The 135,894-nt window shown below is 32.3% G+C and overlaps 2 protein-coding genes and 1 pseudogene across 3 annotated transcripts; 2 read left to right on the forward strand and 1 right to left on the reverse strand.

The window, feature by feature from the left end:
* Positions 1 to 16,675: 16,675 nt before the first annotated feature.
* On the reverse strand, positions 16,676 to 56,369 carry LOC127724446 (centrosomal protein of 85 kDa-like). 2 transcript variants are annotated; one of them, XM_052231409.1, is made up of 13 exons: positions 56,232 to 56,369; positions 48,394 to 48,505; positions 43,903 to 43,944; positions 42,305 to 43,005; positions 26,650 to 26,774; positions 25,483 to 25,597; positions 24,776 to 24,870; positions 23,356 to 23,434; positions 22,376 to 22,528; positions 21,214 to 21,498; positions 20,233 to 20,403; positions 19,351 to 19,570; positions 16,676 to 17,527 (listed from the first exon to the last, which is right to left on the reverse strand). In XM_052231409.1, exons 2-13 carry the CDS (start codon positions 48,446 to 48,448, stop codon positions 17,352 to 17,354), a joined length of 2,217 nt encoding a protein of 738 aa, XP_052087369.1. In that variant the 5' UTR covers positions 48,449 to 48,505; positions 56,232 to 56,369; the 3' UTR covers positions 16,676 to 17,351. The 2 variants fall into 2 exon arrangements, with proteins under 2 accessions (XP_052087369.1, XP_052087368.1); XM_052231408.1 differs by lacking the exon at positions 56,232 to 56,369 and adding an exon at positions 49,445 to 49,687.
* Positions 56,370 to 57,146: 777 nt separating this feature from the next.
* Positions 57,147 to 64,783, forward strand: LOC127724448 (L-rhamnose-binding lectin ELEL-1-like). The gene is made up of 3 exons (XM_052231412.1): positions 57,147 to 57,314; positions 58,904 to 58,999; positions 64,443 to 64,783. Exons 1-3 carry the CDS (start codon positions 57,251 to 57,253, stop codon positions 64,727 to 64,729), a joined length of 447 nt encoding a protein of 148 aa, XP_052087372.1. The 5' UTR covers positions 57,147 to 57,250; the 3' UTR covers positions 64,730 to 64,783.
* Positions 64,784 to 65,805: 1,022 nt separating this feature from the next.
* LOC127724929 (heavy metal-binding protein HIP-like) lies at positions 65,806 to 106,542 on the forward strand (annotated as a pseudogene).
* The last annotated feature ends 29,352 nt before the right edge of the window (positions 106,543 to 135,894 follow it).

Consider the following 135,894-nt stretch of genomic DNA (forward strand, 5'->3'; position numbering starts at 1 on the left):
AATAACAATTTGAAAATATACAAACATTCCAGAGCAAAAATTTCAAACTTTCTATAGTTATATAATATACTATTTAAATGCATTAAAATTATAAACATGGCAGTGCTGGTTTAATACATAAAAATTACAGTGACTGAAAAAAAAATAAAAATGGAAATTTTTGCAATGACACTTGAAATGTTGAAACTTAACCAATAATGTCAATGCAATATTTCCAGTTTTACAATTTTTGCTGACTAGACATAAAAAAATACATTAAACATATACTTTGATTTTCAACAAAAATATTTTGCTTTGCAAAACTAATATCAAATACATTAAAAAATCAAAAATCAGCTGCTTTTTCAATTGCAAGTTACAAAATGAAAATAATGTGTATTAATTGTAGTAAGTTTAAATGGATTTTTACCAATTGGTTATAATGAATATGAAAAATGGAAGTACATTATATTCTTATGAATTTGATAAATACAGGGTAGATTGGACATCCTGTTTTAAAAGAAAAGAGGATAACTGGGCCTTCAACTCAGAGCACTAAAGCCTGTTGGAATCAACAGTTTAGAGGCTTTTAAATGTCAGTTCACTTTATTCTTAAAACTTTTGAACCTGATAAACAGAAACCGTTAAATAATCTATGAATTTTTCAGGATAGTTATGAATTTTGTCATTTCATAATATGTATCTAGATTTAAAGAAAATACTTCAATTTTTCTACTGACATATGCATGCAAATTATCTATGAAACTGTACGTGACAAACCTTTAAAGAATACTAAGGGAGTAGGTTCACAAAGAGCTAAAATTGGTCCTTATTTTTTATGCTTTTTTAATCAGGCCAAAATACTACAAATTTCACTGCAGAACATTTTAGATTGTTGAATGCAGCTAAGGGTTTCCTGGAGCTTTAATTTGTGCTCTGACTTTGGAGCCTATAATATACCATTATGAGGAGATTTGTTTTATTTAGCATTAAGGCTTTTAAAATAGATCCATTCAGGAACCAAATTGCGACCTTTGTGATATTTTATGATAAAGTTTAAATTCATAGCTGTGTTGGCCAAAAATAAATACTGTACTTTGAAAGATAACTTTAACAATGCATCTAATTGAACAATGGACCAAATAAGACTATCCTTACTAAATGAACTAAAAAAGATTAATATTGTATTGTTTTAAAAGTTGGCACATCCATGCAATCATCTTAAATAGTTATCCAAGTACAATACAGGAAATATCATACCATAAAAAGCTAAAACTTGAAAATAATATATTTTCATAGAATTGCTCACTTAAAACATAAAGTATTAAATTCAATAGAACTTGAAGGAATAATTAAACTTGAGTACAATGCTCACTATTGTTTTAAAACTTTTTCAAGTTGTTTACTTTCAAAATACTGGAATATTTCCAAAAGATTTCAGTGATGATCTTGTAAAATTTATGAATTCATTCCCTCAACAATATGAAGCTCAATGCTTATTGACATGGCCTCTTAAAAGACATTTTCTTTCAAATGAAACTAAGAATATTATTCTCATTTTTTTCTAATTCCAAATAATTCAAATTCACTAAAAGTGGTTTTTTTTCCCATTTTGGTGTATGCATAAAGAAATCCCAAACAATTATGCAGTTCTGAAAAAGTAAATTTCAAAATGCAAATATTCTGAAAACCATAGATTTTACCAGAAAATTATCTCAAATTATTTGACTTTTGCTATGCAAATCAAAATTAAATATTTTTTTTAACAAATGTGCATCAATTGCAATTGTAGTATGATGCCAATTGTTTTCAATTAATTTAAAATACAAATAATTTCAAATTGTTCTGTTAAATTTCTAGGCAAAAACTCCCTAAACAATTGAAGATATTTTATCTAGATATATATAGCTTTTATGATTTTTAATCAATTTCTCTCTCACCAAGTATTATCAGTTACCTCCCTTTTAAACCTATGAATCAAGCATATGCTTAAATTGTCTCCCCTTGGTCATTGAGTAAGGCAGATCATTAAAAATGTCTGGAAGAGAAAAATCACAAATATTTTAAGTGTCTGAATATTCCCTCTCTTATCTGCAAATTTCTTCCTCTTTCTTACTCTCTCAACCTGTTCATATTCTAAAACAACTATCATTCATGCCTTTCTTTCTCCTTACTTTGCAACTGACTGCTCTTTTCCCTGATTTCCTCATTCTCACTTTTCACAAACAAATATCACAAATAAATAAAAGTATATCACAGGTACAAAAATCTACAGGACGGAATATTTACACTACATAAAAAAGAATTCATAGAAGAATCTCAATTTCTTCCACAAAGGTAAAAAAGTATTTTAAGTATATTCAAGAGCCAATGTATTTATTTAAAGTTACATCTTGGTTTGAAATGATCACAACTTATGAATCTACCTGGTAGAACTAAATGTTTAAATGGAATGTGTGGAATACAAAAATAGAATGAAATTTACAAACAGGAAATGAACATTCCCTGAGATTCTATACACTGGGAAAGCCATTTGGTTAATGTGCCTGCTTATTATCTAGAACGCGGGAATACATCTAAAAATATGGACTATGGTTAACAGATAACCAGTAATCTCTAAATATAGATGTTTGACAAAGAATTAGATGTTTGACAGGGAATTAGATGTCCGTCTTTAACTTTAGCTGTTTGCTGTATTTTTAGACGTTTACCGTAATCCCTCTCATACTCTTAGATAATGATGTCCCTTTAAACTCGCGTGAACGATAACGTGTGTATTTATTAACGTTAGCTATAGTATTGAAATGTTCGAGTTAAATTAATGCACATGATTTATCTAGTTTGACGGGAATTACCTGTTCGTCCGACAAAACTGATGTGTATTGAGTTGTCAATAATAGAACCAGTGATGCGTGAGCGACGGTTATAAAAACATTGTTGTAAGGAGATGAATACATAAACAATGTTTACAGAATCTTTTAAAACTAACCATCTTATTTCCCCTCGTTTAAACGATGTTTTTTGAAAATATAGTTACCTGTAAATTAAGACAGAATCAGATAATATAGATCTATGAGTTAGATGGTTATAAATATTTTTTCATGGAAGCTTTTATCAGTGTTGCAGGTTTCGACTTAAGGGGAAAGATCGACATACAAATACGAAACGCTTTTAGGCATGGCTTTCCTGATGAATTAAATATCGAATTTTTTCATTGGTCAATAATAAAAATCTATTTAAATACAACCAATGGACAAGATGAATACACGTGGTAACTTTGTAATACACAACTACAAATTTATGAATGGAAGTGGTTTAATCAAATTAAAGATTCAAATTGACAAATGTGTTTAACTGAGTTTTATTTCTATTTTTTGTCAATTGTCAATAGCCTATATTCATTCTACAACAAAGGATGCCGTTATAATCGATAAGTATGTTTCAGCTGGGAACAGTATCATGTTCCTGGTTCGAGGTTATAAATATTAGGGACTAATAAAATGTTTTTGATTACAGGTACATGTATATTGTTTGGTATGAACACACTTAACAGGCACGTGATATTTATTATTGTTATAATATGATAACCCTAGTAGAATTTATAAAATGTCTTTCTGGTAAAATTACGATCTAATTTTAAATTATCTATTTTTTTTTTATTTTAAAGTCAGAGTCAAATAGATGTATGCTATTTTTTGTTGTATATAAGTAATTTAATCACATGCCTGTCAATTTGAAAAGTATAAGAATGTTACGAACATCAGAGTTTTACTGGGACAACCTTTTAATTGTTTTACTTGAGATAATTGTTTCGTAAGAAGTTTATGATTAGCATATTTTTAACACTAATTGAAAGGGGGGGGGGGGGGGGGGTCGGAAGGAAGAAATTCGAAAAAATAAGCAGGACCACCAGCATTAATTATCGAGTGGGTGGACAGGGTACAGGAACATGAGAATGAGGGATCGGGAAGTGGGTGTCAGATGGACGAAAGCAGTAGGGTGCGAAAAGAGTTGCTAGGTTTGTTCTTTTCTCTCTTCTTAATTTTCGGTTATTAAATCCAAATAATAAGTATATACATAGCATACGTAAATACATATGGTGCACAGAATGTATAGAGTTCAATTTGCTAACACCACATTTCATATAAAATATTTGTATAGGTATGTTCCTACCACACAAAGATCATTACATTCTTTCTGCAACAGTCATTTTGACTTAAAGACTTTAAGTTGCTGCATGTTTATACCTGCCACAAGGACCACACAACGTGGGAACAGGTTTCGGAAATTCCTATCAAAAATGAGATGTCCAAGGGATGACTATAAGTTGAGAGCCTGTTGTTTTGTACTTTGGTTTACTTTGTTGTATTGTACATATCATGACCGACTCTAAATAAAATTTACTTACTTACTTACCTGGTGTAGTTTATAGGTGTGTTTATCTTTTGTGGTTTTGAATATAAATAAGGCCGTTGGTTTTCCCGTTTGTATTGTTTTACACTGGTCATTTTGAGCTCTTTGTAGCTTGCCCTTCGGTGTGAGCCAAGGCTCCGTATTTAATGTCGTACTTCTCGAGGGGGAGGGGGCATTTTTCTTGGTAGGGTGACGGAAACATCTAGTGCCAAACCCTTTTCGTATATTTTGTTTATGAAAATATATACCTTGTCATATATCAATAAACAAAAAACAGACCTATGTCTTGGAAAGTTGTCTGACTGACACACATACCACATATTCTATACCCCAGTCAAACTTGGAAACGAATAATTAGATATAGGAAGATGTAATAATTAGATATAGGAAGATGTGGTATGAGTGCCATTTCAGGGGCGGATCCAGAACCTTGAAGTCTGGGGGGGGGGGGGGGGAGCACCATGAAACCAAAATTAAAGATTTGTTTAGATATGTGTGGGTGGTGGTGGTGTCATGTATTGGGGATGATGGTGGTCGTGGAAAGGGGGGGGGGGGGGGGGGTCAGGTCTTCATTTCTATATCTTTTCATTATTTTTGGATTAATTTCTTTCTACTCTTTTAGTTGCTGCCAATTGTCCTCTATTCTTTATAGTTCATCACACCTTTAATCTGTTTTCTATATTTTTTGGGCACATTTTTTTTCTAATCTGTAAACCCCATGCATACCCTCATTCACGGTAAACCATTCATACCCTCATTCATGGTAACCTATTCATACCCTCATACATGGTAATTAAAACAAGAAAAAAATGTGTATACACATATTACTGTACTATAATAGAAAAAGAATGGATATTGGGTATCCATTCACGATTCAAAATCAGTACATGCACAGCAAAAAAACACACAATAAGCAAAGGAACAGCGCTTTTATTGCTGTTCTTCATCTCAAATATGAGTATAGGTTTTCTAAAAGTACAATATCATTTTATTAATGATATCAAGGAATTGTATATTTAAAAGGAACGGAAACGCGGCTCGAGATCAATCGGGATACCCGCAGAGCACCCGCAGAGCTATAATCCATGTCTGTCTCAGTCGGAAGTATGATGAATAATATAAAGAATCATGACGGAGGTCCATTTCCTGTCATATAGATCTGTCTTTTAATTCACGGGGTCATCTTGCTTGAGAAGATATAAAGAAGAGAGAAACCCAAAATCAAGAATAAACTTTTATTCCATGAAAAAAGTAAGGCCTTAGGTATCATTTTAATGCCTCATCAAACATACGTTTGTAATATTGTATTATGAAAATTCTCATTAAAATAGACCTCGGTCTTGAAACTTGAGCGAGTTTCGTCCGGATTACAAAACAAAAAATACTGTGTTTTGATTTTTTTCTAAAAGCTCGACAACTACGAAGTGCAAAACAAAACAGTTGATATCATTATGAAGCTGAAACCTTATTCTATCATTTTGCCCTTTTTTTAAGTTTCTGGTAAAATTTTTGAATTTTCTACGATTTTTCGAAATTTCAGTTTTGAATTTCATTATTCTGTCAAAATATGTCTATCAATCTGGGGGTGTACTACGATTTCTTTTAAATATTGGAAAATAGAAACAACAAAGTGAGAAAATGAGATATCATTTTAAAGAAGGAATATTTTCCTACAGTTTGGTATAAATTACGAATGCTAAATGTAATTGGTACAATGTAAATGATTTTATTTCGAAACATGTTGAAAATTTGAAGTAGTGCGTCAATAAATACATCGACACTTCGTATTTTGGTATGGGTTTAATAACTACTTGAAATAGATGTGACATTGACATACAACTTAAAAGCTTAATCTTTTTTCTATCACATAGTGTTGGTTTTATGAAAATGGTGATAAAAACGAATTTGCTATGATTTTTCAAAATCCCATGTTTATAGTTCACATTGACGCCATTTTGTTCAGTCAAGTTCCACACCGACGAAGTCGGAAATTACAGGCAAGAAATATATACAAGACTTCCGATTGGGAATGATTGTGCCGTTTTATATACGATTTTAGTCATTTATTTTTTTTGTCAAATACTATTTTTTTATACTAAATCGTTGTTTGGTATTGCAGTTTGCCATTATTAAGCGTTGCCGCAAATTACCATACGCTTAACAGTAAAACAGTTCCTTCCTTTTTTCTCGCAGAGCAGTAGTCTAGAGGTCGCAAAAATATTCCTTTGGTGTTAAAATAAATAATATGCGAATGTGGGAAAGTTTTAACTGTTTCTTATTAAAATTTTTATTGCATCTTGGCATAATTTAGCATTTATTAACAGGTGAGCTCGGCGTGATTTCTTTTTGACACCTTAAATCAGGGACAGCCTATAGTTAGTATACACTGTTCCTGCTTAAATATATATAGTTATACGACAAAAATTAGCTTATCAATGATACATGATTGATTATACCTGCAAATTGGATATCCCATACCGGTATTTATTATAACACCTATTATCTGAGTTCTTTTATCTAGACAAAATACTACATCTGTTCACGTACTTCTTCCTTTATACTTTTGTATACCAGTCATATTCCAAAATTGAAAAGTTATTTTTTAACTTTTTGCATTACCTTAAATCTTTTTAAAAACTCGTATAATGTCAGATTTCATCTATTAATTGATCTTAATTGTTGCATACCTTCGTGAAATATCAAGAGGAGGTACAAGAAAAAAAATGTTTTTCAGAAGTAACTTTGTTTAAGGTTGTATTTTTTGTTTATTTCATTTAAGGAATTGTATATCTAAGTAGACAATTCCTTGTTTCATTTCATGATTAAATGACCAAGTTCGATAACTACTGCCAGATAAGTAATGAGCCAGTTAGATCGACGGGATGTAATTAACACACCACCCAAGTCAGAGTGGAGATGCATCATACAATTTTCTTTGAAGTCGGCCGCGTTTCCATTCCTTTTAAATATACCTTGATGATATATATATAAGGCACAGACCATTCATGTTTTGTGGAGGGGGACTTAAGGTTTTTTTTAAAGACAAATCATTGGTTTCCATAAAAAAAATAAAGGGAAAAAACACGACATTCAGTTTAAAAAAATGCTGTATGCATTGAAAAAAAAATCGTTTGTTGTTTAATAAAGTCCGAAAAAGACTGTTCTGAGAAAGACACATTCCCCAGAAACCGTATACAATGTGAGTGTTTGGTAATAAAGACGTATCTCATATCGATACTAACATTCCTGACACTAAACATCTATTTTTACATATTCTTTTCAGACCGATTTTAGTTGTTAAATTCTTTCCTGATCAGAAGATTTCTCTTGTTAATCGATCTTGATCCTGTAATATTGTATTAGAAATCAATAAATATATTCGTATTAATTCCAATAAGCATGTAGATGTACATGTAGTTTACATAAATGCTTTTGGATATAGACATTACACAAAGGTGTCAATATTTACACACTCATCGATAAGATGTCATAAATCACGCATGTTGAAGCTGGGGTTAATCAACGACCAGTTTAGGAAGTCAGATCAAGCTGTGTCTTGATTTTAGATCTAGATATCTAGATAAGCAGATACAGTAGCAATAAAACTATGTTAGAAAATTTTTTGGTGACCCCGACTGGGGGGGGGGGGGGGGGGGGGCACGTGTCCCCTATGCCCCCCGGTAAATCCGCCACTGCAATGAGAACTCTCCATCCAAGTAACAATTTATAAAAGTAAACCATTATAGGTCAAGGTAAGGCCTTCAACACGGAGCCTTGGCTCACACCGAACAGCATGCTATAAAGGGCCCCAAAAATTACTAGTGTAAAACCATTCAAACGGGAAAACCAACGGTCTATAAATCTATATAAAAAATACTATGTTCCAGAGTCAGCTCAGTAATGTGTGCGTTGACCAATACTCGGCCCCGTCCCCTTCAGAGTCTGTAGCCCCATATTTCTTAGTAACTTAAGATAATCTTTTTTTATGAAATGGTGTGTTTAACATAGGCGGGTCCAGGAGGCACCGCCCCCCCCCCCCCCCCCCCCCCATTTGTGGGAAAAATTTATTACATAAGGAATCACTGAGACACGACTGGAGCCCCCCTTCTAGGACAGTCCATGTCCCCCCTTTATGAGCATTTCTGGATTTGCCACTGTATAATTACATAATCCGTTCTTGCTATTACGTCCAATAAATATTCTCTTTATAAATGTCATGTGACCGAAACACAAAATGGACAATGTTGTATACAGACAAACCTTGGTAAACCGGACCCTGAAAACACCGGATTCCTGTCTATTCCGGTCCCAATATTTTCCTTTCATAACCTTTGCAAAAATACCCTCTATAAACCGGACCCTGTGTATTCCGAATTTCGATCTCATTAGGAAGTCCCATTACACATAATTGAATTATTAAATGCCTGTCAAAATCGGTTAAATTTATTTAACTGTACATCATGATCGAGTATTGATCGCCGTCAATCAACACAAATTTGTTTACACAAGAGGGTCCTTACGAGTATTAAACCGTGACCTTATTGTAGTGAACTGTTTTTATAAACAATATTAAGTGGTCATTAAAATAAGTTAGTTCAAACAAGAATGCAGAAACTTTATGTACGCCTTAAAGAGAAAATAAGATTTTGATAACATTCTTAATAGCCATCGCCGAAAAGGTCTCGCAAAGAACTTACATTAAAACAAAAGTACAATCTTATTACGGAATATGATAAAAACACATAAGACAACGCAAAAAGATCTTGCATTACAGTTTGGGATTGGCAAAACAACTGTTTCATACATTTAAAAGAGAAGTGGTGAATATAAAACAATTTACGAGGACAACACAACATCTGCAAGAGAACTAACTGTACAGTGTATGATAACCTATAAAATGAACTGAAAATCGCCATGGTTTATATATTTAATTAATTTTACCGGCATATAGCATTATAACAATGAAAAAAATAATTATCTATTTTTTTTAAATCTAATATATCAAACTATTATATCCTTTTAAACTTTAATGTCGAAACACTATTCCACCATTTATTATATTGCACTTTCATATATAATAGCTAAATGTCTTAAATGTTAACATTCCTGGTTGAGAATAGACCAGTATTCGCCAAAAAAATATTTATATTACTTATCTTCAATAACGAATTCCAAAATGTATTAAATAATTCTTTTTAACAGTAGATTTGACTTTTAAAGTAAATTTTAATAGCGAAATTATGCACGTCATTTATATATTTGCATGCCAGTAATCAATTTGATCTTGAACTTGACTTAGCTCACAATAGAGAGCTGAAATCAATTTTGTCAACTGCACGAGATTTTCATACGGCGGCAAATAGTAACTAACACAAGTGATAAAACTGACCGACTGTGGAAAGTCAATTCAGGGTTAAATTTGATGTGTAATGATTGACATTGTTGTGCGTTAGCGTTGAGGCTCTTGAGGGAAGTTAATTACGATTGATTAACGAGAATCTAAATTAGTGCTTTTTTTTTAAATCGCATTTAAGTTTGGGTGGGAACGGGTTTTTTTTTTCTTTTTGTTGTTTTTTTTTATGGAGAGGATCAAAGGGTTGGTGTTAACTATTTAAAGTGTATAGGACAATTGGATAAAAAATTTCAAATGGTCACAAATTGTTTAAACAATTAAAAGCGTCATCAGTTACTATTTTTAGACTACAATGGATGAGATGGGTTTTTTTTCGGGAAGGGACGTTAGATTACTTTCTGCTTGATATGTTCCATTTTCAGTTTGATGATCTTTGTTCTTTCCAGCATATATACTGGTACTTATAACGGGCACATCCGGGTAAGCTGGGACCTGAGGAACTCCTGTCGAGATATTTTTGAAGGGTGTTTTAAGAGCACATTATAAGACATTTCAAGCATTATACAGGTTCTTAGGGTACACTTTTTAAAGGAAGGGAATTCAATTGCTGTTCGTTTGGCTAACATTTATTTTAAACATTTGTTTTTTTTTTGTTTGTTTTATTTAATTCTGTTTCGCCCAGTAGTCTATTCTATAAACAAAATCCAGACCCTCACACTTGCATTTTGTCTTTTTTTATTATTGTTGGAATAAAACAACACATGTTGATAGTTGTCAACAACAATTAAACAACTTATTTAGTTGTATACCGATGGTATTTGATTTCTGAATGATTAATGGGTCTTACCGTTTTTATTTGTTTTGTTGAGTGGCAAATATTTCATGCATATTTATAGCGATAATGATATCAGGAGAAACACTTGGTTAAAACAGTTTAATTGCTGAAAACTGGAAAAGATCATGCATTCAAGTTAAGTATACATTTTGTTTCTATATTTCCTATAGACCATGCATTGAAGTTAAGTGTACATATGTTTCTCAGTTTATTGCCTACTATAGCTAGGATATTATTCTTCCATTGAAACGAGCATGACCTGTATGTACATCACCATTAGCTATCAATCTGTTGGCAGATTAGTTAGAGTAGACTTTTGTCAAGGTATTTTATAATTGTGTTTTCTTGGTAAATACAAAATGCATGCGTCTAGAGGATAGTTTTTAAAGATAATTTTAAAACTTTAGCATTATATCCACCAAAAACGTGTCTTAACACTGGTAAAGGCTATTTAAATTAAGAATAAAAATCAAGAAATGACCAGCTTAATCTATTAACATGATTCAATCTATGTTCTTTACATGGACTTTTTATGTCTTAAGCTGAAGTTCATGCAGTGGCATTCCATGCATATTCGATTGATCTGTCAATTTTTGGACTTTAACTTCTTAGGGCATGTTGCTGATATACCTGCATACATGTAGCTTAGGTATTAATATAATTTACAAGAGTAAACGTCGATATACTTTTGTGTACTTGAAGGCTTACGATCACTCCCTTCCAAAAATGAAAAATAAACATGTTTATTATCAAAAGACAATGCTATGGCATTTCTTTACCAAATTTCTTCAAAATGAGGTGAAAATAGGCCACTGTCTGGTTTACATTGTACAAGCTTTCTGATCGAATATTTTTTATGCTGAAAAAATGTTTAAAATTTAGAAGAAAAGGCCGTTTCTCACCAGTTACCGGTAACATTTTCTTCTGGTTTTGTTGACATCTGTTGTTTCTCGATAATTTCACGGTAGAGATAATAATTTTGCTTGGTAGAATTGCTGGAAATACGCATTGATAGTTTTATTTATTATCGTTACAGGAGAATAATTCACTTTAAGTGAGTAAACTCGCATTTTCGAGTATCGACATTACGTTGCACACTCGTTTTTGCGAGTGCGACACGATAAATATCGGAAACTTGCGTAACTCTTGCAGACCTGCTAAAAAAGCAGTTTCCGTGTCAATACAATTATGTTAGAAACATTTTTGGTGATCCCGACTGGGGTCACGTTGCTCCCAGTAAATCCGCTACTTTGTTTTCCCAGCTGTTTTCGTTATATAACAATATGCTCTCTCGTTATATGTAGACTAGCCTCAGGGACATTATATGTGAACCTTTCTAGAAAAAAGCCTGCACAGGTAATACCTCGGATGTACTCTAATAAACATGTCATTGCTGTCCCACAGGTGTCCTTGTGTAAAGAAATTTCAAGGTATTGGTGTATGCTCAAATGGTTAACTTAGATAATCAATGAGAGATAATTAAAGATCCGATTATTTTCAACCACTTACTTATTGAGTGTTTTTAAAATATTTTAATACTGAATTCAAACAAATAAAAAATATCATAATCTATAATTTAAAAAAATGAAGTTGTGAACGTAACGTAATTGCAATGAATTGATCGTTTATGCAAATTTTCTTTGACCATTATACGAGTTTATACGTTTATGTAGTTTACTGAATACCAACTCTGAATAAAACTTTGAATCTTTGAATCTTGAAACGAGGGTCTGGATTGGAAAAAGGGGGGGGGGGGGAGATCTTAATCCGGTATTTTTAGGTTTTGTTTTAAAGTCATTTATCTCTATTTTAATAAATTTTGCCCATTATTCTCTGTTCTCTGTGGTCTATTTTTGTAAAGTCTACTTTTTTTCGCCCTTTTATTCTGCACTTTTTCCATTCTTTATTCTGTAAACCCCATTCAGACCCTCATACACGTAATGAAAAATCTAGTACGTAAGTTCTGTTACTAACACTAGTTGACTTGAGTATAGAATATTTCCATCCGTTGTCCATCCTTTATTCTGTTATAGCAGAGACATATAATACAATTGTATCATATCGAAAATACAGGTGAACGGACTTATCCTGCGCTAAAATGGGCTCTAATGTATGCGCTAAAATGTCCTAATGTATTTTAAAAATTTCCTCCGCCCGTGTTTTCCCCGTCCGTAATATCTTTAACCCTTCCTTGCTGTGTTAGGCAGTTCGGCATCTAGGATTTTTACAAAATTCTAGATTTCCATTACCTTTGGATGATATTACATGTAGATATTAGTATTTACAGAAAAGGAAACTAGCCAAACTTAATAAATGCTGAATAGCAAGATGTCAAAATTAAAGTAAAACAAAACGAATTAAAACGCATTTAAGTGAAATAATAAATATATAAATTGCAACTGTTAGTAATTATTAATTGATGTAATTCGTGAAAATAATTCTAAACAGTGTCACAAATGTGAAGGCATTAATACTACTACAAAGACGATGTCATTTTATTGCTACAACAAACCACCGATTTAAAAATATACGAAAGAAATAAAGATTATCTTGAAACAAAATATCAGACATTAATGTATACCTTTATTTTTGTTTTCTGTTAACGGTTCTCGTACCAATTCACGTTGAATTTTAAAATAATTAAGTTGAAAACATTATTTACAAATAAAAAAAAGATGGAATACTCTCCTGTTCTTTTGGGCCTTCTGAATAGCATAAGTTATTTCCACGTCTGGAACATCTGCTCCTTCTAAAGTCAAATACATTCTTATTTCAAGAATGAAAAAAAAAAAATCAAAAATGAATCGCTGACTCATTTCCACATTTTGACATTTCGGGAGAGTTTTCGTAAGTAATTTTTATTTTTTCTTTGTTTCCTAACAGTCCCAGGATTTTGAAGGCGGAAAGTTGACCCTTTGCAATAAATAAATAAAAACCTTTAACCTACAACATTAATTATAAGAAAGAAATATATATACAAAATATTTGCCACTGGACTTGTAACAACAAACTTCCAATCAGTCCAAAATGAGTAGAAATGTCAGTTAGTAAAATTGAGAATGGAAACGGGAAATGTGTCAAAGAGACATCTACCCGACCAAAGAGCAGACAACAGCCGAAGGCCACCAATGGGTCTTCGATGCAGCGAGAAACTCCCGCACCTGGCGGCGTGCTTCAGCTGGCCCCTTCACAAAAATGTATACTAGTTTATTGATAGTGGACGTCATTCTTAACTCCGTAATATACACAAGAAATTGAAATTAAAAATCATACAACATGCAGAGGCTCCTGAATTGGGAAAGGCGGAAAAATGCAGCGGGGTTAAACATGTTTTTTGAGATCTCAACCCTCTCCCTATACCTCTAGCCAACGAAATTTGCTTCAGAACGAAATCCTACTTTTTAAATTTTAACTTTTAATAAAATCGCACGAAGACGATAATCAGACAGTCCTATCTTTCTGAAATTAATGCATTAAAGCTCATTTTTAAAAATACAAATGATGCTTGCAATTTGAATTGCTTGGTCTTTCTTTTTCTTCTGTTAGTATTATCCTTCCATTTAGGAACACCAAGAATTTCTTGTATCAATAAACGTATATACACTATTTACAGGTTCTCCATTTGTCCTCTCAGGGAAATATGCACATGTATACACGACCCAAGAGTCACGCATACATTTCCAAATTTGCTCAATAATATTCTTTTAAAATCTAAAACCGTTTTGCAACAATCAATGAAATAATAATAATTAAAGATTTAACCGCCGAAGCTTTGAAAGTGTTCAAACTTACACACACACACTTCTGTTAACCCTGTTTACCTGTCGACTTTTGTTTAGAATAACAGGTGTGCGTTGATCGATATTTACGACATGCAGTCATTCGTTTATAACCCTTTTATCTCCAACTTCTCCGGGTAATGATTGACAGGTATTGTAATCTATGTAACACATAAATCGGGGTACAATAAAGGTATCATGTTTTAAGTAATTAAAAACAATTCACTCTTTATTAGTAGACAAAATTAAAATTAAAACATGTTGAAACTACACAAGTAATTTAATTGACACAATATAAATAAAGACGCGTGTTTATTTTTTTTGTATAATTATCTTATTTGCACTCACAAACAGATAGCAAACTTCAGTAACGAAATTGATTTTTAAATCGTAATTTCCAAATATAAGATTGCCAGCGCGGACTTCGCGGATCAATAGGGACATAATCTAGGTGACAAGTTGTGATCAATTCATTTTTTCCATCAAGGATTTTCCTGAATTTTAATGAATGTCCATCACGGAATCGAGGAATACGCGTTTTTGCAGTATTGCAGTGTAGAAACCTGCCAAATTCTTAAAGTCAAGCCCTTCAAAATTATTCAATATGCTTCTTTGTTTCCGTGACCAATTATTGGCATCGATATGTAATCACTTCCATTCATAAATATTTGTAGTTGTGTATTACAACGTTACCACGTGTATTTATCTTATCCATTGGTCGTATTTAAATAGATTTTTGTCGAGCCTTCGACTTTAGTCGAAAAAGCGAGACATAGCGATCCTACATTCCGTCGGCGGCGTCGTCGTCGTCGTCGGCGGCGGCGTCCACAAATATTCACTCTGTGGTTAAAGTTTTTGAAATTTTAATAACTTTCTTAAACTATCCTGGATTTCTACCAAACTTGGACAGAAGCTTGTTTAAGATCATAAGATAGTATCCAGAAGTAAATTTTGTAAAAATAAAATTCCATTTTTTCTGTATTTTACTTATAAATGGACTTAGTTTTTCTGCCGGGAAATATTACATTCACTCTGTGGTTAAAGTTTTTAAAATTTTAATAACTTTCTTAAACTATCCTGGGTTTGTACCAAACTTGGACAGAAGCTTGTTTATGATCATAAGATAGTATCCAGAAGTAAATTTTGTAAAAAAATATTATTTTTTCCTTATTTTACTTTTAAATGGACTTAGATTTTCTGCCAGGAAACAACACATTCACTCTGTGGTTAAAGTTTTTAAAATTTTAATAACTTTCTTATACTATTATGATTTGTACCAAACTTGGACAGAAGCTTGTTTATGATCAAATGCTAGTATCTAGAAGGACATTTTGTTTTCTTCCAGTTAACATTACATTCAGTCTGCAGTTAAAGTTTTTAAACATTTATTAGATTCATAAACTATCCTGGATTTTTACCAAACTTGGACAGAAGCTTCTTACAATCAAAAGATAGTATCAAGAGGAATATTTTTATTGATTTACTTCCTCATTTTTGTTGAGCCTGCGATTAACAGAAAAAGTAGGCGAGACACTGGGTTCCGCGGAATCCTTACGAATTTTTATTATAGACCAATGAAATTCGATGTTTAATTCATCAGGAAAGCCATGCTCAAAAACGTTTCGTATATGAATGTCGATCTTTCCTCTTATATACTTAGTTTGAACAGAGACATATATACACAGGTTTGAAACCTGCAACACTGATAAAAGCTTCCAAGAAAAAATATTTATAACCATCTAACTCATAGATCTATATTATCTGTTTCTGTCTTAATTTACAAGTAACTATATTTTCAAAAAAACATCGTTTAAACGAAGGGAAATAAAATGGTTAGTTTTAATATATTCATCTCCTTACAACAATGTTTTTAAAACCGTCGCTCACGCATCACTGGTTCTATTATTGACAACTCAATACACATCAGTTTTGTCGGACGAACAGGTAATTCCCGTCAAACTAGATAAATCATGTGCATTAATTTAACTGGAACATTTTAATACTATATATAGCTAACGTTAATAATACCAGAGACATATATGTCTCTGATAATACACACGTTATCGTTCACGCGAGTTTAAAGGGACATCATTATCTAAGAGTATGAGAGGGATTACGGTAAACGTCTAAAAATACAGCAAACAGCTAAAGTTAAAGACGACATCTAATTCCCTGTCAAACATCTAATTCTTTGTCAAACATCTATATTTAGAGATTACTGGTTATCTGTTAACCATAGTCCATATTTTTAGATGTATTCCCGCGTTCTAGATAATAAGCAGGCGCATTAACCAAATGGCTTTCCCAGTGATAAATAGTCATCTCTTTGAGACAGCTGATATGAAATATTTAGCACCATTTTAATGTATTTACAGAGCCATCATTTTTTAATAATCTCTTTCTTTGTATGTACATTTATACATTTGTAACCGGCCCTCATAATATAATTATATACAATGCACAATAACTCAAAATAAAGCTGGCATGAACCATCACCTAATTATAATATAGCTGTTTCATATATGATATATACTTTAGACAAGATAGCAAAGGTATTGATTTCATGAAAGGTATGATTTGCACAAGTTCAACCCAATTCACCTAAAATTTTCATTTAATATCAGATGTTGAAATAGGTTGTCAATAAATTCAACATTTTTTTCACTTTTTAATTTCCTTGATCAACCAGGTACTTTGCTTAGAGCAATTTTTTTTAAAAGTAATTAAAGCCAGTGATTTATATTTTGATTCTCTTGATTTACCTGTATTATATGAAACTTACTGCAAAATTGAAAACTTTCCAATCAAACAATTTTTCAACCAGATTGTTGCATTTTAACGATTTTTTTTCTTCAATTTTCTTGAAAATATAACCGAAAATACAGCAATTCCGCCTTTTTTAAGCAATGAAATTTCTCTAAGAGCCAGCATTCCTTCCTCTTTTGGTGATGGTAGTGTATTTTTTTTATATTTAACTTGTTATCTCCCTTGTTCACTGTGTAGCACAATTTAAGTTGTCTCCCATGTCCTCGGCATATTTGTTACTGATCATGCCTCGTAATTTCTCCACCTCTGATCTGAGATCTCGTAATTTTGACAACCAATGTCTTAATGTCTGTTTTTCATCAGAGGATACAGGCGTATCCAACTCCTGTTCGTTTGTAGGGGCTGAAATATAAGTAAATGGAAATTAAAAGAAAATGAATTACAACCATGACAACAAATTAGTTGTAGGGAACTTTACAAAAAGTTTATTTTTAAAGTTATATATGGCAGTTTCATTTGGGCTATTGGTTTTCATGCTAAAAATGTTTTATAGTTTTGTCTCCAAAACTTTTGGTCTCAAGCATATCAAATGCATTCAGATTACTCCATTTGATTTTATTTACATTGCAAAATAAAAATTTATTACAAAATTATAAAGCAATTGACATAACAATTGTCATTCCAATAGAATAGCAGATCTGCAGCCCACCAACTTAAAGGTGTTTTTGGTAGAAAGATAATGATCAGCTATTTGAATATTGATTGTTCACCTCATATGAAAAGGTAGAAAAAATTGAGACACAACAAAAAGACTTCTAGGGGTTAACAGACTGCAAGATACTTAGAAGACAAAGTCATGCCCTTTTAAAAAGTCCATAGCCTTAACAAATTGTGAATAAAGTAAAATGAGATAATAAAAATCTGCCTTCAATATTAAATATCTTAATAGACACTGAAAAACTTGATACAAACACATTTATATAGTGTAGTTATACTAGCTTTGGGACTACTCAACTTTCCCCCCGATTGCCTGATCATTGTACAGGGAAAACTCACATAAATATATATCAGTACAATTATTTTCAAGTGACAAGAAATTCAATTATGTCAGTATCAAACCAAATTTGCCTAATAATAGTTGCAAGATTTCACAATTTAATTTTATGTTATTCTGCCAATGAGAAATTGCTACAGTATAACCAAAACAAATTCGTGTTTCCAACTTATCTTTAAGAAAAAGTCTACATGAAAAAATAAACTGTTATCACAGAGATATGTCTCGCCTTTTTGTAATTTTGATAATGCAAATGCTGAAATTAAAATAGCAATACTTTAACATGTAAGTTATGCAAATATTCAAAGTCGATGAACTTATGACTTATGACTGAAGGTACATGACTAAACAATCTCCATGGAATGAGATGTGCCAATGCTAATACAACTGCATACCAAATACCATTGACTTATTATAAGTCATTCCCTTTAAACAAACCTAAACACAAACATTAACTTGTAAACTATGTAAAAGTTTCAAAGTCAATGAACCATGATCAGGGGTGGGGCTATATAATCTCCATGGAAATAATACTTGCAAATGCCAATAAATTTGCATACCAAATATCATTGACTTAACATTAGTGGTTCATCTTAAACTGATCTAATCACAAACTAATACATGTAAACTAAGCGAAAGTTTCAAAGTAAATAGACCATGACTGAGGGGGCGAGGCCAAATATTCTCCATGGAAATGAGATGTGCCAATGCTTATACAACTGAACACCAATTAATATTGGCCTACCACGAATGGTTCCCCATGAACTGACCTAATCACAAACTAATACATGTAAACTTAGCAAAATTTTCAAAGTCTATAGACCATGACTAAGGGGGCGGAGCCAAATAATCTCCATGTAAATGAGATATGCCAATGCTTATACAACTGCATACCAAATATCATTGACCTACCACTAGTGGTTCCCCATAAATTGACCTAATCACAAACTAATACATGTAAACTATGAAAACTATGAAAAGTTTCAAAGTCAATAGACCTTGACTGAGGGGATGGGGCCAAATAATCTCCATGGTAATGAGATGTGCCAATGCTAATACAACTGCATACCAAATATCATTGACCTACCACTAGTGGTTCACCATGAACTAGACCTTATCACAAACTAATACATTGTTGACGCCGAGGCGAGACAAAAAAAAAAACACTTACGTCTAACACCTAACAACATGGACATATTTGGATCTTGTCCTTCAGCTCTCTGCATACAAATATTCACTAAAGATTGCAGCTCAGAAAAACATAATCCCATTTCCTGTGTGAATCGTCTCTGTAATTTCTGTGTCTCGTCTGTACTCAGATATTCTAAATGTTTCAACTGCTCTCTTATTATCAAGTTCTGTTCCATTAAATCTTGATTTTTACTTCCAAGCTGAAAAATGTAAACTATCTATTACCTGGCATTCTCTTTTAATAATAGTGGAATTAGCTCTGAAAAGTTTATACCATATAATAAACATTGCAAGGGAGATAACAATGACATAATTAGAAAGAATTGCTTAAAGTTGCTTGTTTACACCATACAAGGCTGTTTATTTTCATTGATATGATTTTGTGCACACTAAATAGCTATTGAAAAAAAACCTTCCAACTCCATGATACTAAAACCGGTTTAAACTACTGTAACTAAATTTCACTAAAGCATTTACTTATTTAATTAGATTAAATTATATAACACATAGTTTTTGTTTTATACCTGTATGAACTAAAAAGTCAGACTGCCTGTTGATCTAACTGAAAAGTTAAATGTGAAGAAAAAAGACTATTTTTGCTTTAAACAATTCCTCTGTATTCATATCAGAGCAAAATAACTTAATTTTGAGGGTACATTTTTCGGGAATAGCCCTTTTTAGCTTATTTTGTAGCGATTTATTTAAAGTTCTCCATTTTCTTGAATGTGTGTACATGAAAAAAAGATCCAAGATTGATACTACTTATAATTTATATTTGCTCTATTTTTTTACTCACTTGTGCCCCTAAATAAATCGAAATGGGGAAATTAGTTCCATTACAATAATAACATTTGAAATTTACCTCTTTCAAAGCTCTTTTCATTTTCATCATCTGTTCATCTTTCTGTCGACTTTCTTCCCTCAGTGCCATTACTGTTTCCTCCTCCTGTTGTACTCTCCCTTTAGATTGTTTCTGTTCATTCTGTAATTTGACCTCCATATGTCGTACTTTTCTATGGCTTGTTTCCAACAGCTATAGATAATGACAATTAACAAAGTTTTCTCATGAAAAAATTACCTATAAATAACTACTTTGGATTTATTATTTTTGTTGGATACCAATTTTCGTTGATTTCATGGATACAGGTTAACCACGAATTTAAATAATCAACAAATTATAAATTTTCTATAGGCCTGTATGCAGACTCATGCAAAACCACGAAATTAAATATCCACAAAAATGTAAGTCTTCCTTAATCCACGAAAATTAATACCAATGAAAATATATGAATCCACAGTAGGATTAGTTTTTACTCAAAAGGCATTTAATCTTTATTGTGGATTTATCAATATAAAAGACAGATTCTCAATAAAATTAAGTTTTCACTGATAAATTTCAGTTGATTTACCATCAAAGTTTTCAATTAAAATCATCTTTTTTTAAGAAACCTTGATTATTTAAAACATAAATTACTTAACAATTATTATTCCACATTTACTACTCTTTATCTTTTAAATTATTAATGACAATTGAATTTGATTTTGATTTTTGGTGTTTTAACGCCACTTTTAAGCACTGCTTTTGGGCTATATCGTGGCGGCCATTTTTTATTGGTGGAGGAAGCCAGAGTGCCCGGAGAAAACCACCGACTTTCGATAGGAAAACTGACAATCCTAGTCAATTAAGATTGGAGTCGAGTGCACCCGCACGAGCGGGGTTCGAACTCACAACCTCAGTGTTGACTGGCTTGTGATTACAGTAGTAACTACTTAGACCACTCGGCCATTGAATCCCCCTAATGACAATTGAAAAAGAAAAATATAGTTTCACAAATAGTCTTACCTTTTTAGCCTTTTCAAAATCTATGGCAAGTCTTTGATTATCCTCCTTGAGACGAACTATTTCTTCCTGGCACCTCTGGAGGACGGCACCTTCTCCATCAGATTTAATTCTATCTAGTTCAGATGCAATACCATTCATCTTTCCTGACAAATGATCCATTTGATTTTGTAGTTCTTCAATTTTTAAATCTCGCTGCGACAGTAATTTCTTATTGTTGAAAAGTTTATTTTGGAGCTGTTCCAGTTGTTGCTTTTGGAATTTTGTTTCTTCTCTCAAATTGTTTAAGTATCAAGGTTAAGGAAAGTATAGCAAAGATTGATATTATACAAAATTCGTACATGTATTTCTGTTGTGTAAAGAAATTTGATTCATCCATCATTTGATATATTTTCCTAGGATGTATGATTAAATATGCAGCTCAAGTGGCTTGTTTCCACTGAATTAATTCATAATTTTCTAAATAAATATTTAATAAACAATAGTGCAATAATACTACTTAATAATAAACTGTAAAGAAAATGTGACTGAACATTATTGAATTTGGAATTCCATTTCATTTTTTGATGAATCTAATAGACATAACCATAAAAGCTGGCCATGTTCGATCTGTTAAAATTGTTTAAGAACTTTGCAATTTTTATGTTAGATTCGTGTTAGAAAATCAAAGTTATCTCCCTTCTGTTATCAAGACTTCTATTTAAGTAATGGGACAGTTTTAACATAATCTTTAATCTGAAGAGAGAAGTCAAATTTCATATTCATGTACATAATATGTCAGATATCAATCAGACCCAAAGGATAATCCTACAAAAAAGTGTGTCTATTACTATAATGTCTCCCTTTGACATGGAAAAAACAGTCTACAGACTCAGTAAAATAATATTTGGGTTAATTCTATCCAATGTAAAGCCTTTTATGAACTTTCTTTAAGTTAGGCTTCTTAAGTGACTGCAAAATTTTGCTTCTACAATATGATTTTGTCCCTACATTCATATACTTGAATAGACAGAGGAGGATAGAAGAGCTGCTTTTCATTTCAGTCTCACTGGCACACTGATTCTACGATAAACATTTCAAAATATCTAAAGTTGAAAAAATTTTGAACGGTTAAGCAAAATAAACAATTTCTAGTATTTATATTCTGCATACATGAAAAGGATATTTCTTGTAAATTAGCAGCAGTTTCCTCCATGGTGGGAATATCCCTAAGATAATCCTGTAACTGGTCTAGCCTCCCTTTCATCTGCTGATGACTCTCTCGTAAATCAAGAAATTTACCTTTCCATTCCTCTCTTTCATTGGTTAGTTGAGAAATCTGAAGAAAAGTGAAATATCAAAATGACATGTTTAGAAAAACTGATATCTTAAAATAAAAATGCATTTCAGAAAACTAATATTATCTTTGTCATATTTTCCCAATCTTGGCCAGAACAACTGTATATCTAGCCTGTCAACACTGAGGTTGTGAGATTGAATCCAGCATGTGGCAGGTGCATTCAACTCCAATCATAATTGTCTAGGATCGCCAGTTCTCCTACGGAAGGTTGTGGTTCTCTCCGGGCATTCTGGCTTCATCCACCTATAAAAACTGACTGCCATGAAATACCACAATACTGCTGAAAGTGGTGTTAAATACCAACCAATCAATCAATTTTGGCCATATTAAACAAGATTGGACTTTCTTTGTTTGACAAGATTTAATTCATCATCCTATTATCAAAATTAAATAAATTTGAAATTATGACCTCAATGATAATTTCAGGTTAATGTTAACAGAATCTTTTTTTCCTGTCATATTTGATGTTATGTGTTTTCTAGAGAGTTCAGATTTCAATCTTTCTTTTAATTTCACCCATGTATCAACTTCTGGGAACCAGTGTGCTCTAATATGCAATTAAAGGTATGTTGATTTTTTCACCACAAGTCAGGATAAGGTATAGTTTTGACATGAAATGACTATCACTATATTTAAACTTAAGACAAATTAGCTATGAATGCTTAAAGTTGCAGAATTTAACATAGGAAGCAAGGGGGCTATGAATTAGTGGTGCTATTCCTAAAATCCATTCAATCAACGTAAATTGGTACCCCTTGAATACTAATGAATCTATAGTTCAATTAATAATATATATATATATATACCTGTTTTTCTATTGCATCATTTCCAGGAACTCTTGTTCTTATAGCAGATTTCAAATGTTCATTCTCATGCTCAGCAGCTCTGCATAAAAATAAAAATAACTCATTCTTTCTGTCTCCATGGTCTTATGTTTTAAAAAAATCCTTCAACATATAGTTCTAGGTGATTTATGGATTATTTTGTTCTTGTGAATATGTATGAAACTTTTGCAGAACTTTAAGTGAACAACAATCAATCAATTATTATTATCAATAACTTTTTTATAATATTTGTACCAGGTTTTCAAATTGCATGTCAAACTGCATGTTGTGTTATAACATATGGTATTGTAAAGAAATGTTCAGAATACTTTTCTTGAAAAAAGATCATCAAGGCATTACCACAAAGATGTTTAGGTACTTCAGCCTAATGAAAATATTCTGTGTACCTAAACACCTCAAGGCAATTAAAATAATGGGGAGAAACTATATATGGTCATCTACTTTTCAAATATTTATCTTAATTTGTAAAAATGTAATAAAACACTTGATTCCAAATTTACAATTAATGCCCATAATTTTTAAAACTGCTTAAATATCTATGAATGTTTTGTTTCTGTGTTGTTTGTCTTGTGGTTGTATTGTTGGGTTGCTGTCTCATTAACATTTCACATAATCTCTATTTATTCTTTCATATTCAATTGATCAATCTCTTTAAAATAAATTCCAGAAAAAGTTCTGTTTTTTTATTATTTCCAAATCACCAACAGCATTTACTATTGATTTTTCTTGTCAGACTTTGAATCAACATTTAAATATCAGGTCTAAAATAGGAAGCTCAATATTGATTCATCAATCTCCACTTAAAAGATGTCCTCAGATTTCCCTGTGTAATTACAGCAGTTTATTTTAGTGACTGCTTCTTGGTAATTTCAGCACAATTTAACATAATAATATAGTATCTGTAACTTCTAACTTAAAGTTCAGCTAAAAGTAAGGCCAACAAAAAGTAATTATAACATTATCATCCAATTTTTTTATTAAGTTGGGAAGGTAGCACACACTTTTACTGTCTTCTGTTTTTTCTTGAATGTATGGCACAGGCATAACTAGATAAAAATTTGCAACTGAATACAATTTCTTTATATTTAACATTGCAAAATTTAAAAACATCATAAATTTAGACAATAAATTGTTGCTGAAAATGGTAAGGGTTGTTCCAGAATTAAACACATGAGGGGGCATTAGTTGTGCTCTTTTTTTAAAGACCCAAACTACCCATGATATGAAATTATCATTTTACCTATCATTCTACAAAACTTCTAAGGAAAATGCAACCACCCACATTTAATTATTTTCAATGCCTTCCATCCCTCCCTACCATGATCAATTTTGAAACAGTCCATAGATAATAATCTAGAAATTCTTGTATTTAGGTAATTACCCAAGTTTTCTCTCTAAATCATCCAGTTCTGCATTTTTCTTTGCCTTCATTTGTGCCATTTCAGCTTTCAATGATGCATTCTCTATATCAAGGTCCTAAATAAAATACATCAACATATATTGTTAAAGATAAACAATTTGTAAAAACCCTTTCAGTTTGCATAAAAAATAGAAAGCGGATGTATCTGCATTACACTACACAATCTGATTCCCCCTACCCCCTCCCTTTTTTTAATATTACATCAGTTCATATCTGCAATCAAATTAAACAAATTTCAATCTCTGTAAGTGATTTATAGGTTTTCAATTATAAATTAATGCACCTACTTCCAAAATTCTTACTAAATATTGAATTTAAGTGCCCAGACTACAGGAACTCAGTTTCCAAGTATCCTTATGGCCACTGTGAATTCATCTTAAGTGAGTTCTTCTATCTGGTGTATTTTTCATGAATACATTTTCTACTTACAAGATGCACCTTTAATTTTTGTTATTGTCAAAAACATTTTTCCACGTTATAAGCAAACAAATGCTTACAAGCCTTTACACACATAATTTTCAATTTTAACATGAAAAGTTCATTGTTTTTGAAGTCTCAGATGACACAGAAAACATGTTGTGCAGTCTGTCATTTCCAAAATTGGGCTCAAATATATTCAAAAGCTTATCTTATTCTAATATATATCTTTTTAAAATTCATTGTTATACCGTTATTTTTCTAATGGCGTCTTCCTCCCCACTGACATCACTAATCAAAGCTCTTTTTAACCTGGCTTCATATTTATTATCATCTTCTTCTAGACTCATCATCCTCAGTTTCAGTCTACAATGGAAAGTTAATATGATACAGAATGTTAAGGATGTACTTAGGTCATGTTTATGAATTTTTGTCAGATGTTCTGACTTCTTGGGTTTTTTCCTACGATACAGGGTAAAATATTTTGCCCCATATCACCCACTTTTCTTTTCATATAAGACTTCAATAGCTCATAAAAAGGTCATTACCAAAATTTAAGCAGATTCTAGATTTTTTTCTTACGATTTGGAACCCAAATAATGCCAATGCTAAATACAAGGTAAAAGTCCAAGTCAGCCTTTTCCCACCATTTTTTAAAAATCAAATATTGCAAAAAGGAGTTCCATAAACTATCAATATTTTTATCTTACTAATCATGCTAATGCTCTTCTGACTTATAGTATCAATTTTAAATTCTAAATTTATTTTTAATTTCACCTAACTACATCCTTAAATAAAATAGACCAAAAGGGATAATTAAAACATGTAACAAAGGATAGACAACAAAATTGCCAAAGAAAAATGAACCAAAGATACATGTGTCATGGATGGATACCCCATATCCTATATTATACAATAATCAGTTGATTAAGTGGAATACAACCAACAATCTACGATCTACAAAATCATGAAAATTTACAGAGAAACACTGAGCAAAATAAAACCCATCTAAAACCTGTGGTGTACTAGCCAGAGTTCATTTTACTAGTCACAGCTGCTGGATTTCAGACATTATCCAAGAAATTTGATTTAAATTTTTTTTTTTAAAGCATTAATTCAGCATAAATTGGAAATGGATAGCGGGTTTTTGCACAGACTAACTTAAGGGGAGAAATATATTGGATAGATTTTCATGAGATATCATTCTACATTTCAAGAACCTGTCCTTTTAATGCTGATCTTCATCTTGAAAGCAAACTGACAGGTCTTTAACAATGTTCTAAAAGAACTTGCATTTTTCAATTATTTATAGAATAAGATCATGAAGATCACACCTTTGTACTCTTGATATTCAATAATGTTCTGAAAGTTCCATATATGAGAGTTACTGCATGAAACAACTACTATAACAGACTTACTTGTCAATCATCATGTCTTTTTCATTAATGATGGCATCTGCTGCTCTTCTAACAGACTCCCACTTGTCACTTCCTAACTGGTCATCTGATAAATGTTTAAATAATGTAGCAAGTCCTTGTGATTTCTGAGGGAAAAAAATATTCAATTCAGTTCATATTAGATCAACAAAATTAAAGACTCAGTACATACAGTTCAATCACCCTTATTCTGTCAAAAGTCACCCTTTCTGGTGTTGAGTGAATCAAAGTGAAACTGGGTGATTCCTGGTGATTTAAAATGTAAGATAATATTCCTGGTTAAAGATTTTGTTATTTTACACTGGGAAAGCCATTTGGTTAATGCGCCTGCTTATTATCTAGAACGCGGGAATACATCTAAAAATATGGACTATGGTTAACAGATAACCAGTAATCTCTAAATATAGATGTTTGACAAAGAATTAGATGTTTGACAGGGAATTAGATGTCGTCTTTAACTTTAGCTGTTTGCTGTATTTTTAGACGTTTACCGTAATCCCTCTCATACTCTTAGATAATGATGTCCCTTTAAACTCGCGTGAACGATAACGTGTGTATTATCAGAGACATATATGTCTCTGGTATTATTAACGTTAGCTATATATAGTATTAAAATGTTCCAGTTAAATTAATGCACATGATTTATCTAGTTTGACGGGAATTACCTGTTCGTCCGACAAAACTGATGTGTATTGAGTTGTCAATAATAGAACCAGTGATGCGTGAGCGACGGTTTTAAAAACATTGTTGTAAGGAGATGAATATATTAAAACTAACCATTTTATTTCCCTTCGTTTAAACGATGTTTTTTTGAAAATATAGTTACTTGTAAATTAAGACAGAAACAGATAATATAGATCTATGAGTTAGATGGTTATAAATATTTTTTCTTGGAAGCTTTTATCAGTGTTGCAGGTTTCAAACCTGTGTATATATGTCTCTGTTCAAACTAAGTATATAAGAGGAAAGATCGACATTCATATACGAAACGTTTTTGAGCATGGCTTTCCTGATGAATTAAACATCGAATTTCATTGGTCTATAATAAAAATTCGTAAGGATTCCGCGGAACCCAGTGTCTCGCCTACTTTTTCTGTTAATCGCAGGCTCAACAAAAATGAGGAAGTAAATCAATAAAAATATTCCTCTTGATACTATCTTTTGATTGTAAGAAGCTTCTGTCCAAGTTTGGTAAAAATCCAGGATAGTTTATGAATCTAATAAATGTTTAAAAACTTTAACTGCAGACTGAATGTAATGTTAACTGGAAGAAAACAAAATGTCCTTCTAGATACTAGCATTTGATCATAAACAAGCTTCTGTCCAAGTTTGGTACAAATCATAATAGTATAAGAAAGTTATTAAAATTTTAAAAACTTTAACCACAGAGTGAATGTGTTGTTTCCTGGCAGAAAATCTAAGTCCATTTAAAAGTAAAATAAGGAAAAAATAATATTTTTTTACAAAATTTACTTCTGGATACTATCTTATGATCATAAACAAGCTTCTGTCCAAGTTTGGTACAAACCCAGGATAGTTTAAGAAAGTTATTAAAATTTTAAAAACTTTAACCACAGAGTGAATGTAATATTTCCCGGCAGAAAAACTAAGTCCATTTATAAGTAAAATACAGAAAAAATGGAATTTTATTTTTACAAAATTTACTTCTGGATACTATCTTATGATCTTAAACAAGCTTCTGTCCAAGTTTGGTAGAAATCCAGGATAGTTTAAGAAAGTTATTAAAATTTCAAAAACTTTAACCACAGAGTGAATATTTGTGGACGCCGCCGCCGACGACGACGACGACGCCGCCGACGGAATGTAGGATCGCTATGTCTCGCTTTTTCGACTAAAGTCGAAGGCTCGACAAAAATCTATTTAAATACGACCAATGGATAAGATAAATACACGTGGTAACGTTGTAATACACAACTACAAATATTTATGAATGGAAGTGATTACATATCGATGCCAATAATTGGTCACGGAAACAAAGAAGCATATTGAATAATTTTGAAGGGCTTGACTTTAAGAATTTGGCAGGTTTCTACACTGCAATACTGCAAAAACGCGTATTCCTCGATTCCGTGATGGACATTCATTAAAATTCAGGAAAATCCTTGATGGAAAAAATGAATTGATCACAACTTGTCACCTAGATTATGTCCCTATTGATCCGCGAAGTCCGCGCTGGCAATCTTATATTTGGAAATTACGATTTAAAAATCAATTTCGTTACTGAAGTTTGCTATCTGTTTGTGAGTGCAAATAAGATAATTATACAAAAAAAATAAACACGCGTCTTTATTTATATTGTGTCAATTAAATTACTTGTGTAGTTTCAACATGTTTTAATTTTAATTTTGTCTACTAATAAAGAGTGAATTGTTTTTAATTACTTAAAACATGATACCTTTATTGTACCCCGATTTATGTGTTACATAGATTACAATACCTGTCAATCATTACCCGGAGAAGTTGGAGATAAAAGGGTTATAAACGAATGACTGCATGTCGTAAATATCGATCAACGCACACCTGTTATTCTAAACAAAAGTCGACAGGTAAACAGGGTTAACAGAAGTGTGTGTGTGTAAGTTTGAACACTTTCAAAGCTTCGGCGGTTAAATCTTTAATTATTATTATTTCATTGATTGTTGCAAAACGGTTTTAGATTTTAAAAGAATATTATTGAGCAAATTTGGAAATGTATGCGTGACTCTTGGGTCGTGTATACATGTGCATATTTCCCTGAGAGGACAAATGGAGAACCTGTAAATAGTGTATATACGTTTATTGATACAAGAAATTCTTGGTGTTCCTAAATGGAAGGATAATACTAACAGAAGAAAAAGAAAGACCAAGCAATTCAAATTGCAAGCATCATTTGTATTTTTAAAAATGAGCTTTAATGCATTAATTTCAGAAAGATAGGACTGTCTGATTATCGTCTTCGTGCGATTTTATTAAAAGTTAAAATTTAAAAAGTAGGATTTCGTTCTGAAGCAAATTTCGTTGGCTAGAGGTATAGGGAGAGGGTTGAGATCTCAAAAAACATGTTTAACCCCGCTGCATTTTTCCGCCTTTCCCAATTCAGGAGCCTCTGCATGTTGTATGATTTTTAATTTCAATTTCTTGTGTATATTACGGAGTTAAGAATGACGTCCACTATCAATAAACTAGTATACATTTTTGTGAAGGGGCCAGCTGAAGCACGCCGCCAGGTGCGGGAGTTTCTCGCTGCATCGAAGACCCATTGGTGGCCTTCGGCTGTTGTCTGCTCTTTGGTCGGGTAGATGTCTCTTTGACACATTTCCCGTTTCCATTCTCAATTTTACTAACTGACATTTCTACTCATTTTGGACTGATTGGAAGTTTGTTGTTACAAGTCCAGTGGCAAATATTTTGTATATATATTTCTTTCTTATAATTAATGTTGTAGGTTAAAGGTTTTTATTTATTTATTGCAAAGGGTCAACTTTCCGCCTTCAAAATCCTGGGACTGTTAGGAAACAAAGAAAAAATAAAAATTACTTACGAAAACTCTCCCGAAATGTCAAAATGTGGAAATGAGTCAGCGATTCATTTTTGATTTTTTTTTTTTCATTCTTGAAATAAGAATGTATTTGACTTTAGAAGGAGCAGATGTTCCAGACGTGGAAATAACTTATGCTATTCAGAAGGCCCAAAAGAACAGGAGAGTATTCCATCTTTTTTTTATTTGTAAATAATGTTTTCAACTTAATTATTTTAAAATTCAACGTGAATTGGTACGAGAACCGTTAACAGAAAACAAAAATAAAGGTATACATTAATGTCTGATATTTTGTTTCAAGATAATCTTTATTTCTTTCGTATATTTTTAAATCGGTGGTTTGTTGTAGCAATAAAATGACATCGTCTTTGTAGTAGTATTAATGCCTTCACATTTGTGACACTGTTTAGAATTATTTTCACGAATTACATCAATTAATAATTACTAACAGTTGCAATTTATATATTTATTATTTCACTTAAATGCGTTTTAATTCGTTTTGTTTTACTTTAATTTTGACATCTTGCTATTCAGCATTTATTAAGTTTGGCTAGTTTCCTTTTCTGTAAATACTAATATCTACATGTAATATCATCCAAAGGTAATGGAAATCTAGAATTTTGTAAAAATCCTAGATGCCGAACTGCCTAACACAGCAAGGAAGGGTTAAAGATATTACGGACGGGGAAAACACGGGCGGAGGAAATTTTTAAAATACATTAGGACATTTTAGCGCATACATTAGAGCCCATTTTAGCGCAGGATAAGTCCGTTCACCTGTATTTTCGATATGATACAATTGTATTATATGTCTCTGCTATAACAGAATAAAGGATGGACAACGGATGGAAATATTCTATACTCAAGTCAACTAGTGTTAGTAACAGAACTTACGTACTAGATTTTTCATTACGTGTATGAGGGTCTGAATGGGGTTTACAGAATAAAGAATGGAAAAAGTGCAGAATAAAAGGGCGAAAAAAAGTAGACTTTACAAAAATAGACCACAGAGAACAGAGAATAATGGGCAAAATTTATTAAAATAGAGATAAATGACTTTAAAACAAAACCTAAAAATACCGGATTAAGATCTCCCCCCCCCCCCCTTTTTCCAATCCAGACCCTCGTTTCAAGATTCAAAGATTCAAAGTTTTATTCAGAGTTGGTATTCAGTAAACTACATAAACGTATAAACTCGTATAATGGTCAAAGAAAATTTGCATAAACGATCAATTCATTGCAATTACGTTACGTTCACAACTTCATTTTTTTAAATTATAGATTATGATATTTTTTATTTGTTTGAATTCAGTATTAAAATATTTTAAAAACACTCAATAAGTAAGTGGTTGAAAATAATCGGATCTTTAATTATCTCTCATTGATTATCTAAGTTAACCATTTGAGCATACACCAATACCTTGAAATTTCTTTACACAAGGACACCTGTGGGACAGCAATGACATGTTTATTAGAGTACATCCGAGGTATTACCTGTGCAGGCTTTTTTCTAGAAAGGTTCACATATAATGTCCCTGAGGCTAGTCTACATATAACGAGAGAGCATATTGTTATATAACGAAAACAGCTGGGAAAACAAAGTAGCGGATTTACTGGGAGCAACGTGACCCCAGTCGGGATCACCAAAAATGTTTCTAACATAATTGTATTGACACGGAAACTGCTTTTTTAGCAGGTCTGCAAGAGTTACGCAAGTTTCCGATATTTATCGTGTCGCACTCGCAAAAACGAGTGTGCAACGTAATGTCGATACTCGAAAATGCGAGTTTACTCACTTAAAGTGAATTATTCTCCTGTAACGATAATAAATAAAACTATCAATGCGTATTTCCAGCAATTCTACCAAGCAAAATTATTATCTCTACCGTGAAATTATCGAGAAACAACAGATGTCAACAAAACCAGAAGAAAATGTTACCGGTAACTGGTGAGAAACGGCCTTTTCTTCTAAATTTTAAACATTTTTTCAGCATAAAAAATATTCGATCAGAAAGCTTGTACAATGTAAACCAGACAGTGGCCTATTTTCACCTCATTTTGAAGAAATTTGGTAAAGAAATGCCATAGCATTGTCTTTTGATAATAAACATGTTTATTTTTCATTTTTGGAAGGGAGTGATCGTAAGCCTTCAAGTACACAAAAGTATATCGACGTTTACTCTTGTAAATTATATTAATACCTAAGCTACATGTATGCAGGTATATCAGCAACATGCCCTAAGAAGTTAAAGTCCAAAAATTGACAGATCAATCGAATATGCATGGAATGCCACTGCATGAACTTCAGCTTAAGACATAAAAAGTCCATGTAAAGAACATAGATTGAATCATGTTAATAGATTAAGCTGGTCATTTCTTGATTTTTATTCTTAATTTAAATAGCCTTTACCAGTGTTAAGACACGTTTTTGGTGGATATAATGCTAAAGTTTTAAAATTATCTTTAAAAACTATCCTCTAGACGCATGCATTTTGTATTTACCAAGAAAACACAATTATAAAATACCTTGACAAAAGTCTACTCTAACTAATCTGCCAACAGATTGATAGCTAATGGTGATGTACATACAGGTCATGCTCGTTTCAATGGAAGAATAATATCCTAGCTATAGTAGGCAATAAACTGAGAAACATATGTACACTTAACTTCAATGCATGGTCTATAGGAAATATAGAAACAAAATGTATACTTAACTTGAATGCATGATCTTTTCCAGTTTTCAGCAATTAAACTGTTTTAACCAAGTGTTTCTCCTGATATCATTATCGCTATAAATATGCATGAAATATTTGCCACTCAACAAAACAAATAAAAACGGTAAGACCCATTAATCATTCAGAAATCAAATACCATCGGTATACAACTAAATAAGTTGTTTAATTGTTGTTGACAACTATCAACATGTGTTGTTTTATTCCAACAATAATAAAAAAAGACAAAATGCAAGTGTGAGGGTCTGGATTTTGTTTATAGAATAGACTACTGGGCGAAACAGAATTAAATAAAACAAACAAAAAAAAAACAAATGTTTAAAATAAATGTTAGCCAAACGAACAGCAATTGAATTCCCTTCCTTTAAAAAGTGTACCCTAAGAACCTGTATAATGCTTGAAATGTCTTATAATGTGCTCTTAAAACACCCTTCAAAAATATCTCGACAGGAGTTCCTCAGGTCCCAGCTTACCCGGATGTGCCCGTTATAAGTACCAGTATATATGCTGGAAAGAACAAAGATCATCAAACTGAAAATGGAACATATCAAGCAGAAAGTAATCTAACGTCCCTTCCCGAAAAAAAACCCATCTCATCCATTGTAGTCTAAAAATAGTAACTGATGACGCTTTTAATTGTTTAAACAATTTGTGACCATTTGAAATTTTTTATCCAATTGTCCTATACACTTTAAATAGTTAACACCAACCCTTTGATCCTCTCCATAAAAAAAAACAACAAAAAGAAAAAAAAAACCCGTTCCCACCCAAACTTAAATGCGATTTAAAAAAAAAGCACTAATTTAGATTCTCGTTAATCAATCGTAATTAACTTCCCTCAAGAGCCTCAACGCTAACGCACAACAATGTCAATCATTACACATCAAATTTAACCCTGAATTGACTTTCCACAGTCGGTCAGTTTTATCACTTGTGTTAGTTACTATTTGCCGCCGTATGAAAATCTCGTGCAGTTGACAAAATTGATTTCAGCTCTCTATTGTGAGCTAAGTCAAGTTCAAGATCAAATTGATTACTGGCATGCAAATATATAAATGACGTGCATAATTTCGCTATTAAAATTTACTTTAAAAGTCAAATCTACTGTTAAAAAGAATTATTTAATACATTTTGGAATTCGTTATTGAAGATAAGTAATATAAATATTTTTTTGGCGAATACTGGTCTATTCTCAACCAGGAATGTTAACATTTAAGACATTTAGCTATTATATATGAAAGTGCAATATAATAAATGGTGGAATAGTGTTTCGACATTAAAGTTTAAAAGGATATAATAGTTTGATATATTAGATTTAAAAAAAATAGATAATTATTTTTTTCATTGTTATAATGCTATATGCCGGTAAAATTAATTAAATATATAAACCATGGCGATTTTCAGTTCATTTTATAGGTTATCATACACTGTACAGTTAGTTCTCTTGCAGATGTTGTGTTGTCCTCGTAAATTGTTTTATATTCACCACTTCTCTTTTAAATGTATGAAACAGTTGTTTTGCCAATCCCAAACTGTAATGCAAGATCTTTTTGCGTTGTCTTATGTGTTTTTATCATATTCCGTAATAAGATTGTACTTTTGTTTTAATGTAAGTTCTTTGCGAGACCTTTTCGGCGATGGCTATTAAGAATGTTATCAAAATCTTATTTTCTCTTTAAGGCGTACATAAAGTTTCTGCATTCTTGTTTGAACTAACTTATTTTAATGACCACTTAATATTGTTTATAAAAACAGTTCACTACAATAAGGTCACGGTTTAATACTCGTAAGGACCCTCTTGTGTAAACAAATTTGTGTTGATTGACGGCGATCAATACTCGATCATGATGTACAGTTAAATAAATTTAACCGATTTTGACAGGCATTTAATAATTCAATTATGTGTAATGGGACTTCCTAATGAGATCGAAATTCGGAATACACAGGGTCCGGTTTATAGAGGGTATTTTTGCAAAGGTTATGAAAGGAAAATATTGGGACCGGAATAGACAGGAATCCGGTGTTTTCAGGGTCCGGTTTACCAAGGTTTGTCTGTATACAACATTGTCCATTTTGTGTTTCGGTCACATGACATTTATAAAGAGAATATTTATTGGACGTAATAGCAAGAACGGATTATGTAATTATACAGTGGCAAATCCAGAAATGCTCATAAAGGGGGGACATGGACTGTCCTAGAAGGGGGGCTCCAGTCGTGTCTCAGTGATTCCTTATGTAATAAATTTTTCCCACAAATGGGGGGGGGGGGGGGGGGGGGGGCGGTGCCTCCTGGACCCGCCTATGTTAAACACACCATTTCATAAAAAAAGATTATCTTAAGTTACTAAGAAATATGGGGCTACAGACTCTGAAGGGGACGGGGCCGAGTATTGGTCAACGCACACATTACTGAGCTGACTCTGGAACATAGTATTTTTTATATAGATTTATAGACCGTTGGTTTTCCCGTTTGAATGGTTTTACACTAGTAATTTTTGGGGCCCTTTATAGCATGCTGTTCGGTGTGAGCCAAGGCTCCGTGTTGAAGGCCTTACCTTGACCTATAATGGTTTACTTTTATAAATTGTTACTTGGATGGAGAGTTCTCATTGCAGTGGCGGATTTACCGGGGGGCATAGGGGACACGTGCCCCCCCCCCCCCCCCCCCCCCAGTCGGGGTCACCAAAAAATTTTCTAACATAGTTTTATTGCTACTGTATCTGCTTATCTAGATATCTAGATCTAAAATCAAGACACAGCTTGATCTGACTTCCTAAACTGGTCGTTGATTAACCCCAGCTTCAACATGCGTGATTTATGACATCTTATCGATGAGTGTGTAAATATTGACACCTTTGTGTAATGTCTATATCCAAAAGCATTTATGTAAACTACATGTACATCTACATGCTTATTGGAATTAATACGAATATATTTATTGATTTCTAATACAATATTACAGGATCAAGATCGATTAACAAGAGAAATCTTCTGATCAGGAAAGAATTTAACAACTAAAATCGGTCTGAAAAGAATATGTAAAAATAGATGTTTAGTGTCAGGAATGTTAGTATCGATATGAGATACGTCTTTATTACCAAACACTCACATTGTATACGGTTTCTGGGGAATGTGTCTTTCTCAGAACAGTCTTTTTCGGACTTTATTAAACAACAAACGATTTTTTTTTCAATGCATACAGCATTTTTTTAAACTGAATGTCGTGTTTTTTCCCTTTATTTTTTTTATGGAAACCAATGATTTGTCTTTAAAAAAAACCTTAAGTCCCCCTCCACAAAACATGAATGGTCTGTGCCTTATATATATATCATCAAGGTATATTTAAAAGGAATGGAAACGCGGCCGACTTCAAAGAAAATTGTATGATGCATCTCCACTCTGACTTGGGTGGTGTGTTAATTACATCCCGTCGATCTAACTGGCTCATTACTTATCTGGCAGTAGTTATCGAACTTGGTCATTTAATCATGAAATGAAACAAGGAATTGTCTACTTAGATATACAATTCCTTAAATGAAATAAACAAAAAATACAACCTTAAACAAAGTTACTTCTGAAAAACATTTTTTTTCTTGTACCTCCTCTTGATATTTCACGAAGGTATGCAACAATTAAGATCAATTAATAGATGAAATCTGACATTATACGAGTTTTTAAAAAGATTTAAGGTAATGCAAAAAGTTAAAAAATAACTTTTCAATTTTGGAATATGACTGGTATACAAAAGTATAAAGGAAGAAGTACGTGAACAGATGTAGTATTTTGTCTAGATAAAAGAACTCAGATAATAGGTGTTATAATAAATACCGGTATGGGATATCCAATTTGCAGGTATAATCAATCATGTATCATTGATAAGCTAATTTTTGTCGTATAACTATATATATTTAAGCAGGAACAGTGTATACTAACTATAGGCTGTCCCTGATTTAAGGTGTCAAAAAGAAATCACGCCGAGCTCACCTGTTAATAAATGCTAAATTATGCCAAGATGCAATAAAAATTTTAATAAGAAACAGTTAAAACTTTCCCACATTCGCATATTATTTATTTTAACACCAAAGGAATATTTTTGCGACCTCTAGACTACTGCTCTGCGAGAAAAAAGGAAGGAACTGTTTTACTGTTAAGCGTATGGTAATTTGCGGCAACGCTTAATAATGGCAAACTGCAATACCAAACAACGATTTAGTATAAAAAAATAGTATTTGACAAAAAAAATAAATGACTAAAATCGTATATAAAACGGCACAATCATTCCCAATCGGAAGTCTTGTATATATTTCTTGCCTGTAATTTCCGACTTCGTCGGTGTGGAACTTGACTGAACAAAATGGCGTCAATGTGAACTATAAACATGGGATTTTGAAAAATCATAGCAAATTCGTTTTTATCACCATTTTCATAAAACCAACACTATGTGATAGAAAAAAGATTAAGCTTTTAAGTTGTATGTCAATGTCACATCTATTTCAAGTAGTTATTAAACCCATACCAAAATACGAAGTGTCGATGTATTTATTGACGCACTACTTCAAATTTTCAACATGTTTCGAAATAAAATCATTTACATTGTACCAATTACATTTAGCATTCGTAATTTATACCAAACTGTAGGAAAATATTCCTTCTTTAAAATGATATCTCATTTTCTCACTTTGTTGTTTCTATTTTCCAATATTTAAAAGAAATCGTAGTACACCCCCAGATTGATAGACATATTTTGACAGAATAATGAAATTCAAAACTGAAATTTCGAAAAATCGTAGAAAATTCAAAAATTTTACCAGAAACTTAAAAAAAGGGCAAAATGATAGAATAAGGTTTCAGCTTCATAATGATATCAACTGTTTTGTTTTGCACTTCGTAGTTGTCGAGCTTTTAGAAAAAAATCAAAACACAGTATTTTTTGTTTTGTAATCCGGACGAAACTCGCTCAAGTTTCAAGACCGAGGTCTATTTTAATGAGAATTTTCATAATACAATATTACAAACGTATGTTTGATGAGGCATTAAAATGATACCTAAGGCCTTACTTTTTTCATGGAATAAAAGTTTATTCTTGATTTTGGGTTTCTCTCTTCTTTATATCTTCTCAAGCAAGATGACCCCGTGAATTAAAAGACAGATCTATATGACAGGAAATGGACCTCCGTCATGATTCTTTATATTATTCATCATACTTCCGACTGAGACAGACATGGATTATAGCTCTGCGGGTGCTCTGCGGGTATCCCGATTGATCTCGAGCCGCGTTTCCGTTCCTTTTAAATATACAATTCCTTGATATCATTAATAAAATGATATTGTACTTTTAGAAAACCTATACTCATATTTGAGATGAAGAACAGCAATAAAAGCGCTGTTCCTTTGCTTATTGTGTGTTTTTTTGCTGTGCATGTACTGATTTTGAATCGTGAATGGATACCCAATATCCATTCTTTTTCTATTATAGTACAGTAATATGTGTATACACATTTTTTTCTTGTTTTAATTACCATGTATGAGGGTATGAATAGGTTACCATGAATGAGGGTATGAATGGTTTACCGTGAATGAGGGTATGCATGGGGTTTACAGATTAGAAAAAAAATGTGCCCAAAAAATATAGAAAACAGATTAAAGGTGTGATGAACTATAAAGAATAGAGGACAATTGGCAGCAACTAAAAGAGTAGAAAGAAATTAATCCAAAAATAATGAAAAGATATAGAAATGAAGACCTGACCCCCCCCCCCTTTCCACGACCACCATCATCCCCAATACATGACACCACCACCACCCACACATATCTAAACAAATCTTTAATTTTGGTTTCATGGTGCTCCCCCCCCCCCCCCCCAGACTTCAAGGTTCTGGATCCGCCCCTGAAATGGCACTCATACCACATCTTCCTATATCTAATTATTACATCTTCCTATATCTAATTATTCGTTTCCAAGTTTGACTGGGGTATAGAATATGTGGTATGTGTGTCAGTCAGACAACTTTCCAAGACATAGGTCTGTTTTTTGTTTATTGATATATGACAAGGTATATATTTTCATAAACAAAATATACGAAAAGGGTTTGGCACTAGATGTTTCCGTCACCCTACCAAGAAAAATGCCCCCTCCCCCTCGAGAAGTACGACATTAAATACGGAGCCTTGGCTCACACCGAAGGGCAAGCTACAAAGAGCTCAAAATGACCAGTGTAAAACAATACAAACGGGAAAACCAACGGCCTTATTTATATTCAAAACCACAAAAGATAAACACACCTATAAACTACACCAGGTAAGTAAGTAAGTAAATTTTATTTAGAGTCGGTCATGATATGTACAATACAACAAAGTAAACCAAAGTACAAAACAACAGGCTCTCAACTTATAGTCATCCCTTGGACATCTCATTTTTGATAGGAATTTCCGAAACCTGTTCCCACGTTGTGTGGTCCTTGTGGCAGGTATAAACATGCAGCAACTTAAAGTCTTTAAGTCAAAATGACTGTTGCAGAAAGAATGTAATGATCTTTGTGTGGTAGGAACATACCTATACAAATATTTTATATGAAATGTGGTGTTAGCAAATTGAACTCTATACATTCTGTGCACCATATGTATTTACGTATGCTATGTATATACTTATTATTTGGATTTAATAACCGAAAATTAAGAAGAGAGAAAAGAACAAACCTAGCAACTCTTTTCGCACCCTACTGCTTTCGTCCATCTGACACCCACTTCCCGATCCCTCATTCTCATGTTCCTGTACCCTGTCCACCCACTCGATAATTAATGCTGGTGGTCCTGCTTATTTTTTCGAATTTCTTCCTTCCGACCCCCCCCCCCCCCCCCCTTTCAATTAGTGTTAAAAATATGCTAATCATAAACTTCTTACGAAACAATTATCTCAAGTAAAACAATTAAAAGGTTGTCCCAGTAAAACTCTGATGTTCGTAACATTCTTATACTTTTCAAATTGACAGGCATGTGATTAAATTACTTATATACAACAAAAAATAGCATACATCTATTTGACTCTGACTTTAAAATAAAAAAAAAATAGATAATTTAAAATTAGATCGTAATTTTACCAGAAAGACATTTTATAAATTCTACTAGGGTTATCATATTATAACAATAATAAATATCACGTGCCTGTTAAGTGTGTTCATACCAAACAATATACATGTACCTGTAATCAAAAACATTTTATTAGTCCCTAATATTTATAACCTCGAACCAGGAACATGATACTGTTCCCAGCTGAAACATACTTATCGATTATAACGGCATCCTTTGTTGTAGAATGAATATAGGCTATTGACAATTGACAAAAAATAGAAATAAAACTCAGTTAAACACATTTGTCAATTTGAATCTTTAATTTGATTAAACCACTTCCATTCATAAATTTGTAGTTGTGTATTACAAAGTTACCACGTGTATTCATCTTGTCCATTGGTTGTATTTAAATAGATTTTTATTATTGACCAATGAAAAAATTCGATATTTAATTCATCAGGAAAGCCATGCCTAAAAGCGTTTCGTATTTGTATGTCGATCTTTCCCCTTAAGTCGAAACCTGCAACACTGATAAAAGCTTCCATGAAAAAATATTTATAACCATCTAACTCATAGATCTATATTATCTGATTCTGTCTTAATTTACAGGTAACTATATTTTCAAAAAACATCGTTTAAACGAGGGGAAATAAGATGGTTAGTTTTAAAAGATTCTGTAAACATTGTTTATGTATTCATCTCCTTACAACAATGTTTTTATAACCGTCGCTCACGCATCACTGGTTCTATTATTGACAACTCAATACACATCAGTTTTGTCGGACGAACAGGTAATTCCCGTCAAACTAGATAAATCATGTGCATTAATTTAACTCGAACATTTCAATACTATAGCTAACGTTAATAAATACACACGTTATCGTTCACGCGAGTTTAAAGGGACATCATTATCTAAGAGTATGAGAGGGATTACGGTAAACGTCTAAAAATACAGCAAACAGCTAAAGTTAAAGACGGACATCTAATTCCCTGTCAAACATCTAATTCTTTGTCAAACATCTATATTTAGAGATTACTGGTTATCTGTTAACCATAGTCCATATTTTTAGATGTATTCCCGCGTTCTAGATAATAAGCAGGCACATTAACCAAATGGCTTTCCCAGTGTTAACTCTACTGAATATACAGATTTTTTTTAGAGTAAATAACCCACAATCTTTAGTATTCACTGTGAGAATTCACCACTCAACAGTAATTATACCTCCCTGCTCATAGAAGGAAAGGTATTCTGGTTAATCTATCTGTCTGTCCTTTTTTCCATCAATCCATCCCATGAAATTGTCATTGCATTTTTTTAGGGAACTACAAATCAGACTTATCATGATCAGAGTTTCCTAAAATTTGGTTCAAGGTTCATGTAAACATGCTTAGCCATGTATACAATTGAGAATGCATATATACATGATATATACCATAACATTTCCTATAGTGCACTGGCACTATAATAACCTTTTGTATCCTATCTAAACCTTCTGAGTTACTGCTCTACTGTCCCTTAATTAGAAACTAATGTTTCCTACAATCTCAGCAGTAGAGTCAAGATTAAGCTGCAATCATTTAGCAACCCCCCCCCCCCCCCCTCTTTTTTTTTTTTTTAAAGTTTTCATATGCTCCTTCCTTCATGTTTTCTGAATGATAGATACATGTATAGATGAACATAACACAAAATTGTCATAAATATACCCAATAAGTAACTACATTTTTTATATATATATATGTAAAAAATGTTTTTATTGCTGGTCTTCATACTGAGAGTTGTGCGGAATCATGATAAATATTACATTTGTATTTTAAAATAACTACAAAATTAGAAAAATAAAATCTGGAACATCATCAATTTTCTGTAACTTGATCTAAAACTAGGTTTGATCATGTAGATTTATATTAACCAATAATTTAATGTAAACAAAACAAATTAATTTTGTGAATCGTGTTGTTCATTTCCTTCTGCAAATTTAGTGAATTTTTACTGAATTGCCCATACTAATATCAGTCATTCCCAAGGTCGTTTGGCAAAGGCCAGTAAAAATTGGTTAAGTCCAGTTTAGTGATATGCATAACCATGATTACTGGACCAATTGACCAGTAAAATTTTTAATTTTGTCCAAATCATATATGTGTAAAATCCATAAAAAAGAGTCTGGTCCAGTTAAGAAGAATGGTTTACTAGAGTGAACAAAATATCCAGTTGATTTCTCAAAGCCTTGGGAACCACTGTAATATTGGTATATTACATATAAAAATAATTGTTACATTAAAGTATGATTTTCGTACTAACCTGAGCTTCGGTGTTCCTGAATGCCATATGATTTTGATGTTGTTTTTGCCACTGACCAAGGCCAGCTGGCCCTGTTTTACCGTGATCTACATTATTTCTGTCTGCCCACCCAGAGTTATGGTTACTGTTTGTTATTTGAGTCTCACTAGATGGCACTGCAATATTTCCTCGATTTAACTTTTCATCGTTATATTTTGATGTGTCTCTTAAAATTCCAGCTCTATTATGTCTCACAGGGGTTTTAAAATCACTTGGCGGTAATTCAGACTTAGCGGTCTGACGCATAGGCGGTGATATCCAGGAATCATTTACAGTATTGGGTGTGTCTAAATTAAGTTCACTATCGTTTCCCCCTGACCCATCCAAAAAATTACTTTTTCCTGAACGCCCAAATAACTCGTCATCAAATTTTTTCAAGTCATACGAAGATGGCGTATAACCACTTGGTCGTAATGGGTCTTCCAAATTTACAGGGTTAACTGTCTCTTCTAACGGTCCTGTCGTGAATTCATTAAAGTCTCGATTCATGTAAGAATCATATCCAGGACTTCCAGATAATCCATATTTTGATGGCTGATATGTCTGATACATCCTTCTATCTGTATACGAAATGTCATTTGACCTTGACCCTGAGGTCAAGTGGGGTGAAGAATGAAGTCCATATCTGTCCGAAGTTCTATCCAATCTGTTGTCAGACCATCCTAAAATTGGAATAAAAATATTTTAAATATTAAGTAACTTCAAAATCGTAACATATTGAATTACTAATCTTGATTGTGAAATGGAAATTTAAGAACAAATGAAGGAAACAATATATATAAGTACTAGACTGGAACATTACATGTAAGGCATATCATATGTTCAACATTTTTTTTTAAATGCTAGTTTATCAGGTAACCATGGTAACAGACCATAAGCAGAAATGTCAATTAAGCCAGACACTTAGCAAATCCCTACCCATAAATGCACCAATGTTAAATAGCAGAAAAGCAGCAAACTTTAAAATAATGAAATTATGTTCTCATACAAGCTGAATGTGTACTTGGAATTGCATATTCCATAATCATCATCAATAGTAAAGCAATGATATTTAAATGGAACTGGTGATTATTTCCTGAGTAATAGATGTTCAGTTTTTACATGTTAAATGGCCAAAGAATATTCAAGGTTTATCCTTATACAAAAGTCTAGTTTACACAGGGTTTGGTTATGACAAGTGTCACTGACCTATGGATGGAAATTAACTTGACCAGCACAGGTAGCCCATATCCCAAAAATATGCTCTTGGCTTAGACCAATTCTCCTAAAATGTGTTCTTGGTTATTATAAAAAAAATTTTTAACAAGAAGATCAGCTAACTATTAGATTTTATTAAAAAACATTCAATTGGCTATCTGTTCATTTTCGTGATCTCTGAAAAATAAAGGATGGGCTACATAATCATGATAATGTGATCACACAATTGAGCCCCACTAGTAACTTATGTAGTAAACGTTACACCATAATATAATTTTGAAAGTTCTCATTATTACCATTATCATTATTATTATTATCATTATTTATCATTATTATTAAAAAATACCCATAATTCCACATACCTGAACTGGATGTAATCTGACTCTGTAGCATCTTCTGATAGTCTGTAAATACCAAATAAGATAAATAATAACTAATGTCATCGTTCAATGTAATCCACGACTTACTACGATAATTCTTTGGACAACATTTCTCACAATAAAAGGATGACTTCTGACCGTTCCTTCTATTCACATTGTACAATGGTCTGGTAGGTGACCCACTTAATTCCATATCAATAGAAATTATTATTTATAAATATTTTATGATTTAATATTCAGAATTAGAGAATGAAATTGACAACAATCATAGTTTGGCCTTGTCTCCATTGTTCAAACACAAGCGACTTATCAACTTTCATGACTACACAGATGTTCAATTGTTAATTAATGAGATTGCGCAATTTCTTTGTTTAAAAAATGTTGTAGCTCAATTCCATTGCACCAATCAAATTCAGACTAAAAATAGTGATTTTTGCAAATAAATTTCACAAAAATATGTCTACAACAAGGTCATGAATTTCAATTTCAAAAATTAATGGTCACTAAATTTGGAGATTAAAAATTTCAAACTTAAAACTGTAGATTATCTTTTAACTTTAATACCGCTAATAGGGGAAATATAATTTCAAATTTTAATCGTCTGAAACCTTCATTGTTTAATGACTTTCAGACTAAGTAAACTAGGTATAAGGAATAGAGTTAGATTAATCTTTCACGGCCACCGAAAATGCAAAAGTTAAATCATTCTAGAATTATAGTATATATTGTATACTATATGTACAGATTAATTTTATGCTGATACAATGGTTTGTGTGTGTGAGTGTGAGCACACGATTGTCGTTCATCAATTATTGTAGAATCTCAAATATTACAAAATGGGCAACATATTTTTTGGCAAGATTTGATTTATTTTCAAATGGTGCAAAAGAAAGAACGCTAAAATTAACAAAGATTAACCCATTTTACTGATTTTACATTTTCTCATTAAAGTTTAATTTCATCATCATAGAAATTAAATACACTTAAATGTGCACATCTTTAAACAAGACTATATATATGTCCATGCTAAGGACACTTCCATTTTTGACATTTTATGTTCTGTGAACCATGAGATTAGGGTCAATACCATAATTTGGCATATAATTTAAAAAGCTTACACCATAATGAACCTGGGTAAAAAGTTTCCAGTTGATAACTTCAGGGTTAACTATATATAACCAAAATCTTTAACTTGATATAGGCAGAGTTCTCCAAATATTATGTTCCCTTGTGGTCCTTGAAGAAAATTTGGTGGTCCTCACTATTATAAAATCTAGTGCAAAATAACAAAATTGTATCAGTCCTTTGCAAAATTTTGGTGGTCTATTATAACTTTTGGACCACCACTTTTCGAGAACTCTGGATATAGGTTGGACAGTCAAATAGAGTAACAGGCAGACAGACTTACAGACAAGAAAACATAATGCCCTCCTACTTATAGTCGACGGGGTATAATCAAAACAGTTTATTTGTTAAGAAATTTTCAATTATCTTGCAATCGATGTATATCATGCCCTTAACTGCTCTGCATATTTGGCTTTTCCGCCAAAAACAAAGAATTATTTGAATCTGGAATAATTTTGAATTCTGGAAAATTGATGAGAAATATATGATGAAAACTAACCCAACTAAATAGGGTTAGCCATGCACGCATGGCTAAGGTGGGTTAGTTAGTTCATACTGAAATGATAGTGAAAGTAAAATTAACCTTAGCCCTGCACGCATGGCTAACCCTATTTAGTTTTCATCATACATTTCTAATCAATTTTCCAGAATTCAAAATTATTCCAGATTCAAATAATTTCTTGTTCAAAGTGGTCACTTGCCCTCGAAATGCCAAACATGTATTAAGGTTCTAAGTTTAGACTTGTTTATTTATAGGATTTTAAGGTGTAATAAATTTATGAGTATTAGAAACATAATTTAGTAAAATGATTATACAACTTTTAGTAGTACTTGGGCTTAAATTTATCTGTACATAAATAAAATATGTGTAAACAAAACCCTTATACCACTAAATCTATTGAATACAAAATAGTTTATAAATCATTTAAAGAATTTAAATATCTAAACTCCATAATAGAAGATTACTCTAAAATGCTAAATATCGGAAAATAAATTTAAAACTGTCAAAGTTATGGGAAAAAAATATTTTTAACACATATTATGCAATGTTTTGGAGAATATTTCTAATACTATTATTATTATATTTTAGTCCATATTAATCATATTAAGTTTCAAAAGTCTATTGATATTCCCCAAGGAAGGAAATTAGCTAGTCCACTGCCCATATAATTAAATTTGGACTGAGCTTAGAGCTAAAAAATTTTGTTTAATGATAATCAAATTTTTTCGCTTTTCTGTATAGTCATGACAGAATTTGCAATGAAAAAAGAACTTGCTGGAGGGCTAAATTACACATTTATATATACATCTGACCAACATCTATGGTAAAACTAAAATCCATCTATTGTATAAGTAAAAATTACTATCATTCAAGTTACAACATTTATCAGAATAACTGCATCTTAAGAACTTTTCTGAATTAACCTACATCAGAAAAACACTACAGTATACATGTATAAAAATATGGAGATATGGTATGGTTGCCAGGAATGAGACAAACTATCCACCAGAGACCAAATGATGTGGGTGTGAGAAGCTATATGTCAAGAAACATAAGGGGAATTCAAATTTACAAATGGGAGCCAAGACCATCTTAGGTCAGCCTAAGTTATTATAAAATCTTACAAATTAGCAAAAATTTATTTACCGAGTAAGCCAAGAAAAATTACAAATATGTCAACATGAGCTCAAAAGTTTGTCAAATGCAGAAACATGTATGTGTACATTGTCTACAAACATGATATCACCTAGTATTATAAAATAGGAACCTAGTTTCATTTTAATTCCAATTCAATTTATCTACGAAAAACAATCCACTTGTGAATTACGACTACAGTCATGACAGTTGACTATCTTCTCTTTACATTCTAAACAAATTTTACACCTAGCGACCTACCTAATTCATTTGTACCCTTTAATGGTATCCCTGCGTTAAAATATAATGCATCTCTGTACAGAATTACTTCTGCGTAAAAATATACCATGTAAGATTAATATTCCGAAATTGACATCATGGTAAGCTGTTTACACCTACCATAAAAGAGGAGCCGAAATAATTGCACCCTGTGTAAAATGACCTAAAAATAACCCATCCACGGTATAATGTTACCACAAAGGGCTTTTTGTTGTGTAAAATAACAAATAGGAAGGATATAGTATTGAACATGTTGAATCTACCCGTCATATTCTAAACATGACTTTTTAAAATTTAAGACCTTAGATTGAATATAATGTAAGTTTTAATTTTTCCAAGGATATTTTATAAGAAAAATGTCAAATGGATATATGTTATTACTTGTATTCACAAAAAAATTGTATATGCATTAATAAATCTTTTAAAACTTTGAAATAATCCAATTATTCTACCATAAAGATTACTTTTCTTCAAAAATTGACAGTTTATTCAAAAAAGAAACAAAGGTCAATTTAAAGCCCTAGATTTACACTTAAAATATAAGAATTTTATCATAATAATTGATCTAAAAATCAATAAAAATATAACTTTATTAATATGATAAGAATCAGTCATGTTTTTAAAGATATGTTCTCAAGAGTCAAATATGGGGTATTGTCATCTCCTTAAATAAATGATTCTAATTAAATTATTGAAATTCATAAGAACACCACAGGGGGGTACTCTTTTGATATTAAGACTTTTTGATCTTTTGTATTTCCTTATAATGGAAAGGAAGAAATAAATCCATTTAGAAATGCATTATTATTTTAAGAATTACAACTGCTGTGTAATTTTCCAGTACATGTATATATATAGACGTTGTTCAAATATGCTCAAAACATAAACATCAAGTTTCCAATATTGTGAAGTATATATTCTCAAGGTTTTTCCAAGATGAATACCATGTGTATTAAATTCACAAAATAAACACATTCAAACTTTTTATGAATTGCTAAAAAAATGAAGCAAAATCACCTCTTTTGTTAAATAATACTTTTTAATCTTTTAAATTTTCCTTTAAGCATGCTGAATGGCAAGTAAGAAATAAATCTATTTAGAAATGCATTATTATTTTAAGAATTTAAACTGATGTGTAATTTTCAAGTACATGTATAAATATGGGCTAGTTCAAATATGCTCAAAACATAAAAATCAATGTTCCAATATTGTGAAAGAAAAATATTCTCAAGCTTTTTCCTCAATGAATGCCATGCACATTAAATTTACAGATAAACCAATTGAAACTTTATATAAATTGTTAAACTATGAACTTGAAGCAAAAATTACATGGACTAGTAAAACTTAATGGGAAAAACCAAATAAATTTTGAATTAAATGCATTTCATATATCAAATTTCACTCATAGCCATAAAAAACATATGTCAACATACCTGGTACATTGCTTTGAATGGTAAAACTTGGAGAATGTGGTCCTTTCCAAGACATATCTGAATCGCTATCACTCCCTGGGTCTAGGTATCTATCCCTTGGTCTGTAGTCCCACTGGAAATCATTCAAATAATAATCCATTATGAATATTTGTTATGATTTTTAATTATTATGAAAAAATTAATATTAATAATTTTTAACCACAAAACTAGCTATTGAATAAAACCATGTACACACATCATACACAAAGTGCCATATTGTTATGTGTTATAGAATCAACACACGACTCTGTTGTAAAAAAGTCAATATCTGTCGTAGAGCATGTTTAACAGTTTATTCTGATGTTCCTTTGTTGGCAGCCACATAAAATCCCAAAGGAGAAACTAGATATTGTATCATTACATCAAGACCATATTTATAAATCCATGTTGTTACTTTTTAAGCACAGCACATGAATACTGTTTAAATTTGTGTCATGAAATATGAAATTCCTGTACTAATTAAATTAGCCTATTGAATAAAGCTAATTAGTATGTTAATAAACAATCACTTTCCAAATATAAAAATCCTAGGTAAAATGTTAACAGCTAATTTTTACATTCACTTTCCATAAATAAACTTCTTGTGTAAAAAGCTTATTTTGATGTTGAAAACATTCACTTTCCAAATGTAAACATCCAATGAATACATGTATTTCTAATTTTCCCACTTCAAAATCTGTGAAAAACTTTCCGACATTCATTTGTCCAATTCAAATAATTGCATTACAAAAGAATAAAACAAATCTGTATACATATCGAACATATTGTCTACAAATATCAATTTCAAAAGATAACAAAAGCCAGAGGTATTGCATTTCGTGTCAACAATAGATAGCTAGCACTTTCAAATAACTTTCGTACAAACACGTTGAAAGTGACCTATTCAAAATTATATGGAAATTGACTTGGAACAAAGGACTAAACAAATAATAACTAATGAAAGACTATTTTATTTATCTTTTATCTACATACTTTACTTGCATAAGATAATTATAAGTGTTAAATTATATACCTTGTCAATTTCATTAAGGGCCATTATCCCAGATGGTGTTCACTTAATCCCTCTCGTACTTAACGGCCACTACCACAGAGTGGTATGCATAAAGAAACAACAACTAAAAATTCTCACAAGGGTAATTCCTCACTACCTGTTACTAATCCATACCCAGGATTAAATGTAATGTCCGGCAAAGGGGAAACTTTAAATAGATAAGTAAGGATTTCTGTCCTGATTATTTTCTTGGGTCATGCGGCAACATGCATAAATTTGATAGAACAAACAAGATCCATTACACTAAATTCAGAAGAGTCTACATCGATGGACGCAATTAAATTGTTACATATTGTTTAAATAAGGATTAAATTTAACAATCTTTTATATGAACACGAGATCAATTAGAGGGAAAAATATTTACATTCGGCATAATGTTTAAATACATCAAACAGAGCAGGTCTGATGTTTAATTATTGATCAAGTCACAAAAATGTTATCGCCAATTGTATTCCTTTTAGATATCTCCAATGAATTGCGACCAATCAATTTAGATATTTTGATATAAAGTAACTTACATTGTATTATTATACTGCTTAATATCAATGTTTAAATATCTAAATTATTTAAATTTACAACTTCAAAGCTATTTATATATATATTGTTTAGAAATCTATTATGATATTATGCCAATCTATAACCATGATATATAGCAGATAGAAAAATTGAAATCAACATGATTTTTTATCACTCAGCGTTAATAAGAAAAAGGATCAAAGACTTAAATTGCCAAGTTGCTCAAAGTATTTTTTAAACAATGGAGAATGGTCTACAATGAACATTAAATAACCATATATATGGGAATATATATAGAATGGGTATGAAAAATTATCAAAATTAAAAGTTTGTAAAAATGGAAAATAACGCCTCAAACAATTCCTTAATAGCAAGTGCCTAATTTCAATATGTATGCAATTATTTTGTGAAGTTTCAAAGTTCAAGGATTTTGCAATTTGTGTAACCCAGCCAAAAAGTGTACTTACACATTATGTTTGTACACAAATAATGTTGATATGTTTGGCTAAAGTGGGTTTCCAAATGAAATAAAATGTACCTAATATCTAGTATCACAGCAATTTGTATCTATATAAATGCAGTCTCCAAATGAAATAAAATGAACCTAGTGTCAAAGCAATTTATAACTAACTTGGTCTCCCAATGAAATAAAATGTACCTAGGGTCAAAGCAATTTATAACTAACTCGGTCTCCCAATGAAATAAAATGTACCTTAGCTTGTGTCAAAGCTATTTATAACTAACTCGGTCTCCCAATGAAATAAAATGTACCTTGTGTGTTGTGTCACAGCAATTTTTAACTAACACCTGTTTAGGAAAAGCTCGTTTCTTTATATTATAAGCAAGGGAAGAGAAATAACTAAATGTAGTAAAGGCTGCCTTAGGCTTTTCAAACATTAAATTTGTTTAACATTTAAGAAACAGGACTGATTCAGTCTATAGTAAAATGATGAATGAGCTTTAACGTCTATTGGTTGTTGTCGCATCACATATATCCCATAAATCATTTTATTCTTTATATTTCAGACGTCCAAATCATAATCAATCTAAAAGTTACCACAGGCTACCTCTTCTTGTAATGCAATGATTAAAGAAATGCATGCTGGGAAAAAGATAGGGCACTTGTTTTTAGTTTCATATTTTTTCTGTCAATACTCAATATACTTTTTACTCTTTTTATCCCACAAATACCAATTATTCCAAGTTGATGCAAAGAGAAAATAAGAATACAAGAGTGCACACGCTGAAATGTCTCGCCTTCTTTACTAAACATTGATATTATGTTGATAGTCCTAAATGAAAGCTTTACTACAACTATTACATAAACTCAACATGATCCAAGAAAATGAAGTCAAGGTCATATAAACCAAACAAGAAATACATGTACACCTTACAATAATTCAATACACTAAATATAGTTGACCTATTGCTTATAGTTTCTAAGAAACAGACTTAACTAAGAAAACTAAACATTGACCAATGAATCGTGAAAATGAGGTCAAGGTCAGATGAACCATGCCAGGCAGACATGAACAGCTTACAATCCTTCCATACAACAAATATAGCTGACCTATTGCTTATAGCTTAAGAAAAACAGACCGAAACACATAAACTTAACACTGTGCAATGAACCGTGAAAATGAGGTCAAGGACAAATAAAACCTGCAAGACTGACATGTACATCATAGAATATTTCCATACACCAAATATAGTTGACTTATTGCATATAGTATAAGAAAAAAGACCAAAACTCAAAAACTTAACTTTGACCACTGAACCATGAAAATGAGGTCAAAGTCGGATGACACCTGCCAGTTGGACATGTACACCTTACAATCATTCCATACACCAAATATAGAAGACCTATTGCATAAAGTATAAGAAAAACGGACCAAAACTTAACTATAACCACTGAACCAAAAAAATGAGGTCAAGGTCAGATGACACCTGCCAGCTGGACATGTACACCTCACAATCCTTCCATACACCAAATATACTAGACCTATTGCTTATAGTATCTGAGATATGGACTTGACCACCAAAACTTAACCTTGTTCACTGATCCATGAAATGAGGTCGAGGTCAAGTGAATACTGTCTGACGGGCATGAGGACCTTGCAAGGTACGCACATACCAAATATAGTTATCCTATTACTCATAATAAGAGAGAAGGTGGGAGACAAAAAATAGATGGGAGAGAAAAAAAATATTCTAAAAGTGGGAGGTGGGAGATTTGGGGGGGGGGGGGGAAGGGTACCCCCCTGTCCACCCCCTCCTGGCTGCGTGTTTAACTAGTTTTTTTGAGATGTCAGTCCCTCAATAATTGTTACGCTCAGAAGAAAAGTCACTTTATCTGACTGCCTGAAATTAAATACACATGTTTATCAAGATCACTATAATGGATGCAATAAATATTGAAATAAACTGAAGTAATCAATTGAAAAAGTACCGTTTGACAATTTTTTAGTTGTATGTTAGAAATAAATAGGGTAAAATATTATGTATATATACTAAAACATTTAAGTCACTCTTAGTTCTGGTATCAATTCAAATACAAAAATTGAAATTGTCAATGTTATATTAATCTATGGACTAAGACAAAGTCATCCGAGTTATTTCCCTTTCTATGTCTTATATATTCCAAATTATGATAAGAGATTTATATTGGATTTACAGATAATTTGTTCCCTCCTAAAAATGCATAAAATAATAGATACTGTACATAAAGCAAGCTTTAGTGAACCAATCCTAGCAAATACCCCCCCCCCCCCTTTTCTCCCCCTTTGTGAAATTTCTGGTGGTTGCAAAATATAGATTGTTTTATACCTTAATTCTTTTTTTAATTTCAATATATCTGAAATAGTTGTTAAATTTCTTCTGTACAAGTTTACTACTAAGGTTAACAGAAATGTAAATAACTTTAAGGACATCAGAGTTATTTCCCTTGTCTTTGCATTAAACACATATAAAATGTTTCACCTGACTAACTTAGAAGTATCAAAGCAAAACTAAATTCACAGATATTTCTAGTACTCTGAAAATTTCAATTATAGTACTCTGGAAATTTTAAGTATCTTGTTATATCTAAATTTTTCTGACTTAATTTTATTTTTATAACACACCTTTTTTTCAAAATTGCAATGAATTTAACAACAAATTTCTTGTCATACCAACATGACCAACTTACTGACTCGAAGCCCATTTGTCCAATTGTATTTAGAGTATATAAATAACCATTTGAAGAAGTGTTCTCCCCATAAATGTCAAATATCAATAGTAACATTCAGTCTGATGCATGGAGGCAATTTTAATTACATAAATCATGTTGCTGACATTAAGCATTAGAGCATTTTACAAAATGGATATCAAAACCTCACGAGGGAAGCCTGATGGTAAAAAGCCTAAAAATGGCCACTGCCTGAAACTTTCTGGGCCTTTCAGACAATTTGATTATATTTCTTAAATGGTACAGCAATCATCAACTTCAGACTCAAGTAATATGACAGAATGTGGAACAGTTTGTACAAGACCCCCCAAAGATGTATGTCTGTCTTCTGCGGCTCTGCCTCTCTACCTATCCTAAAACATTTTATGGACATAAATTGCTAAGCACTGTTTAGGTGCAGACATTTCAGTTAAGCACTGTCATGACTGTTAAAGTCCATAACATTTAGTCTAAAATATTTTTAAAATAATTAACCTTCCTACCATGCCCTGCCGACCCATCCACAAGTTCTATAATAAATGTGCAAAAATTTCTGAATTTACACTATTTATTTTTTTTGGCTCTAGATTAAATAAACTTGCATAATTAAAACGGGCTGATTAAAACTAATCCGTAAATCTAGCTTAAACCTCTGTTTTTAATTTTATAAGACCTTAGGTAATGTCTATGGAACAGATTATCCAAAATCAATTATATAATTAAAAGTTATCTGTAATCTTATTAAAACATCTATTTTAATGTCATTGATAAACATAATTACATGTAAGTCCTTATCATATCAAAATCAATTCAATTCAATTCAAATTGACTTTCTTAATCAGATAATGACAATACACCATTTAGCCAGGTCATTCATGTCATTTAGATAAATAAATTGTAACTCAATTTTCTGACAATAAATTACTGATCCTGTTTAGAAAATATCAAACTCTAGTATTTTTACAATTTACAATCCTCATTCCAATTAAAAACTAATTCATTATTGAACTTAAACTACATATGACAGGTACAAATGTAGCTTCCAAGGACAATCTATATTATATATAATTTTATATGTACATGTATGTAAATATAAACAATGTTTTGACATCAATTTGTTCATTATAATAAAACAAACAATATCTTTATTAAAAATGGTGAAATATTTAATTCATCTCTGAAATTATAAAACTATTAGGTATTAAGGGTTAAAATTAGAAACAAACATATAAAATATTTAAAATGTGGCAGAACATACATGTATGTCATGCATGTACCTACTTGCAAGTTGAGAGAAACTGACAAAGACGATGACAAGACAATTAAGTTCACAAAGGAAAACTAAAGTACAAGTAAACTTGTATATATAATAAGTATTTTTTTTAAAAGTTGAAAGTTACATGTAAGGGAGTAGAAATATTTGTTGTGAGCACTTGTAGTTGTACCAGGGCAAGCAAAACTGTCAATGTTATTGTCCTGCAGAAAAGATACATGTATAGGGGGAGGGTTGAGATCTCACAAAACATGTTTAACCCCGCCACATTTTTGAGCCTGTCCCAAGTCAGGAGCCTCTGGCCTTTGTTAGTCTTGTATGTTTTTTTTTTTATTTTAGTTCATTTGTATGCTCCGGGTGCTGGTTTTTTTCGCTTTGTTGAAGCCATTGGTGGCCTTGGCCTGTCTTCTGCTCTTTGGTCGGGTTGTTGTCTTTTTGACACATTCCCCATTTCCATTCTCAATTTAATGTAATTGACCAGAATTTCCAAATGAATCTTGAATGAAGTATTTTACTGTAAACTTGTATTCATGATTCTTAAAACCATTTTGTTATACATAAAATGGTGTAAATAAAACTTGTGATATTGGGAAATGTTTGTATGAATAAAACATATGCAGGGTATTAATCAATGAGATAGAAACAATTAAAAGAAATCTAGAGAGCAATTTCACAATGTTTTTTTTTTTTTCAAAACTAAATTACATGTATCATTGATGTATACGGGACTTAAAATATATATTGACTATACTCTTCTTTGCTTGTATTAACATGACTAAATTTGGAAGTTACATGTTACGAAGAGATGAAAACATGATGTTAAAACTATAATACAATGCAGTCCGGTAAATCCGCCCACATACATGTAAGGCTTTGATCGTATGTATTTCTGCTTAATTATACACAAATTGAATCAAATTTATTATAAATAGATTCACTGACAAATCATCTTTGAGTAGTTTATCTCATTTCCTAAAAAATATCTGAAATAAATTTTAAAATCAACAAAACATGTGGGTCATCCGTGTTTTTATCAGAAATATGTATTGAGCGCCAGTTTATCACAAATTTATGAAAGGAAAAGGTGATCTATTTATTAATAGATCACTTATAAAGAGATTCCAGATAATCCAAAAAAAGAAAGTTCAAGTCAGAAATAAGTTTTGTAAGCAATAATATGATTATTGTTAGCTTTAATAGGAAATATTTTCGTAATAAATGATTTTTCTTTAAAATTTGACAAGCAGTGATGATAAGTACAGTTCCTATGAATAAATAGCAGACGAAATATTCACGGAAGTGACAATTACCGAAGAAATGAAGTGGGCTAGCTGGTTTACCGGACACTACTGTATATTACATTAAGTTCTACTAAGATTAACTGTAGAGAATAGTAGGTGTCAACTGTTCTATGAATATATTGAGTGCAGGGGAAAGTACTAAATTTGAAGGAAGTAATTTCCATTGTGTAATTGTAATAGGGAAAAACGAATATTTCAATATTTGTAGCAGCTAATGTTGGATGTAAGTAGATGTCTGTATGAAAAAAAAAATGTAAACAATAGTTTCTCCAATGAAGGGGTATGGCAAATATGACGAATTTGGTTTATATCACTTTGTCAATTATCTTTACTGTAAAATCACTTCTAATTTTATGGTTACTTATGTTCCTCAAGAGTTGAAGATTTGAATGACTTTGACTCTCCAACCTTTAAAACTATGCTACTGCTGAAACTGTTGAAAAATAAACTCACAATTCGCGGACTTCAGTTTGTTTTCTTCTTATTTCAAAGTGAAGAGTGTGATTTTAATACACATGACCAGAGTCACATCATTTTCTGATTCATCGCTAAGCAAGCCAAAACAAACTACGAGATGGCGGTGAAAGATGGGACTTCCGGTAAGGGAGCGTACCATAAAACAATCTTAGCTTTTAAAAAAGCTTGTCAATCTTAGCACAGATTTTTTATATTTTGATAATCACAGCGCCACAAGGAGCATTAACGTACCTAGTATGGAGCAGATTAATTACAATGAACAATTCATATATAAACATAATATAAAAAGTAGAGTGTTGTCATGGGAATTGATGGTCCACCATAAAGCAGTACCGACCAAAGAGTACAGTGAGCAAAACCGTTTTTAATTTCCTTAAGACGTGTTTCTGGATTAAGCCGCATTTGGTACATTTGAGATCCAAAGTGTTGAAAGACAACAATATGCATGAAATATTGAAGAGCTCCCAAACATGAATCCAAAAAGGGACCAAAAACAGACCATACAGGATCGTCTCGCGTCAACTCTGCTTAAGGGAGTTGCAACCTTATAGTTCTAGCATTATTACAGGTTTTTTATAAAGTGGAAATTTATAAACGAAATGTATCTTTGAAATAATGTCAAGACCATAGCTTGATTCGTACAGCAATGATAACCGATTACTATAATAAAACCAATTCTATGTGTTGAACTTCAAATATCATTGTTTTAACTTAATCCTGCAATAAGAGGTAAACAGTGATTGTTTGTATGTAAGCTTCATATTTTGCCAACTATTGACACACGTAATGGGATATTAGATTACAAATTAGGCACGCAATTGAAAATGATACCAGAAGCACATTGTATAACAAGTTCTCACGTATCGTTTCTCTATATTTGATTTAAATTTTTCCATGAAAATCAAACTAATATAAAAAAACTTCTATTAAAATAAAAGAAATCAAATTGTATCAATCGGGTTTAACATTTGGTGTTTCAACTGCTAATACCAGACATGTTCATTTGGTATCTTCTTTGCTCTTGTTTCCTGCTCATGCTACCTTGTGATGCTCATTGTGGTAAGTAACAGTTATCATTGTTGCTCTTTGATTTATCTTTTAAATACAAATGTAGTACTTCTAATATAAAAATAAGAAAATGTAATATAATTGCTAACGAGACGAGTCTCCGCAAGAGAACAAAAATGACATAAAATAAGCCACTATACGGGTCACCGTACGGCCTTCAACAATGAGCAAAACACATACCGCATAGTCAGGTATAAAAGGCCCGCCGAAATAAAAATGTAAAACAATTCAAACGAGAAAACTAACGGCCTAATTTATGCACAAAATAATGAACGAAAAACAAATATGATACACAGAAACAAACGACTACCACTGAATTACAGGCTCCTGACTTAGGACAGGCACATAACAACAATCAATTGAAAAGGCTTAACTCATCAGATGGATACAAACAGATATACATATAACAAAAACACAGAGTGGACGTGGCATGGTACTTTATACATCCCCACAACAAAAAGAAACTTGGATCTGAGAGTACTGGCAGTTACTGACAGCTAGTTCAAAGTCAATAACAACTAATAAAAAAATCATGCACCTTAGACTAAAATATCAATCAGTACACATCCAACATCCAATGGATTTAGTGTAAAGACGTCATTAACAGTCAGAGAAAAACACGACCTTGTATTTTTAAAGTGGTTTTACAAAAAAAAATTTAGATAAAAAATGAAATTAAGATTATGAATATTTGCAGTCATTCAATCGCTTGAGTATCTTCGATTTCAATTGATTGATATGCACTTAGATATATCTTTTAAAACCCTGTCCGACGTGGTATTTGCCAAATGTAAGGTTATTTGCATTTTTACAATATAGGTAGACAAAATTTTGATAGATTGTTTTTTCTAACATCTTGATTGAATTTTGACGTTTAATTTAACCATCTCTTTTGATAATCGGTATAATTCAACAGATACCTGTATCATGTTCATGGAGGATATTTGAGGCTCAGGAAATGTCACATTCTCCCTATTGACATTTTACGCAAAACCCCATTGAACCTGATATAACTGCTTAAAATATACAGTATTCATAGATTTTAAACTGTATTTGAATCCATCAAATTGTCATACTCAAAAGAGTTCATAAAATCTACATGTATTTGAATATCGAGGAGTACATGGAATGCATATCCGTTAACCAAAATGTTATACCCAACAGATTGCATATTAGGCAGTTTTCATAAAAAAATATAAATAGTTAATGAATTTAATAGATTTTTCTAGTTTCTTATAATGTTTAGATATATGTTTCATATAACAATTGTCAAAATCTATAGGTATCGCATATTGGAGCCATGTAGTTTTGTTAAATCTTCCGAATCTTACATTTAATATGTTTAACACATATTAAGCTTTAATAATGGGAATTATAGTTAATTTTCAGGAAAGAAATTTTCTGTTTGTTTTATGATTTGCATCTTTCATTATATCAGAGACATTTAATACATAATTGTATTATATGTCGCTGGTTGTATTTATAGCATTTACCGAAAAAAAAATTAAATTGTTGATTTTAGCAGAGACATATAATTGTATTATAGTTACTTAATGTTTTCCTTCGTCAATTTTTTGTAGGCAAAACAGTCAAGATACAAGAAGATATCCTCCATTCATTGCTTAACATGAAAAGACCATCCTGTAACAGACGAACATATTCAGGAAATCGTTCAGGTAAGTCCATAAAAGTATATCAATCGGTTAACCTCGGGTGACTCCGCTTCTCTCCGGAATCAGCATGTACAGTTTATGTCAGAATATGACTTTTACCAAATCAGTATATTTTACTATAGGTATGCACTCCGTCAGTCAGTTTGTGACATGCACCTGCATTGTCTGTTGTTACCAAAATCTTTCTATTTCTTGATAAATGATTAAACAAATTCTTTAAATTTTGTATGGATAATTATTATAATGTATGTGAAGTTAGCGGCATGTTCGTTATTCGTTATTCGATATTCAATATCCAATCGGCTGCCGGCAGTCGGTTCGATATTCAAATTGTCTTAGTTAAGAGTAATAAAACTAGAAAAATAGATATTGATATGGAAAACGAAAAAAAGAATATTTTTGAAACTTTTTGTCTACGTAATGCACGGAGGACTCAAAGTTCCAATTTGTTTTCAAAATTTATAGCAAAGTCTACCGGAGACTGCACAAATGACATTGAGAACCAGAATTAAACATTTCATCTCCGATATTTAAAGAGGGCTTAAAGCGTCACTTTTCAATCAAAAATTCAGGTAAAAGGGCCCAGGGTCCTGATCATTCAACCTTAATAAAATAATGCATAGAGCAAGCTAACATAAAACCAACAATGACATCAAGAGGAATTTGTCTTTTTTTTTGGTTTCGATATGTACGGAGGATTCAAAGTTCCAGTTTGATAATCAACATATGAATATATAAAATATATTGCAAAAATCCAACCAGAAACCGCATAAATGACCGTTTGACTCTCCTGGTCTTTCAATGTCAATAACATTTGGAAACTAGGTACAGATGCAGATACTATCAAACCTATATCCCATACACATTTCATCTTCGATATTTAAGGTTGGCTTTAAGTGTCACTTTTCAATAAAAAAAAATTGTCGAAAATTCAGGTAAAGGGCCCATGGCATTGCCTAGACATTCTTGATCATTCAATCTTCTTAAAATTAGGCATAGAGTTAGCTAACCTATAGATACTAATGACATCTAGAGAAATTTTAAGACGATTGGCAGATCAAGGAGGTCTATATAACACACCAGGCCCTTTAATTTCTGTTGATTTTCGTTGATTTTTTTATAGTAAAGTGACACTTTTAGTCCCTGTTCATATCGAAAAGCAAAATGTAAAAAATATCCTTGAGATAGTATTAATATCGATTTCTAGCCTTACTCATGGTAACAGGAATTGTATTGATATTAAAAGATCAAGAAGTTCTAACTGTTATTTGAGCGGTCTCCAGCGGTTCTTTTGCAATATATTTTGAATATTAAACTGGTACTTTGAGCCCTCCACACATATTGAATTGTATAGTTTTATTGTTGATATTCACCCCATATGTACCAAGTGTTAGATTAGTTTTATTGATATTAAAGAAATTTCTTAGTATTCCTAAACGGAAGATTTTATACACACAGAAGAAGTATACTTAACAACAAAATTATTTTCATTTACCTGTGTATAATATGACACAGGTTTCTTCAAAAGTGATGATTTTCTAAAAAATATTTGACATTTCACAGTGATATCATACTTACACTTTGTTTAAACCTGTGTATTTACTTTTGACTTTAATTATTTATCCCTTGTAATTTTTTATTAACTGTGTATTTGCATTCAGGTGTCACAGGTCAAATTTATTCGTTCATTGTGTGTTTATTTACGTTTTTTGATTGAGTTAAGCCTTCCAATTGATATTTTATAGTGTGTTTTTCTATGTTGTGATGTTATACTATTGTTTCAGAAAAGGGAGAAGGTTTGGTACCATTAAAACGTTTAATCCCGCTGCAAATGTTTGCACCTGTCCTAAGTCAGGAATCGGATTACAGTAGTTGTCGTCTGTTTAATATGTGGTTCATACGTGTTTCTCGTTTCTCGTTTTTATATAGATTAGACCGTTGGTTTTTCCGTTTGAATGGTTTTACACTAGTAATTTTTTGGGGCCCTTTATAGCTTGCTGTTCGGTGTGAGCCAATGCTCCGTGTTGAAGGCCGTACCTTGACCTATAATGGTTTACTTTTATAAATTGTAACTTGGATGAAGAGTTGTCTCATTGGCACTCATACAACATCTTCCTATATCTATCTACTAACAATTTCTACAAATTCCTCCTAGCAGTATCTGTATTTACATATTAACTTAATTACTCTCAGTCTGTGCTAAATATCATGTCGATTAAAAAATCAGGGAGGTGTATCTAACGCACCTGGCTTTATGTTGATTTCCGTTGATTTTTTGTATAGTTGATCATGAATGACACTTTAAGTCTACCGTACATATCGAAAATGAAAATTTTCACAAATATTTTTTTGATAGTATTAATATCAATGCCTAGCTTAACAGTAACCCACATTTTATAGACATTGAAAAATCAGGAATGTCTATCTGTCATTTAAGCGGTCCCCGGTAGCCTTTCGCAATATATTTTGAATATCAAACTGCAGTACTTTGAGCCCTCCGTAGATATTGAAGACAAAACGTTTCTACAAATTCCTCCTATGGTATATGTTTTTAGTAATTAGCTGACTCCGTGGTAAATTACATAGTGATTTAAAGATCAGGGCCCGTATGCATAAAGCTACTTAAGTTAAGATATCCAATCGTAATACTAATTTATCGTAGGACATGTAGAAAAACCCTTCCGTTCGGTACAAATCTTAACTTAAGTGGTTTTATGCATACGGGCCCAGTGAGGTCTATCTAACGCACTCGGTCCTTTTCCGTTGATTTCCGTAGATTTTTTTATATTAAAATACACTTTATGTCCCCCGTACATATCGAAAATGAAAATGTTCAGAAATATTATATTGATAGTATTAATATCTTTGCCTAGCCTAACTAAAACTCAAATTTTATAGACATTAAAAGACCAGGAAGGTCTATCTGTCATTCATGCGGTCCCTGGTAGTCTTTTGTAATATATTTTAAATATTAAACTGGTACTTTGAGCCCTCCGTATATATTGATGACAAAAAAATTCCACAAATTCCTCCAAATATAATCTGTTTTTACATGTTAAGTTAAGCTCACTCCATATTCTGTGCCATATATCCTGACGATTCAAAGATCATGAAGGTCTATCTAACGTACCGGCCTTTTTCTGTTGTTTTTTTTACAGTTAAATGACACTTTAAGTCCCCCGTACAAATCGAAAATGAAAATTTGAAAAAAAAACATCCTTTTGATAGTATCAATATCTGCCCAGCCTAAATGTCACCCAAATTTTATAGACATTAAAAGATCAGGAAGGGCTCACTGTCATTTCTGCGGTCCACTGTAGTCTTTTGAAATATTTGTTCTAATATAAACGTGATTTAAAAATGTCCTTTATGGTTTTCCATATATATAGTCATATATTTTTCACATGTTAAGAATTGGACGTATTTTCCTCTATAAGATTTAGGCGCGGTCATGTTCTAAGATAATTTTTTTTTTATTCAATTTTTGTCGTTTAAGATTGATTAACTATGAAATCAGAATCGCGTTCTATGTAAGGGGTTATATTTGAGGATACCGAGAAATTAAATCTGTAGGAGTCAGAACATGATTTAAATTGTACTTTTCTTCATATCTACTTTTTTATATGGTTTATCCTTTCAGAAATTTTTTAAATATGTTTTTATCAATTTTTCAAAATTCAAAATTTGAATATCGAAACGGCTGCTGGCGTTATCGTCGGCTTCTATTGGCCATAATGGTGTCTAACTGTTGTTGTATAAATCCGGTCGTTGGTTTTCTCTTTTGAATTGTTCACATTTTGTCATTCCGGAACGTACAATAACTTTAATTGTTTACATATTTATATTTGAGTTTTAATCGATGGTTGTCTCATTTGCAATCATATCTTTATTTTTTTTCTTGTGTTTAAGAAGGGTTTGAAGTTCATTCACTATCTTATGCATCCTTGGCTTTTAAATATTCGGCTTTGAGCGTTCCTGATTAAGATAAATCCAGAAAAGCGCTTCGGACGCATTAAACTTATAACGTGTTGTTTCCATTTTTTACAGCACTGGGTCGATACCTCTGCTGGTGGACTATTAGTCCCCGAGGGTATCATCAGCTCTGTAGTCAGTACTTCGGTACTGACATGATTTATAGCAAACATTTCTAAAATTGTCTGTTTATAAATTTTGAAGTTATAAACAAACCGAGGTTTCAACTCCCTCAGACAAAGTTGACCTTAGATGAATTTGGCTATTTTTTAGGTACTTTTGGTCATATAGGTCTTCAACTGTTTCGGTTCTTATACATTCTTTGCTTTTAAATATTCGGGTTTGAGCGTTCCTGATGAAGGTAAATCCAGAAAAGCGCTTCGGACGCATTAAACTTATAACGTGTTGTTTCCATTTTTTACAGCACTGGGTCAATACCTCTGCTGGTGGACTTTTAGTCCCAGAGGATATCATCAGCCCAGTAGTCAGTACTTCCGTACTGACATGATTTATAACAAACATTTCTAAAATTGTCTGTTTATAAATTTATAAATTTTGAAATTATAAAGAAACTGAGGTTTCAACTCCCTAAGGCAAAGTTGACCTTAGATGGATTTGGCTATTTTAAGGTACTTTTGATCATATAGCTCTTCAACTTATACATTCTTGGCTTTTAAATATTCGGCTTTTGAGCGTTCCTGAAGGTAACTCCAGAAAAGCGCTTCGGACGTATTAAATTCATAACGTGTTGTTTTTATTTTTTCAATGACACTGTCGTGTTATGTATGATAAAATCTTATAAAGTGTCATGCCATAGAATATTGGTAGATGTCTCTTGTCTAACTCTAAGACATAACCGCACAAACAATCAATCAATATAAAAAAAAACAACTAAAAAATAACCAAATGCGATAGATTGAATGAAAACACGAGAAATATTCAGGACAAATGATAGACTATGACACCACTGATAGAAAAAGCTTTTCATAGAATGTAAGATTAAACAAAACGGATGACTAACGCAAACGCAATACTAATCTAATCACAAATGTTAGGTGAACCCGATTAATTTAGGAAGAATAAGCATGATCTTCTTAAAAAACGTGTAATTTTGCTCTTGAGAAATGAAAAAATCAGACGATGACTCCCATTCGATTACAAATTAAAAACAGTGAAAAAGGAACAACTCCGTAATCATTTGAAACAGTCAACCAAATAATGTTGGTGTCCATAACCTTACGAGGAGAGCACTAAAGTTGTCTTAGATCAATACATAACAGCCCTTTACCAAGGAAATTTGATAAAAGCTACAACCATTTGAATGTGTCAACTGTGATAATGATTTGATTGTTTTGGCTTTTAATTCAAGTTTTAATGGACACGTACGCTAACATAGGCAGGCTTAACTTTAAAATTTTCACTTTGAGGCCATTTTTAAATTGCATAACACTTATGAATAATTATTTGTTTTCAGGTGTTACCAATGTTATAGTTTGCGAAGGTCACTCTATGTACGTCAGGTGTAAATATCCGACTAAAATAAAAGTTGTAAAGGCAATGTATGGTCGCTCAGAAGATAAACGTATATGTCCCCACAGCAGCATCAAAACTACATCATGTAAGGCGGCATCATCAGATGCAAAGATTAAAAAGCAGTGCAACGGGAAAAGAATTTGCAAAGTTGCAGCCAGTAATAGTCTTTATGGCGATCCATGTGGTGGAACATACAAATATACGGAACTGAAATACAGATGTTCTTAAAGCAAAGAAGTATGTTACGAAGAATAAGATTAAAATTGTATTTGCAATCTTAAAGCCTTAGGTCTTGTGTTTTTAAATAGCCTAAAATATAAAATGGACTATGATATGAGTGTCCAGTATTCCCCTTTCTTAACTAACTTCCTGATTTAATACTAGTAATACATGAATGTAAGTTTTAGGGGCTAGGTGAAGCCCGCCTCCGAGGCTGTTATCTGGGTTGTTGTTTCTTTGACACATTCCCCGTGTCTGTGCACTATTCTAAGTTGACCAGGTACCTAAACCCTCATATTGCGGTATTACCTATTCTTTTTATTTTCAATTTGTTTTCATCCTGATATGCATGAAATTTTCCATTGGACATTAAGCAAACAGTAAATAGTAATTCAATCACTTTGTCGTAAATAATGTACTTTTAAAACTATTGTTTCCAAGTGTTTGAAGATATATACTTGGTCCTGAACGTGAAATAATTTCTTGTGTATTTCTTATACAAACAAACATTTTTCAAATGGACAATTTTATTGTTAGTTTTCGTTTCCTGTATCGTTGGCTCCTTCTTGTACAGTGAATTCTTCCAATGGGTTCGATATAAAGGTGTTTGTCGCAAATAAAGAGATTTATTGTGGACATATTATTTCGCCAGCAAGAATTTTATACAAAGTAATGTTTTTATCAAGCAAGTTAAACAAATTTCTTTGTTGCATAATAGACATTATATTGACAAAGGTCATAATTATACTACTAGTTGTTGTTTAGCCATTACGTGATTTCGCGATTAACACCAATTCACCAATTTATGGTTTGGAACATTTCTGGATTATTTCTTTGAATTTTGTCATAAATCTGTTCTTTAGGCCGAAATCTTTTCTTTCTGTAGTGTTGAGGACGGTGTTAAAGAAATTTACTCTGAAGTGCACTACGATATGACAAAATGACAACCACTGACGTGGTTCAGTCACTTTGTTTTGTTTTGTTTTTTTTTGTTTAAGCTAAACCATCCTTCTTTTTAATATCGATCAGTAGATCTGCTTCTGAATCAGTTGACATCGTTTGTGTGTTTATAAAAAAAAGTAAAAATGAAGGTATGAGAAAACAGTAAACATAATCACTGATTCAAAAAATGAAAGGTTTCTATGTACTCTCACTTGAAATAAGGAGTTTAATTAGCTACTTCCGGTTTAGTATTTCACTCCCCGTGTCATATGCAATATTATTCTAAACTGATTCAAATAATGTATGGTTTCTTGGGACTTTTGTCTAAAATAAGGGAGATAATCATAATTATTGTCACTCAAAAGCTAACTTTACAATGATTCTAAAATATATATATATTTTGGTATTTTCAATTTATACAAAATAGATAATTAGCCACTTCCGGTTTATAAAGGGTCACATCCGATTATCACGTGCCTTAAGATAGAACCCTTTAAATTGATTCCAAAACTATATGGTAACTTTAAAATGTAGGTTACTGTACGCCGATTCTAAAAATATATGGTTTCTTAGTGCTTTTCGTTTAGCAATGGCTACTTCCGGTTTGCACAAGGTTACTTCTGGTTGATATTTTTAAAGGTCATATGTCAGTCAACCCTTTGCAAAATACGCAATGGTTTTATTATGTCCCAGTATGAAGTTATAATCAATTAATCTAAAATTTAGCCATTTGAGTGTCAATAACTCCTATAAGTTGTCTTCAGATTGCTTTGGACTGAATGTACCTTTTGTTTTGTCTCAACAACCCAAGCAGTTTGCACCAGTTAGTTTGTACGTGTCTTTTAAAGTTTGAGAGAAGATGCACACACACTAGAAAATGGAAAAAACAAGAATATGACCGTGATCGATGACCTTGACCTTATTTTCCAAGTAATGATCCAAGAATCGCATATCAAAAGTCTTAAAGAACAATTAAAAGTCTTTTCATTATTAAATATCTAAGAAGCTACTTCGGTTTACTAGGAGTAATTTTAGTGTTTAAATTGACGTCAAATCATAGGTTTCTTCATACTGATTAAAATAAACATATGGTTCCTATATACTATGGCTAAAAAAGGGAGATAACTTGTTACTTCCGGATTAGAAAATGTCACTTTTGATCTCATATGATAGCTTTATTTGCCCTGATTCCAAAAAAAATTAAATTGTTTTTAGATACTTTTGCATAAAACAAAGGAGATCATTTGCTACTTCAGGTTAAGAAATGCCACTTCTGGTCTTTTTTGATAGATTTATTCCAACTAATTCTATTTACTTTTGCCTGGAATAAGGGAGAAACTTGCTACTTCCGGTTAAGAAAATATGACTTCGAGACTCAGAAGATAGCTGTGTCTAAACATATATGGTTTTTATATATTTTTGCCGGAAATGAGAGAGATACTTTGCTACTTCCGGTTTTACAAAGGTTACTTCGGGTCTCAAATGACAGCTTCAGCATGTCTTTTTAAAATGTATGCGTTCTTGGTACTTTTCCAGGGAAAACAAGTACAAAAATGGCCACTTCAAGTTTACTCAAGGTCACTTCCGGTTGACATTTGCAAGGTCATATGTCACTGAAGATTTTGCCAAAGACCCTATGGCTTTATCTTGTACGAAGTTGAAGTAATAGGGATTTAACATTAAGATAAAGCATTTCAGAGGCAATAACTCATATAAGATGTCATTGGATTGATTCAGACCATATCTTTATCACAAGAAAGTAAACATTTTGTACTAGTTATTTTTTATCTATCTTTTGACATTTCAGAGAAGATGCAGAAACAATGAAGAACATGACCTTGACCTTTTACCTTGACCTCATTCTGTAAGTTGAGGCTCTGGAAACCTTAAATAAAAAGACCCTATCTTTATATGGCTTACGGTTTATGAGTTACAAAAACAAACAAGTTGAATTGTTAAAAGTAGATAATTCTTACAAGATGTCACTGGATGGCGTCGGTCCATATCAGTCGAAACTTCCTTAGGATATAAAGAACAATTAAGAAAAAGAATTATCTTTTACGGTTACGGAGGGAGAGGCACACACAAGCATAACAGCGTTTGTGGAAATAACTCTTACAAAAAAAAAGTGTTCAGTTAGACAGGACTGTTCGATATCATATGCCAAATATCTAAACGGTATCTTGCAAAACCACCTTTACATCGCAAGAAAAAGATTTGGCGGAAGAGGAAAAAGATATCAATCAAAAACCAATTGTTCAAAAGCCAATTTACATTACTGTTTCCTAGGAGTAGCATGCACAAGCATAAAACATAAAATAGAATTAATCAAAACATGACATTTTACCTTGAACTCAATTTCTTTTTGTTGGTCCAAGAACCTAAAAGAAGACCCTAGGTCTATATGACTTATTGTTTATGAGTTACTATTACATTTCAATTATGTCAAATTCATAGAGAGAAATTTCTCCCAAATAGAATCTTCAGATCTCTTCGATCTACATTATTCTTGACATCCTGAGGATATAACGGCCAATTTAGAAGTAGTTTTTGTCATAATCTGTTACGGTTGCGAAGGAGTAGTGCGCACACAACAAACAGTGTTTGGGGAGATAATTCTTACTAAGAAAAGTGTTCGTTGAACCAGCGTAAGTTTCAAAAGTTAGATATCATATATCAAACATATAAGCGACAACTTGCAAAACAACAAACAGCCTAAGAAAAAATTTGGCTAAAGAAAAAAAAATAATAAAAAAACAAAATGTCTTTCTCGAGAAAATGATCTACAAAAGACTAACCAGTGACGCCTGCCTTCCAAAGTTGTGATCTTATGTATTGAAATTAGCAAATTCAACTAAATCTAAAGAGGTTAAGAATATCTGAAAAAGGAAGGGTCAGAAAGTCACAGGAGAGACACACAATTGATAGGACAATAAATCAATAAACAAAGGTCTTTGCATTCGTTTTATTGGGATACCAAGGTTCCAACTCACTTAGGCAAAGTCGTCCTTAGATGTACTTGGCTAGTTGTTGTTTCCTTTTTGGTCATATAGCTTATCATATGTCAGTTTATTATGAATCTTTGGCTTCCAAAATTTTGGTTTGGACGTTTCTGATGAAACTACATAAAGAAAATCAGTTCAGACGGACAAAAATTAGTAAAATTTTATTTTTTATTCACACACTGTCGTCATTTTCATTCCCTAATTCGTCTACAAAGGGTGATTCATCTCCGTGGTTAATCAGATTGAGTAAACCACACCCATTGCTGTTTGAAAAGACTTGAAGATTGTACCGAATAAACACTTTACATGACAATGACACCAGAACACCACCGAGTCACAATTAAATAGAGTTTCCGCCCACGTTTCACAAAGCGTACTTCATTTAAGACAGAAAGTATAGCTTCGATTCCTTAGTTTTGTTGAGGACAGGGACAATTACAGTTCTCAAGACGGTGAAAAATTCGCCATTTTAAGATTTAGAAAACATTTGTTTTTATTGTGAAGTTCAGTTCGTACTATTAGCAGATGCATTAAAATATATCGAATTTTGCTTGAAATTCCGTTTCATGTCCCTTTTCAAGTACACAAACGCATTCTTGGGGTGTGGAACACCCGATTAATACGCTACGTTTCTTCTACAGATTTTCTTGTCCTGATTATTGGTATTAACTGCAGCTCTAAAATATGCTTTTTCCTTTTTCGTGCACTCTATATTGAATTGTTACAGGACAAAAAGTTCAAAATGTGGATTGAAATTTCTTCCATTGTCTGAAGGTGTACTGATTGTATTTCAGAGATGAATCGGTGTAAATCTGAATGCTATGGATCTGAGGTGGAGGCGCCTGTAATTCGGTGTTTTTTTGTTGTTGCTATTTATAATATTTGCTTTAATTTTATTATTTTGTACAGTTTATTCTTGTGTTGTGATGCTCAACCACTGTCCTAGGTAAGGGAAAGGTGGGCTCCCACCAACACGTTTGAATCCGCCACATTCTGTATCTGACTGTACCAAATCAGGAGCCTGTAATTCAATGTTTGTCGTTTTTTTTTGCCGTATGTCATATTTTTGTGATTCGTTTATTGTTTTGTACATATAGTTATGTGGTTGTTACAAACAGTGTGGAAGAAGGAATTGTTTATGTTGTAAATCTGCCAACACTAGCAGTTCTTTCATCTGCTCCTTTACAAAATAAAGCTATACCATCTACGTAAATTCCATCTGTAAAACGGAAAACACATTTATGTATTAACATTAACACCCGTGACATTCAGTACGTGGGAGAATCAATTGACAAATTTAATATTCGGCTAAATAACAATCGATCATGGTACAAAAACTGTCCCTTCACAAGATGTCTTCGCCAAAAGAAACATCCTTTTGCTAATTGTACTTTTCAAATTATAGACGTAAACATTGAACATTCTTTATGTGCCTGTCCCAAGTCAGGAGCCTGTAGTTCAGTGGTTGTCGTTGGTTCATGTCTGTCATATTTGTTTTTCGTAAACTGTTTTGTTATAAATTAGGCCGTTAGTTTTCTCAATTGAATTGTATCATATTTTTCATGTCGGGACCTTTTATAGCCGACCATACGGTATGGGGTTTCCCATTGTTGAAGGCCGTACGGTTGCCTATAATTGCTTACATCCACTTCATTTGAACTTTGGTGGATAGTTGTCTCATTGGCAATCATACTACATCTCCTTACTTTTATATTGAGCGAGATACCACGGCGAGAACGAGAAGAGAACACTTTTGGATCAACCAGCTCCTTACTTTATAACCTGGTAAACTAAATGAAAAAGAAGAGAAAAAATACAGGAAAGGTACAGAATGATTTATTATGTCATGTATATAGCATCGTCCTTAATAACTCTGTAATATTGGCCAATGGATTTTGCAAACTAACCTTACTTAACAAAATATTTCATAATTAAATAAATAACCTTGAACGTCATTGAAAGTTTGCATTTATTAATTAAACAGCAAAATCAAATGTACTATGAGCTGCATAGGTTTCTTATCTGCATCATATTTCACCTGGATAGATGAACGCTCGATGACGCTGGTTTTTCTAGCGAAATTTTGCGTTTATTTTTAATCGCATTGTTAATAATTTTAACATTTTAATATTAACATAATAAATTGTGTGTTAAAATTACATTGTTAGGCAATTTATAATTTCATTTGTGTATTTGTATTGATCTTTGTACTGATTAATCCACATACAAATAGATTTGTATGTTATGTGTTGCTAATTATAAGCACTTGTATATTATATATAGAGTATATTTTGTATACTTCTCTTACCACAATATTAAGTTGCATGATCCAAAGCATTTAAATGTATACTTTTTATATTACTCTTTTCAAATATAGAACATAAACGTTTTATTTCTATATAAAATATTCCATCCGTAAATTGGTAAAACTAACAACATTGACTTATCCTCCAGTCAAGCTCCACAATTTGAAATAACAAATACAGCACTTAGAACCTCAAGGAATTACTTTTTCTATGTGTGTTTTTAGTTTTCCATTTTTATGGTAAAGAGAGATATAATTGTTTTATTCTTAAAATATCACAAGAAATGTACATTACTAGTCCAGTGAAATATTCATTGGAGCATCTTCACTGAGTATTGGGTATACATTAAAGGCATATAACCATACACTTTGAAAAAATTGTTCAAGCATTGATGTCTTCTTTCCAAGTGATTTAGACTGCTGGATATTGATTTATGTATTTTGCAGCTGAGACAAGGCTTCATTTTACATTGCACCTAAAAAGTAAATGTCATTGTTTTAGTTTCTTAAATGATGTGAATAATTCTATGTAAACTAGATATAGCATTTTAACGATGCGTTATATGTGACATGTTAAAAAATCCAATTTAACACCGATTCTTAATGTTTGAGTAAACAGAAACCAATGTATTTCGAAAAAACGATCTATTTTAAAACTATGAATTTATTTGAATACTACAAAAGGCAGCAAACATAACAAGTCTATAATTCAAAAATGCTAACCGCTCCTTTCTTTCACATAACTCACCAGAGGCGCTCACATTAAAATAATTAAAAGGGTAAATCAATAAAGAAGTAGAAGATCATTGTAATCTAATATTTCGAAGAGATGTGCCAAAAATAGGGTAAAAAAAAATAAAAAAAATGATGTTTTGAAAGATTCTAAAATTGAAAAAGTGCACCGTTCTATATCCTTCATCATGCATGCTCGCTAAATTTTGTTAATTAGCATGCGTATATGTAATTTGAAATATTACCATTGTACTTTTGTTTAACCATTAGGATCATTGACAACACATTGAAAAGAAACAGTTCGTATGATTTACTAGTAGCTAAGATCCTAGAAATGCATTTGGCATCAGTCTTATCTTAAACATGTCAGACGAGATTCTTACACTTGTATAAATTGAAACTATTTAGAATTATTAAATCAAAGTTGACCATTTAATGTTGTAAAGATTCAGTTTGTAGAAAATCAGACATGAGTCTGGTTTGACATCGATCAAGTTTAATTGCTTTACTGCTCAGGAAGCAATATACAGTTCAGAAAAAATTATAAATTTAGCCTCATAAATTTTACCATCCCCTTTTCCTTGCTTTCTTACAAATTTTAAAAGCTTACTGTTTGTGTCATATATGTGCATATTTATGTGATCAGTATTTTTCATAGATGTTAATATCTAGTAGTTAAAATGGTAAAAGATAATTTCTTTTTGGTGTATCCATGGCAACAACATGCATGTATTTGCTATAAAATATTGCAAGAAGGGGGTAAAGATGTCACATATTTCCCCAAAATTTGGCCAAAAGTAGAATTTCAATCCTTAGAGTGATAACTTTTCTGAAACTGTTTATATATATATCTATCAAGAGATAAAATAAAAATTATATGTCTTTCTTCTCATTTTTATGAAAAATTGCGTCCAAAAGTTTGTGTGAAAAAAGTGTTTGTAAACATTACAAACATTTCTGGACCTATGGCCGGTCTGGCTATGAAAATACGGACAGTCAAACAGAAAATAGCCCATAAATCATCTAAAAAATATTCTATAAACCCACTTTGAAAGCTAGATAAGTCATCAACAGATTAAAAATGAATTTTATTGCACAATAACTTTCATATTTGAAAAATCCACCGGGGCCAAAATGCGAAATTACACTCCTAACTATGTATTGCTACCTCAGACTATATCAAAATAACTTGCAACGCAGTAAAAAATATTTGATGGTTTACAAAGTCTGGCTATGAATTCGCAATGGTGATAAGTGTGGTCTTTTGTATTGTTGCATACTTTTTTGTTATTTCTGTTATTTGTAAATGTATGTTTTGAAGTAAGCTTTTGTACATTTTGTATTTGTCCCCGAGGATATCATCGGCTCAGAACTGACATGATTTATTTAAACCTTTCTAAAATTATCTGTGTTTTTTTTTCACAGTGAGTGATAATTGTGTATTAACGATGATGTCAAAAATATATCGACCTTGGATCCGGTACGTGCATTGTAATCATAGTTTACTAAAACAATAGTAATATACAATAAGAAATATACAATGACAATAAATATCAGAGACAAATTAACTGAGCACTAGTTGATTGTTTTCCTAATTAAAATAATCCCTATGAAAATTTATACTGTATAAGATGTATTGTTTTTATTTAAAAAAAATGCTTTCAACAAATTAACATCGTGAACTTCCATTATGTTAAATAGGAAATTGAAAAACGAATTGCATCAATTCTTTTCAAACCGTTGTAGCAGGGCTTTTAATAAAGAACGACTAAAATCGACCTGTAACAAGTTGGAAATTCTCTCATCTGTTTTTATCGTGATTTGTATAATCTTAATATATTAACGATAACATCACTGTTCTACTATTGCAGTTTATTTATCCTAAATGTTTGCGTGGTTGTAATGTGCTAATTTCATCTTTTTCAAAAGTATATTAGATAGATGTTCTACGTTTACTTAATGCTTAACATTTAAGTGCCAATCTGTCTAGATTCAGGCAGTGGTGAAAACATGATTAATAAAAACCCGCTCAATTTTACACGAATTTAAGGTCAGAATATAAAAAGTGCACACATATCACATTCGATTCCTTTTCTTGTTCTGGTATTTCAAGATATAATTTGGTGGAAATGCACTAGCAATTAACAAATGAGTGGAGCTAGATCCGTAATTTGCTATCATTCTAACCAAAAGTTATCTAGAGAAGTCTCGAATTACCACACACGCAGACCTACCATTTCTAACTCAGAATGAGTGTAACTTTAAAATAGGACGGTTTTGTTGGTAGATTGTGTTTTTTCGGCCATGTTTTGAAATTCTTCTAAATTGCCTGGTTCTTACAAAAATGGCACGTAACAATAAAATACCAGTAATAATAGTGGGGTTTCATTGAACAGTTTTATAATATCGAAAGATAAAATGAGATGTCAGAGAGTATATTCTTTAGCTAGCTATAAAACCAGGTTCAATCCACCATTTTCTACATAAGAAAATGTCTGTACCAAGTCAGGAATATGACAGTTGTTGTCCATTCGTTTGATGTGTTTGTGCTTTTGATTTTACCATTTGATTAGGGATTTTCCTTTTGAATTTTCCTCGGAGTTCAGTATTTTTGTGATTTTACTTTCTACTTAAATTTAAAAAAACTAAATTTTAAAAACTTTAATTTTGTTTTTCCTTAAATTGATGACATCAAGAATGTTACCAACTATATTAACTATTGATAAAATTTTAGTTATAATCAATGAATATCATTCCTTCAGACATTTTATTATAAATTTAGATACACCCAAATAAATGTCAGTAAATGAGCTCGATGACATTAAAGCAGATTTATATACCATAGACACATATATAATGCCAGAAATAGTTTTCGCAAATTGTTAACTGCCGTATGTGTATTACATGTATATGTTTAGACACATGAAAGTTTTTTCAAATGACTAATGAGTATCAGTTTTCGTTACCCCGATTAATAGTTTTTAAAGCAACAAAACTGTTAACATTATATTACCATGTACCAGATAATGCTCCATAAAGAAACACAGTAAATGCTTTGGATGCTCTTCTTTTTAGACCTAAATTTAATTCATATTTTACCAGAAATTTGTTAAGATGTTCAAAACTAGCTTGTTTTTTTGTTTTTTTTATGTTGTTTTTTGCCTTTAATTAATTTTTTAATATATAATTCAGTAAAGTAAAGTACTAGAGAATAGAATCACTTTCGCAATTCATAAAATATAAAGCCTCGCATCATTTTACAACATATCTTACAGTGTACGTATGAGTCGTAACAATTAAACAAAGACTGTTGAGAAGAAAAATACTTCTTTAAAATACTCCTTCCTTTCAAATTGGTATATTTTCATTACCTGTTTTGCTTTGCTAAATTGTTACGACACACATCCATATACACACGAAAAAAACCAAACTCATACACACACACACACATTTCTCACCTGAATCGGAGGTTTTTGTGTTATATGTGAAACAAGAAAATTCATTGCAATATCTTCGCATTTAAGATTTTCATCCACAAATTCACGAATAGCTGATGGCATCACATAACTGTACTCATAGGCATAGAACTGCAATGCAAAATATTTATACGTAATATCTTCAGACATAATAAAAGATTTTTGGGGGTCCTAAGCAAGCCAGCTTGTTTACAGTCACATTCAAATACTGAAAAGGATAAAAAATGTCACAAAACTGTAGGTGACATTTTTTGTGTGTTATTTTGTTTTGTCTTCTTAATACATTTGAGAGATATAAGCGTCGGTAAACTTTGTTAACTTAATCTGGTACATCTTTTTGAATATTTTATTACTCTGGCAAATCATTGGAACAATTGGTTATAAAATTATTTTTTTTTTCGTTTTAAATATGAAAACATATTTAATTACTTATTATTTAGAATCCTTTTTCCGCCGGAGATATATGAATTTTGCATCATGCATTTGATATTATAAGATTATTGCATCTTCTTTGCACTTTTCATCATCTACATGTGTAGCTGCCCGGAACTCCCACATAAAGCACGATAGCGTTTTCTCGAATGCTTTATACAGGTCTAGGAACGATAAAAACTAAACATCATTGTTATATAACTATGATACAATGACATTTACTTGTAACCCCTTCTTGAATATTCTACTAACATAATTTTTCTTAAAGAGACGGATTATACCAAATTGAGATTCAAAACTCATTTGAAGTTGAAGAGTTGAAGAGAGATGGACAAAGACATGGCAACAACAACTAAAAGAAGAATGTGTCTGAGGACACGAAAAGCTTTGCAACGAAAATGTGACGGACGGAAAGACGGAAGGACGAACGGTCAAGGGTAACACTTAATGCCCCCGTCGACTACGGGGGGGGGGGGGGGGGGGGCATAAAAACGACTAAAAGCCAAACAATAGTCTACAAATCACAACACGAAAACTTAAAGAATGAGCAGTACGGTCCGTGTATTTGTGTCCATTTGTTTGTCGTTTTGAGAAATCAAAAACCAAAAACTACAAACAAAGGTTGTTTTGCTTTTCATTTTTTGATATCTTAAACCCAAATATAGAAATGTAGTTTTGTTTTTCGTATTTGAATTCTTTAAACCTAAAATGAAAAATGAAAGGATCACAATTTTTCGTTTTTTATATCTTAAAATCAAAAATGAAAAAATGTCGTATTTCGTAATTTGTTTTTGAGAAATATCAAATAAATTTATCCATAAATGAACAAAAACTTTCAACCTCATTTTTAATGTCCATTTGTAAGTCAAGATATGCGCCAGACTTATCGATTCAATATAGTCACTTTCATATAATTATAGACAAATGTTCAATAATTAGATGGTACAATGACCTATCCTATTCCAACAAAAAAAAAATTTTTTACAGCTCTTCTATAAAAGCATGCAAAGCAAACCTTTGATCAACTTGCTTGCAAACAATAGGTAGGCGGAGTTTCAGTCTGTTCTATATATACTGGGATTTGATTGGACAATAAAAATTCACATGCAAATGAGTTTATGTTTATTGTCCAATCAAATTCCATTATATAGTAAACAGACTGAAACAGATTACCTACCTTTTGTTTACAAACATCCAAACACACATAGCAAGGAAGTTGATCAAAGGTTTGCTTTGCATGCTTTTAAAGAAGAACTGTAAGGAATTTAAGAAATGTCCTTGTGTTTTCCAAATTATTCAGGTATACCAATAATAACAAGGACATTAATAAAAAACATAAGACGAGGTATGATTAACGAGCAACATCCATGCTGCATATAAGCTAGTAAAGGCCCCGAAATGACAAATGTAGAACAATTCAAACGAGAAAACTAACGGCCTGATTTATGTACAAAACAATAAACAATAAACGAAAAACAAATATGATCTACAACAACAAACGACAATCATTGCAAGCTCCTGACTTGGGACAGGCACATACATAATATGGCGGGGTTAACCATGATTGCTAAAACCTCCCCCTAACATAGGACAGTAGTGTAACAGTACAATATAAGAACATGAATGTTCATATGTGTATAACAATACTATGTAGTTGGATTTTAATTTATTGATAACGAAATCAATATTTCTACCGAAAAAAAGAGCATTCAAAGATCTATTACAGTGTTGAATTTGCAACCTTTATGAATAAGTGTATTAAAAGGATCGATAATTTTACCCGGTTCGTATCTTAATTCACGGGCTCGTTAAACAACTTCGCTTTACAATTAAGGATGTGGTTTCCCGTTTCTTATATGTTTTCTCCTTGTATCTATGAAAGAATTCAGTAAAGGTTTTAAGTAATTTGTTGTAACGAAATCCTTGACTTAATAAATTACCAGTAATACATAGATTACGTTAAATGAAATCCAAAACCTCACAACAGAAACGGGAATAGTGAACTCGTGTTTGTGATTTATAAACACCATAAGATAATGCCAAAGGAACATCACCGTCCAAAAAAAGAAAATTAACAAAATGCAACGAAAAATCGTAAGCTTTTTCGTAAATTGTTGTGTAGAGTTTACGTGTAAAACTGAAGGTAACTTTGGGTAAGTGTCGCCAGTGTATTTCGAAAATTCGAAATAAGATCATCAAGATAAAGTAACGGTTAGTGTAGTTAGTTATATTTATACATGTACATTTATAGAGTGCACTGAAACACGTGATTGTGTCACACTCCTTGACAATTTCATGTGATTAAATGATTGGTATTAGACCAAGTATACATAATAATTGCTTTTAAAAATAAACAAGAAATCATTAACTGTCTAATTTTTACGATGTTAAATTCGTTGATATCAATTGATACGTTTGCCATGATACCTATTATCACGTTCTCTTTTATCAACAATATTCATAATTTTATTTTATAATCTGGCTGCAGCGGTATTGCCAAGTTTACTTCAACGTTCGAGTCTATTCGTTAGATTGTACAGACTGTTTTTAAGTAATAAAGCACGCTAATACTGTTCTCTTGTATGAAGATGCCACGCAAAAACGTCGAGTCGTTACCTACCGCTAGAGGGAAATAACTGGAGAAATAAACCTTTATTTGCCTTAACAGGTTATTGAAGAAGCTTCATGATGGTAATTTGTTCAAGAGGAACACATACACGGTTTATAAGTAATATATTCGAATACTTGTTGGTACAAAATGTTACAAAACCCCATACTGAAAGTATCCGAAATAAATGGAGAATGTGTCCATGGGACACAGATGATGCCTCGCTTGCATATAACGTTATAAAGGGACATAACTCAAGAACGGCAAAAGTAACGCCACCTAAATTCAAATGTGATCTGAATTTTGTGGTAAAAAGCATTATGTATAAGATTCATAACTTTTGGTTCAGGCAAACTAAAGTTAGAGAACGGAAACCAATTTTGGAACGTTCGTATGGACATACGGACGTACGGACGGACAAGGGTAACACTAAATGCCTCCTATGGTGATGGCGGGGGCATACCAATAACCGTAGCGTGTCATTAATTTACACAGGTTACGTCAGAAAATGATATTTTGTTAATATCCCTTAACACAGTCTTTAAGTGACAATCACTTGTTCACCAATTTGACCCAAATTCTGATATTTCATTTATAATATATGAAAACGTATATTCAAATTACAAAACGTCCAAAAGAAACAATTAACAATGCATGAGCTCATTATAATCATCATTTCGTGCGTATTATAGACCAAACGCCAATTAATTTTCCATCGAGATGACCTCTGAAGACTGTCGATGGTCATATAATCCAATCCAGTTTTTATGGACTTCCCCTGTTTTAAATTTATACTTGTTTTCATTCGTATTTCGTAATATTTTTTAATTGATATTGGGAATAAATACAAGTATATTTTCTCAAAGCTTTGTAATTTATTGTTTTGAATTAATCAAAACTCAAAACCAAAGTGAAATGCATTTTTATGTCCACGAACTTAGAGACCTTTGCTAGTATCAACACCGAAAGGCTGATTATCGATATTAACGTCTGGAAATTAGAATAAATTACGTTAATCGAATCTGTTTCTTTCGTAATTGCCGTGTGTTCTGATTGAAAATATATAAAATTTCAAGATAACTAAACAAGAGTAAAACATTAAGCATTACCCTATTGAAGACTTTACTAACCTTGTGAAAAAATGCGGCTCCTGTTTGAACCATTGAAACTCTCCACAAATCAGAATAATTCCAACTATAATTCCATTTATTCCTTACGGCGTCCCAAACATGAACTCTACCTGGACATCCGACTATTCTTTCTCTCTCTGTTCTCCAGACCCTGTTGTTGTTTTAAATGAAATAATTCATGGTTGCTAGGAAAGATGATTCAGTCATTTTACATCAAAATTGAAATAATCTTAATTTCATGTCATTTCCTTGTTCTTTTTTGTCAATAAAAGCAATAAAATTTTATCTTCTTACTGTTGGACATGTCATGACCAAAAATTATGAATCCTTGGACTTACATTCAAACATTCTTAGTGAGAAACCTGTTTGCACATGATATTCACACTCAAAAAACTGATGAGCGTTTGCACTTTTACCTACATTGTCATATACACTTACCAAAATCTTAAAAAAAGAGAACCAAATGTGTTTCATACTTCTGCAGAATGTAACTTATGCAAGTTCCAAAGTCATCACGCTCATAAACTAGATGTAATCTAGTCAACTTCACTTCGTAGTATTCGATTTTTGTCTTAGAACTCAGGCTATGTGTTATCCTATTCTTTTTTTTTATGCTTACATATTTATTCTTTTTTAAATCTTACTTTGCAAATATTATCCGCTATCTTTGTTCCTCTAAAATTGCATGAACACAAACCTATGCTCATTCTTTTTCAATACTATAACAGAATTACTAAAACAATTAGGTTTTTATTGATACTGCTAACATCTGTTATTTATCCATGTTTTCTCTTTGCATATATGTTATGTATGTTTTGTATTGTACTTTCTCTTGTTAAGTTTTGAGTGTCCTGTCAATCAATGTCAGCCTTTGGTCCGTGCTTCGATGGTATGTACAAAGAGTACATCATTTAGTTATGTTTGAGTATATATTCACAGTTAATTTTGAATGTTTTGACTGATCAGTGTTATTAATCAGGCTTTCAAATGTTCGGCTTTGAGCGTTTCTGGTGAAGGTTTTATCCAGAAAAGCGCTTTGGATGCATGACATTTATAAAGTGTTGTTTTTATTTTTTCATATTTTTTTATTGTCTTATTTTTGAAAGAAAATTGGGAAATAAAAGCCTCAGAGTGACTAGGAAAATAAATTGATAAAATAAACGTCTTGTTTATTTCCTTATTTTCTTACCTAAACGCCAGTAGAATATCATCATGCCTCATAATGCAGTCATCGTCTAAACTTAGTATGGCATCTGTCTGGATAACATCATACGGTAAAAATCTGTTGTTCAGACTATTTCTAGGTGTTCGAATCAACTGTTAAAATGTTTTACAAGCATGTAAAGTCAGAAAATACAAGTTTGAATAATGATCGATTCTTTCATTCATTTTTACAAGAAGAATGTGTCACGAAACAGAATTGTGACATGTGTGATGTTGAATACACCAAAATAAATTGCATGCATGATATCTGCCGGATTGTCTAGTGAAAAGCTATAATAGGAAAAAAACTGCAAAAATATATTTATATTAGAGAAAAATATGAATAGGGATTCTATATGAAAAGGAGTTAATATTGTCACAGGAAAATAAATGAATAAATACATATAAAAGCAAAATAACTTTGCAAATCAGACCACGAAAAATGCCAAATGATGAGCAAATGATAAGCGTTTGACAGTAGAATGGTTAAACATGTAACATGGTTTGTATAACTACCGACTATATATCAAAATAATTTTAATTTGAACTCTGTCGCAAACGTATTGTTTCAGTTTACAAACGAATGATTAACATATTTCCCCTCCAGTAGATTTATCACTTATGTTTCTTTTCGTTTTGCAAATTATTTGACATAAAAAATAAAGAATAATTTATAGTTAAGGGAAATATATAACCACGTTTATGTATTGAAACATTTTCATATCAGTCACAAACCAGCCGTAATAAAAGAGATATACGACTGGGGTCACTGAAGGAATAGGAGTTTGTTATCAATGTCGGAAAACCTGAGTTTATGAATTTACCCCGCTTTTCGATGGGGTTCGTTTGCTAAGTGTTAAGTGTTCTGTGCAATATTTTGTGAACTTGTGAACTCGTTTGTCTTTTATTCGTTTCTTCCATGGTATTGTCTATTTTCTTAGATAGATAGTTTATTCTCATAAAACCATGCAAGTACAAAGGTTACAGAGAAGTTAAAAACATGCATACAAAATATTGGATGTGATAACATAAAAGAAAAATATTAAAAAATAAAATAAATAAAAATAGATAAAAATAAATAAAAATATGAAAAAATATTCACACACAAATAAAGTAAATGAACATGTTTAAATAAATAGATTTATTGTTTCAATATGTTGACATTATGGTAAAGAAGAAGGAGTAATTTTACTGTTGATACATCTTATGAAATTGCAAAGCTGTCTGAGTGTCTTTGGTTTTTTATTTGGAGTTAAATAGTGTGTTGCATTTTAAAACATCTTCGACCTGTGTTGGTGTCCTCTCTCCATTGTTAAATTCAACTGTTGTTATAAAGATATGCTCAATGATAATGTAGAAAAAATAGATACCCAAATATATCCTACCATAGCAAAATATATATATTTACTCGACCACCGCGGGCAAAAGTGTCCCATTGGAAAATTTATTTTGTCTAAGGGGTTGACACGAAACATAGTTCTACAAATCGATTAAGCCTTTATCGATGCACTGATGTTTTGTTGTTTTAGCTACACACTTTTGCTATGTGTGGAACACCTGAGAAAAAAAGAGTAAAAAATTATTCTACAAACCGAACTCCATAAAATATGAAAAACCCGTATTTCCGGAATGTTCGATTTTTAGGTGTCTGACCACCAATTACTCCCTCAAATTTAGAACGTATATAAAAGTAGTACTCTGACACAAAGTGGTGCTTTTGATGTCCTTGTTTACTTAAACTAACCATCAAATCTGCAGAAATGAAACTTTTGGTGAAAGAGAAATATATTTAGACCATTTTGAGCCAAAATTTACTTGTCTATGAGTTTGCATTAAAAATTCAGGATTAATAGGCTCCATAGTATACTAATTTAAGATTTCCAGAAAAGCAGGAGTTATTGTGGTAGTACCTGTGTTCCTAAGGTCAGATTTTTCTTATAAGTCTTTAAAGGTAGGTTGAAAATTGGCATGTAGAAAGGTGATACATGTACAATTCAGGATATACCTGGGCCCGTATGCATAAAGCTACTTAAGTTAAGATATCCAATAGTAATACTAATTTATCGTAGGACATGAAGAAAAATCCATCCGTTCGGAACAAATCTTAACTTAAGTAGCGTTATGCATACGGGCACTGGTTTCTATGAAGTTAAACTTAAGGTAAAATATTTAGAAAGCTGTGAAAATTGCAAAATTTGGTTGAACAGAGAGGGATTTTTAATTGGTGGTCTGACACCTTATATTATCCGGAAATTCAGCTCCGTAAAATTTTACAGAGTTCGTACCTAATGCGAGGCTTGAATGAAGTGATTTGAAATTCTGAGCAGTGAGTTTATTCTACATTGTTTTTGTTCGGCTCCTTATCTAATATACGTTGTATAATATTTGTATATTAAAAACAAAACCTGATACAATATCCAACAACGTTTAAGTTCTAAAGAGATTGCTGTTTAAATCGAAGGTTTTTTTGAACAATCAATGTTTTAAAGAATAAAGTTTTATCTAACAGATTTACTTAAACTATTTGCTATCATTCAATTTTTTTTTAAACAACGGATAGTAAAGTGTAAAAATGAAAACTATATATTGAAAAAAATAAAAATGACTCGTTTCTGATTTTTTTCTTTTATGTTACTGAAGGGACAAGTTGGTATTGTAGAACACGAGCGGTATGTAAAACCCGTTCTTTGTTCGATTAAATTTTGTTTTGTAAGATAATTTTATACCACGTACGTGAATCGGTACACCGATTTCTGGCCATGTTAGGTCTATAGACGAATTGATAGGGTTATTCCATACTATAATCACTTTGCTCAAGAATGGGAGACCTTTTAAACTTGCGACATTTTCCAATATAACATCCATTCTGTCATACAAAAGCATTACAACTGAAATAAGAGATAGATTGATAAACAAATGAAAAAACTCTATAGCTATCATTGAAGGAAGTCATAATTTGAAATAATGAGAAAAAACCTTTTTTAATCAAATGGTATGTACAATGGTCTGTAAACATTTCGGCTGCATTTGTTATTCAGGTTCAAATGCTTATCAACAGGATGTATGAGCAACGTAAGAAAATATCATCTTTAAGCTAGGTTATTACTTGTGACTAGACTTTCAGTGGACATATTTTGTTCACACAAATGTAGTCAATCACTAGTATTTACAAGAAAATTGAACTTCCAGCTCATTCATTACAGTGCACAATTTTAATGCTCTTCAACTTTGTACTTTACTTGACTTTTGTAATTTTTTTTATTTAAGCGTCACTGAAGAGTATGAGTTTACATACCGTATGGTTTGAGTGAACATATACACAAATGCCATAATTGATAAATTGCCCGCTTTTCAAAATATTCATATTTTCACTAATCTACTAAAAACAAAAACTTTCGAATTGTGTGAAAGATGTAATAGTTTTTGTTTCAACTGAATGTTAGATACTGCTTTCGGCAATGGGAACATCTTACTTGTAAATTGTTCATAAGATCGGTCTCCCGCGTAATATGTTGTATTGTTAGGTCCAGATTCTTTGTCTGAAAAATAGAATACCGATTTGATTATAAAAAGACTATGATTTCTGATTGATATACATTTGTGTATATCAAAGAGGTTAATATAACCATGTAAGGTTATGACTACTGGAGAAAAAAGATAGGGACATAAAATCAATTACGAAATTAGGTGCTTTGAAAACCAAAAAGTCAAAAACGTTGTGAAAAATATAGCCATATTTGTTTGAATGATTTTAACATTTTATGAATATCAAATTTAAAGAAATTTTATCTCAGAATTACAGTTTTAAAATATTCCTATGACGATCCCTTTCAAATTGTTGCACTTTTGCATGACTAAATACGGAAATATGTATAGTATATAAAAATGGTTACATCAGGAATCTGTAGTTTCATAATTTTCCAGCTCCCGAAATCTTCACAAAATGTTTGACCTCCATAAATAAGTATTCCTATCATTAACCCTTTGAAATTGTTACACATCTGAATCATTAAAAAAGGAAATATGTATAGTATATAAGAATGGATACACCAGGGATCAATACTTTACCGCTCCCAAAAGTCTTCAAAATGTTTGACTTCCATAAATAAGTATTGCTATGATCTAGAACGTTCTTCAAGAACTGACAAAGTTCGGGATTGTAAGTTTCTGAAGAACAAATTTACAATTTAAATTAATCATAACGACAATTTTCCCGAAATGCAAAATACACTTAAACAGATGCTTCCGATATGAGTACAAGTCTTAAAAACTGTTTAAACTTCCAACTGTCAACTTCCCCCTTTTTTAAATTACCTATGAGATCGGTATATTGTTAATATTCTTGTACCATTCCCCACCCCACTTTGTACTAATAAGCTTCAAAATATTTATGTTCTTGCCATGTTTGTTATTTATAACTACACTATTTGACTTCACATCAACTGATAAAGGAGGAAAACCGAGTCTGTGTTTAAGAACTTTCAATATGAGACTTAAGATATAGGTATTATCAGAAAATGCTTGATACAAAAGCCTTCCTGCATGTTGCATTGCAATTATTGTGTTAACTGAGTATTTCTTGAGAATAAGATGAGTATCCTGTATCTGAGGCATTGGTATAATAATAGCAGCATTTTTCCAGTCAAATATCTCTTTAAAAGGAAGTACTAAATCATCACCAAAAAATACTGGAATTGCACCAAATTTTAATGCTTCGGTAATTCGAAATTGCATGACATCTGAAGATTTATGACTTATATTGAAAGATGGAAGTATGAGAGAAAACGTAGAACGTTTCAGAACGTCCATTCTCTCACTCTCATTCGTACAAACGAGAAACTCGTCATGAATGGCACCTAAATTGAAACATTTGCAAGTAGTTTTTATGTATGTGTTGTTGCCTAATTTTGATTGAATATTGTTGAAATATTTAACAACATCGATTACATTGAAACGGCCATGCTTGTGCAGGTTTCCAGAGAAAAATCCTAAGAACGAAAATAAAAAAGATCGTTTGAAAGGCCTGCTCGTTTCCATTGTCTTCCATGTTTCTCCCGTATCTATTTCTGAAATTTCAGGAATAACTATGTCATATCCTGGTCGAAATTTTGTTTCGACAAAGTTTGATTGTGCTATTATTGTCCGTGCAGCAGTGAAATGTCGAAACGTATCGACATTTTCGTGTTTTGCTTCTGAATTTATCAATATGTGATTCGTGCCATCAATATCCCATGAAGACATATTCAGCATTTGTGAACTGATGTTTTTGTTGTGATTACAATCAACAAATTTCGACGTTTCGATGATAACTAAACAAGCTTCTGATGGATCAGATGTTATATAGATATTTCCTGTGTGGAATAGGTTCAAGGCAGTAAATGTGCTGCTATACGCACTATCAAAGCAATAAAAATATACACGCAGTCCTTCTGCTACAGAACATTTGGTAAAATTAAAACAACTTGTCATTGTACATTCAGTTAAATCACTTTTTAAATCCAGGACAGCCATCTATAATACAAGAAAAATACATCTTAATAACCCCATTTTCTTCCCTTTGGACAGAGAATCAAATGACAATAAAAATCAAATTCAGATCATCTGAATGAATTATAAGCAAATAGCAATAAAGCATATTAAAACAGACAAAAACACATAGTATAGTGTTTGGTAATTGGTAATATCTACGGCATTTGGTCTCTAATGTATAGTTGTCTCATTGGCAATAATACAACATGCTCTTGGTTTTATATAGAAATGGATCTCCATATTAGGCATAATAATTAGGAATAGTCTCTGCCAGTTTTAGTTATATTTTGGTGAAAATTCGAAAGCGAAATCATTGCGCCCATCAAATTTTGACAAGTTACAACAAAATGCGTATTTCAAACTGCGTCAAAAGATTGAGGAAACCACCAATCATTATTGCAGGACAGAAATAAGCGAAAGGAAAGGAAAAGCAGTCCCGTTTTGGATTAAAATTTGTTTTTAAGATTACCAAGACAAATTAAACAACCAGGATATGAAAAAAATATACTAGACATAATTTTGTACACCAGACGCACGTCAGCTCGTCTTCACAAGACTTGTTAGTGTGGCTAGAATCAAAATAATTGGTAGGCCAAGTCAATGAGGAAGATGAAAAGCATTGAAACAAAATGTTCGAAGACATTTCGCAAAATCTGGCTTAGCTCTCTACTCCTTGAGATAGAAAAACCTTAGTATTTCGAATTATCTTAAAATTTAATGAACAGCACACTTACAAAAAATGACAACCACTAGTGCTTCGAGGACATTAAAGGTGATTTTTTTAAATAAATTTCACAAAAAATGAATTTGAGTTGTATATTTAAAAAATTGTTTATTGTTAAGATAGAAATATCGTTTATATAAATATATATAAAAAAACTAAGTGAACAAACAAACAAACAAACAAACAAACGAAAACAAAACAAACACCACTTAAATCAGTACTTCTATCAAAAATATTCATTTTAAGTTGTAAATAATCATCATTTTCAGGAAAAAAAAAATATGCAAAAAAATAAACATACATGAATATATAAGATAAACAGCCTTGTGTATGAAGTGTAGTATCATATACAGACGCAAAAATGTTATTAATTGAAATGACGTCATCAATAAATCGCAAAAAATGTTGAACGTAAGATATTGTTCAGACATCACATTTTTTACTTCAAGATGATTCATTGTTATTTGTTTAACATCTATGGCAGACATTTCATGCATATTCAGGACGAGAATATATTTTGTACATTCGTAAAGGCTTTAGTTTAACTTAAATATGTTCCCATAATCGTCAGGGAATATATATGTTACCTTTAAACTTTTAATATACACTTAACAACCTGGTGGTCAGCTCAGGCATTTAAGAGTTGTTCAGATCAAAATGGCCGTTTTAGTACTATATGAAGTTACAAGTGAAAGGATCTAGCATTTAACTTTAACTTCTCTTTAAGCTACAGTTATATATATATGGTGTTACCTCGCTGAAAAATTCAAAGTTTGGTGTAAGTAGGGATTACATCTATCCCATCGAAATTGTATTAAAGGTTAACGCTAATACTGATCGATCTACCATATATTAATTTACATCAAGGTCCTGACAGTGGGAATCCGATTCGGTTTTTCCTTTAGGAGTTCCCTATTTCTATGTATTAGCATTGAGTATATAACTTCAAATTGATAGAATATTCTACTTATTGTCTTGCCTACCAAAAGAAAAGTAGTCAATACTTCGGCAGTTGTATTGGCGCCATTGTGATCATCTGACTTATTCCTTATTGTGTATTCAAGCAGCACTTTTATTTGAGTATATAACTACAAACTAATAGACTATTCTGCCAATTGCTTTACATACCAAGATAATAGTTAAGTTAACACTTCGCCAGGGGTATTGACGCCATCAGGCTGACTTAGTCCTTATTCTTTTATTTATAAGACTAAATTAATGATATTACAAACCTATATCCTACACACAAACAAAAATTGTGATTATATTTGTTATAACGTTTACTACCGTATCATCTGTTTAAGTAATTATAATTGGCATATCATGTCTATAGCAACTTTCCCAGGTCAGCACTTTCTTACCATAAAAATCATGTTTAAACATAAATGTAAGGTTCAATTGAAGTTATCACACACATGTTGTCATATTGTAGTCTGACCATCATACGATGGATTTATTTGTAAATAAATTAGTTATAGAAACCGGATTGAAATGTTTTAGTGTATTATATAGTAAATATATTGCAACGAGGAAACTGAAATATCAAAGTAAATGTGAATTTCTACAATGCCAACTTACGGGAAAGTTTAATCTTTTGAAGAATTCGAAGATTGGGTGCAATATGTAGAGAGAATGGAACATAATTTTAAGGTTAATGAAGTTGATGATGATGACCAGAAAAGGGACATTTCCTGAGTGTTGTTTGTATCTAAATTAGTGAGTTAAATTCACCTTATAATTTAGACGTTGGCGTGTTATGCCTAACGCATGAGAAAAAAAAATCCCACTTTAATGTGATAGGTACTTTTTTGCAGAAAAAAATAATTTTTGGCGGTATAAGGTTTTTGGTGTCGTATAACGCACCTTGGGGTGTCAGGATTGCCAAAAGAAGACATCCTTACGGTCGGTCTTTTATTTGAACAATCCTGACACCCCTCGGTGTATTATACGACAATAAAAACTTTATAATAAGCATTATCTATAACTTGAAAACCGGACAACTATTAAAGCCTCGGAATTTATTACCTTTAATAAAGTATACGTTATAACTCTTACTTTACCTTCTTCGTCTTGGGCTGAAGCATTCCTGGTCGTAATTTTATCAAAACAGTTCCAGGATATAATATAGATAATAACATATATAGAAACCATACGCCAAAAACTATTATTATCCATTTTCGATTAATGCTTTTCAGAAAACTTATGAAAGGTTTATTCTGAAATAGAGACATTTTCTTAAGATAAAAGGATCGCAGTCTATTCACTTTTGCTTACAGTTGAAGATAAACATAAAGTCCTTTAACACCTCGAAAGATTTGATTGATATATCTCCTTTTCAGCTAAACATTTTTTCAACTTTAACAAAGCATGTAGCAAATGGTTATTTAATGGCACATTATCTCTTTTGCTGTACAGGTCAGAAATAGATGCTTCATTCTTATAATTTGAGTTCTATACCTCTCTGTGATAAGTTTACAATAAATATATATTTGTTCATATTAGCCTATTATTTACATAGTCAGAAGTTTATCTCTTGAACTTAAGTTGACTCCTTTTTTTCATCAAGTGAAAAGTTGAAGTGAATAGAATTACATTTTTTATAACTATTCAAAACATTATAATTTATATTTAATTCTACTTCGTGTAAGATTGCTGAGATACTTTATTCAACGGTATCCACAACATTAGAGATTTCTGACTTGTTCAAGTTTATAAAAGCTTGAAAGCGCTTCTTTTTTTCAAATTAGCTTATTAAACTTGATTGACTGGTTGCTGGTAAATGTTCAGCGACAAAAATTTCGGTTGATGCCATATTAATGAAACTGTAGATACTCTACTTTTTCCTTATCTGACACATCAAGTCGGATTTTTAACATGCTAGCTGATTATCACAGTCTAATAATCGAAAAATGACATGGTGCCCTGCAAGGATACATTTTTTCCTGATATTCAACTATTTATGATAAGGCTTTGCATAACAGAATCGGAAAGTAGTAGAAAATAATGATACCATTTTTGGCTTTTTGTTCATCGCCTGAAAAGTTCATCATTAAAAAAGTAGTTTCATTAACAAATACTTGTTAGTTAGTTAGTTAGTTAGTTAGTTAGTTAGATGACCCTTTCATTTCTGTATTTCGTATTTTAAAAGACCAACGATGTAGAAATGCAATGCTGTCAATTAATTTAAGGGGAAATCCAGGAATAGACTGTCTGAACGAACTATCTGATAAATCATTGACAAATCCTTCAATTAGAAACCTTAAAACCGCAAGGAAGCTCAGACACTTCTAGAAAGGAATTTTTCTTACGCAACACAGCATATTCAACCAATCAGGGTGTCATTGTGTCGCCTGACAGCATAGCTAAACATACATTTTATGTTAACCCGCCACTCTTTGAAAAAAAGTGAAATAACAAAAATACCAAGTTTCAAGGAAAATTCAAAACGGAAAGTAATTTATCAAATGGCAAAATCAAAAGTTCAAACACATCAAAAGAATGGAAATTAACTGTCATATTCCTGACTTGGTACAGGCATTTCCTTTTGTAGAAATTGGAGGATTAAACCTGGTTTTATAGCTAGCTAAACCTCTCACTTGTATGACAGTCGCATAAAATTCCATTATATTTATAACAATGTGTGAGCAAAACAAACAGGCATAACAGGTTAAAAATGTCAAAAATTGGGGTACAGCAGTCAGCATTGTGTTATAATCTTAATCATTTTAAAATCAAACAACTATGTCAACAAAGAAAAACAAAATGGCATATAGACACTTTACAGACAAAGCACATAAGCAAAAATGAAAGACAATAATAGATAAAATGACTATCCCGTTTGCATAGTTTTACACTAGTAATTTTAAAGCCCTTTATAGCTTTCTGTTCGGTATGAGCCTAGGCTCCGTGTTGAAGGCCGTACCTTGACCTATAATGGTTTACTTTTATAAATTGTTACTTGGATGGAGAGTTGTCTCATTGGCACTCATACCACATCTTCCTATATCTATATAGCACAATAACACAATGGCGGGATGTATAAATACCGAGCCACGCAAAAAGGATATTACCAAATTGGACTAAACAGTTAAGGTTAAAATTATACAAGGACAAAAAAATAACACTATAACACATAATTAAGATGATTAACAACGCCAGTATCTTGAATCTATACTTCAAGACCATAATGTATTATTTGTGAAGTTGATACGGAATATTTATCAACAAGGTCTTGGTATCTTCCGATGAACCTTTTGTTGAGAAAGGACGAGACGTTCTTTGACATAACCCTGGTTCTTTCTTGGATAGCTGACTCTTGAACTATACTTCTTGAACAGTGTACTAGAATGCTTTAAATATAAGATCACGTATTGTATGATAAAAGGAAAAGACATTGATGATAACTTTTATGTCAGTCAGGTTAAATATCTGGGATGTTATAAAGCGTGAAAACCAAAACACATTGATTGAATAAAGCATGGAATTGAGTCGAGTACGTCTATAAAAGAACACTACATAGGACAGATGCAATTCTTTTTAAATAAAATGCATAGAGATGAAGACAGAAATCCTGTTCTAGAATTAACAAACTTTTGAGACTTTTCTTAACCAAATTTTGCAAAATAAAGGATTAATCAATTATACAAGTGATAAATAAAGAATAAAACATAAAAAAAACCCGTACAACATGCTGTTTAAACCCGAAATACCAATATCAGCCATATAGCAGAAGGCCGTGGGCTGATATTGGTCGAGGGGGATACAGCTAGCGATACGGATTTTAGTATGTAGTTATCACTTTATCATATATTTAAACAAAAGACTTTAGTTTTTCCAAGTTGAAGTCTCCCTCAAAATATTATATTGGTTGAATGTTGATATGACATTCAATGTGGATATGACATCACACAGGTGGCAGACCCAGGGCAGATTATTTGCACTCTGGGAACAGTACTACAATAACACTATCGCTGCATCCAAGCAACTATAAGAATGTGCCATTGTGTATGGTCCACCACCAAAATGACAATGTAAACAAGTATTTATTCTCATTTCAGTTTTCATGTTTACTTCTTCTAATCTATTAAGGTTCATCTAGTGCTGTTGATGTCTATAAGCCAACTTTATTTGAATGGAATTGTTAGTTGAAATGAATAGAATAAATGTGTTACATGCATTTTGTTATCTACTTAATGATCCATGAGTATCACCGTAGAAGAAGTTGTCGTTTATTGCTGTTTCTCATATTGTTTTGTTCGATTATTGTTTGTGTATTTTTTTCTTGGGTTGTGTCGTTGCACTGATGTCCCAGGTTAGGGGTAAGGTTGGCGCCTTCAAACATGTTAAACCCCGCAATATTCCTCATTTGCCTATCACAAGTCAGGAGCCTGAATTTCAGTGGTTGTCGTTGGTTCATGTCTATTATATTTGTTTTTCGTACATTGTTTTGTTATAAATTAGGCCGTTAGTTTTCGCAATTGAAGTGAATTGTTTCATATTTTTCATGTCGGGGACTTTTACAGCCGACTAAACGGTATGGGTTTTTCTTGTCGTTGAAGGCCATACGGTTGCCTATAATTGCTTACTTCATTTGATTTTTTGTGGATGATTGTCTCATTTTTAGTCATACCACATCTCCTTATTTTTATATCTATAAAAGATTTCATGTTACAAAACATTTGATGTCACTGACCCCAAGAAAATTACAGAATTTCTTAATCGAAAACATGTATTAAGTTAGGTCAGGAATCTGATTACAGTATTTGTCGTCTGTTTATGTAGTTCATACGTGTTTCTCGTTTCTCGTTTTTATATAGATTAGACCGTTGGTTTTTCCGTTTGAATGGTTTTACACTAGTAATTTTTTGGGGCCCTTTATAGCTTGCTGTTCGGTGTGAGTCAATGCTCCGTGTTGAAGGCCGTACCTTGACTGTGGTTTACTTTTATAAATTGTAACTTGGATTGAGAGTTGTCTCATTGGCACTCATACCACATCTTCCTATATCTATTAAATCTTCAATTGTTTTGAATGAGCAAATAGGTGTTGGCAAATAAACTTATACTGAGTAAAATCAATCGGGTCTTTTTAATATTATATACTAGTCTTGATTACTATAACAGTATTATTGATATATAAATGTAGCGTCAGTGATACTTTACATTTAAATAGGGCGTTTCTTATTATTATTGATATATAAACGTATCTATAAATATCACTTCCGTTATTCCTTTGTTTAGCTCACACATTGTTTTCAATATAATAGAATTTTGCGCAACTGTCATACAGTGAAAGGTTTAGCTAGCTATAAAACCAGGTTTAATCCACCATTTTCTGCATAAGGAAATGCCTGTACCAAGTCAGGAATATGATAGTTGTTCTCCATTCGTTAGATGTGTATGAGCTTTTGATTTTGCCATCTGTTAAAGGACATACGGTTTTGAATTATCCTTGGAGTTCGCTATATTTGTTATTTCACTTTTCCCTAACATAAGAAAAACAGTAAACAAGATGTGGTGCCGTGTATTTATGTAAAAATTAGACAAACTGACATTATGGAGCGTAGACTTTTTGATGCTCAATATCCATATTAAGTAAAAGACATAATGTGAAATAAGTGATAAAACTTGTTTATTACAAAATCTTCTGAAAGACACCATGCAAGTTTCTATAATTTCATTTTCAGGTGTATTGATAATGACCTTTCACTCAATTACCCTTATAACAGTGAGTGCTTGCATCGATATTTCATTCATCCAAGTCACCTTGAGATTAAGGATTTTACCGAAACTAGAAGGTCGTCTTCATATCTTGATATTCTCCTCATTATTGACACAGATCGACGACTTCAAACTTGAATCTATGATCAATTTTCCAATTGTTAATTTTCCATTTATAAGCAGAAGCACATCTTCTGCCCCATCGTATGACGTTTACATGTCTCAATTGATATGTTACACTCATGCATTTTTAAACTATAAGGATTTCATAAGAAGGAGTGTGTTCTTTACCCCGAAACGGCTCTAACAGAGTTATAAAGAAAAATGATTAAAATCGGCACTACATAAGTTTTACGGTCACCATCACGAAATAATTGACTGATACGACATGGATGTGTCTTAATTCACTAACAACATGTTTCCGCAGTCTTAGATCTTTAGTTACAAGAAAGTAGTCTCATCTGTTATTTAACTGAGATCTTTGATTACTTAAGCTGCAGATCCTTCTCTTATTTTCACTTGATTATAGGTTCTGACTGCTAAATAGGTTGCTATTAATACACATATTTGTATATGTTGTCTTTTGACATGGCTTATACTATAGGTTCATGTATACATCTGTTTTGCGGAAAAAAAATTGTCATTGTGAAATTTGCCCTATATCGTTTTTCTCTTGTTGAATATAAATAAAATATATCGGGTAAACAAAAAATATAAATAAAACAGCAACCACAGGAGACAAACAAAATGCAGAACGTAATAGTCTATATCATTCTTAGCTTTTACAGCAAAAATCTGTATTCCATCTTCCTCCTTGTAATGCAAAATATAGGAACCTTCCTTCAAACAATGTCCCTGTATCAGTCCTATCCAGGTTTATAGAAAACAATTTTTGAATCAGTCATTCATGAAACTTCATATTACTCTTTTTTAATGCATGGTCACATAGAGAAAAAAAGACTGTGTTTTATCCAATACTGACGACTGGTCAAACCAATATCCTCAAAGGGATCTTTTCTATTTCTCCAATTAGCATGTATGATTTATAAGCATGGAAAAAGTTTATCTTCATCAAAATATTCAAAGGACCTCTGATAAACCATTAAATACCTTAATGGAATACCAAATAAAATTTGATGTTAGACAATGTTAAGCATTTAATAAATGATCACCAAGGGAACATTCAAATCTGATCATACGTCTTAGAAAAACTAACACGCCGTAGCAAAAAAACGAAAAAAACTACGAAAAGACGAACACATCGACAAAACTCTACCTAGAAAAGTAAAGATAAGGCAACACAAACCCAACCAAAAACCGGGTGAACTCAGGACCCAGAAGGCAAAGCAGTTCCTCCTGCTCAACATGTGTCATCCGTCGTGTTGCTTGTGTAAGTACAAAGTATCATTTGATTATGTCACAGTCTAGAAAAAGAGAACGGGACTGTGGTAACGATAATTGGAATATATCCGTGGATATCTGTGACACAGGTATTACATAACCTCGTGATGGCGTCCGTAAAACTTTCGACTATAACTTAAACAAGAGGTCAAGTGTTTAAATAGCGGAATAAACGGGATAAAGACGATTTTAATTGACACAAGTGAAGGCATGAAAACGAATACACTAGATTCAAACAATAAGTAAAAAAAAACCAGTCAGTCACTTTTGTCATTTTTTATACTCGTATGGTTGGACTAGATAGATTAACACATTTATTTCCATTGATAATGATCAGTTAGTATGAGTCTAAGGTCAACCTTTAAAAACAGCTATATATGTTCACTGAAAATTTCATTTTTTTTAATATGCAAATAAGATCAGGAAGCAATCCATGATTGCTGTCCCAACAATAATTACTAAAATTTGGGTTACTAAAGCAAGCAAGAACATACAACTCAAGAATTGTGCAATTTTTACCGATTTTCGTCTAGGAGTAAGGGGGAGGGAAGTGGGAGTTTGGGGTAGGGAAGTGAGAATTAGGGACCCCCTGTCCACCCCTCATAGTGGTTTGTTTTTATAGTGATTAAAATTATAAACCAGTGTTGACTGCTGTACCAAGTCAAGATCATCACAGTTGTTTTCCATTCGTTTGATGTCTTTGCGCTTTTGATTTTGCCATTTGTGAAGGGACTTTCCGTTTTGAATTTTCCTTGGAGCTCGGTATTTTTGTTATTTTACTTTTTTCAAATAGCAACTGAACAAAAGTAAGGTAAATTCTAATGAAACAACAAAAACAGACCATGCTAAATAATGCGTAAAAAAGTGTTAACGCACATTCATTCTGAACAAAGCAGAAATTGTCGTCAACGTCTATGATAAACCAAGGAATACTAAGATAAGTATGATTTGAAATACAGATTGTTTTGACATCATTAACAATCGATGATTTAGGGTTTTATATCTTGAAAATAATGAGACCATCTAGTGATTGATAAGAAGATGTTATTCAAAAGGAAAACAATTAACGAAGGTCGACAGATTTTTTGGTCCTGCAAATATAAAAAAGAAATACCCTCGGTTGATTTTAAATAATCTTATCCCGTCTCGTCGACAAATTATTTTTGGCACAACTTTTCGGAATTTTCGATTATGCTCTTCAACTTCGTAATATTTGATGTAGCTTTGCAACTGTTTTGATTCAAGCGCTACTGATAGGTTGACTTCTGAATCTCCCTTTTTTTATTCTAACTGATTTCATAATTTTGCTGTCATTTCCGGCCATTCGTTCCAACCTCAGTCCTTCCCGATATGTTTAATGTTGAACAATATCGAAGCAAGCCATTTAATCAAGGAAACATAATATTTATTAGAATGAAACACGGAGCAAATAAATTTCTCCATCTACTTATAGCTAAAATTTTAAAAAACTCAAGAAAAAAATACAGTCACGAAAAAAGAGTCTACTAAGACATTAACTAACTGTAAGTGCAGATTTAAAAAAAAAGGTTAAGATTTTCTGCTCTTTTATACATCTAATAATCAAAACTTTGTTTCAGAAGTACCACAAATGAGTTTTTAAAATTTTTTTGCATTTTAGGGTGTATTGTCATGTTTTGGAAAATAAGCCTATTGACGTCATTAAAAGGGTGAACAATAAGATATGGATCACATAGTCTTCCCTTTATTCCACATGACCAGGCATTTAAAGATGCACATGCACCCTAAATTATTTACAGGATGTAGAAATTTATGCAGTCTGAATCTTTGAAAATTAGATTTATTTGGTATTGCCGTATCATCCAAACTTTTTAACAGGAACTAAGATATACATTCTTTTTAAGTTAAAAAATATTGTTTTGTAGTTTTCTTAACACCATCACCATTGCTACAGACCTTCTAAAATTCAAACTGACCATTATTCCGTGCGTTCATCGTGTATCGTGCGTGTTGCGTGCGTGTATCGTGCGTGTACCAATCGTGCGCTCATCATTCATCGTTCCGTGTATTTTCCGTGTAACGTGCGTGCATCGTGTATTCTTAATCGTGTATGGTGCGTGTATCGTGCGTGTATCGTGCGTTCATCAATCATTCATGCTTAACCGTGTATCGTGCGTTCGTCAATCGTGTATGTAACTGTGTACATCAGATAACGTGCATTTGTGAAACGTTCATCTCTAATCGAGTAACGTTCATTCATTGCGGTTTTTATATGATAGTCGGTTATAGAGCTCATCAAAGCTTATATTTTATCTCACGGTTAAAGTGTATATATATGTTCCGACTTTAAATAAAATTTACATTCATACTTACTTTCTTGTGAACACTTGATTAACTTCATCGTACAAAACGTTCATACAGATTCATGAATTTTTGTGTAAAATTTATTTATCATCTGTAAACATTTCGTGGTTATTCAGTGAATCTTGGCTGGGACTGACACATTTTAATATAATGATACATGTTCTACGTACAAACAATAACATGATGACATTTCTACGACAGAACATGTTAAAATTGGAATTTCTATTCAACTGAGCGAAATGGGCTTAAAAATATACTGTTGGCCTACTGTTATTCGTTAAAAAATATTCCGCCAATTGAAAACAACAGTGCTTTTGCAAAATTTTGATGTGGGGTAGCTCCACTAAAAATAGAAACTGGAAAGTATGAAAGAAAAGAAGTCCACGAGATGACATGTGTTGTAGCTCTACTATTGAAGATGAACTTCATGTCATTTTAAAATGCCCATTATATGTAGATTTAAGACAAATTATGATACATTAAGCTAAACATTTTAATGAACATTTTAACCTTTAATTATCAGATAGCGAAAAATTTATATTTTTATTTAATAACGGCAATGTTGCTGCTATAGTTGCCAAAAACATCAACAATATTTCATTGAAAAGAAACGGCATTTTATTTCCTAGTTCTCAAAGAAAAAATGTTTTATTTTCATATAGTACAGGTGGACACTGTAAATTTTAAATGTAAATGAGGAAATATATTGTGTCTTAAAAGTCTCTAATTATTCTTTTTAAGATTGGTACATACAATGCAAATGTTTTAATGTTTTATGTTTATTTCTGTGATTCTCATTTTATGTTTGTATGTGGTGAGACTATAATAAAATATTGAATCAGTATTAACATGATTAATGTTCAACTTGAGTCATTTCTCCAATGTTGAACAATGCAAGATTATAATTCTTCGCTTATTTGGCAAATTCATATTCTACTAAATATTCAAACATTTAAGTTTTGATAAATACCATTACAAATATAATTTTTGTTTTCGTTTGTGATGGTCACGTGCAGGTAAGGTTATTCCATTGAGAAAATACAATATACAAGATTGTCGGGTAAATGTGGATTGCGGATTAAGATTTTAGATGTAAAATACAAACAATTAATTGAAGTTTCGTATGCATCTATCACGATCCAGCAACTTTTGACTAGTATAAAGGGTTGCCTTGGTTTTATAGCTCAAAACGGTATCATTTGTTTTGCTTTACATTGGGTTAAATAATGAAATGTATGTTTCAGAAATTTACACAAGTTTGATTGCGGGTTTGACTCCCGGGGACACTGTCGTTTACAGTAAAAGACGAAAATCTACACATGTACGTTCTTATAAAAAAGAAGTTGTGGTATGATTGCCAATGTTCATCATTATATCATAATTATTGTACTCCCCCTAATAATGAATCTATAATATATGCCACTGGACGTTAAACGATCAACTATTAATTCATCCATCTTATCCTTTTAGTTTTGTGATAATTTGCATATCAAATACATGAAACAACAGGGGCGGATCCAGCCATTTTAAAAAGGGGAGTTCCCAACCCAGGGCAAAAGGGGTGGGGTTCCAACTATATGTTCCCATTCAAATGCATTGATCGTCCAAAAAAAGGGGGGTTCCAACCCCCTGAACCCTCCCCCTGGATCCGTCACTGAACAACTGCAGAGTTTAACTAAAGTTAGAAGGCCGATATTATTGCACATATAAAACAGACATTAACATCGATCCCTACGTTTTGATCCCCTCACAAAACAACACTTTATAAATTTCATGCATCTATAACGCTTTTCTGGATTTACTTTCACTAGGAACGCTCAATGCTAAATATTTGAAAGCCAAAGAATGTATAAAATAGATAGGAGTGTAGAGCTATATGACCAATAAAGGGCCTATACACATTCACAACATTCTGTGTATTTATGTGTCCGTCCAAAGTCAAAAGCACGTAGTTCAGTGGTTTTCGTAACATCAATTCTGTTATATACATGTATTTGGGCTTTTTTTTGTGGCAAGATACATGTAGCTTTGAAATAAAGAAGGCCGTTAGTTTGCTCAATTGAATTGTTTCATATTTTTTTCATGTCGGGGCGGGGCCTTTAATAACCGACTTTACAGTTCCCGTATTTTTTCATTATTGAAGGTCGTATAGATATAACTGCTAGCATTCCTCTTGATTTGAACTTTCTTGAATAGTTGACTCACTAGCAATTATACCACATGTTCTTATTTTTACATAAGCCTTCAATCCATCAAAGGCCAATTTAGTCTGCTGTAGCTGAAACCTACGTTTCTTAAAAAAAAAAATCTAAATTTATATACTGACAATTTAAGAAATGTTTGTCATAGATATCTGTTCGTGATATAAGTATCAAAATATTTTAGCTATGAAGATGTGTAAACCCTTAAATAAACCCTATTTCTTTGGGCAATACCTACGGGAATTAAAATAATAAAAACCATTATTAGAAAATCGGAATATATATGTGTGTATGACTCGGAGGTGCAATGGAGATCATAAAGTTTGATGGTCACGCGTGAAGTGCGCTGGTCTGCGCCGAAGTGCGATGAGCTGTTCGATGGTTTGCGATGGTTTATATAACGCGGGATACCTAGATTAAAGTCTACAGATATGCAATTATTATGAGCAGTATATTTGTTTCAATGTCAGTATATAAAGCATTTACTAGTGTTATTGTCTATGAATGTAATAGTTAAAGTTGCCGCGTACTAATTTAGAGATCGTCCTATTTGATGTTTTGCATGTGGAAATTATTCTTGCTTCAACATGTATCTTTCCTTAATTTGTTCCTCTAATGAGATCATCAGTTACCGTTATATAATCATAAGAATAGTTTCACGGTGGACCCGTATGTATTGAGGGAATGACACTTCATCGTACGTAAAAACAAATCTTTCGTATATTTCCCGTTTCACAGTCCTACATGTATATTGAATTTTACCCACAATTCAGAAAGTTGACCAGCGCAGGGTATGCTTAAACCTCTTATTCTAGATGTCAGGTAACTTACTCGTGTTTATGTTGGATTGCTGTCTGATTGACGAATATCCGTCATTTTATATATATATATATAAAACAAACAAATTTAAATTATATATATATATATATATATATATATATATAAAGAAAAGTTAAGTAGAATCCGTATGCTGGTAACATATAAGAAAATTAATAAAAGATAATAACGGTTTCAGTTCATCACTTTTACTAGCGCTTTCACTGCTTTTACAGATCTTCAGGTAATATATATATATTTAAATTTGTTTTTTAGGGATGCATCCAGTTGCACCTTTTCATTTAAAATATATTTCCGTGACGTAATCTCAAAAGATTACTCACTTCAATAAAAAATAAATAAGGGAAATGAAACCTCTTCTCGCATGTTGCACTTGTGTAATTGTTCTCTTCGACAAAATACTGCCTTGAACTCAATTTTGGTATAAATATAAAGAAACCACATTTGGTTCTTAAATGGATATTTTTTAAACACCTAAAGTTAGGTAAAGCCTATCTCTTGATATAGGCTCTTAAATTCGGCAACTTTTAGAGACCGACCGTGCTTGGGCTGTATAGCCAGTCAAGGTCGCTAAACTCTCATTATCCGTTTAGAGATTTTCTGAAAATACGATGGTTACTGTCTCATTAGAAACTAAAACCTTATCAAATATGGTGGCCTTCGGCTGTCATCTGCTCTTTTCGGGTTGTTGTCTCTTTGACATATTCATCATTTCCATTCTCAATTTTAAAATAACTAAAAATATGATAAACAGTTGTCAGATCAATATTCATTTAACAAGCCAGTGCGTTGATACAGGTTATATTCTACTGAATTTACTATATCCGTTATTATTACGTAATTATATAAGTCCCGTGTCCAGGTAAAAATAACAATTTGCGGTTTGTATGTTAGGTGAAAGTGACAACGGGTGGTATGTATACTAAAATGTTTATCGTCTTCCATTATACATGAGGGTATGGATGGGGGTTTATAGAATAGAAAATTGTTGACCAAAAAATAAAGAATACAAAAAATATCCAGACAAATATATAGAAAAGAAAATGATGAGGTACTAGAATATATGGCATAAAGAATGATCGACAAAAGGTATAACGATTAGAAAAAATTGCCTAAAATGATAGAATACAGAAATAATGCATCCCTATTCAGACCCTCATAATCTGACGATAACATTTAGCTCTAGGACAATTATGGGCATGTGATACAGTTTTAGAACCACAGTGATTTTTTTTTACAAAGATATACAAGCTAATTTTTACAAAATCAATTTGTATAAGTAATAAAAATTATATCTTCATGTGCTATATTTAAAAGACAAATGGGTTTGAATTATTCGACATTAAAAAATTTTACTTATAACATTTCGGTTTCTTGGACATTTTTGTCCTTTGAACAGACATCCTTAACTTTTTTGTTTCAAAAGATAAAGATATGCGGATTTCGGTAAAGAGATTAGGAATATCTTCGTTATAAAATTGGGCTCTACATTTGTGTAACAATTCTTTGTTAATATTTAATTTTTGTGAAAAGAAATTGATACAAGAAGAAAAAACGGTATTTTTGTTGTATATCTATCTAGTTAAAAAAAAGTCGGTAATTTCTTCATAAAAGTTGAAACGAATAATCTTCATACAGTATCAAGCAAAATGTCATGTCTAAAATGAGGGGGCCATAACTGATAACACTTTTTCCTTAAAAAAATGAAAAAATAATTATTTGGATAAGAAAATAACCCAGATATTTAGATATATTAGAATAAAAATATTTTTTTAATTTTTTAAAAATCATTTAATATTCATCGGTTTATGATTAAATGAAAAATATAGAAAATTGTTAAGTTGTTTTTAAGGAAGGAAAATAATGTTTGTCCCGAGAAAAAAGCCCCCCCCCCCCCTATAAATGATCATTAATTTACCTAAGTGGGGCTTAAATTTGGAGACCGATCGCGAGGCCTGACTACCATAAACAACAGATAACGAACAGCAAACAGTGGATACACCAATTGATATGTATGAAAGACAACGGTGGACACAAAATGATTGCACTGAATAATTTCAGCTACCATTGAGATCGTTTTTTTTCAAATCTCCTTATCAAATTAGAAATGCATTTTAAAAAACCTTGGGATATCTTTTACAGTTTGGTATTGGAATTGGAATTAAAAATTGCATTTCCCAAAGAGTTTCAGGTAAAACCCCGAGAATCTCACCTCCTAGAAATTTGAAGTGCCAGGATGTTTGAAAATATGTATGAATTTTATTACATACTTGAAATTGTATAAGGAATATAAAAAGATTCAGTATGTTTACTGTACAAACAAACAACAGACACCAAGTGATGGATACAATTGTGGCTTATATTGATTAATTCATTTTTACTGAGAGCAAAATTTGATTGATTGATTATTCAGTGGTTGTTTAAACGTCAAGTGGCAAACATTTCATGCATATTCAGGACGAAAAGTCGTTTCAGAAGTATATTATGAAGTATTTGGTATTACAAATGTTTAAATTTTCACATTATTTGGTAAATTTCATTTTCTTACCTATTTCTAATTAATTTGTACGAATCAGATTTTTCTGACAAATTATATATTTTGCTCTAAATTAACTCATACGATTCTGATAATATAAGGAACATTGTAACTTAAGTAAAAAAAAAAGAGATTATGATTGTTTAATCAGTTGTTATGTAAGTTCGCTCGTGTTAGTCGGATCACTGATTTTCGGCAATATCAAGGAAAAACCGGCACGTTCCAAATATTGTTTAATTCATTTAATGGTGATTCTTTTTCTTTAAAAATTGGAATTTATGTAATAAAAATCTATCTATCTCTACCATAGTATGAAAACAGAGTACAAGTAACACGTCCTTTCTAGTCCTTAGTGGCATATTATAAGTCCTTAGCAGTGTTTAGACGTACAGGCAGAAAACAGTCGAAGGCCACCAATGGGTAGAAAATCCCGCACCGAAGGCGTTTTTCAGCTGGTCCCTAAACAAAAATAAATTTTAGTTCAGTGATAATGGACATCATACTAAACTTCGAAACATACACATATTTCCTAAATTTCGGAACGTAAACATATGATAATTAATTAGTTAAGGTTACAAATTTAGGCAAATAAAAAGAAGGGGGGGGGGGGGGAGGGTCAATACATTTGAATGGGGACATATGGTTAAAACCACCCCTTTTATCCTGGGTTGAGAACCCTCTTTTTAAAAATGGCTGGAATCGCCACTCTTTAAAACGTAGCAATTTATAAATTATTTATATTAAGTAGAATTATAAAATCGATGAGTTTTATAATTTGACAACACTCATTGATATTGGAAATACTATACAACAATTAATTTATTTAATACATGGAATGTTTAGTAAAACTGTCGACCAATCAACACAGAAAGCGAGATATCTAAAATTTGTATACCCTTATAGATTTTCATTATCATACATCAATTTTAAATGCAATTCCGAAATAAAATGGCTTTGAGAACCGTGTATTAAGCGCTTATCGTTCATTCGTCAATGAATCATTCACCGTGCGTGTATCGTGCGTGTATCGTGTGTTCATCATTCATCGTGCATCGTGCGTGTATCGTGCGTTCATCATTCATCATTCATTTTTCGTTAATCCTCCGTGTAACGATCATCGCTCATCGTGCGTGTATCGTGTATCGTGCATTCACCGTGCGTGTATCGTGCGTGTGGTCAGTTTGAATTTTAGAAGGTCTGTATACTGACAACCTTGACATCACGTGTTAGCTGTCATAAGTCCTGTATGAGGAATGCTAGTCTAATGAAGAGTATTCAGTACTAGTCGAAACAGGTGGAAGCCAATGACAAGAGGTGTGATTGTGATCAAAGGAGTTTGTTTAAATATAAAAATAATTCTACTCTTAAAATGGGAAGAACCAATAATACCTCAACTCCACCAATTGTTCATATGTCTATCCCAAGTTAGGAATCTAATTTCATGACGGTATTTTGAAATATTTTTAAAAGATTAATATTGTCATATTGGATAATTTATTTTTCAGTTTAATTCTAAATAGTCTTTGTCAACTTTAAGAGAGAGAGAGAGAGAGAGAGAGAGAGAGAGAGAGAGAGAGAGAAGAGAGAGAGAGAGAGAGAGAGAGAGAGAGAGAGAGAGAGAGAGAGAGAGAGAGAGAGAGAGAGAGACCTGTCTATAGTTGTAGACTGCATACGACCTCTGTATTTTGTATTATGTTCGAAGTAACACGTCAAACATAACTGGTGGTTTTCTCCGGGCACTCCGGCTTCCTCACCAATAAAAACTGGCCGCCACGAAATAGACCAAAAGCGGTGTTTAAAGCGTTAAAACACCAAAAATCAAAAATCAAATCAAACCTAACTGTTAATACGTTTTACGGAGATGACAATTTTGAAGCAAACTACCGGGAAAAAATGACAAAAATCTCTTTACAGGCAATTTCTTAGAAATTACCCGACATTTTAAAGGGATAGTTATCAAACAAATTATACCCCTCAATCAGGACAAATTTAAGTTTTTCTCTCTCAAATTTATAAATTAAAATCTTCAAATTCATAATGTGATGATATAGTTTAAAAAGAAATTTTACTATTTCTACTTTTAGATAGATTTTGGAAATTTTGGTTTTCCGGTATTTAATTCGCAAGATTTGCGGAACCTTGGTAATGGTGCTATAGTTGTAAACAACACAGTAACTACCAACCTCGTAGAAGGGGTATAATCAGTCAACTGGTGTGTTCACTGCACCCGTAGAAGGACTTTACTACTTTGCCTGGACAGTTATTACCCAAAAAGGCAAGAATTTCTATACACAATTAAAAACCAAAACCAATTGTTCAGAGAACAATTGAAGGTCTTTCCACAAAAAAACATGTATTTTAATATGAAAATAGTAAAATTCGGTTTAAAATGTCATTTCCAGCGTCAAATGATAGCTTGTGGTACGCTGATTCCAAAAATATATGGTTTCTATACAATATTTTTTAAATAAGGGAGATAATTTGTTACTTCCGGTTTGAAAAAATGTTACTTCCGGTATTATTCAAACGTTTAAATGGCACTGATACCAAAAATATCTGGTTCTATAAACTTTTGCATTAATTAAGTACAAAAAAAAACTACTTCCGGTTTAAACAAGGTCACTTCCGGTTGGTTTTTCTAAGGTTAAACGGCTTCAAACCTCATGCAAAAAGACCCATGGATTTATCATGTATACATATGAGGTAAAAGCCAAGTTAAAAATCTAGAACGTGAATTTAACCTATGACCTTGAGCTCAATTTCAAGGTCATCAACCAAGGACCTCAAATCAAAAGACCCTAGGTCTTAATTATATTTGGTTCATGAGTTATATCACCATATGCATATTTTTAAATAAAAGAGGGGAGAAAACTCTAATTTGATGTAAGCGTACCCTTTAAACCGATATGTATGTGTTACGACATGTCGCAACTAACAATTAAGTAAAAATATGTTGTCGATATCTTATATCGTGTTTGAAAAGAGGTGAAAATAAGCCAAAATCCAAATTTAAAAATGACCTTGACCTTTGACCTAGACCCTATTTTCTTTTTTTTTTTTGGACCAAGGACTTCAAATCAAAAGACCCTAGGTCCCTATCACTTATGGTTTACCAATTACAATTACATTTTACTTATTTTAAATACAGAAGGGGAAATAACTCTCATATGGAGTTTCCGGACCGCTTCGGTCAAAATTATTCTTAAGATCCTGAGGATATAACGAACAAATTGGTGACATAAGTTTGTCATAATCTTTTACGGTTGCGAAGGAGATGCGTACACAAGAAAAATAGTGTTTGGGGAGATAAGTCTTACAATAAAAAGTGTTCGGTTAAACAGGGTCAGTTTCAAAGTCGCAATAACTGTTCGATATCGTATGCAAAAAATCTAAGCGACATCTTGCGAAACAAAAAAGCACCGTCAGAAAAAAAGTGGCGGAAGAAGAAAAAAATAATAATCAGAAGAAAACCAATAGGTCTTTCCACAGAAAAGTGGAAAGACCTAATTAAAACTGAACGACATCGTTGTAGCAAGGAATCATGCTGCAGCAGCAGGCATGTCTACACAAATGCCATCTAGCCAGAGTGCCGTTAAACAGATAACGAAAAATGACTAGTGTCTATCAGGATTCATAGCCAATGTGTATACATGTTTATGATAGGAGATAAGTGGTCAACATTTAGTGGCTTCAAAATATGAATGAAATAAATTAAATCTTAAAAATAACTAAGTTCATTTACTTCTTATCTATAGACATCTCAGGAACATGTGTTTCCAATATATTTAAATCATGGATAAATAAATGTAGCACAATTAACTATTATTGAAAAAATCCACACTCAATCAAAAAAAAATCATATAAATATATATGTTCTGGACCTTATGAGTCTTGACCATATGCGTATTTACTCATATGGTCCCGACCATATGCGTATGGTCCGGTTAATGAATACGATAAACGTTGAAAAGGCATCCCATAAATTAAGAGTTTCAAAAAATGAAAGTTTTACTTTTTCAATAATATTGTAATCATTGTTACATGTTTAACGGAATAAAGTAAATTTTACTTAAAAGTAAGAATTATAGTAAAATCATTTTTACATGGTCATTATTGACTTGTCCTTAAATTTGTACGAAACGCAAAATGTCGACTTATGGAAATAACTTTAAGAAATATATAAATGAACTGTTAAACAAGAAGTCAATTGCTCAACTCACAGAAACGTTGGTCATTGAAAACTGCCTTTTTTTTAAATTTATTTTGGTGTTTTTATTAAATCAAAATGTCTTAAATATTTCAAATGGTTTTTATTTATTAGATGTGTTCTTGCTCCTATTTATACGATCTTACAATAACAGAAAAATCGTATGAATATGAGAAAGAATAATTCAAAAACTAAGAAAAAATAAACACAATGTCCATGCCCAAAACGCCTGTGGTTTCACTTACGAACGAAAATGTCGACAAGATAAAATGCTATAGATTGGTTCTAGCTAAGGCAAGACAGTAACACCAAAATTCGGACAATATGTAAAGATAAAGGAATTCATTTAGTAACTTGTGCCGTTTTGGGTTCAAAGAATGAGCCATGTGCTCCTGCGAAGTAAGTTGGAATTTATTTGAAAAATACTTATATGGTCTAAATACTCGTATGGTCCGGCCCGCTAATAACCAAGCGAGTATAATATTCATATGGTCATACGCGTATGGTCGGACCATAAAGGTATACGCATATGGTCATGTTTTTCGGTAAAGGGGGGGGGGGGGGGGAGGGGAGTTCACAGGCACTTGTCTAAATATGACATTTTTTCAGAGACAAATGCCCGTGAGGAATGTTTAAACACCGAAAAAAGGTTATTTATTTGTGTTAGAAAAGTACGGCTACTTTCGCCTGTGTCTTTTTCATTCATAATAAATCTCGAAAAGTGTAAATATCATTCATATATTTGGCAATGATTTTTACAATGACTGATTTATACTTTCCAAGCATAAATTTTGTTGATGAAAAATTTTTCATCAAAGTCTTTTTTGATGCAGTTTTTGGGGTATACATTCCAACGTAACTTTCAAAGAGTTCGACAAAACTCGTTTAATTCACTTTGTCGCATGATGATATTGAGAGAAAAATAAGGCCGTTATCATACTTAACCTGCTGAATTAACACATTCTTTTGTGGTTGAGCGTTTATATGTTGACATGTAGATTTATGTCTGTTTTATTATCATAGTGTGTATGAGTATACATGGTTTTAAAATCCTCTAGAAAACATCCATTTTCAAATAATCCAATGCCAACAGTATTTTCGTTTTTTAGATGTACATCTATTTTCTTTCTCTTTTCGTATAGCATGTTTAGTATAAATAGTCAATAAATCTTTAAAAAAATATAAGACGTTTGTTTCAGTGACTCTGTTCATTGTTTTCAGTTATATATATATATATTAATTTATTTTTTACCATAATTGTTTTAATGCCCCACCTCAATCTTTCTAATTTTAATGCCAAATTAGAGTTTTGACCCCAAATTCACGGTCCACTGAACATAGAAAATGATAGTGCGAGTGGGGCATCCGTGTACTATGGACACATTCTTGTTTAACACTTATTTACCACTATTCTATATCTAGTTAGACTTGAAAGGGGGGGGGGGGGGGGGGGGGGGGGTTAAAAGATAAATGATATTGTAATGACATAATATGTCTATTGTAGAAGACTTTATAACTTGTAAGAGGCATGCGCTGTTTGAACATTAGAAGTAAGCTGTTTTGTGTGTCGATTAATTGGGTTGCTGTCTTAATTATTTATGTATACTTCACAACTCCTTTAAATCATATTTTGAAATTAAAATATGGTAACATGCACAAATAATTGCTTTTATATTTTGAGAGTCATCTTTTTCTTCTTATTATTATACCCTCGTCTTCTGTTCTTTATATTCTGCTATCTTGCCACGTTAAGATAGCTAGGCATCGTCTAACCAAGCACAAACCCTCCTTAAAATTATCAATATTAATCGAAAATAATTGATTTGGTTACATCCGTTTTTCAATTTAATTGTTACCTTCGGATTATCTTACTAAGTATCAATATGTATAACCGAGGAAAAAAGCATGCGCTGTGTGTCCATAGCTTTTCATATACGTTTCAACTATAATGACTCTAAACATTCATAAAAATGAGTGACTGGATAAAATGTGGAATGATCACGTTTGCGTATTTACACATTACAAAATTGCAGGAGTTTTGGCTATTTATAGAATAATGATCCCGTGTACCAATATGCATGATTAATCACAATACAACTTTAATAACTTAAACAAAGAATTCAAACCCGACACTGCGATATTATGGGACACTTGTTAAATGGTGTACTTTAGTGTAACATGGATATAAAAGAACTACTGGAAAATGTGGAAGAATTCCAGGTTCTCCTGATAAAAGAGGGATTTACAGAAAGTTACAGGTAACAACCGGAAACTACATGTGACATAAACTATTGGTATCGGTATGGAGACGACCCGCAACTTATTTAATATTGGTAATATTAATTATGTTAAAAACAAAGGGGCCTAGAATGGTGTAATTTTTAAACAACACCATTTTCCAATATTAGTTATATATAAAGTTGAATTCTTTGATTCTTCGTTTTTATGTCATGCCGGCTAACAAATTGGACCTCGTTATTTTAGTAGTATAGATAAAAGACTTAAAGGTTTCAAGTAATTTGTCGTTACGAAATTCCTGACATAATAACTCACCGGTGAAAAATAGATTACGTTCATTGAAATCTACAACGTCACTACAGACACAGGCAAAGCGAACGAGTTGGGATAAATATTCACTGTAAGATTGGGTTAAAGGAAAAGGAACATCACCGTCCAACATACGTAAAATGTCCGTTTTGTCGTAAATTTGAATATAAAGTTTCCAGAGTGAAGCTGAAATATCTAAATCTAGAAAAGGACACTTTTTGCATTCATATTAGACTTCTTAAAAGTAAGTTTCCTTGTGTAAATTTCGGCAGTATATTTAGAGACTTTTTTATCATTTAACGAAAATATCATCATTGTATAATAGTAGGTTTTATGGAATTTGTCTAAATTAAATGAAGACAGATCTTAACTAAGTTTGGCCATAAATTCTGATTCATAACAATACAGGAACAATAAAATTGAGAATGGAAATGTTTTTTTTCGTATGTAATTCTACAAGTCTGCTATTAACGGGTACCCATAGCAAGAACTACAACCTGTCGACAAACTGCATTATCGAAACATACATGGATGTTGTCAAGGGGAAAATTTACAGATTTAATCGATTCAATAGACTTCCACTAAGAATATCAAGCCAATTTGCCTTTTTGTCGAGCCTGCAACATTTATATCGAGGAAGCGAGACAAAGCGATCGTCGATTTCGACTGTGGTGTCGGCGTCATCAGCATTTAGGTTTAGCCTGTGGTTAAAACATATTTTAGACATAAATAATTTTGTCAAAACCTTTATAGAATTTATGGTCAGAATTTTTTCTACAGTCAGTCTAGGGTTAAATTATTTGAAGGAGCTACCCAATCTACAAGATCAAGAAATAGCATCTAAAGAAAACTAGAGGCTCTCAAGAGCCTGTGTCGCTCACCTGTATTTACTGATGCTTTAGAAATCATGTAAAATAAGGTTAAAATCATAATTAATAGTATTTGATATTAGATATTATAATGATATCTAAGATAATAACAAAAAACTGCAAAACTTTTGTTAAAAATTACTAACTCAGGGGCAGCAACCCAACAACGAGTTGTCGGATTCGTCTGAAAATTTCAGGGCTGATAAATCTTAATCTGATGAACATTTTTGACACCTGTCAGATTTGCTCTAAATGCTTTAGTTTCAGAGATATAAACCAAAAACTGCATTTTACCCCTATGTTCTATTTTTAACCAAGTCGGCCATGATGGTTGGAAGGTGGGGTCATCGGACAAATTTTTGAAACTAGATACCCTAATAATGATTATGGCCAAGTATGGTTAAATTTGTCTCAGTAGTTTCAGAGAAGAAGATTTTTGTAAAAGATTACAAAAATTTACAAAAAATTGTTAAAAATTGACTATTAAGGGCAATAACTCCTAAAGGGATCGACTGACAATTTTGGTCATGACAACTTATTTGTAGATCTTACTTTGCTGAACATTATTGCTGTTTACAGTTTATCTCTATCTATAATAATATTCAAGATAATAACCAAAAACTGCAAAATTTCCTTAAAATTAACAATTCAGGGGCAGCAACCCAACAACAGGTTGTCAGATGTGTCTGAAAATTTCAGGGCAGATAGATCTTGACCTGATAATCAGTTTTACCCTATGTCAGATTTACTCTAAATGCTTTGGTTTCAGAGATATAAGCCAAAATCTACATTTTACCCCTATGTTCTATTTTTAGCCATGGCGGCCATCTTGGTTGGTTGGCAGGGTCATCGGACACATTTTTTAACTAGATACCCTTATGATGATTGTGGCCAAGTTTGGTTAAATTTGGCTCAGTGGTTTCAGAGGAGAAGATTTTTGTAAAAAGCTAACGACGACGGACGACGACGACGACGCCGACGACGACGACGACGACGGACGACGGACGACGGACGCCAAGTGATGAGAAAAGCTCACTTGGCCCTTCGGGCCAGGTGAGCTAAAAATGGACTCCTTTTTACCGTTATTTTTTACACTGATAGCTTAATCGAAAAAGGGGGGGGGGGGGCACAGAAGTTAAAGTCCTTTTATAGAAGTAAGGGATTTAATTTAAAAAACTGACTGATTAGTTCTAGAATGCTTTGACTGTTTATGTAGTTTGGGTAGCCAATACTTAGTAGCAGAGACATAATACAATTGTCATATTATACATCTCTGATAGAAAGGACTTTTAAATGTTCAGAGGAGGCCTTAAACTGAGATAATGTGATGTTATGATTGTTTACTTTTTGACTACCTGTGGAGGGCACGGACCTGAATGTAGAAGAATTTATAATTTCATTCTTGAGAATTTCAATGTAGTATTTATCTCATGCCATCACCGCGTTGTTGGCTGCTTTGTCGGTTTGTGTAACCCACAAAAATTCGTAAGGGTTCCGCGGAACCCAGTGTCTCGCTTACTTTTGCTGTTAATCACAGGCTCAACAAAAATGAGGAAAAAAATTAATAAAAATATTTCTCTCTATACTATCTTTGATTGTAAGTAGCTTCTGTCCAAGTTTGGTAAAAATACAGGATAGTTTATGAATCTAATAAATGTTTTAAAAACTTTAACTGCAGACTGTATGTAATGTTAACTAGAAGAAAAACTAAGTCCATTTATAAGCAATGTACGGAAAAAATGGAACAAAATTTTAACAAAACTTACTTCTAGATACTAGCTATTAATCATAAACAAACTTCTGTCCAAGTTTGTACAAATCCAGGATAGTTTAAGAAAGTTATTAAAATTTGAAAAACCTTAACCACAGAGTGAATGTAATGTTTCCTGGCAGAAAAACTAAGTCCATTTATAAGTAAAATACGGAAAAAATGGAATTTCTTTTTTACAAAATTTACTTTTGAATATTATCTTATGATCATAAACAAGCTTCTGTCCAAGTTTGGTAGAAATCCAGGATAGTTTAAGAAAGTTATTAAAATTTGAAAAACTTTAACCACAGAGTGAATGTAATGTTTCCTGGCAGAAAAACTAAGTCCATTTATAAGTAAAATACGGAAAAATGGATTTTTTTTTTACAAAATTTACTACTGGATACTATCTTATGATCATAAACAAGCTTCTTTCCAAGTTTGGTAGAAATCCAGGATAGTTTAAGAAAGTTATTAAAATTTGAAAAACTTTAACCACAGAGTGAATGTAATGTTTCCTGGCAGAAAAACTAAGTCCATTTATAAGTAAAATACGGAAAAAATGGAATTTCTTTTTTACAAAATTTACTTTTGAATATTATCTTATGATCATAAACAAGCTTCTGTCCAAGTTTGGTAGAAATCCAGGATAGTTTAAGAAAGTTATCAAAATTTCAAAAACTTTAACCACAGAGTGAATATTTGTGGACGCCGCCGCCGCCGACGACGACGACGACGACGACGCCGACGGAATGTAGGATTGCTATGTCTCGCTTTTTCGACAAAAGTCGAAGGCTCGACAAAAACCGATGTGTGGCTAAATGAAGCTTGTTTCTTATTCTAGAAATAATCAGATTTGTAAGCCTATTATTACTTGCTAATTTTCTTCTTCAAATTTTACATATTGTGTACCACACTTTAGTTTGGTTCAACAACACAAATGAGGCTTTACGCTTTCAAGTAATGTCCGACACAGGAAAAGAAGAGCGAAAAAGCTCTCCCATTCAGTGCTGACCTCTAATTATTTTAACTAAAAATGAATAAAATGTGACTTTGTTTATACTTTTTTCATAAGGAGATATATTTTTTCTGGTGGCGGGAAGGAGAAGAGGTGGGGGAAATGAGAAGACTTCCTCCTGCCCACTCCCCTCATACATTGTAATCACAGTATAGTTTCTTTCGTATTATACTTAGAATAGAAAGATGAAGATGCATATTTAATTCTAAAGCAGTTTGGTATCAATATACTAGTAGATAGAGATATTATGTTCACTTTATTTGTGTTATAGTTACTGTAGCAGTATTTTTAGAAGGTCTTTTTCGTATGTAGACGGAACGCGCGTCTGGCGTGACCAAAACACTGTTATCTCAATCAGTAATATCTTCAAGAAGTAAAATCTCATAAATTATTCGAATGTGTATTTTAAAACACAAACAAAAGCATGTCATATATTTGAATATTCAACCAATGTATTGCTTCTTCTAGATTGGTTCAAACTGCAATGCTATATACTTTTTTATTCATTATTTTTTTATCTCTATTTTTATTTTGCATTAGATGTCTTTATCTAGAAAAAATAATAAGTGGTCATTCCAAATCAAAAATAATAAATGATCTGAAGATAGAATTAGAAATTAATTCATTTTGATAATTGGTCTCGATAAAATGAAAAGGCTTACAAGGCTTACAATTTGCCAAATTGCAAAATGTATACGAGGGACCAATTTACAGTACACAATTCTACAAATTATTCAAAAGCAAATTATTTCCACAATGAAAAAATATGTTAATTTGAAATAAATCATTTAAACAATGTTCCTCGATTTCAATTTACAGAAGGAAATCCAGCTCTCCATATGTTAAGGCATACAAATCCAAGTGTATACCTCATTTATTACGATTACTAAGTCGTGTATTGTCAAACCAGTCAATGTTTTTTTTTTTTACATATCCTTTATATCACAATATCTTTATATAAAATATTTGTATTTTACTGAACTGGATTTTTCTATTACCATATTAAATGTTTATTCTATGTCTACAAAATAATCAAATTAGATAACCATTATCGATTGTCCAAAAACACACTTCATTAAAACATTCCATACCCAAATTAATACATATCATGCAGATTCAGTTTTTAATGTATGTTTACATAAGTTATGCAGGTGCTACAACATTTTCAAAATCACAATAAATCACAGACAGAAAGCACAAGAGTATCTCAACACTGGTAAAAATTCCGCATGCAACTGGAAAGAAAGACGTTGCATCATCCGTGATCACAAAACTATACGCCATAAGAAAAATGTCAAATACGGCATCAACAATTTTAAATACTTTGACCGTTATAAGATCGTTGTAATAAATAAAATAGACTGCAGTTCCAGCATAGAATAATAAATAAACGATGATAAACCCAAATAAACCTTTACTGGCACTGTCGTCTAAATAAGTGTCGTTGTTTACCCGACAAACAAGTATGAATTCTGCATTACTAAAGATTATTCCAATCGCCATTCTGATTCTCCATAAAAGGGATTTGTCTTTAATTAATCCCTTTAGTATCCCGCGTAACACACATGACATAATGTCGAAAAAATCACACTGTTCGCAACAATGATCTTGCCAACAACAACTTTCAATATCCATTTTATACAACTTTTGTCCGATATCAGTTTTCTTTAGGTGAAACGGTAGTATTTACTTTCCGGGTACTAGGTTGCTCTTTTGTGTACCTTTAAAACTTAAAGTATCTGAACACTGTGATTGGATAAAAAAAATACAGTCTACTGAACACTTTTCCAAAGCTGGAGATGAATCAGGTGTAGAAAAAAAAGGAAACAATTTTACATACAGGTGAAAATGATTTTTGGAGAATTAAATAACAAAAAATCTTGTATTCACTGCATGATAAAATGTTGCAAAGTATAAAGGCCGTAGGTTTATAAGGATAGAAGAAAAAGAAAACAGTCATCATACATAATTATTCACATTTATCTCTGATATTTAAATGAAAGTACTTCAGTATGTAGGTTCTGTGTCAGTGTAAGAAAGTGGTGAACATTCTAAAAAAAAACTATAATTATCCATATGGCATTAAGAAATACAAACGTTCCACCTTTAACTTTGCTTTGCCTCATCAGAAAAACTTTAAGTTTTGGCATCAGTATAGAAAATATTACATAGGAACAGCTGTTCAGTAAATGCTAAGAACATGAAGTAAGTTCCGATATATTGTAAGAAACTACATTATGAAGTATGATAAGACCAATTCGAACGTTTTCCTCCTCACATACTTAATAATGTGATAGCCGATGAGAAGCCAATAATGTATGGAACTCAAAAAGTAAAAAAACAAATAAAAGAATAACAAATTTGTACACACAAAACCCCCAAAAGTGATAGAAAGTTAATTATTTTTCTCTTTAAAGTACAAAAATCTATTTTCTAGCTTCGTCTTTTCCTTCAAACTGTTAAACAAGGATGGTGTACTTGTATGGCAGGGCAAGGGCTATCCTGTAGTCATGTAGGTGCAGTGCTTTGGAAGGTTGAGCATGCAGTCAGAAATAAAATGACTTGTGCTAGCTGTACCGATGATATTTCAATGTGGAACAGAGGTAGTAGGAGAAATATTAAAACAAGGCCTTTGTCAAATATAATGTTTAAAAAAACGAGGTGAAGATTTGTTTGATAATAATAATGCTCCAGGTGTTCGTGACACACCGATGTATTGTTCTACCGAAGAACTTAGAACAGCTTTAAACCGTATCCCCTTGTTCGAAATAAAAGGAAAACAATAAATAAAAGTTTTGCCAGGAAACCAGTCGTTAAAGAGAATATTCCTAAAGACCATGGTGAGCAGGATTGGTTAATATAACGTCCTGTCAAAGGTGCTCATCCTTTTCTTCCAAATATCTATCTGTTGACTTTGCTCGTACTAAAAAATTACATGATGAAACTGCGAACCAGAGCAACGCCAAGTCAGTGTTTTATGGAAAGACGCCGGAAAAATTCGCATCACTGCAAGCAGCGCAAGTAAAGTTCCAATTAAGGAAACTACTGAATGCACTAACTTTAGTCGTGAACATCAACATCCTAAGTTTTTAGGGAATAAATTTACAAAGCACGGACAAATAAGTGAAGTGGCAGCGAAGAAATACTTGGCGTCAAATGGGTACCATATCGTGGAAAAGGGAACTTATGTATCACCAGAGGAGAACTGGTTATCTACAAGTCCGGATGTCACTTTAAATGATGACACATTGCTTGAAATTAAAAGTCATGTACTTTCTGCCAAATGCTCGTCAACGTTTATATAATTATTTTTTTCAAATATAGGATTTTCTACCACAGGAATTACCATACCTATATTTGTCAAAACTTCTTCAAAGCTCCTCAACTCCGTATGATTTTTTACCTTTTTACTGTTTTGTTTTTACTTTTGGGGCGTCACTTATGTATCTTTTGTATAGACGAAACGCGCGTCTGGCATACAACAGTTTAACCCTGGTATCTATGACGAGTTTGTTTATAATGGGCTCAGGTGAGCATCACTGAAGAGACATTACAGGTCGAAATCAAATGAAATAAGTATACTTTTCCTGTTTGTTGCAAATCCCAATCAAAAGTACAAACATTTGTCAACATCAGAATATTGTAGGTTTCTAATAAAAAGAGGAGGAAGAATGATGTTCAAGGGGAATAAAACGGGTTTCACGAGGACAGTAGGTAAACGAGTAAAATCAAAAGCAACGCAATGAGTATGTGGACAAAAAATGAAATATGTGAAATTAAAGCAAACACAAAATGCAAAAGCTTGGGTAATACAAACTCCAATTAAAAACCGAAAGTGAAATCAGGTACTCCGGAAAGGTTATTATTCTTAAAATGCACATCCGCCGTATATAAACAATGATACCAAAAGATTGTACTATACTAGCTTTATATACTGTCGTTTATAATCCAGACATAAAACTACTTTATCATATTATTATTCATGAAAGGCAAATTGACAACAACATCGAGAATTTCAAAAAATATTTTTATACAATCACATATATACAACATACAATCAATGCAATGCTTAAACGAGGGTCTGGTGGGGTTTATAGAATAGAGAATAATGGTCAAAAAGTGCAGAACAAAGGCAAAAAAAATAAAGAAAAGAGAAAAATAGGCAAAAAAATAGAATAGAGAATAATGGTGTGCTGAATAAAAAAAAATAGAGAATATTGGGCCAAAAAATAAAGAATAAAGAAAAATGGCAAAAAAAATTAAAGAAAATAGAAATGAGGACCCCCATCACCAGACCCTCAAAGTCAAACAAATACCATACAAACAAGATGCAATCATTCATAAATTATTCAAGTGTACATACATGCATGCAAACACACACAAATATCAAACATATACAACTTCATAGCCAACAATCATGCAACCATACACACATAAAAAAAACACACGCACACACACACGTGAAAAACAAACAATCAAAACATACATACACACACCATTCATTCAAACAATCATACCTACAACCACGCAATCATACACACATGCATATATATATACTAGTACACAAAAATAAAGTACAATGTCTGAAATTTGCAGCCAAATTAAATAAAGGCTTCAGAATGAATTTGCATCATGATCAATGACTATAACTTTTGTATACTTACCTTTATCTAAAAATCATTTTGAATCCATCATAAAGCCTTTTGAAATATTATAATAATAAAAAAAGAAAAATACAAAATAGATGTTATAAAACTACCCGTATAAACATATTGATTTATCACAGTTAAGCTTAGAATTGTCACATTTATCCTCATTGATGTCTGTATTTTGCTGACGATTTCGTTGCAGATGAAAAACAAACGATCTGGTCATGCTTGGATGGAATAAACAATGGTGTAGCAAAAAGGTCATTACATGATGATGATGCAACCTGTTGCATTCGAGGTGCCACAAAAGATTTTTTATTACCGCTATATTTACGTTTTGCAGCTGGTTGATTAGTAAATGTGGATGAAGCCTTTCTTTTTCGGTTTTCAGTGACTACCGCTGTTGGTACAGATGCCAAGGTTGTGGAGGTAAATACTGGTATTTCCCTTGTTAATCTTCTACTTTCATATGCAGAGCAAACGACAAAACGCTGACTAATACTGTCCCAGATGTTGCTGAAATTCAACTCACAGTCTGATTTTGATCGAATAAGTGGCGTTGAAGGATCTGCTCTCTGCTTTGACGACAAGAAGCTCAGTTTGACGTTTGATCTTTGAAGGAGTGAGTTTGTAGAAATCGGAATCTGATTGAAGGCGTTTTGTCGATGAACTGGTAGAAATGGCGTATGACATGGTGTCTTGGTGTTGGAAATCGGTTTTTTATGAAGCAACGGATGGGTCTTCTCGATTAGGTTGACGACAACCTCAGAGCAGTCGTTTAATTTTAAGGTTCTTGTTTTGGCAGGCTGACTTTGATAATCAGTTTTACTGAAACTTATTTTGCTTTTCCAGTCGTCTTTGGCAGCCATTTTGTCTACTACATCAAGAACAGAATCTCCTTGCATCAGCTGAGCAGCAATATCTGCTATATCGCTATCTATTCCGGAAGCGATATTTAGTTTCGATATATCGGACTTCCGGTTATGTTCTCTGATTTCCTGTGCAGACCGATAATATGATTCTTCATTCCAGTAAATGTCCTGTTGATTTGGTTGGTCGTCCTCGAGGGAGACACTTTTGCAGTGAGAAGCAAGATGGTCTGAATAGTCGGTGTATGAAGTGCAGAAGCCAGTATACGTTGGTATCTGAAATCAAAGATGTCACTGATTATTGGTGCTTTTTCATTTGAAATAATCTTCAGAGCACTTTAATATGTATAGACTTCCGACCTGACTTCAACCGGTTTTCGGTGGGGTTCGTTTTGCCTAATCTTGTTTTCTGGACTGTTGTTTGACTTTTCGTCAGGTTTTATTCCCCATGTTATTGTGGCTTTTTTCTTTCGATTTATGACTTTGATATTTATTTGGTACCCTCCCCTTATTTGATTTTAACTTACTTAGTCTAGCAATAATAAACCACGAATCATGAACATTATAATAATTTAAATTCACAGATTCTGGTCACAATTTCATCTGAAGTATACGATTACGCTGTATGATAGGAACAATTATTACTTTACAACTGAAACAGACAAAATTCATTTAATTGAAGCAAATCGGAAAACCCTGACAAACTGTCCGACTCCGTAATAAGAAGTGTTTTTGGAGGGTCTGGATGAGAGGTCCCTTCATTTTTGTATTCTTTAGGCCATTTTTCTAAGTATATTCTTTATTTTTTGGCCCATTAACCATTATTCTCGATTCTTTATTTTTTGGACCATTTTTTTTTCTATTTTGTTATGCTACTAAGTATATGAACCCTCAAATCTCCCAATTTTCCTAAAAAAAAGGTTCTGGATGGGGTTAACAGAAAAGAAAATAATGGGCAAATGTGCACGGAATAAAGGGAAAAAAATAATGAATGGAGAAAAATAGGCAAAAAAAAAAAAAGAATAGAGAATAATGGGGTTCCAAATTATAAAGGATAAGGAATAATGGAAAAAATAAATCAAGAGAAGAATAAAATGGTCTAAAAATTAAAAAATAAAGAAATGAAAGTCCTGACCCTCATAACAGACAAACAAAAAATAATTTGAGGCTCAAAATTGTAAATTAGAACGGACTTTATGCAGTCTGTGTTTTTACGGTAGTTTTTAATTTAAAATAAAAATATATAAAAATACCTGCATTTTCCTTTCAAAAGTTTCTCTCCAATTTTGTATATTGAAGAATCCTGGTGCAACATTATCACAAGTCTGAAACGAGAATTATTTTTATTGTAATTCTATTTGTAACAGTAAGAATATGGATTTTGTAAGTTGATATTTTGAACTGTTGACAGAAATTAAATGGTCGTTTTATGTGAAAAAAATTTCACAAACCAGCGGCGGATACACGACATTAAAAAATGGGAACCGGTCGTCAAAAATCAGGAACACAAATTTTTGGTCAATAGTACCGGGGTTACTACTTCATAAAAAGTCACATTTTTGGTGATATATCAAAAGGCAAAATATTTTTTAAAGTATACTATAGTATTTAACAAAATTCATATTCATTTTCATATTCTCCACAGTTTACTTACCTCATGAATTTTCGATTGTTGAACATGAGAGGTATTGGGAAGTTTCTTGAATTCAGCATTCTACAAAAATAAAAATACACTTTATTATTGATTTATTAATAATATTACATAAAAAGAAAAACTTTGGTCTCAGTTTTGTTTTTTTGATTTCGAAGCAACATTTTAAATTTGAAATATTAAGGTTTTAGCTAATCCTCTGCTGCAATAGCACTTTTGTCCATTGTTTATAGCCTTTTTGTGACCTTTAGTTGCTTAAATCTTCGTCTTTTTGGTCTCTGGTTGATAAGTTGTAATGGCAATCATACCACATCTCTTTCTATATTCGTAAGTGTGAAAAATGAAACAAACAGGAAGTACCGATTTGAAGTGTGGTAAGAACTTCCGTGGTGAAAGCCTCAATCTGACTTTAGGATAAAGAACAACAATAAAAGTGACATTTCTTTGCTTTGGATTTGATCACGTTGGTGCAGAGATTTTTGTTTGTCATAAAATACACCCTTATGCATATACGATGTACTAACATATCATTTCTCTTTATGCATGACCCTTACCAAAACTTTGCGACTGTCTTTCACAGGCTCTCCCGACCCACCAGTGAATCTAACTGAATCTTGATGTTTTATAGTCCCACTCAGCCATTCTACCGGTGTTGGTTTGTCAGAAGAGGAATCTTGGACTTTTCGTAACGGACCAAAACTTGGTCTCTTTTCATTTGTCTAAAAAATAGGCAGAAATATGATATAGAAATTAATACAACTTTTACTGATATGCGTGCAATAAAAGCTTGTGTTTACTTTTTGCCTTGGCGAAGTGTATGAAAAGATCTACTGAAAAGGGTTTATAGATGAAAATTCAGCCTACTAAATGTATTGATGAACATACAGTGGCAAATATTACAGGAATATTGCAAACAAGATCGTGTTAATGTCGTATAGATATACCTTACGAAACTCCATATTCAAAAAAGACTTATAATGCGCTAAAATAGGTTAGTGTTTCTAAAATAAACATCAACAAATTATTTTTGTTTCAAAAAGCATATATCATATTTTGACCGAGAATAAATTCTAAACAGCGCATCCAACTATCGTACAACAAATGTCAGATGAAATGTGTCTTCGTGAAATGAAACTCAAAAATTGAGAATCGGCATGAAAGAATGCCTTTAAATCGTGTATTAGCGATAATTTGTTAGACAATAAGTTTTCTCTACATAATGTATTTATTATTTGTGGTAAAAAAGGCAAGTTCTTAAACAATATAAAAATAGTGTCTTCATTCCTTATAAACTAGAATGAATAGAATATATTATTGAAGTGACATACACTGTACACCTTGCTATTTTAGAAAACTTAAAAAAAATAATAAAATGGTTTTATTCATTTATATAAAGAAAGTAAAAATAAAATTGGGGAAAGTTATGCTGAGTTCACACGTAATTCGAATTCGATTCGCATTAACTAATTCGAATTAGTTTAATTCGCATTCGAAACGTTTTACGTCCTAACGTCAATTATAATTCGAATTGCAATGCGCGTCAAATTCACTTTACTGTCCTAACGACGTTAACTTTTAATTCGTATTAACAAAAACGTATTTCTAATGCGAATTGGATAATTCGAATTAGCCAATTCGAATCAATTCGAATTAAAAAAGAAGAGTGTGTGAATGCGATTAGCGAATTCGATTCGCATTCGATTCGAATTCAATTCGAATTAAATGTACGTGTGAACGAGGCATAACTATAATGAAGATAAATATAGCAAGGTGTGGTATCTTCAATGTTTAAGTAGAGAAGGTGGAGGAGGCGGACATCATGCTTTCAAAATGGTCTACAAATACAATTTTAGTAATTTTAGAATAAAACGAAAACTTTTGCTTCTAGTTTCATGATATCCACTTACTTGTAAAACTTCCCAATCTTTAGAAGTCCAGAAATCTGCAAGTTTTTGCAGCATTTTCAAGGTTTAGAAGAATAATTAAGCAGTGAAATTTGAGCGACTTTATGCACGATCTTTTGGCGTATCTGTGTAGATACGGGGGAACAATAGTTGTGACGTCCGCAGCCTTCGACGTTATCTTAACGGTAACGTACGAACGGGAGTACAGTTATTTATGTTTTAAAAGAAGATTTATTTTTTCATTTCTTTATTCCCTTTATATATTTTGTTTTCCAAACTTCTTAATTTATAATTATATTGCAAATAAAACAGTTCTTGAACAAAATCAAAAAGTTATGAAGTTTCTTACCAGGTATAAAATACAACAGCGACAAGATGAATAAATAAAATTATATACCTTTTGTAGTTTGCCAGTAGTCTCATCGAGCAGGAACAAATCCTGAACATTCTGCTGGTAAAACTCCTCTTATTCATCTTTTACAATTTCCGTGAACGATAAAAAGTTGACAGGAACGTTTTGAGTTGCGGTGTAAAGTATGATACGTCACAGTTGTGATTCTATTCCATCATCGTCCTATAACATTCTTTCCCGCAATGTAAGATGTCAGCTTGAAATTAATAGAAACGTTAGGAGACTTGCGATCTATCGTAAATCGTGAAATCAGGAGTCGGTTTCACAAAAAAACTTAGGACTAATATTGATCGTATGTCATGAACAATTCTGTATACAGATCTGTACTTATTGTCTTTTTTGTTGCGGGGATGTGTAAGTACCCTGCCACGTCCGGTCTATGTTTTTATTAGATGTATTTCTGCTTTGTATCAAATTGATGAGTTAAGCCCTTTTCAAACTATAGTTTGTTCTTATGTTGTACTTTTACACCACTGTCCCAGGTTAGAAGGAGGATTGGCGCCTTCAAATTAACTAGTTTAACTCAACCACATTCTACATGTGCCTGTCCCTAGCCAGGAGCCTTTAATTCACTGGTTGTCGTTTGTTGCTATATATCATATTTGTTCATTATTTTGTACATAAATCAGGCCGTTAATGTTTTCGTTTGAATTGTTTTACATTTGTCATTTATGGGCTTTTTATAGCTGACTTTGCGGTATGGGGTTTGCTCATTGTTGAAGACGGTACGGTGACCTATAGCTGTTAACTTCTATGCCATTTGGTCTCTGGTGGAGAGTTTTCTCATTGGCAAGTATACACATCTTCTTATTTTTATATGTAGATCATTTTAATCGGGAGCGGATAATTCCCAAATGAAATGAAAATAAACAAAAACGTTAAACATTAAACAAATGGTTACAATTAAGATATATGGTCAAATTTTCTTTCGCAAATACTGCGATACGATTTACAACAATTTCTAAAATCTAAACGAAATATAAAGAAATATCTAGAAACAATTTTTTTTCATCCCGAATGATTCGGATAAATAAACAAAATAGGAGGTTCATAATAAGTTTTTATAGGGCGCAGATTGTGAGAGAACGTTTCTATAAATTGATATAATGGATTGGTGATGACTTGCGGATACAAACGGGTCCCCCATAAAATCAATGGCAAGCTCTATGTTTTGGTAATAGAAACCCAAAAAATATATCGGACCAAAACTAATATAGAGGGTACACAATGGCATTATATGGTACAGATTCTGAGAAAGTTTCATTAAATCATGATGAGGGGTTAAGGAGGAGATGCATTTACAAATGTGTTCAATAAACTGTGCAGATATCCTGGCAATCCAAAAGTAAACACAAAAACTCATGATCATTCACATTTCTGTCAACCAGTTCAGGAACAGTTGTGTATACTTAAGTGGGACAGAAGTACAAATCATCAAACGAACAAACTGACGAACCAACGGACGACCCTTAAGTAAGACAGACGGACAAATTAACAAACGAACAAACTGACGAACCAACGGACGAGCCTTAAGTAAGACAGAAGGACAAATTAACAAACGAACAAACTGACGAACCAACGGGCGAGCCTTAAGTAGGACAGAAGGACAAAATAACAAACGAATAAACTGACGAACCAACAGACGAGCCTTAAGTAGAACAGGACAAATTATCAAACGAACAAACTGACGAACCAACAGACGATCCTTGAGTAGGACAGAAGGACAAATTAACAAACGAACAAACTGACGAACCAACGGACGAGCCTTAAGTAGGACAGAAGGACAAATTAACAAACGAACAAACGAACAAACTGACGAATCAACGGACAAGTCTTAAGTAGGACAGAAAGACAAATATACAAACGAACAAACTGACGAACCAACGGACGAGCCTTAAGTAGGACAGAAAGACAAATTAACAAACGAACAAACTAACGAACCAACGGACGAGCCTTAAGTGGGACAGAAGGACAAATTAACAAACGAACAAACTAACGAACCAACGGACGAGCCTTAAGTGGGACATAAGGACAAATTAACAAACGAACAAACTAACAAACCAACGGACGAGCCTTAAGTAGAACAGAAGGACAAATTAACAAACGAACAAACCGACGAACCAACGGCCGAGCCTTAAGTAGGATAGAAGGACAAATTAACAAACAAACTGACGAACCAATGGACGAGCTTAAAGTAGGACAGAAGGACAAATTAACAAACGAACAAACTGACGAACCAAAGGACGAGCCTTAAGTAGGACAGAAGGACAAATTAACACACGAACAAACTGACAAACCAACGGATGAGCCTTAAGTAGGACAGAAGGACAAATTAACAAACGAACAAACTGACAAAATATGAGGGAGGAGGGAGAAGGTTAATTGAGAGAATCCACTTTATCGTTTATAACTCTAATAAACTTACACAAATTTCTAAGCTTAGATTTATGGACAGACGGGGTAAAAATTCTTAATTCGCAAATTGTCAATTTGTAACTTGTAACTGTGTAATTTCAAAATTAATTCGTAAATTCTTAATTTGTAACTTGCAACTGTGTAATTTCAAAATTCTTAATTCGTAAATTGTTAATTTGCCATTTGTAACTGTGAAATTTCAAAATTCTATATTCATTGGTCAGGTCAATAAGGGAGTATGGAGCTATAGTATGGGACCCCTACACATCTACAAACATCAACAAGCTTGAAAGAATACAGCGACAAGCTGCGAGATGTATAACAGGAGACTACAAATCCAGAGAAAATGGTTGCTTCTCAAACATACTCGGCAAACTGAAACTACAAGACATACAGACAAGACGCTCAAGCCAGAAGCTAATATTTCTGTGAGAGGTGGTTGAGAGGCTGGTTCCTGATATAGAACCAGACGAATATTTCTTCACCTTGAAGACACTGTAGTACGCACACAGAGCGTTGAGTGCTTCAGAAACTGCTTTCGCGCACCGTCAATAAATCGACAGCGCTCTCTCTACCGTTGTATTAAAGCCAGTATTGATATCTACAACGTATTCCTACAGATACAGAATTATTACTGGCTCGACGAGACATGACATATACATTGTACTAGAAGTATAACGGTGTGATGTCCTGGTGGTGTCCCCAATGGATATTTTGTCAATGACCATGATCGTAAAACTATGAAACTGTTTCTTTTTTTTTATCACACACCTATACCTACTTTTAACCAAAGTGACACCCTAACCCCTTGACTGGTCAGAGAGAAGATCTCTTCATCTCGCCATTTGCATGACAGAAGCAATTCTCGACAATCTACTTACCCTAATTTTATTTCTCCATGAAAATCTTCATATACGACAGCTCATTTTAGAGAGCAAAATATCAGCAATCTGTTAGATGTTATGTCTTCCATTATAGATATAATTTTTCGGACAGGAAAGGTGCCAAAGATGGTGTTACAAGAACTACTTGCCGACGAGAATTATATTTTATTATTTACATCTACTGGCTGGTCAGAGAGAAAACCTCACAGAAACAATTTTCGCCAATCTGTTCACAATAATTCTATTTCTCCATGAAAATCTTTGCACATGATTTGGGGTTGGAAGGGAGGTCTGTCAGGGCTCATTTTGGAGAGCAAAAAGGTGGCAAACTGTGAGTAGGGGTGGCAAGGGGGCGGGATACCGCGAGTACGGGGCGTGAAGCCAGAGTCGATGGAAGGAATCGGGAATATTTGGAGAACACCCTTTCGGACGTTTTGTTTGCAACACATTTTGTAATTTTTTACAGAACGAAAATTCAGGTGGCGGCAATTCCTTCTTGACCAGAAAAAGTTTATTAGGCATGTATATTCATTTATATATACATTGTTGGGCTGATGTTTAGACGAGTTGTATATACAGAATGTACACAGCCATGTATCACCATCACTGCTGGTGATCCGATGGATAAATCTGTTGTAGAGTTGTCACTGGTTCAGACGTACTTATAAATATAATTATTTCTGTGACTGTATCTTGCATTAATTTGTAGGATCCTTTACAATAGATATCTCAGCTGATCTGTAACAATTCCATCTTCAAGCCTTATATATCATGTACTGTATTACGACGCTAGATTAAAACTGACGAGGAAAAGTAACACCCGGCCACCGAAAGCTTTATTATTGTGAAGCCTAGGTGGCCGAGTGGTCTAGCACGTCGGATACAGTGCAGGCGATTTGGTGTCACGATATCTCAGTAGCATGAGTTCGAATCCCGGCAAGGGAAGAACAAAACATTTGCGAAAGCAAATTTACAGATCTAACATTGTTGGGCTGATGTTTAGACGAGTTGTACATGTATATATATATATAAATAAGTCTAAATTGAAAACAACGTTCAAACTTATGATTGCGTTGGATAAAAACCACAATTTTATACGTGTGCATGCAAAACAAATTTCTTGGTAGAGGGGTCTAAATACAGCACAAACAACATTTTCCAAAAGACCAAAAAAGTGAAAAAGTATATTTAAACAAAACACATTTGACTAACAGGTCGAACAACAAATGTTCTTAAACCCTGCTGACTGCCATTGGCGATTGCCAAATAAACGGATCACCGATGTAATAAATGGATCTTAATATATATATGTGTGTGTGTGTTTGTCAGTCCTTCCCCCTGAGTCAGAATAAAATGGACCGATAATAGCATTTTAGGATTAATAGAAACCGTTTATTACCTGGGTTTTCTAGTGATGATGTAGCCTTTTATAGCCCACTATATGGTACGGGGTTTTCTCATTTTTGAAGGCCACACGGTTGCCTATAATTGCTTACATCGACCTTATTTGAACTTTGGTGGATAGTTGTCTCATTGGCAATCATACGGTTTATTACCACATCTCCTTATATTTATTTACCCGAATAATTCAGTCGTTATATTCCGCTGATCTAAGACCACTACCTCGAAAGTAGGAGAGATCGATTACGTGGAGGGACTGAATTATTCGGGTTATATTTTATATAGTTCCCGTTCTCGCACGAAACGCCACCTTTCGTCTTCAGAAAACAAAATAAAACTGGGTTCCTGTATACATGCCATATAAAAATAAAAATTTTATTTTTCTATTTGTTTTCTTTTATATGTATGTGCTGTATTATCATTTTTACGGATAAGATAAGATATTTCCTACAATTAAAGGGAATATGAGCAAAGTAATTGCCTGATTACAATTATTTTGGCAATCATATATAAAAACATAATTACCTTATTTCATTATCGTAAGACGTATGCCACAGCCAGACCATATAAGAGTCATAAGTACATGTATGTGTAAAAAGAATTAATAAACCAGATATTCTTAATGAGCTACATATAAACATATTTGTACTATATTGATTATTTTCTGAGTTCAAAACATTTATTAATATAAATTCCAAAATTTTCAATAATTCTAGGTTTTCTTGAATAAAAAGTCCATTGAGCATAGCACTTGAGTTTAATACTTTTTATCATAGCACTCTTTTCTCAAAAGATTATATAAGGACAAAGTCATTCGAATATGAAATGTTCTGCATCTTCAACTTTATCCAACATGCATTTTTTACATAACCTTTGTGACCTATCTATATAGGTTTTGCATATATCTATCCGTCTCAATTTTTAGATGCAAATGATGTAGCTTAAAACATTCCCCATACTTTTCCTGCCTTAAATTAAAGTTAGCATATATTTTTGTACGTATCTGTCCCAAGTCGGTCTGTAATTCAATAGCTATCGTTGGTTGCTGTCCATCATATTTACTACTGGAAGTGTTTAACGACCTTGATTGGATATACATCCCTCGCACGGTCGGCTAGGTGCCCGAAGGCGTTTGGTGAGCGTTTAAATAATTGCGTAAACCCCTGAGGGTTTACGCAGTATATATTGGACGATGTCCGTACGTAGTCTTTCGGAACACCGGATGTTATTCGGAATACATCTGTTTCTTTCTATGGCCACCTTTCATATACCTGCGCAATAGCTTATTATTTGACCTGTTGAATCATTAGCATCTTAAAGTTGCTATAAAGATATGTTACATATGATGCGAAATTTATTATGACGCAAGCTGCTTTAATAAGCATTTGAATACTTCCTTACGCAATTACAAGCTGCTAATATATACCTTACATATACGCGTAGTTATTCTAATTAGAGTCAAACGTTGAAACCAGCTGTGTTTAGATATGAGATAAGATTTCACGTAAACAATGCGATTTATATTCGAAACGAGATTTGTTAAAACTAAAATCTATAAAAGAAGTATTACTAGCATTTCACTTAAGATTCCGAGTCTAGGGAAAATGTACATAATGTACGAAGCATGCTATTTCATAATTTTCATACATCAACGTCCTTGTGGGACTAACTAAAAGGACAATACTGAAATTAAAATGAAGTCATTCTTGCACTTTATTGAAATTTTACGTCTAGGATAGACAAAGGACGTATATAATCTAAATTGATATACGTCCTTGAATAGTTTTTATTTTCTTTAAAATTGCAATTTTCTTTGTTTAAATATTGCAACGTTATTGCGTAAACCCCTGGGGGTTTACGCAGTATATATTGGACGATGTCCGTAGTCTTTCGGAACACCGGATGTTATCCGGATGTTATTCGGAATACATCTGTTTCTTTCTATGGCCACCTTTCATATACATGCGCAATAGCTTATTATTTGACCTGTTGAATCATTAGCATCTTAAAGTTGCTATAGAGATATGTTACATCTGGGAATTATCATTTCATAAAGACGATCAGATGATGAATTTTCGGTTTTAACATATTAAGTACGAAAATGTAAAACAGTGTAAGAAGATTTTGAGCCATCTCACTGATCAGTAGGCTACACAATGACCAGTATAAAACTATCCAGCAAGAGAGAAAAAGGATAGCCGGGTCAATGTAAGAAACCTACTAGGCAACTTCAGTTCAATTTCAATATCTCGATTATTCTAATGGATTTGTCAAATGTCAGGGAATATCTTTTTAAATGTGGTAGGAAGACAACTCTCCATCAAACACAGTGTAGTCAAAATTAGCAATTATAGGTTATAATTCAGCCTTCAACACAAAAGCTTGGCTCACATTGGACAGCATCCTACCGAGGGCCCCAAAACACTGTTATAAAACAATTTAAACAGGAAAAAACAAACAGATCTAATTTAACTTCAAACCAGAAAAAAAAAGCAAATATGAACTGCACCAAAAAAAGACAACCACTAAACAACATGCTTCGGACTTGGGACATGTGCTTATGAATACACCTGGTTTAAAAGAATTTCGAACATACCATAAGACAGTAGTGTAATTTTACCATGTAAAAGACACCCTTTAATATTTAATGAAAAAATCGTGTTCAGATAAAAAAAAAATCGTAAGGGTTCGGCGGAACCCAGTGTCTCGCCTACTTTTGCAGTAAATCGCAGGCTCAACAAAAATGAGGAAAAACATCAATAAAAATATTCCTCTCAATACTATTTTTTTTTATTTTAAGAAGCTTCTGTCCAAGTTTGGTAAAAATCCAGGATAGTTTATAAATCTAAAAAATTTAACTGCAGACTGTATGCAATGTTAACTGGAAGAAAAATTAAGTCCATTTATAAGTAAAATACAGATAAACAGGTACAAAATTTTAACAAAAAATTTCCTTCTAGAAGCTTTTAATCATAAACAAGCTTCTTTCCAAGTTTGGTACAAATCCAGGATAGTATAAGAAAGTTATTAATATTTAAAAAAAACTTTAACCTCGGAGTGAATGTATTGTATCCCAGCAGAAAACTAAGCCCATTTATAAGTAAAATACGGAAAAAATGGAATTTCATTTCTACAAAATTTACTTCTGGATACTATCTTATGATCATAAACAAGCTTCTGTCCAAGTTTGGTACAAATCCAGGATAGTTTAAGAAAGTTATTAGAGTTTTAAAAACTTTAAGCACAGAGTGAATGTATTGTTTCCCAGCAGAAAAAACTAAGTCCATTTATAAGTAAAATACGGAAAAATGGAATTTCATTCTTACAAAATTTACTTCTGGATTCTATCTTATGATCATAAACAAGCTTCTGTCCAAGTTTGGTACAAATCCAGAATAGTTTAAGAAAGTTATTTAAATTTCAAAAACTTTAACCACAGAGTGAATATTTGTGGACGCCACCGCCGACGACACCGACGGAATAAAGAATCGCTTTGTCTCGCTTTTTCGACTAAAGTCGAAGGCTCGACAAAAAGGAACACCTCACAACAGTTCATAAATGTGACCTTTAAACAAACTCATATTTAGGTGATGGGTATACTGATCAGTGGTAATTTCAGGTTTGACCATGTTAGTTTTTTTGTTGTTTTCAATTTTGTTTGTTTGTTTATAAGTACAAGGTGTAAGCTGTTTTGTCTAGGCTATAAATATCTTTTTTAATGAATTGGTTTCGGTCATCAAGGTGAAGAGGATACAGTGCGATTCAAATTGTATATATTTACAATTAAACTTGCAGGCCTTTTTTCATGACCCACAATTTAAAATATAAGTAAACATCAAAATAAAAAAGGATATCCGGAAAATATCTTCAAAGCGAGTAAGGTTTTAACAGTGTTTGTTTTTGAACAAAAGAGGTTTGTCATCTAAAACTTTTAAGAGCATACACAAAGCACAGAACTTAAAATTGCCAATGCTTGCTATACCCTAAGCATAAAAAAACCTTGCAGAGTAGGTGTAAGGATCTTAATAATGATCAATATCAAGCAATTGTTCAAATAACCATAAACATATCTCAAATTCCAATAAAAACGGCTATTTTACAGGTTCACGTATTGCATTTCTTAAACACATATAATAATTAATTGATTCAATTTCTGCACATTTGCATTTGAACTTTAGCCTAAAAACTAACTCTAATTTAAAAACAATAAAATGCTCCGCTGGGGCGCAGCTTGATACGACCGCAGAGGTCGAACCCTGAACAGTTGGGGCAAGTATGGACACAACATTCAAGCTTGATACAGCACTGAATTTGGATTGTAATTAAATATTTGACAGCATACGTTTCTGACACAGAATGAATGTGGTCTAAGAACTTAAAAATTTTTAATTTACCTATTCAAACCATATCATTATTATTTGCTTTTATATATAAATCAGAAATAACCAATTTAAAATGGAAAATTTTAAAGAAAAAAAAAGGAAAAAAAAAGTCCCCCCAAATTTTTTGAACCCCCTTATGATTCATCACCCCTAAACTCAATCCCAGCCTTCCCTTTGTGGTATGGTACCTTGCAGTACAATTTCAGAGAGATCCGTACACTTGAACACAAGTTATTGTCTGGAAACTAGAAAAATGCTTGTTTTTTTTCCCCTTTTTGGCCCCAAATTCCTAAACGTTTAAGGCAATTACCCCCAAACTCAAACCCAGCTTTCCCTTTGTGATATGGAACCTTGCAGTACAATTTCATAAAGATCAATACACTTACACACAAGTTATTGTCCTGAAACTAGAAAAATGCTTGGTTTTTTTTGCCCTTTTATGGCCCCTAATTCCTAAACTTTTGAGGCAATTACCTCCAAAATCAATCCCAGCCTTCCCTTTGTGGTATGGTACCTTGCAGTACAATTTCAGAGGGATCCATACACTTAAACACAAGTTATTGTCTGGAAACTAGAAAAATGCTTATTATTGGCCCCTTTTTGGCCCCTTATTCCTAAACGTTTTGGGCAATTACCCTCAAACTCAATTCCAGCTTTCTCTTTGTGATATGGAACCTTGAAGTACAATTTCATAATGATCCATACACTTGAACACAAGTTATTGTCATGAAACTAGAAAAATGCTTGTTTTTTTACCCTTTATTGCCCCTAATTCCTAAAATTTGGAGGCAATTACCCCCAAAATCAATCCGAGCATTTCTTTTGTGATATGGAACTTTGTGGTACAATGTCAGAGAGATCCATACACTTACACACAAGTTATTGTCATGAAACTAGAAAAATGCCTGTTTTTTGCCTGTTTTTGGCCCCTTATTCCTAAAATTTGGAGGCAATTACCCCCAAAATCAATCCCAGCATTCCCTTTATGATATGGAACCTTGTGGTACAATGTCAGAGAGATCCATACACTAACACACAAGTTATGTCTGGAAGTTACAAAAATGCTTATTTTTGACCCCTAATTCCTTAACTGTTGGTACCATAACCCCCAAAATCAATCCCCACCTTCCTTTTGTGGTATTGAACATTATGGTAAAATTTCATAGAGATTCATTCACTTAAACTAAAGTTAGAGTGCGAAAACCAATGTGTCTTCGGACGACGACGACGACGACGACGCCAACGTCATACCAATATACGACCTCAAAATGTTTTTGCGGTCGTATAAAAACCAGCATCTTAGAATGGAACATCAAGTGGGTGACTTTAAGTAAACAGTCACTGTCAGTTTCTAATTCTTATATAACAAAAATGATATAAAACAATAAATCTTCTTTTTAAACAATTATCTTATATCTAATGCCAAACAAGCATTTGGGTTTACGATTGCATTTCTTTTTTTTAAAGAAAGCAACTTGTTTTTTCATATTTGATTTCGTGTATTGCTTTATAATCTAATTTTGGATGTAACACGTCTTCTGATTGGCTGAAAGTTTTGCCTACCAGCTCATAGACATAATTTTGTCATGTGACCGTGACGTCACCAACGGGTTTTTTTCAAAATTTATTCCTTAAAAAGGGAATTTAGAATTAAATTATAAGGACTGACTGTAATAATTTATCGGTCTATTCGAAATAACCAAAAAAATGTGGTGCACACTTTTAAATAACGTGTGCACCACATTTTTGATGTTATTTCTTCATAGAAAGAAAACATATTAAAGTCATTCCTTAAGTAAATAAGTCTGGCTGTTGGTTTTCTAGTTTGAATTGTTTCACATTTTGTCATGCCGGCCTGATTTATCGCTTATATACGATGACCTCTAGTTGCTTACATCCACACCCTTTTGTCTTTACTAGATGGAAGTCTCCTTGTCAATCATACTCCGTCATTTAAGATTTTAAAAAATTAGCAGTGTACTAGGGCAAAAATGCCACACATGTGTCACGCATGTACCTAAAAACGCATGTGTCACAGGTGTGTCACATGCGTTATACACATGTTTCTTGCCACGCATGTGAATCATGCGTGGTACACATGCATTCACATGCGTAATACACGCATGTGAATTGCATGTGTCAGAAAAACACCTGTGTCACGCATGTGTTGGAAAACGCATGTGACACATGCGATATTTGCATGTGTAACACATGTATAGTCAAACGCATGTGTAATGCATGTGTAATGCATGTGTTACACAGGAAAATTTTGTTGATGTGAATTTAAGTTAAATTTTTCACATGAATTTTACGTTAAATTTTTCATGTGAAATTCACATGAAAAAAAAGTTAATTGTGTCCAAGTCGAAAAAAATTAACATCAAAATTAAAACTTGTTTATTAACATCTAATACCTTGTAAGACATATATTCCATTGAAAATCTTATTTTACTTTTAAAAAAATTATTTTCACATGAAACCCCCCTTTTTTTGAATGATCAATGCATTTAAATGGGGAAACATAATTGGAACCCCCCTTTTATCCTGTGTTGGGACCCTCCCCCTTTTAAAAATGGCTGGATCAGCCCCTGATTATCCTTAATTGTCACCATAATAAATGGTATTTTATCCAATCAGCTTAGGAAAATAATCGCAGTAAAAAAAGGCAAAGTAAATAAAATTGCAATAATTGTCAGATATGGGTCCAGGATCCTTAAAAAAAAGTGAGACTAGACTTGTAAAAAGTCTCTCTATATATAATTCCTAAAGGGAGTAGGCCAGGGAATTCTGTGAATCATCCCCCTTCCCCCATAAAATGTTCTTCTTATTTGAACAATTAAAAGTTTAATCTTTAAACATTTATTTTAATTAAGATTTTCATTGGTATTTCTTTTAATACATATACACAGGTAAAAGAAGTATGCATTTATATTGGGAGAATTTGGTGTTAATTGCAGATCTTTTGATCTTCACCACTTTGAAAAAAAATGATTTAGAACTTGGAATATCTAGATGTGTTGTGTTGTGTTGTGTTTTTGTTATTATTGTTTGAATAACTTTCTCAAAGGTGTGTTACAATAACCTTACATCTCTTTTTATTCCTATATATCTGCCAACTATCTTGGACAAAAGACAGACAGATACACCCAGTAGATATATTTAAGTCTTAGGTGCTTCATACAGTTATGGAACTAAATTATAAATTTGCATATTTTATTTAGTATTTTCTTATTTGTAACCCTTGTGTTACAAAAATGACTGATTGTATGTAACATTGACATTGGGTTGTACAAGTGTAAATTTAAAAATTACCTGGTTTGGTAACGGTTCAAACAAACGTGACCAATTAACATTGTCAATACTTGATTGTTGACCATTCTGATTATCTGTCCAAGTACAAAACTATGCTAACAATATAATACACATGAGCATATAGAAAGTACTTGAAAAGTTTCAGAGTGTTTGGGGTAGTCTGTCCTGTTCAATACGGCTCATAAGATAAAGGGGAAAGCAACACTATTATCGTTTTTAAATCACGACAAACAATAGTCACTACATACTTTCGTCCCTTTAATTTTTAGGCTTATACAATGTACAGAATAATATACCATTATAACTTTATCATACATTTCTTCATCTTTGGTGTGGAATAAAAGCAAAGGATATAATTACCTGCTTATATTTTACTTGTGTTTCAAGCAAGCATTTGGTGGGTTGAGAGGGGTTTACTGTAACGGCGGTTATAAACTTACATAGGCGGATCCAGGGTGGGGGGCCCTGGCCCCCCTTTCGTGGGAAAAATTTGGTTGATTATATAGGGAATCACTGAAGCATGACTGGAGCGGCCTCCCCTTAGGTCAGTCAGCGGGCCCCCCTTATGAAAAGTTCTGGATCCGCCACTGACTTACCACCACCCACGTGCCACCACATCAGTGTCCTGCAGGCACTTGCCCGCAGGTGGTGTCAAAAGTTACATGTGCTTGTGTTTTTTCAAAGTTCATAAAATGTGGAACAAATGTCCTCAATTTCTCTATTCTATTTATAAGGGGAACATAAATATCAATGATCAGTGTTGGAGCTGGGACTATTGTATAA

This window comes from Mytilus californianus, unplaced genomic scaffold, assembly GCF_021869535.1.
Source record: "Mytilus californianus isolate M0D057914Y unplaced genomic scaffold, xbMytCali1.0.p SCAF_14, whole genome shotgun sequence".
Lineage (NCBI taxonomy): Eukaryota > Metazoa > Mollusca > Bivalvia > Mytilida > Mytilidae > Mytilus > Mytilus californianus.

What these genes read in the sequence shown, in the direction of transcription:
- LOC127724446 (XM_052231408.1), bottom strand. Translation starts at nt 49,468, where the DNA reads ATGGCCCTTAATGAAATTGACAAG. An exon ending in ATTTTGAAAAGGCTAAAAAG is followed by an intron (nt 20,404 to 21,213) that starts GTAAGACTATTT and finishes CATTATCTATAG; the next exon opens with CTGTTGGAAACAAGCCATAG. An exon ending in TGAAAAGAGCTTTGAAAGAG is followed by an intron (nt 19,571 to 20,232) that starts GTAAATTTCAAA and finishes TACATTTTTCAG; the next exon opens with CTTGGAAGTAAAAATCAAGA.
- LOC127724448 (XM_052231412.1), top strand. Translation starts at nt 57,251, where the DNA reads ATGTTCATTTGGTATCTTCTTTGCTCTTGTTTCCTGCTCATGCTACCT. An exon ending in ACCTTGTGATGCTCATTGTG is followed by an intron (nt 57,315 to 58,903) that starts GTAAGTAACAGT and finishes AATTTTTTGTAG; the next exon opens with GCAAAACAGTCAAGATACAA. An exon ending in ATATTCAGGAAATCGTTCAG is followed by an intron (nt 59,000 to 64,442) that starts GTAAGTCCATAA and finishes ATTTGTTTTCAG; the next exon opens with GTGTTACCAATGTTATAGTT.